Source organism: Pectinophora gossypiella, chromosome 16 (assembly GCF_024362695.1).
Source record: "Pectinophora gossypiella chromosome 16, ilPecGoss1.1, whole genome shotgun sequence".
Classification (NCBI taxonomy): domain Eukaryota; kingdom Metazoa; phylum Arthropoda; class Insecta; order Lepidoptera; family Gelechiidae; genus Pectinophora; species Pectinophora gossypiella.
In genome coordinates this window covers 5,993,230-6,114,792 of record NC_065419.1, presented here as the reverse complement: position 1 = coordinate 6,114,792, position 121,563 = coordinate 5,993,230, and the positions used below count along the sequence as shown (strand labels likewise).

Below are 121,563 nucleotides of genomic sequence, written 5' to 3'. Positions count from 1 at the left end.
GCTTTTTGTACCTGCCAGCTAGACACTACAAGCGTTTTTACTTTCCTGACTTAAACCCGTGACGCGGAACAATAAATGATGACAAGGTAAATGAAAATTGAAGTAAATGTGGTCATACATTGTGATGGAAGTAATTTTTATGGCACAGCACATTCAGCCATATTCTGACATACAATAATATTATAAATCTTACTAATTAACTAGTTACCGGATTTATATCATATTATTGTAATAATGTTTTCTATCCACTGGTTGCCTGGAAGAAATTGCTGCTTAGCAATAAGGCCGCCAGATTGTACTGTATCTATCATCATCTGTGTCAATTTGTTTTGTATATTGTGTGCAATAAAGTATATTTGATTGATTGATTGATTGATTATTAGGATGCAATAGCTCATTCAAAGAATGAAAAGCCTTTTCTCAGCCAGAGCTTTAGCTGAACACGGATTTTTTAGGAAGTTCTATTTTTTGGAACTCTTCATTTGATTGTGTATTGTTCCATTATATTATGGTTTGCCGGTGAAATGAGCGACAAAGAGATTTCACGGCAACCGTATAGAGTAGATGTACGCAATAGATTGGATCTGCTGAGATTCCTGAGACTTCAAAGCATAAAACTAATAGCATTTGACATAACAAGAGACACTATACAAGTTTGGGCAGTCTGTAGGCGGCCATTTAGTGTAATTCTACAGATGTGCGTGCGCGCAGCCTCCAAAAGAGGACCGGCAAAAAGTTTCGCAAGCCAACTGGTTGTAGGCTTGACGCTTGACGTCATCATACAATGAATAACTATGACAGCACAATGAGAATGCTGAATTAAATTAAAGTTGTCAATGGTAGGATTCTGCAGATATAAAAGTAAGGTCAAGGATAGCACGAATTAAAGGAAATGTGGCGTTTGGTACCTATGCATAGAATAAAGAATAAGGGTGCGTTTCCACAGAAGCTGAGCTGCGCGGAACTGAGCAGAGACTTATAAAAAATGACCAATCACATTGCTGAAAATACACATCTCATCTCCGCACCGATTCAGTGGAAACAGTGTTATAGCGAGGAGCTCGGTGGCGCAGCGGTAAACGCGCTCGGTCTGCGATTGTTGAAGTTAAGCAACTTTCGCAAAGGCCGGTCATAGGATGGATGGGTGACCACAAAAAAAAAAGTTTTCATCTCGAGCTCCTCCGTGCTTCGGAAGGCACGTTAAGCCGTTGGTCCCGGCTGCATTAGCAGTCGTTAATAACCATCAATCCGCACTGGGCCCGTGTGATGGTTTAAGGCCCGATCTCCCTATCCATCCATAGGGAAGGCCCGTGCCCCAGCAGTGGGGACGTTAATGGGCTAACGATGAGTGTTAGCGGAGTTGAGAAGATTTACATTAATATGTATGGTGCGCGGGGATAAGCGTGGCACAGCGGTATCGAGCTTAGTAGAGCTGTGCGGTGTAGAGTGGGGATGCGCAGAGTTGCGCGGTGTGGAGCAGGGCTGCGAGGGGTAATGCGACGTCAGGCGGAAATTGTATTCACAGCCCTGTTCATCTCCACTTCACAGCTCCGCTCCGCTAGTCTCAGCTCTGCTCGGCTCCACTTCGCCCAGCTACACAACTCAGCCCTGCGTCGCTCATCTCTGCGCAGCTTTAGTGGAAACACCTACCTATTTACACGGCTCTGCTCCGCTCAACTCCGCGCAGCTTCACTTCTGTGGAAACGCGCCCTAATACTCGATAATACACTAGCGTCTGAGCTACGTTTACCTCACCCCCCCCCCCCCTCGGACATAGTTTAGTCTTCAATCATATGGCCCCAGACCATTGATATAGGTACAATGCGTCAGACGACACACACACACACAGTGCGCGTGTACGATAACGTCAATGTGTAATGTCTGTGTTAAACGAAGTTGTTTGTATGAGTCCGGGGTGTGATATCGCTCATTCAACAGAAAAAAGTCAAGTTCTTCCTAATATGCATAACATAAGCTCACGACTATATCCCTATTGGGGTAGTCAGAGGTAAGTACAACCATCGCTAGATGAACTAACTACCCATACTTGACCGAGGTTTCTGTTAGACCTTTCTGTTCCTTACATGCTACATTTTAGTACTGAAGAATGAAAATCCGACTCCGTATCATAAATCAATCAAACATAAAATGCATTTCTAAACTTGATGCATCTAATATATACTTCCCTAAAGCGCAAGTTGTAGGCGAGCGTATATAAAAATGGGCTACTTACAGTAAGTGGGTTCAAATTCAAGTGTCACATCGATCTTAACTGGGTGAGCTAACTGTGGCTACTTAGCGAGGTAGTGTACAGAGATGTACTCAGTGTGGTGATTATTCAGACTATTGTTCCCGTAAATAGAACAAAATATTCGAAAAGTAAATAGTTCAACTGGTAAGACGGTAAAACTACTGGGAAAAACGACTCAAAGTAACAATTATTATACGTCAATGCGACACAAAGTGTAACCTTTACCCACTGAATTTCGAATTTTCGATCTACGGGATTTTGTCTTCCACCTATATTACGGGCAATGGAGTGGTTCACCATAATTCCATCGTAAAACTTTAATATCGTGTATGACTGCAAGTAAAGTTGCGACGATATTAAAGTTAAACTATCAAACTATCGATACTGTCGATAGTATCGATACTATCGATGGCTCAGAATGTGACAATACTATCGATTGAGAGCAATACTAACGATACTATTGAAAGTATTGTTGTTCGAAAATAACAAACTATCGATACTATCGATAGTATCGATACTATTGACTTTCTTCGATATTATTATCACGTTCAGTGCTATCGATAATATCGATAGGCATATCGATAATATGGTTTTTTTCGAATGAAAACTATCGATAGAAGGACTATCGATAGTTCGGCAACACTACTGGGCTCTGCCTGCCTCATCAGATGGCAGACAACCTTGCGTTGTCTATAGAAAGTTAAAATATTTCCAGACTAATTAGTCTTAACCTTCCTAAATACGTCCAGGCACTCAACAGGTTACTCAATACGAGCTTTTGCCTTTCCACTTACACACAAGCTTCGATTGTTTACCAAAGTGATTGTGACGTGGCTCATACAAGTAAGTAAGTAGAATGAAACAACTTTGTGTCGAAACGCATTTGCTCACTCCATCCGCTTACAGGTGCGTCAAATGCATCGGTGGTAATAAACAGTAAATTATCGTGCACACGTTAAATGCGTACTTGCTACAACATTATACTAGGAAGGTAACCTCCGGCCTAGAAGTTATCCTATCTAAGGCAAACCTACAATAAGACACATAAAAAAAATATTTATTCCTCATCCCAATGAGTTTTGTCCCACATTAAAAAATCCTGGGTCCCAAACAATATTTTTCCTTCGTCCTAAAATATAATTTTAATAATTTTATTCCTGCTTCGTCCTATTTTATATTCCTTTTCCGGTCCATACTTCTTTTATATGCCCAAGCTACCTACCTTGCCTTGCTTTAGATACCTAATTAAAACAATTAAACCGTCTTCATAAACTGTCTCATAAAAAGTAAGAAATAATATATACCTACTGAGTAAGTTTAAGATTTTAAATACTTTTTTTAGTTTAACCTCGAGTAGTGTTTTAAATGATTTATTTTGTTGATTGTAACTTGAAAGGACTTGTGATATGGGACGAAGCACAACTTCAATAGTGATACGGGACAAACTAAGCTTTTTTGAAATGTGGGACAAAACTTCAGGACGAAAGAAGAATAAATAAAAAATAGATAAGGTATGCTATAATCACTAAAAGGCATAAATCATACCAATAACAAGTTTAGTTGAATTATCACAACAGATTATTTCAGCACCTTGCTTTGGATTTTAGACTTTTTCATCTCGACAGTCGACTTAAGTTTGAGAGACACTTTCTTCTTGCTGATTGCCGCAGAAGAGTCCGAAATCAACGTCTTGCGCTTCTTCTTGTTCTTAGGAACGTCTCGACTTCTCTCCAGCATGTCATAATAATGATTAACTGGCTCGAACCACGCGAACCCTACGTCAGCTTTAGCCAACCATTGGTGGCCGTTGGGGTCCGTCATCGTTAAGGATCCCGTTGGGGCGTTTGCCATGAAGTCACAGGTCAAGTAACTGCCGTCGGGGTAGCTGTATTTGCCAGCTGACTGGTAGCTCCAGTCTCTTATGAATCCCTCGTACTTTGAGCCGTCTTTGTACTGTATAGTGGTCACTTCGAAGGCATTCAGCTTGTCGCTCTCCCATGTGCCCGAGTAAATGTCGCCTTCAGCGGTTGTGTATACACCGGGGCCTGAGGGAAAATACATCATAAGTTATATGCTCTTAGGTGTATAATCTATGTTACTACGTTCTCTGTGGTGTATGTAGAGTGCAACTGAAGTAGAGCAACAGGCTCTACACGGCAACAGTGCCGCGCGCGGCGCGAGTTATATCGATGATTCCGACCAACAGACGCAGCGAATGCTATCTACGTGGATAGACATCGTACGGCTATTGGTCAAAGCCCTCGATATAATTCGCACCTCGGCGGCGCGATTTCCGTGCCGCAAGGGCTGAGCCGCAAAATCAGTGTTTGCTTCCCGAACTACTTAGTACCTACTTATTTCTTTCCAAAACGCAATAATGCTAATCGATAGAATAAATAGTATTAAGTAATCCTAAAACAGTTTGCAATAAATCTATTCAATATGTCCACTGTTACAAAACATAAATTACAAACATTTAAACAATTAGAGCGTAAAGTTCTTCTGTATGGCCCGTAATGGATCGATATGGTCCATTAACTGACTCAATAAAACACAAAATGTTCAGTGATGCTTCGGTGAGTCAGATTTGAGAGCACGGGGCGTTTTCATCGAAGAATTGAATCGATTTGTTGACATACGATAGCTTGATTGCATCAGAATATCATTGCGAAATTGCCGCATTCGTTATACAGAGGCTTAGTGACAGCGTAACGAATACTGGGGGGATGATTCAGACCATGATTCTGAGTTGATATCAAGTGGAATTTCCTGTCCAAAATTCATCATTTTTTTTTAATTATTATCCGTTCCATACTTATGCGACGGAAAATTCCACTTGATATCAACTCAGAATCATGACCTGAATCTGTCAAAGTTTTCGTTACGATGTCACTAACACCCTGTATATTAAGCCTATAAATAAATCAAGTCATGTCTAACAAGGGAGCCTTCAAGCCTGAAAATTCTTCAGGACTGAGATTACTTCCTACTACCTAGATCGAGTAGTGGACGTGTTAAAAAAAATTACCTACTTCAACTTAATGGTTATGGTTACCAGTCGTCATAGACACCCATTAGTACTAGGCTGTTTATGTAAGTAGGCATTCACGTAAAGACAATGACGCTAAGATGCTTTCTCCCGTACATATCGTAAAACGGAAAGAGAATTGTGCCCTTTCTAACACATTAGACCATTATTAGTGAAACTTAGTACAGCTCGGACATTCCGTACAAAGTTTCGTACTTACTGTGTACCGTGTAACGCGTAAGTGCGAGCTAGACAAACGGCCCGCGTGCGCTGCCTTACTGCTTAACGTCTTATGGCCATTTATTTTTTAGACTCAAGCGAGACCCAGCGGTAAATTAACAACACTACATTGTTAATTTTATATTAATGTTTAGGTATTAGGTTTCTTACAGGAACCTTGTTTTTTCCATCACTAACTGGGTGCGCCAGGTTTTTTTTGTTTGACGTGACTTCTTGCAGATTTGCCGCAGGCATTAACTACTTCGCCGGACAAAGTTTCGGCTCCCGGTACAAAGTTTAGAACAACAGGCCTGAGGGTGCCCAAGTTGGACAGTGCACCAGGGTACCTACTTAATGGTGATGTGTTTGTATGGTTAGTTAGATATAAGTATAAGTAAGTTTTGACGAAGCTTGTGCGGATTTTATTATGTATGAATTGAATATGCTTTCCCTTATTTTAATTTTTTTAATATGAATGTTGGTACTGACGAAGCCTGTGGTGGATTTACATTCTGTTTTTTTATTATTTATGAATAAATATATTTTAACAGAATGTAACATACTCATAAATACTACACACAATCATTATACATGGAATGTTACGAATATAATAAAATTACATTTATAAGTAAATAAATAAATAACACGTAAAAATAAATAAGCTCACGACTACATCCCAATGAGGGACTTTCCTGGATACTTGCTTCCCGGTGCGGGTCATGGTTGTCTGCGACCTGGTGACCCCCCCCTGACATAAAAGCTGCCTCGCTCCCTCAAGACTTGTGCACCTACTGGCTTCACTCACCGGTTCCTGTCTGCAATGATTGACTGACAATCATTGTCATGAATCGTCTGAAATAGTGAGGCCTATGATGGTATACCCTTACCATGCATTTTAACACTCTTATCCTTCTTTTTAGCCTCGAAGAACCCATCGTACGTATCACCAGTGCTATGAAGAAACCGTCCTTGGTCTTGAACCACTGTTATCTCCTTCTCCTTAGCTGGTTTCTTCACCACTTCAGACTCGGTTTCCGATGTGTCCGTCATATTTACTTGGCTGGTTTCTGTAAGTTTTATTACATAAATTTACGCCTGGAGTCGCTAACGAGGTGGGCAGAGCCACAAGGCATAAATACGACAACTTGCAGCTACTCGCGATATTCGTTTTAAGTCAGTGAGAGTTCCTTTAACGTATTTACAACTTAAAAAAGTAATTATGTAGTAATCCGGATGATTTTTAACAAGTCGTTATTTTTCAGTCTGTTCATGTTTTTATTTGAGCTACTGAAAGGGGTAAATAACAAAATTTGACACTGTCCGTGACATGACGTGACGCGCCTGTGACAATCACGATCACATAACACGCATTACATTTTCTTTGGCCATGACCCACACGTGACCAAATGAGGTTTAATCAAATATTTGGGCCACTTTAGTACGTTCATGTTGCGATTATAACGGAAGTCAGTATTATCAGCATCACCTCATCATCGTATGGAGGTCCGGTGGGTGCTCTATGCTCTATGCCGTAAAAATATCATAGAGCAACACGGACCTCCGCGGACCAAGTAGTTTACAGATAATAAATTCTATTACTTCCGTCCATTTACACTAGTCGATAGATCGTATAATGGATGCGGTATATAAATAATATAGGTTTATAAATAATGTAGGTAATAATAACGTGGACTTTTTAGTGTTCGAAGATCAATTTCTAAATAAAACGAAAAACACAAACAACGAACCATAAAGTACTTATTTATAGTTAGTTAGTTTTTCAGTTCGTTTCAGTTAACCTGCAGTCTTCAAGTACCGATTCCTGGATTTAAAAAAAATTGCACAATCACTCCTTTGAATTATCTTACACATAGAACGCATTATTGTACATAACGCGGATCGCTTCGTTCGACAGGCAAAAAGGGGTTTCTAACCCATTAAACATTACATTAAGCAAATAAATAAAAAAGCAGTTCCTTAATTTTTCCTTTGTCTGTGACAAATGCGCAAGCTGCACGAAGCCAAAACCTAAGAAAAAATGTGTAAAAAGTAATAAGCGCAAATGTCAAATTGCAATATCGCTTTATACTTAAGTATATTACTTGCTACAAGGTGTAAATAAAACCAAACAATAATTTATGTAAAATATAATTCACTAACGTTCATAAAACCTAGCTTCAAAACATGTCGAAACTGTTGGTACGAAAACAACAACATTACTTTTGCCTTGTGCCATCACAAAGTCGCATATTTACACTGACTATAAGTATTACATATCTCCAAATAATTTCACAAATATAAAAATAAATGATGATGAAAATAAATAAACAGTTCAATAGACCTTTGATCCGTACTACTAAGTCAAATTTGTACACAAATGCAAGCTCAATGTGTTGGAAACCATTGCTTTCTCCAATACCATCGCTTTGACACTCAAACACTAGATGTTGTACCGTTTGTTGTCGAGCTGGACTAATACGTACTAGCATATGCAAGAACATCGATCCAATCACTTTACGATAATAAGAACATGATAAGTGTCTGCATGACTATCATTCCTTAGTACATAAATAAATAATTTCTTAACAAGTTACCCGCAAGTCCTTCGAATAAATGGACTGTGGCAGTACGGTATAACATACGTAAGTTGACTTTAACAAATTTCGATTATCTACTTATCACATTAGATTCGCGGTGATGATAATTGCCTAAACACCCAATGTAATCGAAGGACATGACAGTGTTCATCTCTTTTCTATTTGTTAATTGGACACCTTCGATAAAAAGAAAGTATACTTATTATAAAATAAATTGTTGAAAAAAAGTATTTAAAAAAATACAATAATAAATAGGGATTTCGTTAAAATTCTCACCGAAAAGTAATACAAAATGTACGTAGCAAATCGTTCGATGCATATGAAAGGTCCTATTATGAAGAATGGGCGGAGTGAGGATGAGCTAGCATCGTTACCGAATCATAATTTATACATCAACGAATACTTTCTTTTCGTAGGAAATATACGCCAAATCGGTATATTCCCGAAAGGGGTACCGACACCAGAATGCCCAATACTCTTCGATAGGACTTCACCGTCAGATTGTTATTTACGTAAGAGCAAACGGTCACCCATTTAATAATGTCCGCAGCCAATATGTAGAACACTAATAATATTATCTACCGTCGCGTTGTCTTTCACAACTGTTCTCGAGAACGCGTGTGTAGTATAAAACTGGATTTATGAGTTTAATGCCTCAAGACAGGTCATCATGGTGCACGGTTAGTACAGTAACCGCTGAGGAGACGTAAGAAAAAACTTGTGCTTATAAAATCTAGTAGCTAATAGTTTACGTTGTCCACTTAGCAAACGGATAAGAGTCGGTGTTGATGTGTTCACAGGATGATGTTGGCGGGGTTCTCGAGGTTCTCCCGCAGCGCGGCCATCCACTCCGCGCCCACCGCGCCGTCGATCACTCTGTGGTCCGCCGACGCCGTGAACGTCGCGAACTTCGCTTTCCGGAATCTGAAACACAACATAACACATACAGAACATAAAATCACGTTTATATCCCAAACTCTTCTTATCGTGTCGATGGCAAACTAAATAGTATCGGCCCAAAACTTGGCAACAAGTATGGCGCTATCTGCAGCGCTCATCAGATCCTCCTGCGTGCAGGTGTAAGATGTAAGATGTTCCATCGTCTGGGGAACACTGCCGCACTTGCACTTTTAGTCCGACCCATCCGAGAAACCCCACCTGAACAAATTGTCCTTACTTCGGCCCACCTGAGTCCGAAGTCTATTTAGAGACTTCCAGGTAACCCAAGGCAAATCAAGACCTGGCGGAGGTCTCTCGGACGGCGAAACAAAAGGTTTTGGGAGGTGTACCCGTTCCTGCCAGATCCTGCATCTTTATATAATATCCCAATTATATAAAGATGCAGATGCATTCCTTATATCCCAATTGGAGTCAGAGGTACGATAAGCTGCAAAGTCCAATCAGTTTCTTGCAAAGTAATAAATTAACTGGTTGCACTTAAGACCTCCTGTTACATGTCGTCTCTGTAATAGACCAAAAACACCTACAAAAACATGATTTTTTTTACATATGACGACTAAGGCCCTGCGCAGACGACAGACTATCCGTGACGCACTTTTTAGTCTGTGAAAATATAACCTATGCAATTATATGCAGTAACGCGCCGGACTTTTTGCGCGTCGTGTGCGTTACTGCATATAATTGCATAGGTTATATTTTCACAGACTAAAAAGTGCGTCACGGATAGTCTGTCGTCTGCGCAGGGCCTAATGGTTCATAATTTCACCACTGTTTACAAATGGTTCATAGGGCTCAGTGATTGAACTTTTTCTTTTTGATTACATCCATCGCAAAATGAACTAAGTACCCACCCATACCGAACTTTCTATTAGACCAATGTTATAGGTGGTGAGCCTATAATAAAGAATAACATTACGTATAGAACGGTAACTCTGCGCCCCGCACCAATTTGTATCGGGCGCCGAGCTATTTACCTCACCCCCTCTGGGTCTTACTTTAGTCTAAATAGCCGTAAGCTGCTAAGGAGTAAGGGAGAGCGCGCATAGACTGTTTGTCTCGCTCGCACTTACTGGAGTAAGCATCTCCATTTGCTTCGATTCTGACACACTCCTCTTGTGGTTACATACATACATAAAACATAAATAGCCTTTATACGTCCCACTGCTGGGCACAGGCCTCCCCTCAATCAACCGGAGGGGGTATGGAGCATACTCCACCACGCTGCTCCACTGCGGGTTGGTGGTGTTTTTACAGCTAATAGCTGGGGCCAACGGCTTAACGTGCCCTCCGAAGCACGGAATCATCTTACTTTTTCGGACAATCAGGTGATTCAAGCCTGAAAAGTCCTTACCAAACAAAGGACAGTCTCACAAAGTGATTACATATTTAAAAAAAAATGTATAGACAGGTACAACACTAATAGACTAACCCTTTAGGCGCATCTTCATCCTCCACGATCAACTCCTGAACACCTCCGCATGCCAGGATCAGCGACTGCGGCGGGTTGATTATCGCGTTGAACATCGTTATACCTGAAAAAACACACACATAACATAAGCTACTATATCTTGTTAGAGGTACATCCATCGCAAGATGAACTAAGTACCCACACATTACCGAGCTTTTTGTCAGACCAACGATAGGTGGTGGTGCACAAAACACAAATAATTAACATTTAGGCGGTTAAAAAGTCCACATTCAACAATCATCATCATCTCCCTAGCACCTTCTGGACGAGCTCGCTCCATCTTAGGCCTCGTGAATGCCTTCGGGAAAATCTAAGGCGTAGAGCAAACCCATCAAAGGTAAAAAAAACTCATCAACCCTGGTGTCAGGGTTATTACTGAGCCGCCAAAGGCCGTTAGGCCTGACTGATCACTATTAGTGATGAGGTTGGTAATCCACCTCTCAACCCACACGGTATAAGAAGCGGGTAATCTGTGCATTGACTCACCAAACATGCCCAAGTTGGACACAGTGACAGTGCCACCCTGGTACTCCGCCGGGGCTAACTTGCCGTCCTTGGCCCGCTGCGCCAACTCCTTCACCGTCTTGGAGATGTCGATGATGCCGCGGGAGTCCGCGTTGAACACAATCGGTGTGATGAGGCCAGTGGGAGTCGCCACCGCAACGCTCACGTCTACGTTTGAGAACCTAGAAAGGTAAACATGTTAATTAGAAAACTATTAACTGTCTATTCTGTAAAGCTGTTAAGTGGGTTTCCACTAACGCGGAGTGGAGAGGAGACCAGCGGAGGTGTGCAGGAATCGACCAATCACGGCGAAGAAGCGAGCGCTTCGCTCTCTAGCACGCTGTGATTGGTCACTTCCGCAATGTCCTAACCAGACTAAGAACCAAAAAGGTTTTTTGTGATTAATGTCCTCACCGGGATTGGAACTCAGAACCTCCGTATCGTGAGTCCAACGCTCAACCAGCTGACCACGGCGGCCGTTAAGAAATGAAACACATTTTCGATAAAAAAAATCAGGTACTTACACTGGCATACCATAAACAAATAGACTCAGGACATTACAGGCTGATCAACAGGCTGTAATGTCCTAACCAAACTAGGGATCACAAAGTGATTTTTGTTATATGTCCCCAACGGGATTCGAACCCGGGGCCTCCGGATCGTGAGCCCAACGCTCAACCACTGGACCACGGAGGCCGACTCTTACTTAACTATTTTTACCTCAGGAAGCATCAAACGAATAATTAAAAAACACTAACGGTGTCCCCGACGGAAAGGAGAGAGAGAAAAGAAAATTGACAATTCAAAGTGTAACTATGTTACCTACTGAATAAAGATATTTTTGAATTTGAATTAGAGGAGGAGGAGGGACTGCTAGGTAGCAATAAGGCCGCCTATTGTACTCATTCTATTTCTCTTTTGTTTTTTCCTATTTGTGCAATAAAGTATTTGTTATGTTATGTTAAAGGAGCTAATGGTTTCCTAAATAAATGTGACTTACTGTCTAATATGTGAGTCCATCCAGTGAGCGTTGACGCTAGGTACTCGCTTGCACGCCGCCGCGACCGACTTGATAATGAAGTCATTCACTGACAACTGTAACACATACATAATATAATGCAGTAATAATAAAATAAAATATTAATTCAACACAGTGACAGTAACAGATTTAGCCAATGTTCTATACACGATCCGACAATAACTTATCCCATACTGCTTATCATTCCAATTTTCACACTAAAATCTATTATATATTATATTTTATCATATCATACATGCTGTTGAGACAATTTTATAATGTTTGACACCTGCATGTATGTACCTACACAGCTTCTCAATAAATGTTTCTTGTTTGTGTTTCTTGTTTCAAAGCAAAGAGATGTGTCCCGAAACATAACTTAAGACACTTCATTCACAAGGTGCATTTTGGTCCCGATTCTAGCAGATACATACGTAATTCTATTCTGGTTTAACAGTTCTAAAACTAGCTCTATCCCTTTTTTGAATTCCCCGTAAGTAAAGGATGGCACTAGTTTTAAACCTGTAAATCTTAATTAAAATTAATTTGGTGTCAGAGTCGGCAGCATTATACTGTAGTTATGAAAATACATTTTATTTCTTGTTGTGACTTATTGTAAGTTTGCTTCAGATTGCATTAACGTCTCGGCCGGACAAATAAGAACCCACCTTAACACCTTTCTTCTCCATCGCCTTATTGACGGCCGCTCTCATAGCCATAGTCTTCTCGATGTTGACGGTCGCGGAGAGCTGGTAGTGAGGTATGGTCTGTTTGGCAGCGGAGAGTCGCTTGGCGATGGTGTCGCGCATGCCGGAGAGGGGGATGTCGACGAAGGAGGCGCCGGGCGCCGGGGCGAGGGCCGCGGGGGCGCCGGCGGCCGGCGCCGCGCCGCCTGCGGACACGTCCGCGCTCTTCAGTGAACCGTACAGGCCCGAGCCCTGCCCTGCAGATGGCATGAAATCACATCAATCTTTTAGCGGCTTCAGCAGTTAAGCGAATAAGCAAAAGTTTCAGGGTGTCTTATGAACCTGGTCCATTCAAGACAGTGTTTTTCAAACTCATTGAAAACCCCAAAATGACTCATAGAACATATCGCGACCTTCGAAGTCCCAAAACTAATTCAACTTAGTTGCTGTACACTAACAGTACTCGTGCAATTTTGTTAGTAATGATTTATTTTTAACTAGAATCCTGATCTGACGCACATTAAAACCATCGTTAGACACTCAGATCTTTCTTTCTCTTTCAATAAGATAGACTGCCGTATCGCTTTCACGTGCAGAGATCAGAGTGTCTCAAGATAGTGTTCTCTCAGAGCAGTTTAGGCTAGCGCTTTCTAAGGGTTCAGGCAAAGCTTTCTATTTGCGCCCGGCAAAAAACACTTTTTCCAGCACTTTGGCTAGCCCTTCTGTTAAATCGTAACGGTTTCAATTTAAATTTTCTTTGATATAGATTTCGAAATATAAATATTTTGAATTAAAAGTAAAAATTAGCTTTTACTTTTAGTAAAAATTAGCTTCACTATAAAATTGTTATTTAAAAAAATCCTCAAATATCTGTTCTAATGTGCGCTGGCTATTAGAAATATTTATTTATATCCATTCGTATAAATAGAAAGACTTGAAATGAATATAAATAAATAGGTACTAAGTGCGATAACATTTGAACTATTCCAAAAATTTACGTATCTATCATGAGACACCCTGTAAATTGTTCCTGTATTAAAGAATAATCACATAAGTGGAAAAATTTGGAAAAAAATATATAAGAAAAGATATTAAAATGTATTATTGATTTTCATACCATCTTCAAGGTTTAAGTTAATTGTATACAAAAGTAATTAATGATAATATAAAACATAATTATAAAAAAGATAAGGAAAAATAATAAAAAAGAGAAAGAAAATATCTTAGCTCTAAAGCTGGTACAGATCTCTAGTGTAAGAAGAGCATTATCTTATCAGTTTATTACACCGATCGTTATCATGTTAATATGACAAACCTCACATTTTCACTTCACTAATTAACTGAAAATCTTGGCTCTCGTGCCGTTAATAACAAATATGAAAACGCTCGCCTTGAAATTTGAGGGTAGACAGATTTTGATCAAATAACATGATAACATGAAAGGTAACATGTTGGTACAGGCTACTATTTAGTTAAGTAAGTACTGCAGTCGTTACATGAGCCATGTGCCTTTGGTGGCCCAATAACAACCGTGACGCCAGGGTTGGTAAGGTCGGTCATTGACCTCACAAACCACGTGAGAGAGGAATAATAAAATAATAACAAAAATGATTATTTTCTTTTAAAGTATTTTTACTTTTTTAAGAAGATAATAATCGTGAATATTATGTACCCCGAAATTGTCATATTTAGGTATTACTTAAAATACCAAATGATATTGTACGAAACAATTATAATATATAAAAATTGAAATACGTATTATTGAAAAAAGGGGTACAAAAGCTTACCTCCGAGTCTGACGTTCCTAAGCTCAGCGATTCGTTTGGCGAAGGGACTAGCTAACACACGGTCTCCGGAGGGAGCAGCGGCGGCGGCGGGCGCGGCGGCCGCGGCCTTCGGCGCGGGCGCGGCTGCGGCTGGCGCCGGCGCAGGCGCCGCGGCTGCCGGGGCTGCCTCTAAACAACAATGTTACTTACTAGTGCATGTTCTAAGGGCAACACGGCGGTGACGGCAACAATCACAAATAAACGGAGAGGCTAGAGGATAATAGTATAACACGCGCGGTTCATAGTAAAATAGTCAAGGATTTTTGCACACCATACGGTAAACATTTGTAATAAAAAACATTATACTGCCACATATGGACCCGGAAGGGCATAGCAAAAAACAAATAACATAAAAAAAAAGAAATACAAAAAAGACAATGATAAGTCGCTGCCGCCACCGCCCGCTGTCATCCAGTACGTAGCCGAACTCTTTGGACGTTTTTTAATGTTAACTCAAATTTTAAAGCACCATATCCATATCCAAAACCTATAACATAGTTCCACTTCTACTATTATTACATAAACATAACATAAGCTAACATCCCAATTGGGGTAGTTAGAAGTACCATCTATCGCAAGATGAACTGAGTACCCACACCTCACCGAGCTTTCTGTTAGACCGACGTGATAGGTGGTGAGCCGTATCGCTTCTATAACCTCGTAACGCCGAAGCATAATTACGATTTCGAAGTAATAAACGACGGTGGTACCTTGAAAAGGACCAAATTTTTGTAGTCGTAAAGGCCGAGCACTTCAAGTACAAATTTTAAAGTGTTAGAGTTATCCGATTGGGTTCAAATTAAGTGGAGACCTATGTAAGGATGAACAGAAGACATTTTTGAAAAAATTACGTTTTTTTTTTAGTTCTTCCAGAAGGACTCCCGGTTTGAGTCACTACTTTTAGTAAAATTTGAAAAATATTATTATTATAAAGGGTTATGTATTTTTTCATTAACATACATACCTATTTGTACGTCATAAATATGTGTATATACTTACATATTTAAATATAAAATAAGTAACGAGTTTTAGTTTCTATGATGTAGTTTGTGATTAGTCCCTCTGGAAGTACATTAGGTTTATATTATTAGGAAAAAAATAATAATTCATGGTGTCAGTTTAGATCATCATTAGAAGGAAAAAGGAAATAAAATGAAGAGGTAGTTTTTTTTAATCATAAGATCACGTAAGCAAGTCAGTCTATATCGGTATGATTTAATCACATATAACAATTTAAAAAACTTTTGGAAAAATATCCGGACATGACACCTAAAGTCCCTTGCAAAGGACTAAAAAAGTTTGCTTTCATATTGCTAACGATATCGATACAAAATTGATAAAATAACTATGTCATGTTGTTGATTATTATCTTACCTGCGATTTCTGAAAATAATGTGTATGAAAAACTACGAAATTCGATTATTAACTTGATTTTTTTTTACCTCGTCGCCGTGTGCGCGCCATCTTTACCAATAAAATGACAAATTACGACAAGTGATACATATTTCTTTTTTATTAAAGCCACCTATTCACGAAATTGAATGAACTAGTTCATAGACAAAATACTTTTTTTCTCAATCGGCGCAAAGGTTTGAATTAAATTGACAGGCAAAGTTTTGGTACTTTTAAAAGTACCTTCGTTGATTATTAGAACAAACTATTTCAAAACCTTCGGCCTTTATGACTACAATTATTTGGTCCTTCTCAGAGGACCCCAGGGCTTACGAGGATAATGGAACAGTCAACTGTCTTAATGAAAACTGCACTTTTGATGTCGCACTTCCAACATTGGATGATTGAGCGAAGATTCACGATCTCTTTGATGACGTCGAAACGATGTTGTAAGATCGCATTTACACTTAATGTGAATGAAGGCAATATTTGAATTATATACCTTTCTTCTTCGGCGCAGGAGCAGGGGCTGCGGCGCCTGTTATGGAATGTATATACATATTAGTATCACCCCATGCAGATGAAATAATAGGACAAGAGAAAGTAAAAATACACATCATATTATTATTATCTTACACAAAACCACCTTATAAATGTCTGTAGATTAGCTCACTTATTGTCACATGCATGATAGAATGTCCCAATCATGACACAAAAAATGGGAGATGTTGTTTTTAAATCTTTGTTGTTATTATTAGGTTCAGAACCATGCGGGAATCAAACGGGAGTTATAATGTTATCTTCAAACAATAAATTATTGTCATTTACTAATCACCACACATGACATTGAAATTATTTTATTATGTTTGTTTATGAAACAGTTCTTCTCACAACCAAATCCAAGAATATAATAACCCAATTCAATTCTTAATTAATGGCTTTTCTGTGATCACAATTCTGCCAGTATCATGTAACGAAGAAATGTTAAAAACTCACCATCGTCTTTGAAGTCTTTGAATGCGGCTACATCTGCTTGGTTCTCTACGATGATGCACAGGAGTTTGCCAACAGGCACTCCTTTTGTGCCGGCCGGGATCATGATCTTGGCCAGGTATCCTTCTTCAGGGGTCTCAAAGCCCATCGTGGCCTTATCGGTTTCGATCTCACACAGAAGGTCACCTACAAAGTAATGTTTACATTCTCTTATCATAGACATCCTTGGTGCGATGACACCACAATCGGCGCGTGATTATCAGCTGCAGAGTCAAAATAATCATTGTCGTGACAAATGATTGCTTATATTAAAAAATGTAGGTACAAATGTTATAGCAATAGGACTTCCTAAATTCATGATAATATTTGCTGCTTAAAGCCACACTTTGATTTTACAATATATTATATAATTTCATTTGCACATAATTATTTTTCTTTGTAATGTAGGGTTGTAACTCTTTTTCTTTTTAGTTTATAATTTCTTTGTTAGTATTACCTCACAGACCTTGTTAACCTTTTCATCGCCATTAGCAGATATATATCAGTACAACAAAATAAGTTAACCAATATTAACTTAGCTTTACAGACTGACAAGGATGTATTGGCGTATGGCCAATGTCAGAATTGACACCACATCCTAAGAAAATGCAATTTTTGACGGTTGCTGAGGAGATGGTGCATACCAGTTTGCAAATTTTCCTGTCTACGGAGGAAGGAAATTCACATACAATCACGATCCTCAGCAGTGAAAACAACAAGAGAGGGAACATCTCTCCACACCAAAATACCCTATAGATATATTTTTATCCTCCCCTTAACCTTACCCTATAGATATATATAGATATATCTTTGTTTGTTGAAGATATCTTTCAATTGATTGGCGAAACGTCAAGTTTAATGACTTGTACATTCGACGTAGCATTAAAAAGTTTAAGAGTAATTTTGAAACATGTTAGAATAGTAAAAAGTTTTACCTTCATTGAGTTTGTCTCCCTCCTTCTTCTCCCAGCGGACTATAGATCCGCTTTCCATAGTGGGGGAGAGTGCAGGCAATGCCACTTTGGAGTGTGTCGGCAAATCTGCATAATGTCTGATCTGTATGCTCCATGATGAAGGAGCTGTAAGTGTCTGTGGTGATGATAATATTGGTCTGAAAATGATGTATGAACATACAATACAATAATACTTTTTTGCACAATAATTGTAATTACTATAAATACAAATATTAAAACTAAATAGAACAACAAATAAATAACAACCTTATTGCTAAGGTAGCAATTCCTTTCAGGCAACCTTTAGGTAAGTACCTACACTATTTGGTGACATAAGTAGACAAACATTAATATTAGCTAATTGAAATATTTTTATATATTTTGATCTGGAAAAGAGAACCACATAATAAACTTATTTATATTGAGATATACATAATATTCACATATTATGTTATATTACTTAATTTAAATATCTGATGTTAAAAATTATGTACTTCATTTATTTATTTTTAGGTAATATTTTTGTTTTTTTTTATTGTTACTAATAGAACTAAGTCCTGTACCTTTAATAATTAAAATTTTATTGTTATTTATAATATGAAAAAAATAGAATAAATAGTTATTAAATGGTTTATTATTATTATATGTTCGTTCATCTCAATGATGAGATGAAGTTAGTATGAACTAACTTCCTGAAAATGTATAAGTACTTTACTGTGTAAACAGTGGCTTATCAATGTTACTCAATGACAAATGGTCATGTTACACATATAACTAGTAATGGTCTTAGTGTCTACTGGGGTAGACAGAACCACAAGGCAATAAAGGACAATATACAACCACTCTTGGTGTTTGCATCCTAAGAGACATTTTAAGTACTATATGCAAATAAACATGATAATTCTTTTTAACAATTTTGGCACATTATGCATCCTAGGACTGTTAGGTCTTGTGTTACGAAAAAGCTATAATTTCTACCAGTTCATAATAATGTTTGCTGGGCATTTTTATTTATGTGGTGATCATGAATGTGAACTAAAGTCAATGACTACTGAGCTGTCAATGTGACATTCACAACCATCCACGCATCCACAACAACTAGATCATGTGAATATTATGACAGGCCGAAGACTTCTGAGCCTTCCACGACCGCGGCCCCTTGAAGGGCAATCTGCCGGCACGAGACTAGCGCACGTTTCAATGACAATCTGCCAAGCTAGTTTTGACGTTTGGTTATGCAATTTCAGCCGCGGATTTACACCAAAAAATCCGTCTATTTACTGCACTACGGATAATTACTGATCGATTAAAACTATTGAATGATAAATAAGACATTAACTTACTTGTTATTGTGTTTTCTTCTGGCCAATTCCGTGCTCATACACCGTGTGAGATTGGACCGAACACCTTTTTTCAGTCCACCGTTTAGGGCTTGAGTTCGTGTAACGATCGTTCGCAACATTTTCTTCTTTTAAATTTAACTATTGCTACTCCGTCCAGGTACTCGGGACGGTTAGGAAACCGCAATGTGATCGACCTTCCCCGATTTGTAGGTCGTTGGAATCGTCAATGGACGAAATGACAGTGACAGACAGACAACCATATTATGATGACAGACATGAGAGCTACCCAAAGACAAGTCGTTGTCTGTGAATGTGGGGCCCCAATCCAACCTTACGTGGCAATTACACTACCCGATCCACCCAGCCAGACCGAAGTGTCAAGGTCACATCGAGATTGGGAAAATCAACACCTGTGATTCACAACATCAACAACAACACTAAGCTCGAGATCTTGGTCACGCACGCTGCACCCATGACCTTGACATATCGGGCAGGATGGATCGGTAAATGTAATAACTGCTTGCTTGATCAATAATGAGCAATCTGCCCGGTATTTTTGCCCATTTTTACCCTATGGGAATTTTTTCTAAATACCATGTAGATTGCTAGTCACGCGGTCAATTATCACACAGACAATTAACGAATACTGAGGGGGATGATTCAGACCATGATTCTGAGTTAACATCAAGTAAAATTTTCCGTCACAAAATTCATTATTTTCAATTTTATACTTTTGTGATGGAAAATTCCACTTGATATTAATTCAGACTAATAGTCTGAATCATCCGCCTCAGTATTCGTTACATTTTCACTTACACCCCTTACAAGTATGTATAGGTAGGTAGCCATAATACAAATGCGTGTGGGTGTTAGTGACGTCGTAACAAATACTAAGGGGGATGATTCAGACCATGATTCTGAGTTAATATCAAGTGTAATTTCCTGTCGGAAAATTCATACATTAACTGCCTATACTGGGTGTTAGTGACATCGTAACGAATACTGAGGAGGATGATTCAGACCATGATTCTGAGTTAAAATCAAGTGGAATTTTTCGTCGCAAAATTCATGATTTTTTTAATTATTAAAAAATAAATAAAAAAAAAATTTGCAATTCTATAATTATGCGATCAAAAATTCCATTTGATATTAACTCAGAATAATGAGCTAAATCAGCCCCCTCAGTATTCGTTACGATGTCACTTACACCCCGCACCAGTACATACAGGTAGCCATACAAGTAGGTATGGGTGTTAGTTACACCGTAACGAATACTGAGGGGGATGATTCAGACCATGATTCTGAGTTGATATTAAGTGGAATTTCCTGTCGGAAAATTCATGAAAATTTTTGTGTTTTCTTAAATTATTTTCCATTCCATACTTTTGCGACGGAAAATTCCACTTGATATCAACTCAGAATCATGGCCTGAAACATCCCTCAAAGTTTTCGTTACGATGTCACTAACACCCTGTATACGTCCCATTGCTGGGCACAGGCCTCCCCTCAATCAACCGGAGGGACTATGGAGCATACTCCACCACGCTGCTCCACTGCGGGTTGGTGGAGGTGTTTTTATGGCTAATAGCCGGGTCCAAGCACGGAAAATTCATGAATATTTTAATATCTTTTTAAATTATTTTCAGTTCCATACTTTTGTTACGGAAAATTCCACTTGATAACTACTCAGAATAATGGTCAAAGTTTTCGTTACGACGTCACTAACACCCTATATAATAAGTATGTGCCAAGAAAAATGACCCGCACCAGCGGTAGATATAAATAATTTATACTGCCCTGTGGCATTTGGCGTGTTACAATAAAACCTCATAATAGTAAGATCCAAATATCCAGACACAATAGTTAAACAATGGGGTTTGGATTTTAAATGTAGGTACTTTGGGCCATCATAAGTTCATTACACTAATCCACGATAACGGCACCGGTGTGATTACTGTGGTGTCGACCTCGACCTATTAATTTACAATAGAATATTTTATTTATTATTATATAGCTTTGGTGACCATTTGAAAGCGATTTTTTTCATCTGGCTTCCAATTTTTTCGCGTTAAAAACTTGGATCATAATTGCCGCGACATGTAAGTCACGTAAAGTAAACATAATTAAGCTAAAATCGATTTAGGTAAAAGAAAGAGCACTATAAATGTAGGAATAAGCGAACTCTCTTTCTTACACTTCATTGACACAGTCAACGAGAGCAAAAAAGCAATCATTTGACATTTGCTGGTTTGTCAAATTGACAACTTCTCTTCTGTCAACTTTTGCGTTAGACAGGTTATCTAAAATGGTGAGAAAGTAATTTTAAAATATTTTCGTAATCATTGTGTCGAAATAGTGTTAAAGTGGAGAAAATAAGTGCTTGTGCAATGGATTACATCATTTGATATTTATTTTCTGTTGTTTTCTTTGGAATGATTGTAAATGTTGGGTGCCACTCCAACTCCAAACAAACTGTAACTCCTATTATGTTTTCAGGCCAAACGCACGAAAAAGGTCGGAATCACTGGCAAATATGGCACACGTTACGGTGCGTCCCTCCGTAAAATGGTTAAGAAGATGGAAGTGACACAGCACGCAAAATACACTTGTTCCTTCTGTGGCAAGGTTAGTACCTAATTTTTTGGATAATCAATACCCTGTAACCTGCAAAAACTATTAAAATATACTCTTCCCGGTCGTTATTATCCGATTACACGCTTTTGATTTCTATTAATTATATAGCAAAACTGATTGTTTACATATTTTATACAAAGATAACCTAAAAACTTTGTAACTTAACTTAATACTACCTGAACCTTTATACTATCGATCCACGTATAATGTTATGATTCTCTTAAATAGTAAATAACAAAAATATCGATTATTATCTTTAAGTGAGAAAGATTGCCTTAAGTATATTTTTTAACCTCAAAAGTAGTTAACATATGCACTAAGGGTTTATCTTGCAGTGAAAACAACAAAAACATTAGATTCTTTCTTTAATTATATATCATGCTAAAATTGTCTGAAAGTTGTTTTTAGACTGATCACATTATGTAAAACATATCAGTATTTAATTTTCATCACTTTAAATTATTATTATCTCTTATATTTCAGGATGCCATGAAGCGGTCGTGCGTTGGCATTTGGTCATGCAAGCGCTGCAAGAGGACAGTAGCTGGAGGTGCCTGGGTATTCTCCACTACCGCCGCCTCTTCCTGCCGATCTGCAGTCAGAAGGTTGCGTGAGGTCAAGTAAACATCTGATGCTAGGTTAAGCCAATAAATGCAAAAACCAATTCTTGTTTCATTTTTATCATTTGCATGTCATTTACCTGTATGTACTCATACTTTGATCAAAAATACCACAACACAACAATTACATTATTGTTACACAAGGTTGTAACGATAGAAAGGCTACAGTTACACTGTCACCACAGAAGGAGTATATTCATAAAAACCAATTTAATTTTCTATAATAAAACTTTAACTTAAATTATAAGACTTCATCTTTAACCTCTTATCTGCTGGAACAGATCTCAACCAGACACAATATATGTATTGTGTCTGGTATCTTGGCAGTTAGTTAATTATGGTAAAAAAATTACTGAGTATATAAAAAATACTATGGGAAAATTTGGTTAGATTTGCAAGTATTATAGTAAGCAGTAAACCTAGATACCTCCTAACCTAGGAGTAAATTATTTTGTTCTGCTCAACCTGATAGGAAATGAGTGCGACTTCATGTCATCCTATAGTGCTGAACTCTGCTGTACCTAATGAAAATATTTTTATGAAACCAATGCTATATTCAGGATTTTCCATATTTAATCAGATTCAATGCACATATTTTGATATGATAATATAAAGAAAGTACTCGGCTCAGAACAGAAAGTACACAGTCAAGCATCATGAAGTGTCAAATATGATAAGATTATTTCATCACTTGAAATAAAACATGACAAGATTAAATAAACATTTATTGAGAAGTGGTACTTTTTAAGGAATTTGTATAAAAATATGTATTAACAGTAAGTAGTAGCACCAAAAAACAACATACATTAAGTATAGTTTCTATAATAATATAACTTATGAGTTATTCAAATTGATAACATTACAAGATATGAGTTAGAGCAGTTGACTCACAGTCAGTCATAAATAACAATAACTTCATAATAAATTATTGTACTTACATTTATATAGGCCTCTTTATAATTAAGAACAAAATTTGGTATTGTATCAAAATGTACAAGTCTTTAAGTACAAAATAAGTAACAAGATTCCATGGCACCATAATTTAGAAATGCCCATCATTTTTCTCTTTACAAAACTAGATTACTATTTTGAGCCCTCACTAAGTATGTACAATTTAATCACCTAAATCACTATCCTTATCTCCTATAGCATATAATATGTGGAAAGCCACACCAAGAAGGGCAGTGCCAAGTAAGTCTCCAAGGGCTGTCAAGTACGGGATTGCAGAGTTGTCTGGATCCATCCCTAGCTTCCACATCAACATCACCAAGTAATGACTGATGGTTAACAACAGAAATACTTGCAATAGTGCAGCTGACATATAGATTAGGATAAAAATAGGTGTAACGGATGTATGACCAGCCTTTAAATAGCCTATTGTATAAATGAATATCAGCTGGCCAGGTATCACCATCAGCAGCAATAGTTTTGTTGTGCCACTGATGACAGCAGTCTCCTTCTCTCCAGTGTGTAACATGGTGGACAGCCGTGATGCATGCACAGCCACCATGTTGCCTCCAATACCATTGATGACCAGTTGAAACACTGCAATGCCTTTGTAGTTAGAAACAGTATAATCCAATATAAGACCCCCAACACTGCTTATCACCATAGCAGAAACCACAGGTACCCATCCTTCATCCAAAGCTTGCCGGGTGAATTTGTTCTTCCAAGCGACATAACCACAAACCGGAACAAGTGCTGCGCCAACAATGATAATAATAGATGGTAAAATCACACTTGTGCCAATTGATCTGTACAACAAAGATGCTATCCAAGACAATAGTGCCAAGGTTGTCAAATCTCCCAGACTGGCTGCTATAGGGGTGGCAATGTTATCGGGATTTATATTAACTTTTTTAGAAATAACAATCACACCAATCATGATCAACCCCAACACAAAACTGGCAAATGAAGCTGTTAGAACACTAGACGCACACAACAACAATGCATGGTGAATATCAAAGTCTCCATCAGGTATCCAGCCCATAGCCACGGCAGCCATGGCTGCTAGGAAACCAACTAAAACGGCTTGACATTGCACAAGACACAGATTGCCCACTACCAATGATCCCAGACTAGATTCCAGATGACCCAAGTGTGCATGAGTGGACAGCCGCGAGGCCAACGTCATTTCTAGGTTTCCCTTAAGTCCCAGTAGTGCTGGCACGAGGATATACACTTCTGATATCTGGATAAAGACTGGCCAATGCTGCACCACGTCGAGCAGCAGGCTGGCGGCCACCATGCCGAAACCAGCGAGCAGGAAGGAGACGAACATTTGCACGCCGGCCACCCATGAGCTTTCCTTGCCATACTTGATGTCGGGGGGCTTGGAGTCGTTCGAAATCAAGCGGTACTCATCCAGATCTGACTTAGTCGTGTATTCCGAAGACTGTCCCATTTTAGAGTTATTGTTCTTGGCTCTGTTCATGATCACAAATTGGTATATCAGTTAAATTATACTTAAAACAAAGACACGTATTCAACTTAATTAAAAGATAAGTACTTAAGGCGACGAGGCAAATGCCCATCGAGCACACTACACTTCACGTTTCAGGTCAAATCTGTACTGCCACGATTTGCAGCAACACGTCGCTTATCAAATCATAGTAAATAAATACTAACTAACAAAATTCGATAAAAATAACTTGCGAAACAACTTCTTGGTATAGAAACTTGACATGACAAGTGACAGACATGCCAGTTTTTTTTTTAATAATCGGTTTTTTTTTAATTTTATGTTTAAAGAAAAATTGCCTTTCCCCAAAGGGATAAAAAAGTTAAAAAAAAAAAATTAAGTAGAAAAAAAAACAAAACTGCGAATTGTTTCTTTTGATAACAGTTAGTTAACAGCTGAATATATTTTTTTACTTATTAATGTAAAATGTAAATAAATTCTAATAAGTCTAAAAATCATAACGTGTGCAATGTTGTATGTGTATCCGAATGTAGAGCGACACGCACGACGTGCGAAAAAAGAAAGTTTGAGTTTGACGTATACGTTTGGCGATTGTCGACCGCGACTCAATAGGTGCTTTTGTGGGGAAAATTGACTAATTTTCCTCACTTAAATAATATAGGAAATATTAAAACAAACAAGCAAACGTGTGAGTTAGTTTTACTTAAACATGTATTATTAGCAGCATTGAAACAGGACTTTTGTGTTGTTAGAAGTTTGTGAAAGATTTGGTGCAATATCCATAATTTAGATCCGGAAACCTACTTTGTATTTTATGCATTTGAATTTGTGTTAGCCATGCTTGTATAATTGGTGATATTCGTTTGGCTCTAATCTATTCTAATTAGCCATGTCAAAGTTTAAATTGTGTATACCGTCAAGCGGTATTGTTTAGTTAGTCAATAGTTTGGTGACCTTTCAGGTGGACGGCGGCAGTAGCAGCGTGTTCAAGTTGACATGTGGCAGTGAAATATAGTGTAGTTGTTTACAATGTTCAGAAGTAAAATTAGGATACACACATGCAGGATAATACTGCTGACTTCTCTGGTGTGGCTGTTGATAGATGTGATACTCCTCGCCACGTACTCGGACTGTTTCAGCGACGGCTGGGACTGCAGCAAGAAGACTTCATCATCCAACCATGTCCCAGTGAGTACAAACAAAAACCAGCATAACATATTATTTTTATTTTTCTCCTATTTAATCCATGTTATTATGGTCAAAAGCAAGCAAGCAAAACACATAGCAGTATAGATTACACATTCAAGTTACGTAGGTTCTAACTAGTAACCTGTAGAGGCTAATAACAAGCACTTACACTTGGCAATAGAGCAAGAATGTGTAGTGAAAGGGTGTCCAACAGGTTCCTAACATGAGTGACACAAGCACTTATTAGCATTTCCTGAGATAATATTGCCAAGTGTATCAGAACAGAACTACTAATAGGTATGAGATTAGAGTAAAAAAATAGAGTAAAAAAAGATTAAAGTAAAGAGTAAATATTATTCATAGAGGTAAATCCCCATATTTACAAGTATTAATTAAAACTATTTTGTACTAAAAATTGTTATTACTTGTTAATCTTTGTAAGATAATTTGTGAGTAATATTTATGCTTGAATGTGATGTATAACTATATATATATATATATATATATATATATATATATATATATAGCAACTATGAAATGTATCGTAATTTATACACATTTTATTATTGTGCTATTAATGTAATATTCAATTACAGTTTTACTCATACTCATTTAAGATTTCATACAAGTAATAACTATCAATTGTTTACAAGGATAATAATGAAGAATATAGAGGGAAGAAGGCTGCCATAGCAGCGGGGTTAAGAAAGGGTGTAGAAGAAGCCAATGAAGATAATGTCTTGGATCAAGAGGACCCCATAGTTCAGGAAGATGTTGGTGACGAGGGGCTTGTGTTGTCACATTATCCAAGGTCACGGCTAAAACGATGGAAGCCCGCTCCCTCAGTCACACCAAAGGCAAGCGGTTTACCAGGAGAGATGGGTAAGTGGCATTTTAATAATGTTTTTACTTTCATCTCTTATTTTATTTCAAGTCTTATTATTCTGTAGATGGAAAAAGTATCTAACATTAGCAATACACTTTACTATTTCATAGAGCAATTAATTGTGTTCACAAAGAAACTTAAATGTTTAATAAAACATGACCGAAGACTCAACTATTTAAAATTTGCAACAGCCATAATAAAAAATAATAAAACTTAATAAGTTATGAGTACCACATTATTAGTATATTACTCACCGCAAGTTTTATAACTAGGTAGGTATAATAATATAATAAAAATATAATTACTACCATGAAGTCCTTGTAAAATTTTGTCATCATAATCTAATGCTCATAATCTCCATTATGGTAGATAGGGAAACAATAAAAAGATTTTTATTTGTGTTTTAAGAGGAAATTAGTAACTTAAAATCCAAATTAAATTCTTTATAAGTGAATAAAAATAATGTAATAATTTTATGTAGGTATAAAAAAGTAGATAATAATATGAAACATTCACAGGGATTTACCTATTTTCAGATTGTAACTTGTAGCCACTTTTGAGTTTTATGTCTCTTGATAAATACAGCCAGCACATCATATTTATCTTTATAGCATGAACAATTATAGATTAATTACAGATAGACAAGAGCCATAGTATGCCAAGTATAACATGATAACCTGCGCGACAATCATCGCTGTCGTAGTCAGCGTTATATATCGCGTTGCGCCTGTCTTAAAAGCAAGAATGTGCCACGGCTGTAGATCATCACTTTTAGCCTATTATATATTATGTCTTAAATTACGTTATTTACTTTGTACATCATGCTATAATCATCTTCAGATAGCATTCTGCAGCATGATCATTCACAGTCATTGGCCACTAATTGAGGGGACTCTTGAAAATCAATGTAATTAATGTTGATTGTTCTAACACGGCTTGCATTGACTATCGTTATTAATAGCCAATGCATGTGACTTCGTTCGTGGTTACAGTATGCCGTGGTTATATTCCTTACTCTCACTAGGGGGCAGGTTAAGAGTTTAATAAGGGCCCTCACGGGGCATAGCAGACTCAATAAGCACCTACACAGAATAGAGCTGACCGAGTCTCCTTTATGCAGATTCTGCTTAGGGGAAGATGAGACGCCACTACATCTGCTGTGCAGCTGTCAGGTTCTCATACATAGTAGAAGCCGTACACTTGGGGGCCACATAATGGACCTCCAGGAAGTCTTGGAGCTTTCTCCCAAAAAGACGTTGGATCTCTTCGAACGGATCGGTCTAGAGGAGGATTTTTAAATGTAGGATGATCTCGCGGGCTGTATTCAGTCCGGGCCTCACAATTCTTAAATAATAATAATAATAATGCCGTGGTTATGATGTTTACGAGGGCTACGAGAGTATACTTGATCTATTAAAAATTTTCAGCTATGTTTCTGTTGGTATCTACATAGATACGCATGCTCTAGGCCGTTCGCAGTGGTTATAGTACTTATGGCTTCGGCATTAGTGTCTCTATTGTTATAGATTTCAAATACATGAGAAATATTTCAAACGGGAAGTGTCGATTTAGAAGAACCACCTTAAAACCGCTGAAGCAGAGCTAATTTAGCAGCGAATAATCTAGTCCGTTCAATTGCTATTCAGATAATTAGACTTTCAGTTTCTATGTAGGTTAGTGATTCGCTACGAGTTTGAAGATTCGCCGTATCGGCAACAATGAGTCGACTTTCCATTCACATTGATCGCTATCATACATCATTGTTCTAACTTCGGTATAGTGTTGAGAGTGCAATTAATTCTCGTAGTAAAAGAAAACAAATTGGCAGTTAATGTAATTTAGACTTTACAATGCGAGAGATTGTGGATGCACATTGACAGTTATAGAGGCACGGGATCTGAACTTGCGACCCACAGATCGCTAGACGTGCTTTCTAATATCAGACTGACAGTATACTTATTGAATTATGATTTAGCCAGACACGCAACTACTTAGATTTAGACTATATAAACCAGACAAAATAAAGACCCCCACATTATCAATCACAATATTATAGGTACATTTGGTTAGGAAGTGTTTAAGTCGGCGAATATGTTTTTAGTAGCAGTTTGGATAATAAATCATCAAGTCATTGACTGACTGACTGATTGACCATCTAAAACTCTGCTTTCTAAACCCGCCCCTGGTACCAATTTAGCGAATGATTGAAAATCTAGGTAGTACTTACGAAGCGACGAAGCCGATAGTTAATGTTATACCGACTTAAAATATTTTTATAGGACTACGTATCGAGAGATTTCACACTAAGTTTGACCTGTACAAATGTGATCTTGCGATGGCTTTATCATAATAGACTTACGTTATACCAACAACACGTAGCATCATAATCATTTCGAAATAGTTTGACCTTTGGACTTTACAGAGAGCATGAGCATGTACTATCGCCATCTCCCTTGGCGGAATGTGACAATGCGATTGCTAGACTAGATACTTGGGTATTTATGCTATCTTTGAATAGAGCCAAGCTATAGTTTGTCATAACAGTAGCCTATCTATATAGGGAATTCCGCACTTAGTGTTTACATAATAAATGTTTTACTCCTTTGATTACGATAGAAGACGAGCGCGTGAGTTTGTAAACAGACGGGAAACAAAATTGCAGAGAGTACATTTTTGTCAAATTTTGGTCATAATAATAAAATAATAATAATAATAAAGTTTGGCGTTCGTAGTTCCGAGTGGAACTAAGGTTACTAATACTAAATTTATGAACAAATCATTCGTCGACATTTCGTAGTCGTCAGATATGTGTTTATGAATTATGTATGTATTCCTGTAGGGTCTGCATGACAGCCACGCCGCGCGTGTTGCGATTTATATCGACGGTTCCGACCAATAAACGCAGCGCATGCTATCTACGTAGATAGACGTCGAACGGCTATTGGCCCGCGCGGCGCATGAACTGCATGACTGCTTATCAGCCCATCGACCAAATACATTATTATTTTGGAAACGACTTTTTCGGCCTCATTGTTGTTACTATATACTCAGGTAATACGAAGGCTCACATCACTTAACGGTGATGGAAAACATAGTAAGGAAAACTAAAAGTGACTCAGTAATTGGGCTGGATTTCCCTTCGGAAGTGATATGGAGCCTTGTTCCAGGCAAGGCGGTGAACATCCCCATCGAGCAGGAGAAGCTGATGCTGGAGAAGTTCCAGGAGAACCAGTTCAACCTGCTCGCCAGCGACATGATCTCGCTCAACAGGTCACTCACCGACGTGCGCTTTGAGAAGTAAGTCATAGATTTTCTTATTAAGGCTTGTCAACAGTTTTTACAATCATAACACGGTAGAAACATTTAAGACATAAATTAATGGAATAGCCAATTTTAAATAAAGAAAGGAATAATAATTTTAACGAATACTGATGAGGAGGATGTATCTGACCATGATTCTGAGTTTATATCAAGTGGAATTATCCGTCATGGTCTGAATCACCCTTCAAAGTTGTCCTCACGATGTCACTAACACCCTGTATATTCATTTATAACAAACATCATAGAAGGAAAAATTGAAGGGAAGAGAGGAAGGGGTAGACCTAGGAGAACATTTATGAAACAAATAAAAGAAAAGGTGCAGGTCGTGTCGAATCAGGAAGTGAAAGATTTGGCGGGAAGCAGAGAGGATTGGCTATTACTCCACCGACAAGAGCGCAGCTCTTAAATAAAGAGAGAGAGATAGCTTCATCCCAACCCATCAGTGCTTTTAATGTGTTGTTTAAAACACAATTCCCTTCAACTATGCCAAAGTTCGTTATACACGAATTATTTCCCTTATTTGGCGATTTTTGGGCCTCATATTGCCGTCTGTTTAGCTTTACCTATTGTTTTATTAAGCAAAAGATCTAGAAGATTCGATTCGATAGTGGTACAGTCATGAGCAATATAATGTACCCACTTTAGGACTCTGTCGCAGTAACATATTTGACATTTAGTGAGACTTACAGTTCAATTTGTCAAAAAAGTTAATGTGACATGGTACCAAAGTGTATACATATTAATGGTCGCGACCGTACGTGCACTATAAACTGCGATGTGCTCGAAATGAATGTTTCTAAACGGTCACCCATTAACTGGTTGACACGCCGTAAGTGGCTTAACGTTGTTGATTGTTTTCAATCGACAAGCGTAACAAGACCAGTGCCGTGCCGTACCCGGGAATATTCTCAAAGTGGGAATGCTCCTGTTGCTCAAACTCTTTAATAGTAAGGACACTGGACCGCTTTTTTTTTGTTTTCCCCGAAGGGTAAGGCAAAGGGAACTATGCCCATACAGCCATGTCTGACGTATTTTTTTTCTTGATGATTAATGAAATGATGAAAGGTGATGATGATGAAACCTAAGTCCCCACCCTCGGAGTAGACTCCTACTCCGAACCCCAAACGAATTAACTCAAAAGTCCGCATAAACTTTTGAGTTATGAAGCGGCTTCCCGGCACGAAGCGAAAATAGGCAGATACTCCAATATAATAACACGAATGTCTTCCGACTAACTTAATGCGATCATTAACCACAAAACACCACTTCGTATTAATTATTTAGATTACCCAATGAAGAAAGCAACTGTCCCGTTCCCGTTTCCCGCCGAAAAGCCACACTGGACCGCTTTTTATTTTGAAATTATTTTTTTTTGTACTCTAATCCTATCTGCCTAAAGGCTACGTAGTAAAGCTCTTTTTAACCCCCAACGCAAAAACGGGTGTTATAAGTTTGACGTGTCTGTGTAAATGTGTGTCTGTCTGTGGCATCGTAGCTTCGAAACGGATGATCCGATTTTAATGCGTTTTTTTTGTTTGAAAGGTATACCAGTCGAGAGTGTTCTTAGCTATGTTTGGTGGAAATCGGTTCAGGTCTTCAAGGTCATCAGGTCGTTTGTCAAGTGTGATAGGAATGTTACATGCTCAGTTTGCTTACAAGCATATGTGGGATAAGTTATTTTTTGCTTTTTATAGGGTTTAGCATTTTTAACCTTTTGTCATAATAATTGAGTATTTTTTTTGGTCGGGGGTTTTTTATATTTTTAATTTAATTTTTACATACATAACTTTTGCGCAATTTTTACTGCAGAAATGCTCCCACTTTGGGAACAAAATAAAAAGCTGCCCGTGTGTCCGTACTATTAAAGAGTTTTTGCAACAGGAATATACCCACTTTGGGAACTTTCCCGGGAACAGCACATCATTTAACAAGACTGCCTAGAAAGACAGGCACCAGTGAGGTAGATAGTGCTGCCATAATTGAAGTAAGGAAACTGGAATGTTAGATAAAGAGTCATAATAATATCATAAACTGCCTATATACGTCCCACTGCTGGGCACAGGCCTCCCCTCAATCAACCGGAGGGGGTATGGAGCATACTCCACCACGCTGCTCCACTGCGGGTTGGTGGAGGTGTTTTTTACGGCTAATAGCCGGGACCAACGGCTTAACGTGCCCTCCGAAGCACGGAATCATCTTACTTTTTCGGACAATCAGGTGATTCAAGCCTGAAAAGTCCTTACCAAACAAAGGACAGTCTCACAAAGTGATTTCGACAATGTCCCCATCGGGAATCGAACCCGGACCTCCAGATCGTGAGCCTAACGCTCTAATCACTAGACCACGGAGGCCGTTATGATAAAGAGTACATTTTGATATTTTGTCAATGATGTAAGAAACACAACGAGATTTTCATATACCTACATGTCTAAGGGTGGTATTTATAAACGAATCTCAGCTGAGACTGCCCTCAAGAACATGCTCAAGTCCCTGTTTTTATATACGAACTGTCACATTGACATGATCTTGAGTGCAGTCTGAAAGCTGAGATTAGTTTATTAATACCACCCTAAAACATTGAAGCATTCCAATTAATAAAATAAGTGTTGCAAATTGCCATTTGCGTATATAAAAGTAAGTGCGCAATATCAACAATTTAGCAATATTTTTTTATTTTATTTATTTTTATTTTATTCGGAGAGCTTACAGCATTATTTACACAATCAAAACCTTAATAATAAATAAAGGCTAATTACAAGCTACCACAGATAGAGAAAAGACAGTTAACGGATACGGGTTAGATGAGTTTTCCAATGTGGCCCTTTTAGATCCCTAGAGCGTAATTCAATCTTATATTTTATTTAGGCACCTCCGTGATGTAATATAACAAAGTTCAAACTTAGAAATTTGCTATAGTGTTGATAAATGTCATCAACAGTTTAATGATTAAACCGGGACCTCACCACACATTCAATCACCACGAAATGAAGAAAGCAGTTATAAACCGGAGTATGTCCGTCTGTGGTATTACTAGAACAGGGTTATACTAGCGTAATTTGACACCGTTACAATGCTCATAAAAAACCTAAAACAAACAAATGAAAGAAAATGAGCTAATTTATTTATTTAAGTTCGTATATTCAACGTAACATAATATAGATTCGTAGATTTCAGCGTTGCGAAATCAATCAATCAATAATACTTTATTGCACAACAACATATACAAAGGACATAAACATACGAATAAAAACATAAGCACAGTAGGCGGCGTTATTGCTAAACAGCAATTTCTACCAGGACACCTTAGGGTGAGAGAAGTTTATGCATTAGAGAATGGGCTGGCGAAATTTTTCAAGCAATTGCTTGGCATCTTGAATTGCACGTTTCGAATTTTCGATAAAGGCTTTCCGTGTCATTTTGTCACCATTTAAACTGAAATTTTGATACACGCCTAAGTGGCGTGGTGGAGGTGGCCTTAAGGTTGAAGTCCAAAATGAAAATCTAGATAAGTAGACTCTTTGGAAACCAGTAGATAGATGTGCTTATAATGTTACAATGGCAGGAAAACCGCGTAAATCTACGTCCGGTGCGCGACTGTCGGTTCCGCTTGTCTTTCTCTTGTTGTGTAAACAAGTCGACCTTTTAGATTATACCAATAATATAGTGGAGAATGTTCTACGGTTACGACTGACGTCATACTTCTATTTTAAGTGTCTATATTCATTAATTTGAGGAGCTCGGTGGCGCAGCGGTAAACGCGCTCGGTCTGCGATTGTTGAAGTTAAGCGACTTTCGCAAAGGCCGGTCTTAGGATGGATGACCACAAAAAACAAGTTTTCATCTCGAACTCCTCCGTGCTTCGGAAGGCACGTTAAGCCGTTGGTCCCGGCTGCATTAGCAGTCGTTAATAACCACCAATCCGCACTGGGCCCGCGTGGTGGTTTAAGGCCCGATCTCCCTATCTATCCATAGGGAAGGTCCGTGCCCCAGCAGTGGGGACGTTAATGGGCTGGTGATGATGATTCATTAATTTACATACACTGCTGGGCACAGGCATATGGATCATACTCCACCACTAATTATTTTGGCTATATGGGCTACTTATTAATTTATAGAGGTAAAGTTTGAGAGTTGTAGGACATTCCATACAATCAATGCGAATCGCGCTTCTACACGCGCGCGCGTGTGTGTGAGTGACCTATTAGGGTCTACGCAGAATTTTTCCTTACCTATTTAGTGAAATAATTAATGTCTAAGAGAGCAGAAATATGGAGAAATATGTCTACAGTATCTACAATAATAACTATTAAAACGCAATGTTACTATTTTATTACTATTAATATGTGCACAAAACTTGGAAAGCACGTCATATCAGTTATCTAATACACTACATTACTAAGACAGCTTTTGATTAAATAAAAGAATCACGACAATAAACGAATGCTTGATGGTATTTGTATCGTAAATGTGATATATTATGTCGACAACGTCCACTCTACCTTCAAATCACGTAGCGCGGACCGCTATATTACCTTAGCGGTAGTTTTCAATTTGATAATATATTTTGTGGTTATAATAATTATATTCTATTTTTCTAAATGTATCGTAATTACTAAAACCTTTTAATCGTCAAAATCAAATTAGATACATAATTATTAGCAAATGTATGTGCTTCTACTGTCGTTTGGGTTGTGAGACCCATATGGTATAAGAAAACCAGGTGTGATGTTTTCCACTGAGCACGTGATAATCATGTATGATCCAAAAACGATCTCAAAATCAAGTTCGACAATCATTGGTTTAGGCATGTGCTGGATTCGAACTTGCGACCTCAAAGTGAGAGGCAAGCTTTTTACTCATAATAATATATGCAAATGAAAGTAACAAAAAATACGCCAAGTGCTAAACTAAGCAACTTCGTAGTATGCGCATGGTAAGAGTATTCGATAACAGCTTTGCCTGTAGACCTATAGGTAACCTATATTGATAAGCATATATACGGGTATAAGGTAATTTGCTCGCACTCATACTCATACATACATAGCATCACGCCTCCATCCCAGAAGGGTAGGGTAATGTATAGTATATACACCCAGTCTTCGCGGCGAGTCTGTTCTGTTGCCATTAATCAGGCACCAATCCTGGAAATCACGTGATATCAATTAACTATCCGAATATGAATTCAAAAATTCAAACTCATAAACTCGAATATTCAACGAACACCAATATTAAATTTTGAAGTACTCTACCTAATCCAGTCAGCGATCTAAGCGCTTCACACGGTGACGTAGTATCGACGCTTGATAACGTAAAACAAGCTCGCGACGTTGCTTGCGCAATGCGATATGAAAATCAATTCGATACTTGGCGAGTGGCGACGACGCTAAAGTCGCAGTGACGTCTGTCGCTGCGACGAACGTCGACCCTGAGTGTCGCCATGTCAGGGGCCTTTGGCGGCTCAATCATAACCCTGACACCAGGGTTGATGAGACTGGTATTCCACCTCACAGCCCACACGATAAGAAGAAGAGTGTCGCCGAAACCACCATGTGGGGGTTTCAAAATACCTCACCGAAGCAATTCATTAAATCAAATCAAATCAAAAATACTTTATTGCACACAACATACAAAACAAATTAACACAGATAAGATACAGTACAATCTGGCGGCCTTATTGCTAATTCATCTAGAGAAGGAATATTGCAATTTGACATTTGCGCATATAAAAGTGCGCAATGCAAACAAATGTCAAATGTTTTTGCTTCGATGTGGGTTGTTAACAACCCTGTTGTGTCAATATAATCAGCGTTTAAAGATCCCACTGCTGGGCATAGACCTCGACTCTTCGAAGGACGGACGTTTATAACTTGGAAAGTGATAAGACAATAATAGGCCCCACTCCTTTTACATGGGACTTAAACATAGCTGGCGAGAAGTGGGTTTACTATACACCCCTTAGGGGACACAGGCGTGATGCTATGTTATGTTATGTGTTAGAAGAAAATTGATTATTTTTGAAATACGTTGTGCATCACAAATTATACGTACTTATTTATGAAAGTGTACACGTGTGTATGAGTGCACCTTGTAACGCATAGCGTTTATTTTCGTTTGTACGTGGTTTGTACGAAGTTTGCTTTAATGTGAAGGATAATAGGATTATGAACACAGTATATAAAGCGAAGATTGTTAGTAGGGCTGGCAGCGGAAGACCGAGAATTGGACACGTCCTTAGAAAAGGTTTAGTACGATCTACTCTGAACCGGCGTGCGTGTATGAAACGATTGATGAACGTGGAGGAAGCAAAGTGTGTTAGGATCGAAGCAAATGGAATTCCGTTGTCTCTGCTCACCTCGGTGGGGAAAAGACGTGAATTTTTGTATGTATGTATGTTGCTTTAATAAGCAATTATTAGAGGCTATTGTTTTTACCGTGCTTTAATTGAAGTTTTACCCATGAAGAAAATGATTATTAATTTGGTGCTTATCGTCTGTTGCTGAGCCAGTTTGTGATAGTAAAAGTATAATTATTTTGCATCTGTTATGCATTTGTCGAGTTTATTGTGGATATAATCACAACATATACACACACGTTGTAGACGGCGATACGGCTCTACACCTATCACGTTGGTCTAACAGAAAGCTCGGTGAGGTGTGGGTACTTAGTTCATCTTGCGACGGATGTACCTCTGACTACCCCAATTGGGATATGTTAAATATATTTTTTTATCTTTTAAAAGCATGCGTCTGTGGACACGACACATAGCTTGAAACGTCTTTACTTGTTGTGTGAGATGGGGAAATTTATTCAAATTCAGAATGCTTACCTAGCTATACCTAAATAAAATGATGTCGAATACAACCATCAATGTATGTAAGTACACTTCACTAATTTAAGAGACACGCTCTTGTCGGTGTAGCATTCTCTACGCTACTTTTTAGGGAAAAATAGGGCAGTGGTTTCCCTCTTGCCTTCCTCCTCGCAGTACTCTGTCTGTAGTGAGTGGGAAGGCACCCAGAGTAGTCTATTTCAAAGCCGTACCCCTATCGTCCGCCTCTGAATAGTACTGACAGTTACTGCTGCCCTCTGTCACGTTCCAGGTTAGAGGTACGTAAGTACATCTTGCAATAATAGGTTTACTTACTAATAATTAGACAGAAAGGTGTAAAACAGAGCACGACGCCTATTCTTGAAATAAAAGTTCCAAGCCTTACCCCCATACTGTTACCAACAGTCTCTCTTTACTGTGTTTCTCTAGCATATTGCGTATGACAGAGCAGGACAGAAATATAGAGAGACATACCAAGAAAGTGTAGTATTGACAGGTTGGTTGATTTTCGAACACCCCTGGTCAAACTCATTACCGTTAACGCAAAAATATCCAAGAATCTTTAGTCTTTTTGTAAATATTCAGTTACAACTTACGTAAGTTGCCGACAGACATAGTTCTAAATGGATATTTACAAAAAAGACAAAAGATTGTAAGATATTTTTTCGTTAACGGTAATGTTATTAACTTCCGTTGTTCGAAGAAATACCCAGGTATCATCCGCCCCATGTTAGAGCGCAGCGCAGTTGGCATAAGATCTCTCTCTCTCTCTCTCTCTCTATTTAAGAGCTGCGCTCTTGTCGGTGGAGTAACCGCCATTCCTCTCTTCTTCTTCCCGCCAAAACCTTCACCTCCCGATACGACACGACCTACACCTTCTCTTTTATTTGTTTCATAAATGTTAAGATGTTGTTTATGTGTTATGTGGCATAAGATACTAAGTCAAAATGATAACCTTCTTCTTTCAAGTCCAGCCGTTATAAAAATACAAACATTCTCTGCTAACAAGTCATTTCCCGTAGGTGTAAAACGAAGAAGTACCCGGACCTGCTGCCCACCACGAGTGTGGTGATCGTGTTCCACAATGAGGCTTGGACGACGCTTATCAGAACAATCTGGAGCACCATCAACAGGTCCCCACGACCGCTGCTCAAAGAGATCATCCTCGTCGACGACGCCAGCGAAAAGGGTAAGTCGGGGTCGACTTTTAAGAAAGAAAGAAAACATTTATTTCCATGTCAGTCCTTTTGAGCAGAATCCAATGGCGGCAGAATCGGTGTGGGTGGAGCATCGACACGTACGAACTGTTATAAGTTGTATGTAACGTCGGGAACTTCAGCCCCCGGTGCGGATTGACCGATTTGGTAAAAGAAATAAAGCGGGAAATGCACCGTTAGCTTTGAAATGATCAGTCGGTACAGAACAGTCTCGAAAGTTGTCACTTTATTACCTGAAACATTCAACCAAGATTCAACTAATGTCAAATAAGTTAATGGACTAAAAGTATATACCTACCTGATAATGTTCGCGACTGTACCTACGTCAGATTGTTAGGTGTTTTCTGACTAGTGTAAAGTAAATATTATAAAGTAAACACTGTAATGATGAAATAAAACGTGATAATAATGAATTTTTCCATTAGTGGAAAAGCGGAATAACAACCCATTATAATAATCACCTGGGTAATCAATGACTATTTGTTATTAGTATCTGCTCCTATAATTATAATAAAGTCAATAATTTTATATTTTTAGTTATCTACTATTACTATGCGTGATACATTTTGATTTGTCGGAACATAATTTGATGATATTTAAAATTCGGAAAGTGATTACGGAAGTATACAAGTCGATTTCAATTAAAGTATTATGTATTTTTTATTATTAAAACACCTTAGAAAATCTTAGAAATAAGTTGGTAATGGTGCCAAGACACATATTGTAAAATTTTAATCTAATAAATACTTTTTTTTTTAATTGAAAACCACCATAAATCCAAGGAAATACTTATTCAAATTGCCTAATTCGGGTCGAGGTCGATTATGATGCTACTCACACAATCAATGGAACAGTGTGTTTATGAAATCTTATTGTAGTTATTGTTAGACGAATTGTTCTGAGGTGTAACAAAGAATAATTATTATCTTCAATTAGATTCGGGTTTAGGATACGGGTAATATTTTTTATTAACACATCTATCAAGTTTTAAGTTTACGCGGTTATTATCATAATTAAAGCACATAATAACGGGTTCTTACCGCGTTAAATGGGTATATGAGACTCCCGATATTTCGACACTGTTGCAAGTGCCATGATGACGGGATGACTGATGAGATTGGAGTGGAGTAGGTAGATCCATAATTTTCTACGGGCAGACATATCTGTCTACCCTCTTTCTTTGTCGCTTGTTTATGTTTTTGATATCGGAATGTTACCCATTATTATTATATACCCATTTTTCCGGTAAGAATCCGTTATTATGTGCTTTAATTACATCTATCAAGGTTGCAGAACTCTTCAACATAGCATAAGCCGTGAACTCAAATGAGATGCTTTTTCCGAAACGTCAAAACATAAATTTTCTTTGGAATTCGTATGGAAATACTGTTCGAGTTTGTTCTAAAAGAATCCAATACAAATATTACTTTGTGATAAATTTGTGAATTCTCAATACGATTAATGCTCATCGTTCTTCTCGTTCGTTTTATCACAACAAAGTTTCTTCACGGCAATTTTCCTCGCTATCCACCAAGTAATAAACAAAAATCATGCTAATTTAATCCGAAACTATAAATACCATCGTAATATGTGTAGAATAAAACTCGCCGCAAATGTCAATTAAAGTCGTGCGTTATATTTCGCGTGACTGGAACCAATCCGATAAAGGGATGATTTATGTTTTTATTTCACGGCTAGTCCTGGGCGATCGCCGAACTGTGTGATTGCTTCTAATTAAAATAATCGTTCTTACCATGTGGTACACGCGTAAGTGCGAGCGAGACATAGTCCTCGTGCATAGTCCCTTTACTACCATTTAAGACTTAAAGTCCCAGAGGGAGTGAAGTCGGTGATCGATACGCATTGGTGCGGGGCTGAGAGTTATCGTTCTATGTTTTTGTAGCAAGTGATTGGTACAAAACAACCTGTTCCAATCCCGCCCGAGTAAGAATTTTTCGCCGTTTCCTCTTTATCATCCCCCTAGCGTTATCCCGTCTTCCACGGGGTCCGCTTACCTACCTTGAAGATTTGACAGGTCCGGTTCTATTCAGAAGCGACTGCCTATCTGACCATCCAACCCGCGAAGGAAACACCATTCCAATACAGATTAGTTCACATACCTCCAAAACGCATTTCTCGGGATTCCTCATGATGTTTTCGTTCACAGATCTTTCCTCTTTCATCGCTAATTAAAGAGCCACGCTCTTGTCAGTGTAAGATTCTTCATGCTACTTTTTAGGGAGAAATAGGGCAGTGGTTTCCCTCTTCAAAGTCCATTTCAAAGCCGTAGTAGGACTCCTGTCCTCCGCCTTTGAATAGTACTGACAGTTACTGCTACCCTCGGTCATGTTCCAAGTTACAGTCCCTGTGACTTGCCCCTTCCGTCCTGCATTGCCGTATCGATGGCTCCCATCTCTGCCTCTGCAACCGTTGAGGTTTTCACCTGTATCCCTGGGTTCTACGTTATACCCCGTAGGTCTGGGTCTCTGTCGTCTTTATACAACAAACATTTTTATAAATATTCTTCTCAACAGCCCACCTCGGCCAGCAGTTAGAAGACTACATTAAAGACCTGCCTGTGACGACGAAACTCTTCCGGACAGAGAAAAGGTCTGGTCTCATCAGAGCGCGTCTGCTAGGAGCTAAGCACGTGAAGGGTGACGTCATCACCTTCCTAGACGCCCACTGCGAATGTACAGGTAAGGTACATTCACATATTGAACGACACTGTGCCTTGACTTGAAATCCGATGAATCATTCATCAGAATGAGGATAAAAACTAGAAGCTCAAATGCAGAAGGCAACACTGTTCAGTGTTCCTAAATTTTGTCAGTTCTCCATAATGTCCAGCTAAAATTCGTGATAAATTGCTATAAAATGTGGAACAACGTTGAGTGTATCCCGTCTGAGTTGAGTTACGAAGGAGAAAAGCAACCAGTTAGAAAAAGGCAGCTTTGATTGAAAATAAGTTTTTCTAAGTTTTCTTCCTTCCGATTTTTAAGGAAATAAATATAACATAAAAATATAACCAAAACAATATGTTTGTTTACTCAAATAGAGTGGGGAACTGACAAAATTTAGAACACTTAATAGTAGCGACGCCTGAAATAGGCAGTTTTTATCTTAATTGTATCAAGAGACGTTATCATAACAATATTAATATCAATATCTATTAAATATTATATATCTAACATTTTTCTTACTCGATATAAAGTGTTACGCATGAAATCGATTAAAATATTAACCGCACTAGGGAAACAATCATACTTATGTATTACATCTTTATATTACGTTCGCAGCGTTGTGAATTTATAAATCGATTTATGAATTACTATGAGAAGATTGCATTAGTCACATAGGTGACTTTATAGTCAGATTATATTTACTAAACTATTTATCACAACTATTACCATGAAATTAACAGTTTCTTTGCTATGTATAGCGAATGTTGTAATTGTGTAAAACTTTCTCTTGCGAATGGCCATTTTTGTTCTGATTTCGTTGGACTCGAAAAGTGGTCGCGTTGTTGCTTAACAAAAATATACGTTACCGCCAATTGCAAGCCTTTGTTTATTGCAGAGGGTTGGTTAGAGCCGCTCCTGGCGAGGATAGTGGAGGACCGCGCCACGGTGGTGTGCCCGATCATCGACGTCATATCTGACACCACATTCGAGTACATCCAGGCGTCCGATATGACCTGGGGAGGGTTCAACTGGAAACTCAACTTTAGATGGTGAGTCCTTTAGTCTTATTTGTTTGCCAATGTTGTTGTCTCTTGAGTTTTTGAGTTAGACGCTCGCTTTAGGCGACGCACCTGTCATTTCTGAGAAATTTATTTATTTATTTTATTTTAAATGCTTGTGATCATTTAAAATCGACATTACAACAAACCTAAATGAACATAGTATTATTGTTTTACTAATAATCTTTTAAACGTTACTTTAGATACATGAAAATTTTTAAACTGAATCAACATCTAATCACCCGTTTCTAAGTTAGGTAATTTATTTATTTTTATTTGCTAGAATATCAGGCGAATACAATAGTATGTCAAAGCTTAGTCGAACTATACAGGCTGTTAGTGACATCGTAACGAATACTGAGGGGGATGATTCAGACCATGATTCTGAGCTGATATCAAGTGGAATTTCCTGTCTTAGAATTCATGAAAATTTTAGTGTATTTTTTAATTATTTTCAGTTCCAAACTTTTGTGACGGAAAATTCGACTTGATAACTACTCAAAAGGTTTGAATCATCCCACGAAAGATTTCGTTACCATGTCACTAACACCCTGTATGTTGTTATTTGCTTGTCAACTTTGACAACGACAACGTCTGTGGGTGGACCTAATCTAATAGGCACGCGCGGTGAGAAAACGGTTGCTAAAGGTAAATAGGAAGGGATTATAATGTTTATAACAATAAATAATCCTTGTTTATGTACAAGCCTACGCTCGGGCTTTAGCTCTATGTTATTATTCTAGTGTTTATACTAAGAGCGGCCGTCCTAAAATAGCAAACCTCTGGCATTTAGTTGTATGTCAATGAACTTGCAATTTGGAACATTTGCTTCGACAAAGGTACTTACCTACCTTGGAGATTTTAGGCAACAAGCTTCTGTGATATGTTTGATTCTAACTAGGTGCTTATTAATTAAAATTGATAAAAATATGTAAAAAATAACACATTTTTTCCGTGTTTTTAATTCAATTCAATTATACTATGTGGCACTAAAATAAATTCCTCTTTTCCTGGTAGTTTTACCGAGTAGCCTTACCGATTGAACTATTGGGAATTTCCTTCCCATAGATTTAATAAAGCTACTGTCTGTCAATTACAAAATTGAGTGAGTGCTTTTACAGTTACAAAAATGAGTGAGTGCTTTTACAATTTGATTGTGTTCAAGATTTTCCTATTTCAAATAACCAAATGGAAAACTTTAATAGAGTAAAATTCGACACAATTTATTTTTTATGTCCTCATACAGAGCGCTTATTGAACTCGGCCACTCTAAGCGTAACCGTAACCGAAGCGTAACTCTTTTAACACGGTCGTAATACAAAACGCAAATCTCACGTCAGACATAGTAGATTTGGATTGGCTATAAAAAACATCATTGTTACTCTCATGCACAAATAAACATGTAAATGTGTCAAGCAATCGTTGAAGTGCTGAGGTAAGGGTGCGATTGTTTTAGATTGTTTTGATTACGTAACAACCGCCATTGTGTTAGTACGACGAGATCTTAACCCAATTACTGTTTTCGCTAACTAACCGTGTTTTATGTGCTCCAAACGTCTCCAGCTTTCCCTTGGCATGACGTGCGTTATTTATGTATATGTAAAAGCTATCGAAAGCTTTGACCAATAGACGTACGGCATTTGTCTACCGCGTATGCTGCGTCTGTAGGTCGTAGCCCGCATTATTTGTCGCGTCTACGTAGATATGCCGTATGTCGTGCCTCGAGGGTTGTTCACTGTTTATCTTATCTACTTACACACATAACATACATAAACAGCCTATATACGTCCTACTGCTGGGCACAGGCCTTCCATCAATCAACCGGAGGGGGTATGGAGCATACTCCACTACGCTGCTCCAATGCGGGTTGGTGGAGGTGTTTTTACGGCTAATAGCTGGGACCAACGGCTTAACGTGCCCTCCGAAGCACGGAATTATCTTTTTCGGACAATCAGGTGATTCAAGCCTGGAAAGTCCTTACCAAACAAAGGAAGGTCTCACAAAGTGATCTTATTGTGTACACAAGGTGCATTTTATATTTGCTACGACATATCGACCATTATTTACGTACCTTACCTATAATAATGTCATTTGTAGTCTAGGTTACCAATCAAAAACCATATCACGGCTTCGTTTTTCAATCAATATTAGTTATCGTCTTTTTTTAAATTTAATTACTTACTAATGCAACTAATTGTCGCGGTAAATTATCTATCGATTGTAGGGTACCGTATCAAAATTGAGAAACGGAACATTTATAAATTTTATGGTGTCCCTTTATCTTAGGTGATTTTGAAAGAATATTTTTCTTGGAGTTTGAAATGACGCACAACGGAATCATACAGCTGGGTAATATTTAAATTTTCATTGGGTTTCGTGGGTCATAAATAAAAAAAATAAACATGTTGTTTTCAACATTTAATAAGTGCATTACTTTTAATCATTTATTTGGTACTATAATATATAAAAGGGTGCTTACGGAACACTCAGACGATAAATTCAACGTGAACTTAGCCGTTTTTTTATTGCTTTAGTGTTTGAAGAACAAGACAATGTGATTGGAAGTACTTATTAATTACGGAGTTATTATCCAATAATTGATGATTTATACCTACCTGTCTTGTGTATATTAATGAACCTATTTATGGAATACACAGTTGGTCTTTGATTGATTTATTTTATATACATAATTGCATTTTGTATATTTTATATACACACTTGCTATTTATTTTGGGAGAGTAGAGGTATATTTAAAATGACTAATATATTATTTTGGGAACGTATAGGGAAATAAAAAGGTGTATTTATGTACCTATGACGGCCTCCGTCGAGTGGTTCAGCGATGGGTTCACGATCCAGAAGTCCCGGGTTCGGATCCCGGTGGGGGCATATACCAAAAAAACACTTTGTGAGCTGGTTCAGTTCACAGAGCACGTTGGTCCCGATTACTATTTAATGAAGTAAGTACATAGTCGTTAAATGAGTCATGTTAGAGTCCTTTGGCGGCTCTACCTCATAACCCTAACCCATACCATAGAAGAAGTATCTACCTATAATTTTAAGAAAGTATGTCAGTCTGGTACATAATATTTAGTGGATTTACCATGTGGTTTATATGTATTTTTATGTGTTCAAATTGTTTTATTTATCTAAAACGATTTCCATACGCGTCCAACTGCGACCATCCATTTTTTTATCCGACAATAGCGGCCATTCAGACTATTTGCGTCCAACCACGGAGTAATTGCACAGATTTCATAGTTAGCCACGATAGATCATACTGCAGTCGTTTGGCATTGATATTTTTATCCAATGACCGTTTATTTTTATATATAGGATCTGTAGTAGCCTTTAAACTAATTTACAGGTCTTCGCGTGTCTTAAACCACACTGTTTGAGAAACTAAACACTTCCACTAACCCGTAATGCAGCAGTGTTATGGAATGCATGGTATATGAATTCATTCATAGCCGCCATGGCCGATTGAATCAGCGGCAATCCACTCAGGGCCATTTACTTTCACTCGTCTTATCTCACTGAACCGTTCATGCCGGTGTAGGTAAACCTTTGAATGTTTGCTTCCACTTTTATACTACATACATACAGTCATGAGCAAGATAATGTACCCACTTTAGGACTCTGTCGCACTAACATATATTTGACATTTAGTGAGACTTACAGTTCAATTTGTCAAAAAAGTTAATGTGACATGGTACCAAAGTGTATACATGCATACATATTAATGCTCGTGACCGTACATAAACTCACGTGTACCTATTGCTCACTGGGGTAAGCAGAGACTATGGAATTCTATTCATCATTTACTGTTATACTTATCACGGAAATACGCCATGTTATAGCTAATACTTGCCACATATTATGGCATAAACTACTTGTCTGAAGAAATGAGAAGTGCAGAGGGCGCTTACCCAGGTTGCCCAGTTTACCTGTCTAAAGTTCAACATCTCAGAAGCAAATAGGCAAACCGCCACGTTCATCGAAGAAAGATGATGTTCTATATCGCGCTCCTCGATTGTTAGTTTTTTGGTGAATATTGGCAATTTTCTTGAGATGTTTAAAACTAGTCCATGTGATACATAATCAGAATCATTTATTCAACAATCATAGATAAACTTGTTGAAGTTCAACATTTTTGAATCTACGTCATTTCTCAAGGTGTTATGGCTGAGAAGAAGAAATGACAAGAAACTGCAACATCAACACATCTTTTAAATTACAAGTAATTAAAAAAAATAATTACAAGTCATTACAATTCAGATGTATGGGGATATCTCATTGATCTACTATTACCATACCGATGGCCTGTTACTTTTGGTGTACGTCCTTTTATTTTGTTGTAGATCTAATCTAGCCTAGAAGATCCCATTGCTGGCCAAAGGTCTTCCCTTCCTCTTTCCACTTTTCGCGGTAATGTGCGTACTCTGGCCGGTCTGGTGGAGATATCCAATTCAAACTCAAACAACACAACAATATACAGGGTGTTAAACATAGTAACGGAATCTTTGAGGGATGATTCAGGCCATGATTCTGAGTTAATATCAAGTGAAATTTTCCGTCGCAAAATTCATGTATATTACATGAAACAATACGTAATATAATTACTTAATAAGAATCAATAAGTATAGCGCGTTACAATATGTCCCCACGTCAAATGTGGTATTAAGAGAAAGGCAGAGCTCAAATGATGCACGTTATAATGACTAATAATTACGTTTGATGCAATGCTTGCTTAAGTATTAAGACTTATCTGTCCGTGTCTTCACTTCAAACAGTGCATATAATCTTCGTTTTGAATTGAAAATCATATCAACTCATATCTGATTTTCCATTTAGAGCTCGCTTGTTTTGGTATCTAGATTGGTTTTAGGTCATACGAATTAAAAAGTACTTACGACAAAAACTGAAGTCCTACAATATCATAGTCACTCTTGATACTTGTTCTATGGCGTATAATAATATGGTGAATCGCACCGAGATGGTTGACACCATCGTTTATACAAGTATAGACAGTCCATCATTTTGGAAAGCCCATTGGCCACTGTTGATACTAGCATTCTTACTATGCTAGTATTTAGCCATAGGTTTCCAATCCCTGGCCAATACATTTGCGTAGCTATGTTAATACCGGGTTTTCTTTTTCTATCATTGATTTTAATTTATAGCATTCCTATCGCCTGGCCAGCTCGACATAGATGGATGGCATGCGATTCTGCGTCAATTGAGTTGTTTCAGGGGTTTTCAAAGACATTGTCATGTCATTGATTGCAAGGGTCTTGGAGCGTGACGTTTATAATGATAGAGTAACGGAGATGGCTATAAAAAAAAAAAAACAACCACAACTCGCGCCCGCAATTGCCCGCGTTATCAAGACCACTTGTGGATACATTGGTCTTGAAAGTCCTAAGATAAATGTAATAAATCATACGGTCACAGAGATGCATTGCGTTTATTTGGAAAGGGATTTAATCATGATACAATAAAACAAGGTATACTCAATCGTATGAAAAGCAGCCATTGCTTGCCGTTTGATGACGTAAGTGTTACCATTAAATTCCAACTCCAACATTCCAAGGACTTAAATTTTAACCAATTACTGATTAACGTACTTAATTACTATCACTTGTCACATATATGCAAATCATTAAAACTGTAAGTAAATTTGTAAATTGCCTTGCTAAGCAAATTAAAAATATCAGTCGTGGGTAATTTATTTTTTACAAAATGGCAACGGAGGGTGAGATTACGTCAGCGCGGCTAACCTTAAAATGTTAGGTGTCACTTTTGAGCACAACTACGTATAGTTTTGTTATACCGTGGGTTTAATGATTTTATACTCCTAATGATGAAGCAGCTACCAGCATGATATCTTTTTTCATTACGATCTAGTAAAGAATATTAACGACAATTTCAGCACGATTTCCTAGGAACTTTCGAGACGATTCAAATGGAGTTGTTATATTGAAGATAAAGTTAATTCGAGACTACTCTTGAGAGTGAAACATTTGAAGCCGGCTTTGGATAAGCCATAGTACATCAACAGTAACTGGTCCGTGCAATAGGAAGCTTGTCTTGTCATAATATTGAATTTTATCTGCGGTGCACAAGTTCCGTTCCGGTTTGGCACGCCTAAGAACCGTCGCGCACTACAAACTTAAATCTAAAAACGACGATCAGTTTGAATCGATCGATTAGTTCGATTGTTCTGATTCCATAATAAATACCAATATACTTAATTGTACTAAAATAACGTGAAAGTTACAATAAGACTAACAGCCAGATAGGTACAGTTAATAAAGAGATGTATGGAAAAAAAACGCCCTGAGTTTAGAATCAGATACCAGCCGGGTCTGCATGACAACCGCGCCGCGCGCGTCGCCAATTATATCGAGGCCTTCGACCAATAGCCGTTTGACGGTAGATAGTATTCGTGTCGTTTATTTGTCGAAGTGCTCAATGTAATTCGCGCCGCGCGCGGCGCGGTTGACATGCAGACCCGGCAGGGAGGTTTAAAACCCCAATATCGTAATTTAATAACATTTTTTTTTCAAACACAAGCATTTGAAGTCCATACACATGCAAGTTGAGACCATGAGGTTAAAAAGGAGGTCACATCTGACAAAAACATAGCTGGCGAGGAGTGGGTGTACGTAGTGCACTATACACTTCTGGCTACTCCTTTGGGGATACAGACGTGATGCTATGTGATGTACACTCATAATTATACGGCATTATGATTTAAAGATCGGTAGTGTGCGTTGCCCCTTAGATTTTAATTGCACGTTCTACAGAAGCATTTTTTCCACATGAGCTACTTTCGCGTCGGCCGATAACTTATCAATATAAGAGTAGTAACTGTAGAAAATAACGACTACCTAAGTACCGTGAATATAAATTCATTCATAATTTCATGGATAAACAAACATTTTAATAACTGTAATAAATCATAAATGTCATTTTTTCTCTTTTCTATAAAAAGTTAATTGTATTGTTGTTAATTGTATTGTATTGTGTGTTGTTGTGTTTTAAGTTAATTGTATCTCTTTTTCATCGGATCTCTTAGCTATAAGTTAAATGTATTTGAATACATAATATTTTAAACAAACTCCACTCTCACAGACAAAGCGAGGAAATGGTTTTGAGGGGATTTTATTGCATCAAAAAATTTTGTGTCCTTATGAAAAATAAACATTTTACTTGCGTACTTTGGTCAACTTCGCATGAGTTTTAGAATAGGAGTACCGTATGTTCAAATATTTCGATAGAAAAAACGTAATTAAATTATATTACTCACTTCTTTACACGATATATGTTTTATTATTACTTTATTAATAAAAAATAATAAAAAATAGAGAACTCGGTGAGGTGTGGGTAATAAGTTCTTCTTGCATTGGATGTACCTTTGAGTCCCCAATTGGGTAGTACTCGTGAGCTTATGAATTTGAATTTTGCGACGGAAAATTCCAATTGATATTAACACAAAATTACGAGCCGAATCATTCTCTGTAGTATGCGGTCCATGTCAGGCCTTTACATCTTTATCAGATGATTCAAACAGCGTTTCTGTGGCAGCTTTTAAAATGGCTGTAAAGTCCGATGCGAGAGCGACAGTAGCGGCCGCACGACTGGCATTATAGTTGAGGGTTATTAGATGGTACAGTACATGGCCGCTGGGGCGGAAAGGTTCTAGAATGGCGACCACGTATCGGACGACGCTCAGTGGCGCGCTACAAGGTGGACCGACGATCTGGTGGAGGTCGCGGGAAGCCGCTGGATGCCGGCAGCGCAGGACCGATCGTCGTGGAGATCCTTGGGGGAGGCCTATGCCCAGCAGTGGGCGTCGTACGGTTGATGATGATGATGATGAGATGGTACAGATGGTAAATCGGCCTCTCATTTCTGTGTCGCCTCTCGCGCTTGCATGCGTATGCTGTACGGTGTCATTAACCTGTATATTTTTTCGGACCTCAGGTACCGCGTTCCCGAGCGCGAGATGTCGCGGCGCGGCGGCGACCGCACGGCGCCTCTGCGCACGCCCACCATGGCGGGTGGGCTGTTCGCCATCGACCGCGAATACTTCTACAAGATCGGCTCCTACGACGAGGGCATGGACATCTGGGGCGGCGAGAACCTCGAGATGAGCTTCCGGGTAACGTTCGATGGAAACTGTGCGATTTTGGCCGATCTATTGCGATTTTTTTACCGAAAAGAAAAACAGTGTTATTACAAAAGTATGACTAAAGATAAACTAGGTTTAAAATAATAATCCGCACCACGAAAGTAATCAACGGATTTTAATGAAAATGATAAGGGACTTATCATCAGTGGCTGCAAGTTGTCTTTGATTACTTCTGGCTCTGCCCACCCCATTAGGGATTACGGGCGTGAGTTTATGTATGTATGTATAAGGGACTTACTTTTCAGGCTACATTCACTAAAAACAATATAGATGGCTTTGTACAGCTTTAAGGTGATAATTACCTATTTTCTCCTTACTCGGGTACATAATTATCCAAAATACAATGTAATGGAAGAAGCATATTATTATATAAAAATAATTGTTGCTTGATATTTGGCTCATAATATGTATAGAATTATGTTGCTACCTATATTGCTTCTCTTTATTTTGATCAGAATAATAGCGGGTGGAAGATGTAATTGTGTCGGGTGTAATAAAAAGGGTTATCATTTATACCCAAAGACAATGAATAAAGATGCTTACTCGTATGTTTGTTATCCATGAAATTAGAAAGTTAAACGAAGGAAGAACTGTACAGCGCCATCTATATTGTTTTTGAGGGACATAGCTTGGAAAGTTTCTGAGGCCGCGGGACTTCTTTCGTGACACGGACTGTGTTTTAAACCTAGTCTATCTTTTAGATTTCGTTCTGTAATAACTTTGAAATAGTTTACTTTCAATTAGAAAGAAAGACAGAAAAGAAAGAAAGAAAACATTTATTTTAGAAACAAAATAAAGAATTAAAATCTTATCTCTAAAAAGGGACATCAGCTCAGCGAATTATAGAACATCAGGCGCTCGGTCTGCGATTGTTGAAGTTAAGCGACTTTCGCAAAGGCCGGTCTTAGGATGGGTGACCACAAAAAAAAAAGTTTTCATCTCGAACTCCTCCGTGCTTCGGATGGCACGTTAAGCCGTTGGTCCCGGCTGCATTAGCAGTCGTTAATAACCACCAATCCGCACTGGGCCCGCGTGGTGGTTTAGGGTCCGATCACCCTATCCATCCTTGGGGAAGGCCCGTGCCCCAGCAGTGGGGACGTTAATGGGCTGGTGATGAGGCACTTAGGTATTGAAAGCCTATTTCTATTGTAGTTTAGTTATACCCTAACAAAATAATATCTACCATCCATTTTTTAAAACATCTGCAATTAAAGCAGAATGTTCCGAAAAAGCCGGTCAGTCAACTTGGCTGATATTTTAATAAAATTACCCTCTGATCGGAGGTGTAAAGTTGCAAATTCAACGGCTTTTTTGAAATGGTTTATGCGAGGTCCTTTTTGACAAAGTTTTATTTCGTCAACATTGGTGTTTATAGATTTTTGACCTGTGCAACTGTAACTGATATTGTAAATGCGAAAATAACTCCTTAATTCGCTGGATGGATTCAGACTACACTGAAATACATCTAAACATAGAGTGGGTACTTTCCAGAGACGGACTTATTATCTATTTACTACGATAATTCAAGCTAGTATAATTTATACTAGCTTTAACTAACTAAGCCCTTCGGTGAATGGAGCAAGTTTATTATGATTAAAGAACAGTCGATTTTTGTTCTCTCTTAAGACAAGTCGATGTAAAAGCGACTCATCTATGCTCTGGAGTTCATGTCGTAGTTTACCTTACTAATGATTACAACTTACGAGCATGATAACAGTATCAGATGACGTCATAATTATCATAGTGTCCTTGCTTTCTATAACAATTACTAAACAATTATTATTACTATTTGACGAACAATTATTATTTGACGGATGCAGCAGAGACTTGGTTAGGGGAGCTTAAGCTGGATATTTGATCCAAGCAGGATATTTGTCTGCCATACGCAATAATAATAATAACAATTACTGTTTGATTATTTCTCTGTAACGTTATGATAATGCTTGCTGCAGTAACAGATAATATAAAATAAGAATGACGTTCCGAGATAACAGTCTAAATTGGCATAGAGCCACGAAACGACTGCAAGGTCTTGTGGCCAAAATATAATGAAATTATGGAGTGATCTTTGCCAAAAGACCCATATGTTAGCGGTATAGTGAATTTCCGTAGAAATACGAATTTATGTCGTATTAATTTTGAATACAGTAAACAGATACAGTTATTTGAGTCGTTTATATAACTATTTGCGAGCTAACTTTATTAAGATCGCCAATTCGCACGGTGTCTGCAAATTCATGTGATGTACTTGTTACTTGAAACATTTTAAATAGTTTTAACTCTAAAAAGGTATTTCTAATAATATAAGAAATAGGACTTAAGTATTGCTTCAGTCGATCCGCTCAAATCCGACAATAGTTCGACGAAGAGTTCATAGAATTTAGCTACAACTCGGAGGTTCCAAGAGCACTTTTTTATTATTGATCGAAACCGTATGACATCGATTTTTATATAGGTGTTTTTATATAAATGTCACTTGATATTAACTCTGAATCATTCCCCCTTAGTAGTCGGTATAGTGTCACTAACAGCCACATAACCACAGTAATATTCGACTATATAGTCGCCATTATACATAACTTAGGGTTTGTTCGTTTCTGACGGATAATGGGTCGTGTATTATCAGTCAAGTAACGCGAAAGCAGATAAATGTATAGAAAAACACTCGACCATTTATACTCAACCGATGATACGTTAGTGCGCCGGATGATACGCTCGAAGCATTTTCCGTTTAATATGAACAGACCCTAAATTTCCCGAAATGGAGCGAACGCGAATTGCTGGATGTAATAATCTGTCTTAAATATGGCAAGGAACATCGGAGTTGATTTGAATATGGAGTTATAGTCGAGGTTATCTTTTTAAAATGGCGCGAAGAGAATATCTGAAGATTCGCAGTTGTCGGCCTTGTGTCATAACCCGGGATATTTTATACAAAACACATCGTTTTACACAGACACTATACATTGACGTTATCGTATACGCGCATCTGTATGTGACGTCTGACGATTGAAGACTCAATAGATCCAGGGGGGGGGGGGGTTTGGTTTGAGGTAAACTTATCTCAGCGGCTGGTGGGGAGCGAAGAGTTGCCGTTCTATACGTAGTATTATTCGCGCAGGACCGATCGTCGTGGAGATCCTTGGGGGAGGCCTATGCCCAGCAGTGGGCGTCGTACGGCTGATGATGACGTAGTATTATTGTTTGCTTGTGTAACGTTTGAGTGGGGGCGAAGGTCTGGCAGTGCGGCGGGCGGCTGGAGATCGTGCCATGCTCGCACGTGGGCCACGTGTTCCGGGACAAGTCCCCGTACTCCTTCCCCGGCGGCGTGCAGAACATCGTGTTGCACAACGCCGCGCGCGTCGCCGAAGTCTGGATGGACGAGTGGGGCGAGTTCTATTACGCCATGAACCCAGGTTCGAACCGTGCGAGCTGCTGACATTTTGCTTGTGTTGCCATTTAAAAAGCAAAAAATATTGGTTATGATTTTTGAAGGGACTGTAAGGTAATGTCCTCGTTCGTTAAACTCCTAAACGCCGTCTCGGATTAGATATTCTAGTATTTAATTTTAATTTGATATTTCGTTTACTTGAAAATTACAAATAAAATAAAAATAAACATATACGTAAATGTGCATTTGAAAGTCTTTATCTAAGAAGAGGCGGCGTCCGTCAGGTATAGTAATTAATGATCGATGACCAATAATCGTAGTTTTTAAATGACGATCGTTTGTGGCAAAATGTTAGCAGTAAGTGCACAGAACAAGTTTTGTTGTGGCTTGGGAATCGACTAACAAATTAAATCGCCAAGTAATTTGTGGATATGTCATTAACATTTTGAAGAGACAGCTTCCAAAATAACCGCCATTGCCGCTGCATTCATCTGTACCATGCATGCCCATCATTCCATACATTATTTAGCTTCATTTCATTTTTTTTTATCTTATCTTTCTGTTTTGTATTTTGTTCCTTTTCTATTACTTTTTAATGGTTTTCTTATTACTTGTTGTTGTAGGCTTTTGTATTCTGTTGCTGTTCTGTACAATGATTTGCTCTTTATGATTTATGCTTCTTCTCAATGCAGAAGCAATGAATAGTGTTACTACGGTATTGTTGAAGAATTATTGTGTACGTTGATATTAACCACAGCAACACTTCTTAGGTCGGGATCTGTGGCAAACGTCAACATGTATTTTAACAAATTGTGAAATTCTATAAATTGTTATAATATAGAATAAATATAAGAGATGGCTTTAGCAGAAGTCAATAAATGAGCAGACTCATATAGCGTGATATAACGTGAATATGCACACCAATTCTCCTTATAAGCGAGGCGTGCCTATATTCATGCCGTCAAGATAGCAAAATCGAAAGTTGACTACATAGATATAATAGTGGTGTTTGTTTAACGTTCGCCGCATATCCCGGCCTTTGTTATCATGGCTTAATAGAATAACGCGTACGTAACTATTTACGTAAGCGCGTACGTAATTTCCGCGAAACTTATATATCAAATTGACAATTTATTTATTCGCAATCCTTTGTATTTTTAGTATCTTATTTACTTACAACCTGTTGTTATAAGCTGTATACACAACGTAACGTGACGAGAAAGTGGTGTTTTGTGTGGACTTAGCCTTGGAGACAGAAATAGAATTTGATTTTCGCAGTTAAATATTGTTTCAGAGATTAAAGTTTTGGTCGTATTCAAATAACTATGTAAAATATGCTTAAATAGGATTCGTTGTTACATTTTAGGGTTCGGTAATTACGAATGAAACACTTCTTCCATCGTGTGGGTTGTGAGGTGGATTACCAACCCCATCAACCCTGGTATCAGGGTTACTATTGACAAACCGCCAAAGGCATGACATGGCTCATGAAACTACTACTAACTTGCATCAGTAAGTAGTAACCGGGACCAACGGCTTAATGTGCTCTCCGAAGCACGAATCATCTTACTTTCGGACAATCAGGTGATCAGCCTGTTGTTAGTGAAACACTGATGTTAGGTTTTTTATTTTATATTTAAGAATTTCTGACGCCCTGTGCCGAGGTTTTTCTTGCAGCTATTTTTCCTCGATTATACATGTTGTGAGAAGCTGCAGTAGATTTAAGCGGATGAGATCTTCAGCAAAATATATATTTATGTAAAAATTTACGATTCAAAGTGTAACTAACTGTGTTACCAACAGAATAAAGATATTTTTAGCTTGAGTTTGAGAACGGAAGGTTTATTCACTTCCAAGGTTTTCACATGAAGCTGATCTTCTAAGTAGTAGATTACTCTACTCGCAGGTTATCGCTCGGTTTTTATTCTAGACGGCTGTGTAAAGATCAACTATATGTTTGTGATCAACTATAAGGTACATTCTGGCCTGTCAAGTGTTTTGTCAAATATATCGGCATACGGGAATCCGCGAATACACAATTTCTTAAATTCAATCACGTACAGTGTAATTGGTCTGGTATACTAATCGTTCGAGACAAGCATCAACTTCTATCAAATACAATTTTATGAAATACTCAAACATGTAATATTTTATCGCAGTTTCTAGCCTACCATATCAGTAGACTCCACGCTTCAACAGTTTTGAACCTTACCCACTTTATAATAAAAGTCCTAGATTATCCAAAAGTGGAATTTCAAGCAAATACCTTTCAATCCGATGGTTGGGACCTGTTGCATATTCTTATGCGTCTATCAATGCTGGATCGGGAGTGAACGTAAAAGCCACATTGAAGCAATTTTGCTGATATTTGACATTTGCGCGTAAAAAAAAAGTAAGTGCGCAATGTCAATAAATGTCAAATGTAATATTGCTGAAATATATTTTTTATATATATTTTTTTATTTTTTAGTAGTAATATGAATTTGTATTTTTTTTTAACATATTTAAAAATAAAACAAAGACAATTCAAAATTACTGCCGAGGTTTTTCTTGCAGCTTCTTTTCCCCGGCTATACAGGTTGTGAGAAGCTGCAGTAGTTTTAGGCGGATGAGACGTTCGTTATGTAAAAATTGACGATTCAAAGTGTAACTATGTTACCTACTGAATAAAGATATTTTTGAATTTGAATTTGAGTGCGTTGCCGAATTTCGACGTTTGGTATACCATTAGGTGAGATCATAATTAACACATAATTCCGGGTTCAGGGATATGATATCATATCATATCCCCGATTTTAACGTGCTAAGAATTCCGTAAGTGTTTTAATTATGATAAAACCGCGTAAACCTCAAACAAGATGAGATTATGGATAAACGCAAAAAAAAACTTCAAGCCACATACAGTCTATCAATAAACATACAAAACACCACATTTTCGACTTCCAAGGAACGCAAATAATTTTACCATTGTTGACTAACGAATTAACTTTAGGAATATTATTTATATGTATTTATTTTCTTTTATTTACTTACAAATTATTACTCGGGACTCATCGAAGAAATAAAACTTAAATTGTCCACGTTTATTCAGCTGTAAATTATAAATAGTCATAAAAACCTGTTACAAATTAATGCGTCATAAATAATTTTATTTATTCAATTGGCCCCATATCATGTTTGTCGGTAACATTACATAACAATAAATAAATAAATAAATAAATAAATTACAGCGGTACCGATTCCGGAAGACACGCAACTTAATGAGGGACTTTCCAGGCTCATCATCACTAATTTAAGAGCCACGCTCTTTTCGGTGTAGCATTCTCCATGCTATTTTTTTAGAGGAAAATAGGGCAGTGGTTTCCGGCTTGTCTGCCGCCCCGCAGTACTCTGTCTGATGCGAGTGGAATGGCGTCCGTAGCAGTCTATTTCAAAGCCGTACTAGGACTCCAGTCCTTCGTCTCTGAATAGTACTGACAGTTACTGCTGCCCTCTGTCAGGTTCCAGGTTACAGTCAGTGTGACTCGCCTTTTCTGTTGTGCATTGCCGTACCGATGGTTCCCATCTCCGCCTCTGCAACCACTGAGGTCTTCACCCGTATCCTTGGTCAAGGGTTCTACGTTATACCCCGTAGGTCTGGGTCTCTATCCGAACTCAGCCCCCATCTCACTCCGGCCTACTGAAATAAGAGGACAGAGAAGTTGACTCTGTCCCCCTGGGGTCGGGTTAATGGTCTTGTATGAAACCAAAACCAAAGGCGTTTCCAGGCTACGTTCCCCGAAAATTGGATGGCGCTGTACAAATTTGCCTTTAAAACGTTCTAATTTCATGAATAACAGATATATGCATCTTTTATCTTTGTTGTTCGGTATACATCCAACCATCATTATTCTGATCAAAATAATGCGACACAATATATATAGCAACATGATTCTATACATAATTTAATCCACATATCAAGTAAAAAATACATTACTACTTAGTTTTGTTTGTCAGAATCTGTCTATAATGATGCCGATTCGGGCAACCAACTTAATTTGACAGGACTACTACAACTAGCTCTATCTCTTTCTTGTGTCTATTGTAAGTTGAAGGACGGTACTAATTTAAGAGCTGTCAAATTAAATTAGGTGTTTGTGTGCGCGAAAATAGGCACCATTTATAACCAGATAACTAACTGGTGATGAAACTAACTTGTCTAACTCAATGGCTAACTTTATCAATTTATCAGCAATGTTCACCATATTGTGTTTGGTAGAAGACTGTATAAATTATGTAATTTCATCCGGCCACATTGCACCATTCATGTCGTTTAAGAACCTCTAATCTAGCCAGTGAAAAGACTGAAGAAAAATATCAATTTCTACTTTTTTCTGCCAAGCCATAATTTATAAAAGAAGAATATTTATATATTTTATACAACTAAAACTATATTAATACAGTAAAAAAATAATGTATGCTAATTAAACTACTGGAATCTGAGTCTAGTTACTACGCAGCTCACATAAACCCTTTCATAATGAAACATTTTCTAAAAGATCTTATAATAAATTGGCGTTATAGGCATATAACATAATTGGCTCTATGACTATTCAAAATCTTATCCAATTCCAAATAAATTCAAAATTTAAATTTCGAACCAGTTCTAAAACCATAGAGCTACGTAGTAACAGACTGGGTTGTGACTAACGGGGCATCAGGTGTGGATGTGCGGCGGCACGTTGGAGATCGCTCCGTGCTCGCACGTGGGCCACGTATTCCGCAAGACGACGCCCTACTCGTTCCCTGGAGGCACTGGCCGCGTCGTCAACCACAACAACGCGCGTCTTGCAGAAGTATGGCTTGATGACTGGAAGCATTTCTACTACAACATCAATCCAGGTCTGATACGCTCTTAAGCTCAATACATAGAGGCGGTGTTGGGAGCGCTGCGGAAAGGTTTTTTGATTGATGGAATTGCGTAGCGAGATGCTCATATAAAACCTCCAGATTCCTGGGTGAAAAAGTTTACCCAAATTCTACGAGAATTCCTGTCGCCTAAGCGCTCCCAGTACCACCTCTGTGTGCGTTGAGTTTTAGCTCTACTTTTAGATGACTGTCTATCCGTTCCTGAGGCTCGCAGCGTCAAGACCGTCAAGAGATCTGAAGGTTATTTCGAATAGCTACTGTTTTGTTTTTTATAATTCAAAAATGGCAACACCATTCCACCATGTTTGGATTTTGAGACATCACGTGTTTCCAAAATTGAAACATTCATCTACAAACTCAATAATAACATGTAGCTTTATGGAATCTTAGTTGAGTAGTAATCATCGTCCTCGTGGTGAGATTTTGTACTAGAATGCAGACACTAAAAGGGTTTGAAGTTGAAGAAGAAGGGTTTGGAATGTAAGTATTTTTTTTTCACGAGATCTTTGTTGACGAAAAATGTGGCGCATTATTCCAACGACGTCATCAGGAAACAGGTAAATTTGTTTTTCTACATTCTTGTATGTCATTAACAATAATTCTTGTAACAGTTGTTCCCAAGTCATATTAAAAGCAATATCGCATTGTATTGGTTTATACATTGATAATTAATTGTATTAACATACATACGGCAATCGTAAGTGCATATATATACTTTGCATGTGTATTGATTCATTATAATGTTTGTAGAATTACTAATATATTTAACCAAGTATTCATATTTTACTAACTTTGAGACCGCATTTTCATTCATTTGTTCATTACATCACATTTGGTGTTTTGTGCTTGTTAAGTAACATTGTATAACTGTTGGTTTGTGTAACATTTGTCAAAAGACAAATAATATTGGTCATTATATTTTTTTAAATGTCTTTAACTGCAGCAAAAGCGGTCTAAACATCCAAAAATACAGATTAAAGCGATGATAATTATATTCACTTAATATTCGCACTTTGATTTCCCAGTCTCTTTAAAGCCAAAGTTCTCTGGCCAACTGTCAATTCGCATGATAGGTTACAGTAAATCGAAACGTATACGTAGACTGGTTAAATGTTTGCGTATCTAACGATTCGTGCCTAACTTCACTTGAAACAAATTTGATTTTGGCGCTCTTTTCACTCCCAAAACATTCTCTATAAACTTGGCAACGATTTTTCTGAATGTAACATGTTTTGACATTATGGTGTCGGGTTCAGGGGCATTGCAAGTGCCGGTGGGTGACGTGAGCGAGCGCAGGGAGCTACGGGAGCGCCTCAAGTGCAAGTCCTTCCGCTGGTACCTCGAGAACATCTACCCTGAGAGCCAGATGCCTTTGGATTACTACTACCTTGGAGAGGTGAGTCCGTTTATTAAATCACCATTGAATGCTTGACATATTATAAACTGAATATTCGATTCGTCGTGGTCGAGCGGTTAGAGCTTTGGATTTGCGATCCGGAGGTCCTTGTTTCGATATGTCTAACAAAATGTCACTATGATTTGTGGTTTATGACTCTACCCCTTAGGTTGGATAGGATATTGCAAGATGAAAATAAGATAATTCCATGCTTGCCGAACAGCACGTTATCCCATTGGTCTCGGCTACTACTTACTGGAGGAATAAGTAAAAAAATCGTTACATGAGACTCAATAATTCACAACCCACACGAAAGAAGAACAGATTATTTATGAAGTGCCTGAGGCAAAGACTAAAGTCAGAAACAGCCATTACTTATTTTCTTCTATTTTTTATTGTCTATGTCGTTTGTCGATGGGCGGGACTATATCATTTCGTCGTTGATGTTTCAGATACGTAACGCGGAGACTTCAAATTGTCTGGATACTCTCGGAGGCAAGTCGGGACAGGCGCTCGGCATGGGCTACTGTCACGGAATGGGCGGGAACCAGGTAATATAACCTTTATACTTCAAAAGCGTGAATCGCGAGTTTCAACCAATAAACGCAGCAAATACAATCTACGTGGATAAATGTCGTACGGCTATTGGTCAAATCCCTCGGTCTGTATATTTTCTTGACATATCTGTCTTTCTTGGCATATTTTTATTTCTTCACATATATGTCTGTATACTTTAGCCAATCATAGGAAAGGAATTCGATAGAATTCATATGGAATGCCGATGGAATTCTGTCGAATTCCTTTCCTATGATTGGCTAAAATTTCAATAAGTTGACGGGAGTTGTCAGTTTCAACCGATCATTATGACAGAAAGTTATACCCCAAAACGTAGTGTGACTAGAGTGTGACATATCTCTCGTACACCGTTAGTGCAAGAGATACATCTCTTGTCTCTTTCGCACTAAGCGATCTACTATATCTTTGTTTCCTGTCATTGTAATCATGCTACATTATAACGGGTATAGACGAACGTCCTTCTGTTCATGCTATTGTAAGATTATGGAGCGAATGAGAAGGCAATATACAAGGCAGAGCTCTTCTGTATTGGTGTAGCAAATAACCATGTCTTATATTTTTTTACAGACTAAAATAAAAAAACATAAAAAAAATCGAATAATGCATCAGGTTTGGACATAAACAAATGTTACTACTAATGTCACAAAAAGCATATGACTTTTCTTTACACCTTAACGCCTTATTATTAGGAGTGGAAATTGTGTAAATCTGCTGTATCTCCAGGGTTCATTGCTGTTGTATATCGTCCCTTAGCTTACAACACCGCTCAAGTCGAAAATTGGCGGTTTTTACATTTCATTGGATGAAGAAGAAAATAAAGGTTAAAATAAAGTAAATCGTCAAAATAAGTACTTATAAATAATTATTTATTAACCGCTAACTAGAGTATGTATTAAGTAGCAATAAAAAAATCTACAAATATTTTAAATAAGACATTTTTTTTCGTCTCCTGTAAAGTTGGTAAAAATGACTTAAGCGGTGTTGTAAGCTAAGGGACGATATATAACTCATTAAATATAGCGTGGTTGGTATGGCAGCTGTTGTTATGTCTCTTTTGCACTAAGCTGTATACTATATCTCTGTCCTGTTGATATTCTATCCAAGCTATATTTAATAGCTCGCATGGTGCTTCCTGATCGACGGTAACGAACGATTATGAATTATCTTTTATACGAGGGGAGGTCAAAAAGTTCGCGGAATGGAGGGGTTGGAGGGGGTTGGTTTGCTCGTACAGGTAGCCGCTAGTTGCACACCTCATTAACAGTATATGTACCAAGTTTAAAGCAAATCGGGTCATTAACGTTTGAACTATCGACCAGCAAACAAGTGAATCGGGAAGAACTCAGCGAATATGGAGAAAATTGAACACCGCGCCGTCATTAAGTTCCTCACCAAGCAAGGAAAATCCGCTCAGACGATTTTTCAAGAGCTGTTAGCAGTTTACGCGGACTCTGCCCCTGGTAAAACCATGGTTTAAAAGTGGCATAGTCTTTTCAAGCAAGGAAGAGAGTCGATTGAAGATGACCCCCGCTCCGGACGGCCCATTGAGGCCACCACACCGGAAATCATCGAAAAAGTAGAGAAACTTGTATTAGAAGATACCCGCTTGAAGAAGAAGCAGCTTGCAGCAATGGTCGGTGTATCCGAAACAAGTATTTTAAATATCCTACATCAACATCTTGGGATGACTAAGGTCAGCGCAAGATGGGTTCCAAGAATGCTCACGCCACTTCAAAAAAGCGAGCGTGTCGAGTGTTCTCGCCAGTTTTTAGAGCTCTGTGGAGAGAATAAGGAAGAAGTTATGGCCCGGATTGTTACTGGAGATGAAACCTGGGTTCACCACTATGAACCTGAGTCGAAGCAAGAGTCGATGCAGTGGCATAAAAAAGGCACACCTCCTCCAAAGAAGTTTAAGGTGTCACAATCGGCCGGAAAGATCATGGCCACTATTTTTTGGGATACAGAAGGTATTTTGCTGATTGATTATAAAGATCGTGGTGTGACTATAACGGGACATTACTACGCTTCTTTACTGGATAGATTGAAAGAGGCTATCAAGGAAAAAAGAAGAGGAAAGCTGTCAAGAGGTGTGCTCCTTTTGCACGACAACGCACCCGTCCACACGTGCCATGTTGCGACGGCTGCCATTCACCGATGCGGGTTCGAAAAATTAAACCACCCGCCTTACAGTCCAGACTTGGCCCCCAGCGATTATTATTTGTTACCAAAAATGAAAAAGGAACTGCGTGGACGAAAATTTGGCGATGATGAAGAAGTCAAGTCTGCAATTTCGGCCTATTTTGACAGCAAAGAGAAATCTTTTTTTATGATGGAATAAACAAATTATTTGATAGATCCGGAAAATGTGTTAAGGTTAAGGGAGAATATATTGAAAAGGAAAAATAGTTTCGTGTTTAATTTCGACCCCCTTCCCCCTCATTCCGCGAACTTTTTGACCTCCCCTCGTAACTTGAGTGGGTATGATTTTTTGCTACTGCAGGAAGTAGGTAGAGGGAAAGCTTATACTTATTAATAACAAAGCTTATACATATTATGTTGACAAGAATAAAAAAAGAACTATATGTTTTCCATTATAGTTCCAAAATAGATATAAATCAATTGTCAATTGTGTAAACAGAGTCGAAATTCGTTGAAAAATTAAATATCAAGGCCCGCTTACCTAACCTGAAGATTTAACAGGTCTGGTTTAACGAAATAGTTATAGATAGCCGAAATCGAGGAGTGAGAAAGAGATGGGCGGGTGTCTGTATGTGGGGCACATGTTCCTAGTGCCACGTACAAATTCCGATTTCCTAGAACGGGATGAAGCATTCCGCATCACTGACTTCTACTGTTGATATCTCAGGCTAGATGACATATAGATAATCGGATTTTAGGCCAACAGAGGCTTTAGCATGTTCACGTGAGTAGATTGATGAAAAGGTGTTAAAAAAACAGTCAACTACCCTACTGAATTATATGTAGCCTGCAGAAAAGCAGTAAGCATATTCGATCGATGTAGAAAGCTGGCGTACAAGCGCTAGTTACCATACAATTCAAACAATGTTATGTAATTGGTTTTAGTTTGTACGTAGTTGTACGTGTATGTATGAACCTGCGCATGATGCGCCAAAATAAAGTCAAGGATTATTTTAATTTGCTTTGTAACAAGACTTGATTTATCTAATTTATATATCGCTTATTGGGTTTTATTTCTAACGTGACTTTTTTTGTTTTGAACGGGATTGGCTTTTATTTTATTTAGCCGTACCAATGAAAAGCTACGCCGAAAATATGTCAGGTTGCAAGATTAGTAACTATGTTTACCTTGTACTGGAGTCATTTGGTTGTCATCAGATGGGTTACTTGGAAAGTATTCACAATGGCGGCCAATACCAATATGGCGGCACGATGATATAAAATCAAAAGTCCTTGTGAACTTTCTAGGTAAAACTACCAAATGATTTTTGTTTTTTTATAACACTTACCCGTGCTTAGGGAAACTCGCAAAGAGAAAATTAAATCGAAAAGAAGTTTGACTCGGACGGGACTTCCTCGGTCTTTTCTGACTCGATGGTGATGGTTAACACGCTTGTCCCGGCTTGACAAGAGCTGCGGGTTCAAGTCCCGTCCGAATCAGACTTTTTTTCTTTGAAAACTACCAAATGATTGGACTATTGGACGCGTAGTTATAAAAGGTGTCGCGTAAAGGATAAATTTGATGCGAGATGCATTATAAAGTGTGTTCTGTTACAGGTGTTTGCGTACACGAAGCGCAAACAGGTGATGTCGGATGACAACTGTCTGGACGCGTCACACCCGCGCGGGCCCATCAAGCTGATACGCTGCCACGGGCTGCGCGGCAACCAGGAGTGGACCTACGACTCGAAGGTAATTGCTACATGTTTTTGTTCTTGATTCTTATATTGTAGTTTCAAACTGCAGTCTGTAAATGTGGCGTTCAGAGAGAAGTGTTTTTTTTTTATAATCGTGCCTGTCAAAGTAAGGAAAGAGTAGTGACAAAAAACATTCAACTATATAAAAATGTCATAATTAAAACAAATAATGGTGCTAATTCCTGTAAATACCATCTAATTTTATTTTAAGTTATATCTGTCATTTTCTTATCCGCCGAAAAGGAAAGGGACGGGTAATCGACAAGCATAAAATTTATGGAACACACGTCAATTTTAAGCACAAATCTAAACCAACCGTCTAAAAATTTTACATCCGTCAATAACCCGACACAGTTAAGTAGACAGCACGTCAAACGGATTGCATACCAGCGACGTACCTTTTGATTCGCCCGGGTTATTCATTCATTCACTCATTCTTCCTAAAATTAAGAGCTGTGAATCATCCGTCCCTTTCCTTTTCGACGGATATGAAAATGACGGATATAACTTTAAATAAAATTAGGCGGTGTCTGCAGGAATCGGGGCCAATACCGGGTTCTTACCGCGTTAATCAGGGATATGAGACTCTCGATATTTCAACACTGTTTCAAGTGCCATGATCATGGGACAACTGATGAAATTGGAATGGAGTAGGTTTCATCCAAAATTTTCTAAGGGCAAACATATCTGTTTATCTCTTATATGTCGGAATGTTCGGAACCATCTGAACGCGCACCAAACTCACTACGACAAACCGCACTCACTGTATCCTCGCGTTTTGTCATCACATTTTACGTTTTCATATCCCTGATTGACGCGGAAAAAACCCGGTATTTTAATTACGATAGTATATCTCGTTCTTATCGTGTGCGTGTGAGCGAGACATACAATGCTTTACTCGTTAACGGCTTACGGTTTAAATATACAAATGGCTAGTATTTACATAATTTTCGTGTTCCTCCAGACGCGGATAATAAAGCACTCTAACACGGGCATGTGCCTGGACAAACCGGAGTCTACGGACGTGTGGAAGCCCGTGCTGCGCGCGTGCGACGGGTCGCGCGGCCAGCAGTGGCTCATGCAGGTGGACTTCAAGTGGCAGGCGCGCCGCCGCGGCGACCACAGCTAGTCCACGCGGCTCCGACGTCGGTTCGTATACTTCACATTTATATTTAGGACGTAGGTAAACTCGCTGATCGGTGCCCACTTCTTGAAAATATGACATTAAAAAATTGTGTTAATCACTTCGATCATATTATTGGTAGGTGTCGCCACCTAAAAATGGCAAATAGGGTGTTATAAAGCGATGCACCTCATTTCGTCCTTATTCGCGCGCCGCGTTTATCTAGTTATTTCTGTTACTTAAGGTTTAAATTTGATTAAACCGTACAACACTTTGGAACAATTTCGAAATATTTGTATACATTACAACTGACACGTGGACGATAGGTTGTTTAATTTTTGTAAGGAAATGTACATCTACCAATAAGTATGATCGAAGATTAATCACAATCAAATATAGCCTATGTCACTGAGAAATATGTAGCTTTCTATTAGTGAAATCGGTTCAGTCGTACCAAGAGAGAACTTGCAGCCATAGTTGGTATTCTTATCATATATGTGTAAGTTTGAAAGGATGTGGTTGTGCTCACAAAATATTTTTTTTAATATATAAAAAATGTAGAGACTATTTTTAACTTTCTTTAATTTTCCGTTTCAGGAATGACAACGATAGACCATAACAGTCTTCCCCTCTCGTTAGATATCAGATTAATAAAATTCCTTATTTCTATATCTGAAATTTTATATCTATTAGATGTATCGACACTTGAGGTCCTGTGAATTGTTGACAATACATAAATATGCTGTAATATGTTGTATTCCCTGTAAACGTTGCTCAACTTTAGTATTGTCTACGCGTAGTGAGTTTTTAATTTCATATTTTTAGGTATTTTTAGAAGATTTTATTGAAATTTGAAAACTATGATTATGAATGGTTTTTTTGGCTTGCGATAGAATTTAATTCAGTAGAGATTATATTTATTTTGTGTCCTGACGAATATGCCTGTTAATGTAATAGAATTTACGTAATACTCCATGACGGATAGGTTTGTTTAGTGAATGTTTCGCAGGATTATTTGTGGCTCATGGAGAATTTTGTTTGTAAAATAGTAATAGTATGCTTACTTATCGTTACGGGTACTCTATGACAAGGGTACGTTGTACCCACGGTTTAGTAAGTCGCGGTGCTAATCTTCGCCACTAGGTATAATTGCCTGTTATGTCACTTCATGTTAGATGGCTAGAGGCACGACCGTGCCATATACCAGCCACACTGCACACGTGTTGTATTGTTTGACTTTTACTTCACCTTTTCTGTAGAGATTACTTCGCTATGACACTACTGCCATTGTCACAGGGAGCCGACTCCCACAGATGAATTTATTTTCAGATATACTTATGGTGTGATAGAGGTATGTCTAGACTGTGTTGAATTGTACTGTTTGTGGTTGTTTATTACTATCACAGCTCGTGTATGTTGAGATTTCACGTCGCACCGAGTGTTCAACAGTTGTACAAGGTGAAATTTTAAATTACATCTATTTCAATGACGTAAAACCGGTGTGTTATGATTCCCTTAGTTTAATTACTTACACTTTCTGTTCTCGTTTCGTACAATATGAACGCACCATGTATACGTTCGTACGTTTTTAAACTAAAATCTCAAGTCAAAATTTCACCTTGTGCGTGTATTTCAAGTGTGAGATTATTGTAGCTAAGAGAAATATTTCATATAATAAATAAATTACATATTGTTATTGTTAAATCTGCAGCGATTTGTATGAGTTGTCGATGTATCACTTTATACGACTTGTATGTATTTTGAACCATCTTGTAGATGTAACAATAATTGTTATAAACTGTTGCCTTAATTAATTTTATGACGTCTCAAATCAATTCGTGTTTTTTATAAAATTGTAATATTGTGGTAAGGGTTAATGAGTAATATAATAGTGCATATCGTCATAGAATGAAAGTTGCTTGATGGAATTGTCTATATTATAATTTTTCTCTTGTATTTCTATTCTATATATACCTAGAAAAAATGTTTCAGATTCATTCTCGCGTATTAGAAAGGTTTTGTAATAAATTGGGCCGTTTACAACGAAATTATGATAATAATCTTATAGTAGAATAAATTATGAATTTGGTTTACTTGCTTTTGAAGCTAGCAAGGCGACGGCTCGCCAGGAGCCGCGGGGTCGAGGGCGTCCTCTCGAAGCCGAATTATATAGTAATTTGGATATTATTACACCTAAATTAAAAGTTAGTGATTTGGTTTTAAGTTTTCGTTTGATATATCTATTAAGTTAAAATACGGAAATTTCTACCATATCACTGTAAATTATTGTAATATAGACACGTTTATGAATTATCGAGAAATTGGCATATGGATTTATTTATATTTACATCACAAGTTGTAGATGTATAAAAGGAGATCATCGGATTTCGGCCCAGAAGTCAAAGTGGCGGCCAAAAAATAATTTTGCTATATTCCGTTAGACCTTATCCGTCTGAGTATTTATTACTATGGCACCAAAGCTGTAGGGTCAATATCTTCGGTTTTATTCGAATTAAAAGAACTGTATTTTTCATACATTTTGGTGAAAATGTGAAGTGCCGGCCAAGAAACAATATTGGTATATCCCGTTAAAACTTATCCCTTTGACCATTTATTATTATGGCACCAAACGTCTATGACCATTATTTTGGCTTTTATTGGACTTTACGTTTTAGTTTCTAAGTGAAAAGTGCCGGTCAGCAAAACACATATGTCAAAACTATCGAGAAGATACCTGTAAACATTATTCACTATGACAATAAACGTGTATGACCAGTTTGGCTGTTGTTGGATTTTTAAAATCTCGATTCTTGATTTATTTTGTTATAAAATAAAATATGACAGGCGCGTTATTTAAAGGATCGTCAGAATGTTTATTACTATGACATTAAACGTCTATGACCACTATTTTGTACTCAATTAGATTTCTCAAAAATCTGGAGTTTTCATAGATACCTTAACCTACACTTTGGCGAAAAAAGTTTTGTCTGGCGATAATGCAGGTAAAGACGTAATATCGTGGTCGTCATTGGACACATTTTTATAAATCAAAAATAGGTTTTCGTTTGACCACTATCTCACCTGATGGTGATACATGCTTTAGAAGCTTATTTTTTTAAAGAAAAGTGAGGTACGATGCTATGTCGGCCGAGTAGCACCAGGACATTGTGATCGGCATACATGCAAAGTACAACTGCCTGACTCCTGTCTTCCCTAACAGCTACTTCAGACGTCATGCCAAAATACGAGTTTCGTCACTAGATGGCAAGCTTATCTTTGGAGGGTGGTAACCATCTACGGTCAAGATGAATCAATACCATAATTTGACCTAAACTTAGGCCGTAACGTTGAGTCGAATGCAAAAACTACAGCCAACGTCATATCTAAAATCAGATAGTATTAATATAGAAGTTCACCTAACAACACACAAAACAAAAACAAAAAGTATTTATCTGACTAATAACTAGTCATAGGGAAAGCTCTGCTTATTGTCATTGTTAAAATGTATATAAAAAAAGATTTTTTTAAAAAGTCTAATAAAAGCCAAAGTCGATATTTGGTAATATAGTAAAGAAATACGTTTCAAGTCGTTTACCAAAAGATTTGACTTATTTTGTTTCGCTGGCTGACATTTTCCCATTTGAACCAAAACGGAAAGAGAGACGAATAAAAGTCAAAATAATGGTCAAAAATGTTTTGCGCCAGATTATTAAATGTTCTAAAGGTCCTTTGTAATCCGCCGTTTCGCAAGTTTTGCTTAAAGCACTTTATTTTTAAACAAAACAAAAAAGAAATCAAGATTTTTAAAATACAATAAAAGGCAAACTAATGGTCATACACGTTTGGCGCTATAGAAAAAAATGTTAACAGGCATCTACTCGATACTGTCAACATGGTATTTTTGGTGGTCGGCACTTTTCACATTTGAACTAAAACGTAAATTCCAATAAAAGTCAAAGTAATGGTCATAGATATTTGGTGTCATATTAAAAAATATTGAGAAGCAACTATTAGACAGATTTGACGTATTTAATTCGATGGCCGGCATTTTAACATATTAACCAAAACGGAAAGTCCAATAAACGTCAAAATAATGGTCATAGAAGTTTGGCGCCATACTAATAAATGTTCTAACGGTCCTTTGTAATACGCCTGTATCCCTTTTATTCCCAACGGACATATTATTTTTTTTTACAAAATGTATGAAAAATCGAGATTTTTAAAATCTAATTAAAGCCAAACTAATGGTCATACACGTTTGGTGTCATAGTAAAAAATGTTCACAGCAATGTACTCGAAAGGTTCGACACATTTTTTTTCTCTGGCCGGCACTTTCGAATTTGGGCCGGCCAAAGTATGGAGAGCCGATGATCTCCTTTGTACTACTTATAAAAAATATAATATTCTTTTAACTTCTTATTGTGGAGAATTGTGAAAGGATAGTCATTTAGACGAGATTGTAATTATTGTAAATAAGTTGTTACGTGAACATTCGTCCAATCGATACTTGCGAGCATGGCGGTCAACGCTCGCATATGGAAAGCATTTATTTATATACTACTAAGACCTAGAATCTCATGTGCACTACAAAATTATAAAAGTAATGAAAAGTGCCAAATTCTTCGAGTTTATTTTTGTTAATAACACATTCACCATTCCAATAGACGAATATGAAACATTACATTGATTAAATAATTTGGACTGAATTTTATTTTACTTGTTTTATTTCTATCTATCTATATTTACATCTATCACTTCGTGGCGGAGTGGTAAGTTTGATGTAGCCTACAATACCCCCCGATCAAAAGTTGTAAGCAAAAAAAGAGGGCGCCACTTTACCACAACCTACTGTTTGCCGCTATTCTATACCATAGTGCAATATTTTTAGATATTTTTCTGCCATCTAAGCCCTTTAATCCATGTTCGTAACTGATCTTTGGTAACCAGATACGAACATGGATTTTTTGTTCTTGCTTGATAACCAGTTACAATAATGGAATTTACTTGTCGTTTTTGTAACCATGTTTCATAACCAGCTACGAAAATGGTTTTTTTTTGTGTTCGAATACATATATAAATAATAGTTTAAAAATGAAATATAAACATCGGTGCAGCCAAAAGTTATTAAAAATATCATTTTCATAAACTCAGCTACGAAAGTGGATAAAATGAACAGAGAAAAAAAAACCATTTTCGTAGGTGGTTATGAAACATGGTTACAAAAACGACAAGTAAATTCCATTATCGTAACTGGTTATCAAGCAAGAAAAAAAAATCCATGTTCGTATCTGGTTACCAAAGATCAGTTACGAACGTGGATTAAAGGATCTAAGCTAATATAATAGGAATTTTGGTCATTGAACCTCATATTTTTATTCTATCTAATGTGATAGTTCAGTAGTGCCGACGCGACGGTGAAAAGTAAACTCAGTATAAATTCTATACAATTTATTTATTACCTTAACATTTCCTTAACACTACTAACACTATCTTACATTTATACGATTTATTTTCAAAGACCAATTCATACACACAATATAATTGAACTCACAAAGTTTACCAATGTGCTGATTTGTTGAGAACAAAAAATATTGTGCTATGCATTTTGACAGATGTCAAAAACAAAAAACGTTTCCTAGTGTTTGGTGAAGTACATTATGAAAACAACAACAATATAGCACTAAAACGTGCTATTATGTCGAATACAGTACAAACAAACATTATTAATATACGCGATAAGCGATCTTGCCATTCGTTTAACAATTCCCATGATTTACAAAAGGAGGGGAAAAATAAATGGTATGGGGTCTTATTTTTGAATCGCTCGCCTGCAAGTTACATTCCAAAATATATACCCATTTCACGTAAAACATCACAACTTGTCATCTCAAAAAATGAGACAGGTATATATTTTCGCACGTGAGTTGAAGACGAGCGATTCAAAAATAAGGCCCAAGGTGTTATGTCAACAGTGAAACAAGACATTTATGGAAGTTAAATACAGGACATGCAAATTATAATTCGTTATTAAATAATCTCATTGATGCTTATATAATAATGACGATAAATACACCTGTAAGTAATACAAAACGCTCGATAACGAATTCGGTTAGTTGAAATGTCAATATAAAATTAAAGAATTTTAAGTACAAAGACAACATTCAATAATATAAAATTAAATTCTTTAAAAAGAATCGTCGATCAAGGCTCATTTGGTGTGTTGAGATCAATGATATGATGGACTGCGGGAAATCTCGCACTACACGTCATTTTTTGGCTTTGATACTCGACAAATTGAGATTGAATTCGAAAATTGGCGGTAAAAACAAATGTAATTTTTACTGTCTATGATTGTCAATTGCAATTGACAGTTGAATTTTCCTTCAGTCTATCATACCCAAATAGTGTAACTAAGAGCTACAAGTACGGTCGAGTATCCGGTGTAGTCAGGTAACAGTGGTCCCAAGTTCTGTTCCCGGCGCCGCATCACTCGTGCGGCATGTCTTCTGAGAGTAACCAACTGTCGTTCTCTGTCCGCAACTGCTTCTTCAAGCTGCAGTATAGTTTGATTAACGAGTCCTGAAAGGAAATATTGGATATTATTATTTTAGGGTTCGAATCCCGGATATGTCCCCAACATATTATCCCAAAAATCACTTTGTGTTCCCTAGTTTGGTTAGGACATTACAGGCTGCTCACCTGATTGTCCGAAAGTAAGATGATCCGTGCTTCGGAAGGCACGTTAAGCCATTGGTCCCGGTTACTACTCACTGATGTAAGTTAGTAGTCGTTACATGAGCCATGTCAGGGGCCTTTGGCGGCTCAATAGTAACCCTTACACTAGGGTAAGCTACCTCACAACCCACACGATAGAAGATTTTAGGAAAAAAATATGTTTTATTTTTTTATAAATTTGGCGGGAGTAATTAAAATTTTATGTTATCAATGTGGGGGAAAAGTTTGTCTCAACCTTCCACTTTCCCACTGCAATAAACATGCATAACATTTTATATTTTACAACAAATAAAAATAAGAATGGTTTTGATAGATGAAGGTAGAAATAGCTATTATGCCGTATTCACCTTTTCATTTTCTAGTTGTATAATTTCTCTCTTCTGCCGTAGCTCCTCGTCGTCCATTTGTTCTTCTAATTCTGATTTGTGCTTGCTGAGGTACGCTAGCTCAGTCTGAATCTGGAATTGATAACATTCACTATTAGTTTAAGAGCAAGAAGTTATTTGCAAGGGATCATTTGCCGATGGCATTCCGTTAACGTAAATTATGCGTAGGTATTCTTTGGAATATATTTATTCAGATTCATAACGGTGTAACCGTACCGTGCTTCAAAAAGCACGTTAAACCTTTGGTTAGTTAGTAACTGAAGTTACTAACTGCATTATTATTATTGCGTATGGCAGACTAATATAAAATATCCTGCGTGGATCATATATCCAGCTTAAGCTCCCCTAACCAAGGCTCTGCCGCATCTGTCACACAATGCAGCTCGTCTATGCCACCTGGGAACCGGTGTACTAACTGCATAAAGTACGTAGTCGTTACATGAGCCATACCAAGTGCCTTTGACAAAATAATGGTGTCTGTATATTGCACATTCAAACACGATAAGTAATATAACATTGAATACTATATTGAACACACAGGAATCACAGAATCGACAACATCAATCCGCCAATTTACATACAGCAATTAACATCTACTCTCTGCTTTGTTTTTGTTTGTTTTTTTACATAGAAAGAAAGGAACGAAAAGAAAAAAGAATATTACATCAATTTTATTGGCTCATTTGCGTTTTGCACGCGATAAGCGAGCAGCATATTACGGGGGCAATTCTTATTCCATCAACTCAGTATGGAATGTAATTTAAATGATAAATGAGTAAAGATTTTTAATCCCTAGAAATTACATATTCTGCCTTTGTTAACCATGATGATAAGTTGTACATCATCTCCCTAACGTTATCCCGCTTTTCACGGGGTCTTACCTAATCTGAAGATTTGACAGGTCCGCTTTTTTACAGAAGCGATTGCCTGTCTGACCTTCTAACCCGAGAAGGGAAAACCAGCCCAATACAGGTTAGATCATATACTTCCAAAACGCATTTCTTAGGCATGAGGGTTATCAAGGATCAAAACATGAATTCGAAAATCATTGGTTTGAGCCCGTGCTAGGTATCGAACCTGCGACCTCAAAATCACAGTCCAGCGTTCTTCCAACTGAGCTACCAAGGCTCCCCTGATGATGATAAGTTGTACGTCAAGTAAGAAATCGAACTTTGATTGACGCCTACCTTAAGATACTCCTGCGCGAGCTGCTTATGCTCCTCGAAGATCCGCTTGGACTCCTCATTGTTGAGGTCCGGCGAGATGGGCCGCAAGTGCGGGTCCAGCATCATGTGCATGGAGTCCAGGTCCGGGTCGGGCTCCGCGGCGGGGGGCGCTCCGCCCTCCGCGCCTGTCGACCCACTGCTGTTGCCTGAGGGAGGAAATTTCGATTAGACTCAAGAGAATCAAGTAATGTTTACAAGTATAGATTTAAGTAACATGATTTGCGATGACCAATATTTTGACAGATAGAAATCCGATCCTGTGATTGGCAAAAATGTAACAAATTAACATAAATTAGGCTCCGATCGGAGTTTATACAAAACAGTAACTCTCCGCCTCGTACCAATTCTTATCGGGCGCCTACTTTACCCTCTCTGGGTTTTACTTTTATCTTAGATTGATTGAAGGGAGCGCGCGCTCGGCTTCTGTCCCTCTCGCACGTAAGGCGGCACGCAGTAAGAATGAAATTTTTGTTTGAAGTGTCTGGGGTGTGGTCATAGATACAAGTCATCAGAAGACTGTTCAAAATTGATTATCACGTGCTCAGCAGTGAAGGAAAACATTGTGAGGAAACCCACATTCCCGCGAAATGCATTTTCGGAGGTATGTGACCTAACCTGTATTGGGCTGATTTTACCTTCGCGGGTTGGAAGGTGAGACAGGCAGTCGCTCATGTAAAAAACCGGACCTGTCAAATCTAGGGAGATGTGAGGGGATCTGATCCATTAATAGGCTTTACGGATGTGTCTTTAAACATAAGTAGCAAAAAACGTTTAAAATTATTCTATTCATTCCTGAGCATGAATGGAGGGTACATTAAGTAAGGTATGCCCTGCAAGAGAAGTAGGTGGCTTTGACGCTTAAAATGATGTGCCACTTGCCAACAGTTCACGCTTTTAGCTAGTAAGTAATACTGATTTTCTGCTTAGAGTTCTTCCGACAAATCCGTACCTAGGTACTTGAGTTCCCGAAGATTCATTACCATCGATCTCGAGAGGGTCGAGTGCAATTTTAATTATGTTATCACTGATTCAGACATCGTTATAACTGAATTAATGCTTCTGTTTGTATGCTTGATACAATTAATAGGTACTTTAGTTAGAGCTTTCGCGATCATAAGTTTGTAGGGAGCTCGAGTACTATTAGCATTACATTTTAAGAGTGACTCTACGTGGGCACGAATTTTCCAAGAACAGAGGTGCTAAAGGGCCACATCGAAGCAATTAATCTACAACATTTGCGCATATAAAAGTAAATGCGCAATGCAAGCAAAATGTCTAATGTGCAAATAGCAATATTGCTTTTATAGATGAATTGCTTTGATGTGGTCATTTTAACCCCCCTGATTTTGGTGTGATTTGGAATATCGAAAGGAGCTTGTTGCGATACTCGACTTGTGAGATTTTGATAAAACTAGAGATGTGTATTTGTTTATGTACACGCGTCCACGCCCTAAACATACATTATTGTTTATGGTAAGCGTATGGTGTTTCAAAGTCAAGTACCTACTTATTTGAATGAATTATTTAATTTCAATTGAATCGGTACATAATATGGTTCCCAATTAAACATCATGCTATCATCTGTCGTCATCCTGTCATTTTGTTATTACATTAAGGTTCGGTCAGTAGCAATCTTTGAACGTAGTAGTGTTTACAAGTTCAATTAAAAATATAAGCAGCCTAAAGCGTCCTGTGGCTTACCGGCTTGCTTCTCAGATGGGGAGCGCCGGTTCGAAACCAATAAGTTATTAATTTATGTTAAGTGCAGTTTTCACTAACACAGTTGGCTCGACCAACAATGTATAAGTAGATAGCATCTCAGAGCGTATTAAAACAGGTTTAGTAAACAAAATGCATTTTCATCTCCTTTTTCCTCTTAGCTGTTGAATCCAAAATACTTTGTAAATTCAGAGATCAAGAAGATTATCTGGCTATTGTCAAATAAACATAGTTTATTTTGGAAACAATTTGGTGATTAAACAGTGAAAATGTACGTACAGTGTGTGATGAAGTTAGGTGGGGTGACGGAAGTATGCATCGATGATGAGTCTTGGTGATGTTATTGGTGTTTACAAGTGATAGTGTTAACGTAAACAAGAAAAAAATGATAAATAACAGTGAATCAGGTGTTTTTGGCTGCGGGTGCGAGAACAATCCGCAGGCCGCGAGATCGCTGCGCGGACGCCGTAGCGTTGTGTTGTGTAGTGTACGTCAGGAGTTAAATTTACTCATGTTGCTGATGTCAGAAGCTTCATCTAGATTCCGCGTTTCCGACAAAGATTCAACCCTCCCCGAGTAGATGGCAGCAGCGAAATTAACTAGACGACCCATCAATCATCGACCTATTGTACAGATCGCTACACGTGATCATATAAATCAGATTGTAAAATGTCAAATCAATTTCAGGGTTTTAAAATGTTTGACTTACTCCGAAGATTGGGGGTTAAGTTTTGAAAAGGATTTCTGTAACAGACTCTAAAAAGTATAATCACACAATCAATCCACGGTTAGGTGTTATATCACTTCAGAAACTATCCTCACGATGCTTAACGGTATCTTTCAGCCGACGGTATGGCAGACTTCTTTCACAAAACAATCGGTTAACAAACGTGGAGGCGTCTTCGGGGAGTTACGCTAACACGGTTCCCGTACGTAATCCGAGCGAGCGTAGTAGGAAGTGGCCGTGCGTGTGCGAAGGGCGGGCGGTGACGCAAGCGGACACTCACTGTAAAATATCCAACTACAGCTGACGGTGTCAGTGATGGCGGCGCGGCGGCGGCGCGGGCGCGCGGGCGGCGCGGGCAGCGGCGGCATGGTGCGTGCGCTGGCGACGGCGGCGCGGCGCGACTGCGGCGCCGGACCGCCCGCCGCCGTCGGACCGCCCGCCGCCGCCGCCGCCCGCTCGAAATAATCGCCGGCCGGGAGCGGACGGTGCAACAAACAAACCGCCGCTATTCGCGGTGCGGTGACTCACGACGTCAGGCGGAGCTAAATGCGGACGCCGTGTGCTGCCGCCCTTCGTGAGGTTTTGCCGATGTAGCTGGCAGGGCGCTCTCCGCTCTGCAGCCGGTCGACGACCCGCGCCCACGCCGCAGCCTCTTGCACCCGGCACGGCCGCCGTGCACCGCCCGCCGTCGCCGCGGCGTGCTTTGTCCGCGCTCGCTACGAGGTGGTGGCGACACTTCCGGTTTTCGTGCAGCTTGTAAACAAGCGCGCGTCCGACGAGCGCTCTCTCCTGCCGTCGCAGCGTCCAACAGCTGCGATTGGCTGCGTGTTGGACGCTCGCCGGCCGCTCGTGAGGCGTGTCCATCGCTCAGGGATAATTTAGGGCCCAACCGATTGCAGCATCGCACTCGGCCCTAATTCATAGAATTCGTGCGTCGGCCAAAGGTGCAGTGCGCAAAAGCAACGTAGTTCCGACGTAAATGCATCCCATTATCAGCGAGTGACAGTTGTATGCAACTGTGTCATAACAGTTCTATTTGTCTGCACTAGGCTGGAGAATACCGAGTAAAGAAAACTCGTTAAAATTACAAAAAAATATATTTTGCTTAGAGAAAAAAGACGACCGAAAAAATAATAGACTATTAGCATGTCTAAGAATACCTTGTTTATATTTAAGGTGTTGATGATTCAGAACCGTAACAATTGCAATCATGTGCACGTCAAGTTCTTGGCTACGCGTGCATGACAAGACTAATGGCGGCCCGCTGAACAAACACAGATAAAACAAGGCATACCGACACTTGTCTTCACGGCTTATATTATTTATTATACAAAATTCTAAAGATTGTATTGTAGTAAATGTGCGAATAGATGTGTGACAAAACGCTACAACCAAAAAAATACTAGGATGTCATCGAGCGTAGCACGTGCCCTTAGAAAATAATGTGGCCGGTGCAGCGTGCCAACTTCGCCGTTTTAATAGCTCATTACACCCGGAATATAAGTTATACAGTCCTAAACAGGGACCAGAATAATCCAGCGCATAAATCTTAGTTCACAGCGGAAGTGGATTGTGAGGTATTTGTTTTATATTTCCGCAACTCGACCGCGTTAAAAATTATCGAGTGAACCACTTTATTGTTTTGTAAGCGAATAGCAATGGTAGGTTGAGGTGTTACTCATCGGCGGGCCTGCCAAAGTGCTGCGCAACGTACGAACGGGGCCCGCTCGTGGGTCGGTTCAATAAAATAAAGTTTAGCGCAGAACTGGCTAATTGCGTGACAGAAGCGATAATTAACGAGGAAGAGGTGAAGACAAGAGCGGGCGCGCACCTTCGCTGACGGACGAGCCGGACGCGGCACCCAGCGTGACTCACTCTCGCACATTTACGACTACAAACTTCGATGAACCATAAAATTCAAACCGGGAACAGTAAATATTCACAACATATTTTAATCTAGCACGGTCTTACACCAGGACAGGGAAACTAAAACTTCATCGAAACGCTAAACTGAAATCACGAAAAAATTATCATTCAAGCATTTTTTTCTTAATTAAAGCACATAATAACGGGTTCTTACCGCGAGAACCCGTAAGAACCCGTTATTATGTGTTTTAATTATGATAATAACCGCGTAAACTTAAAACATTTTTTTCTTTCAAATATACTTCATTTGTACGTCATTTCAATAAGACAGTAATTGTGTGTGACATAATGAAGGCGGCAGCAAACCGTCAGCATCGAGTACTAAGCGTCACATTCGACGGATTGGCTCAGGTGGTTACTTGCGCTTGTCGTACATATCATAAGCTGAAAAAAATGACAATGGGAAGCTGACTTGGCAACGGCCACTTTCGTATCATAACGATCGTTGAGTGCGCATCAGTGGTTATGCTAGCGCTATAGACATTAATGGACATGCATGATGAATGGCCCCTGCTGCCATGTCATGTTCAAATAAAGATTTTAAAATACTGATGTACAATAATGATGAGATGACGAAAAAAGATTTTATTCTTCGCCGGTTTATCTGCGAAAAGTTTTGGGGACGTTCCTATTTTCAGTTTTCCTAGCTCATTCTAGCTCATTCGCAAAATAATAAATGCCTGGCTTAGTCAGAATATCCAAGCGACTAGATAGGTAAAGACCAGCTGCGTTGACGAGACGTTTTTATCCGACTTGGATCGATTGGAAATGACATATTGCTAGGTGACAAACTCCGTGTGCCCACTTCAAGAATCTATAAATCTGGTGCGTGAAGGAAAGCTCTTTGATCGGTGGCATTAATATGTTTTCGATTTGGCGTCTGGACGGGCTGCAGTTACGTCAGCACTGACACCGCGCGGAAACTGTCGGCAGACGACAACTTATTCTATTAGCGAGCTGATTTGTAGCTACACCCGACAATCAGGAAAATGTCCACAAACTCGGCCAACACCTCGCGACGTTGACGTATTGTGAAAGCACAGATTTACACAAAAATCTCAAGAAAAAGCTTCAACTTATCACTTCCAAACTATGTTTAAAAATCACCTAGTAATTTTAACGACGACGGGTGCCCAATATCCACGGAATGTCCAACTTTCAATGTTGGGATCACGTCGGGCAAGAGGTTAGGAATTACGTCTTATCCTTTAAAAAAAGTCTGAATCACCGGAGACACTTTCATTCGATCCGGAAATATCTGCCGTGCGAATTTAGGCGTCCTTGTGTACAAATCTGAAGCAAGCAAAGGACAATAATACGCGCGGGCTTGTAGCAGCGAGCAGACATTTCGTGACTCACAAAGAGCTAAAATCATGCTCTTCATACATTTCAGTATTATTAGTAATATTTTACGAAAAATTATATTTGTGCCGAAAAGATGTTTTTCAACCGTAAGATAATAAGGTTAATACAACATTTTTTCGAGTACACAACCCGATTAATGGGTAAATGTAAGCTGTGTAATGTAAATGTAACTATTTAGGTGATTAGCACCTTAGTAAAGAGGGCAGTTTACAATTCCGTGCCAACTTCCACGTAGCGCGAACTAGATCTGGAGCGGTCACCATGAATGTGCTATTATACGTGATCGTAGCCAGATCACATCAAAGATCGGAGGCGATACGAAACAGGAGTAGAACAGGACAGCTGCGCCGATTGCACGTAAATTGGGGGAAATACATACGAAGAGATTAACTCGCTCGATGAGACTATTGAACAGAAATATCTTATCTCTTACTTTGAGTCTAGTAATAGAGTTCTATGCGACCAACAATTACCCTACTTTTATTTTAATCGATATCATCGTGAAAATTTTGCAGGACCATAACACACCTACCTGAATTTTCATAACAATTTCCAATAAAAAATGTAAACAGAAATGACCACAGGTGGTGAGTGATCTCTTTTCTCGTAAGACACGAAGTAAGGAAGCGAGGAATGTTGTTGTGGTCGATGCGGGTGGGCGCCAGTCGGAAGTGGATTAGATACAGAATTATAACCGTGACGTCTGCGCTAGGGCACTTTATTGAACGCGATGACATAACCATTGCAGAACTCACAGTTATTAGAAAGTAGAACTCATTTCTTATATCAAAAATATCAAAAGAAAACTGAATTTGGGGAAATATACGTTTATGTATCGCGGTAATCTCTCCTTGATGTGGATGATTTGAGATAGAACAAAGAACAACAGAAGAGTTTAATTCAACCAGTTTGGAGATTTATGGACGATCATAATCAGCGACAAGAAAATTTAAAATATTCGTGGACTAAAAAATACAACATGTATTGTAATGGGTCCAATGAGAACTTTTTTGTCTATGGCAGAACAGCTCAGCCTTCATAAACTGTCCGTATCCAGATCTATCAGGTTCAGATAACCGAGCACTTGATATGACCATGTGCCAGAGTGTTTCGATAAGGAGCAATAGGAAGTAATACAAAAGCTATTGGCGATGTTAGCGTTGTGAAATAGCACGGTGAGTCACGCGGTATTTCGGAGGAGTGCGCCCTGCGCGCGCCGCCCGCCCGCGCCCGTACCATCACTAACTCATTTAATTGGAATCCCTTGTAATTAAATAATTGTTTTTTTTTATTTATAAAAAAGGACACTCGACCCTTAATGCCGAACGTCGACGACTAATGAACGTTATCTGTTTCAAAATGCAATAGAAAGCTCTTTCAGACATTTTTGATTTTCAATACGAACCTATCACGGTTTCTGCGCTCATATTTTAAGATCTGAAAATAATAACAAGAACCGAATGGAGAGAGTAGGCGTAGTATTACAGTAGCGGAGGGCAGTACGAAGCTTCGAGTATGAAGATAACTGCGAGGTCAGAGGAACGGTGTAACGATTTTGCGTAAACGTAAGCGCGAGCGCCCGGCGTGTGACGCAGGCGCGAGCCCCGACCTACTTATGTCGTCGAAAAAATCAGCAGATGTTCAACTTTGAGGCGGGATATATCGAGCGGCAGAATGTGTTGTTCCGAATAGAAATAAACTTGTCACATATTTTGATTGTATCTAGAGCGAGCGGTTAGTCATGTGCGATGCCGATGCCAACGGCCCGGTCGCTCTACCACGGCTATAAAGGCAATCGTGCTCCAGACTGATTCACAAGCGCCGTCTGCAAAACGTCTCACTCCATATAATTTAAGCTGTTTATACAGTTTGTAAGTTTATGGTGATATGAGTGAAAATATTCTCACGCTTGATTGAAGTCCTCGATTTTTAATTTTATTCTCCTACCACTAAGCCAACAATCATAGTACTCGTGCTAGACCTATGTCATCAGCATAATATGAATCTAAATCATGGGTTGCAAGAAAATAAATATACCATCTGTTGTGTGTTCAGCAATTATATCGCATCGGACGTGACGGAATGATTAACGCGCGCCGTAAACACAAGGGCCAGTTGCACTCCGTCACGTGATAACACGACGCATAAACACGTGTATTTTTGTATCTTCAAAGAGGGTTGTTTATTATCGTCGCTGTGAGAGATCGCGTACAACAAAAGAGTTAACATTGGGAATAAATTTAGAGCGTTGGTAATTTTGGACAGGAGCCGAGTGCTGTGTTGCCATACGCGGCACGCCAGCCTCATGCCTGCTGCATACCACCTGCCTTCATCACCACTCGGGATAGCCAGGAGAATGTTTGACTAGTGGATGATGGCCATGAGATGTGACAAAGCATCAATAAATTATAATAAAGTTCTTATCGATGTTGTGAATAAGTTTGCTTTCAATTTAAGCATAATTACTTCATAATTTCGATTAGCGAAAGATGGACAAGCTTTGGAACTTTTAGTCCAAATCAATTGCCGGGAAACTATTCTATAAACAAAACTATCTAGACATCTATAACCGTAGGTACGTAATTTACGGACCTCAAAAGCGTAGTAGAGCTGGCTCTCTAAACCTAGATTCTACAACCCAGGTTTACATTGGCAGGGTCTGGACTGCTTCTGTAATTGTTTACATCGTCGCGAGCTCATAAAATAATTAGTGGTGATTCATCGAGCACGCTACTGTGAGCCGAGAGCTTTTGGCATTGCCTTTTGACAGCCGATTATTCCTCTGTCACCGATCGTAAGTGGCGATTATAAATTTAACGCGCATTGTCGCGCATGCCACCATCACTCGTACATCTGATATGATTAATTAGTCCTAATGGATAGGACGAACCTTCTCGCGATACGATCTTGATGTTTTTTTGGACGACAATAATTTTCCACTTGGTCAAGGTCTATGATTTCATGAATCATAAATAATTATAACACCAATTCTTTGGACGGAAAGAGGAAAAATATCAGTGGGAGGGAAATAAACGACCTAACATAATAAGCGTTTGATTATTGTAGTCCCATTTTTTGCGGTGCGAATAGAGCGAATACATTTATCTAAAGATCGAATATTACGCATTCCTGTGGCTAACCACAGTACCAACTAAAAAATAAACACCAAAAATACGTCTCATAATTGTTGGATGATGAATGGTCGGTCCCGGGTTACATCTTGGAACGATTACAGCCTTCGATCGTATGAGTAAGCTTAAGCAATGTTTTAGTTATCAGATGGGAAGGCAAACATTTCAAAAGAATCTTTTCTAATGTTGTAAACAACTGAAAGATCTTTTCGCGTGAGAGACATAGATTCCGATGTGAAGAATCATCACACAAAACAAAGATATTGTTCGTGCGGTCAAGGACCCAGACTTGGTGCGCCTAGAGCCGTAGCAAACTGGAAAACGTCGAGGGGAATATATTTGTCACAGTACTCACTCATGAAAACGTCAACGATCACTTGCAATTTGTCGTAATCAGGTTGCACTGTTATAGAAACTTGAACGGAACAGTCTGTTTGCGGCATCTCACTGCACTATATTGTCATCGGGGTGTCCTTGAGGCGCGCGTGCCGCATTTGTATATTCCTCAGATTGGAGTAAATTCAGCGTGGGAATATATCGCGGATTGTCGCGGCGTACGGCGGCCGGGTGCGCGTGCGCTCGCCGCGATGTTGCATCAGAGTGCAGCGTCGCACGCGGCGCGAGACTGTGCGACGTCCCAAACCTCCCCGATAACCTTAAATTAGATTAATTGTATCGGCTGATTCATGCACCCACACCGATGTAGTGCAACTGTGTCTCCGTTGACATCCGACAAATGCGTTAGCTTAAATTAACAACCGAGAATTACGGCAGATGAATGATTTTTGACACTTTTCATACAAAATCCCGATTATTTTTATACACGGCGCTCTATGGCGCTGGTGTCAATGAACGAATATGTAGACATAAATAATCCCAGAAATAATAATAATGCTTAAAGGTTAATCTGGTAACAACAAATTTCGGATTATAGCTACGATTAATGTGGATTATATCCGAATGTTTGATTGTTTGGGGGAGGCCTATGCCCAGCAGTGGGCGTCGTACGGCTGATGATGATGATATCCGAATGTGCTTTAGTGTAAATTAAAACATTGTTAAGATATAATAATACGAGAGAGCTATTCCAAATTTTTTCCCATAGTATGAGGCCGTAAATTCTGGTATAATCGTTATCGGGAATCGATGTAGCTGAGGTAGCCGTTCAAAGGCCGGTTTACTGTATAAAAATCAACACGTTTGTTTATTTGAGCAGCGCATAACGGGCGCGGTGCCCGGCCGCCGCCACCATGAAAATATTACGACTTATTTACTTTACCACATGCTGCTGACGTCGGTCTGACTCAGCAGGGCTCCAACGGCCTCATTGCAAATTAAACGTTTTCCCAAACTATAAAATTTCGGCCGTTTCCTCCCGTTCGAACTCGAAACGTTCCAATATTGACGTCAATAATTTAATAGTCCCATAAACGAAATACTATTCGGAGATGTCAAATCAAATAGCGCTCTACATTCTATCGAGATATATCGATTCAAATAGTAGGTACTTCTGGTCCAATCATTTGATGGTCTAGTCCAAGTCTGCGTACGGTAATTTTCCGCATATCGTCTGTCCCATGTGACAATATGTTTGTCTCGCCGGCGGACGGAAGCGGCGGGTAAACAGAAGACGATCTGTCTAGCCATCTGCGTATCGACGCGACGCACTTTCATCGCGAATGAACTTCGCCATCGCAGACCGAGAAATAATGTACGGAGGCAATGACGTAAGAGACTATGGGCTTTCAGAATTCAAAACAATGAATTAAATTCGTAATCAAAAAGTCACAATCTGGGGTAAACATCAAATAAAATCTCGAATATATCGTGCTGCTTATAATTTAAAAAAGGCACACGTAACTAGACACAAAAAAGTGCAAGCTTTAGCGAAACTCCTAATCAGGATTAAAGATTTGCGTTCAGTCGACGAGGGAAAACGTTAAGCAACGTTAAGACCAGGGCAAAAAATTCTACGATTATAGTAACGATTATTTTGTTGTAACTACCGTACGACACGGCCATTTCATAGTTTGCTTGCACCGTCGACAGCTCCAACAACTTCCTGAATCCAATCGAGAATAAAACAAGGAACTGTTGACTTAAGCTTTCTCAACCCCGTTCTCGATCTAACAATACTTCGTTGCGTTGCGATCGGTCGTTGGACCCGGTTCCTAGAAGGTAAGCGGACACAGTTTAAAATAGTCGTGGCCTCTTCCGAGACGCGTGACTCATAGGGACGGTCCCGCATCTGGCCGACGTAGTGCGGTATACACTCTCGGGATTTATAAATGCATCATCGCTCCCTCCTAATATGGACGTAGGAAGCGATACAAACTAACGTTAACACGTTAGTTCGCAGATGACAGTTCGAGACCACAAACAATCGTGGCTGGAAACTCGGCGCTCTCGTGTGGGTTGTGGAGATCAATGACCAACCTCATCAGCCTTGGTTTCAGGATTACTACTGAGCCGCCTAAGGCCCCTACTACATATTTACTTAAGTAAATAGTAGCCAGGACCGACTGCCTAACGTGCCCTCCAAAGCATGGATCATCTTACTTTAGGACAATCGGATGATCAGCCTGCAGTGTCCTATTGAAACTAGTGATGTTTGTGATATGTCCCTACCGGGATTCTAAACCGGGACCTCCGGATTATGAGCCCAACGCTCAACCACTGACGCCGGGAGCGGTTGAAAACTCAGTTATAAACCTAGATTAGTGCGGTTTATGGACGTTTTGTTTATTTAGGTTTCTGAATAAGAGGAAAGATACATTTTGTACCCAAGAAGGAGGAAAAAAACGCTATTTAATGGGAGTTTTTGAAGGATGTAAAAAATACAGTAAAATGAATTCAGAGAAATTAAAAACAAGAAGGAAATAGGTAGTCCTGATAAAAAAATAAGAGTAAAAGTCAAACCAAACCAGTTCTACACCAGACAAAATGGGGTAGGATAAAAGTGAAGCATTTTCCCTAATACCTTCACAGAACCGGGTATAGCTCATGTCCACATCATCACTCAAGCAAGAATGACACACTATTGAAATAATTCGCAGCGGACTAATAAATCCTTCGTTTCAGCAATAAAATAACGGGAAATAGCCACTGGGACTCATGGACATGTCATATATAAAGTAGAGATTTGTCTGCAATTGTTTGTTTGTATTTTTTGTTTGTAATGTGTATGTTTGCATACCATAATTCCTACTAGAAAAGGAATATCGTCCTTAGAAAACATCTTGCGATTGATTATAATCGTAGGATAAATATAATTAATTTATATGCAATTGTTTATAATAAATCTGTTCATTATGTTACATACTCAATACTTTTTGGTTCTACTGTAAAGATGTCCCGGCTAGGCTCATAATAATAATAATTCAAACTGCGAAAATATATTATTTAAAGTACCTAATATTGCACGTGCGCCCATTGGGTTAGTCATACACAATATTTATTTAATATTTCCAGAGTAACATAAACATTCTAAGCGTGATATAAATCAGTTTAGAAATCAAAGAGTTTCTGGGAACGCCATAGGGTGTTTTATATGAATCATATAATTATTTGTGGAATATAAAACTCTCTCAAATATTTGATTTAGTTTAATTATGTAATGTGTGAAAATAGTTGGCGAAGAGTGCATTACTGTACGACTCAGCCTACCACTTCGGGGATGCAGACGTGAATTTTGTATGAAAGTTCAGAAAATAGTCAGTATGTGAGTCACATCTTCTTATCGTGTGGGGTGTGAGTTGGAATACCAACCCAATCAACCCTGGTGTCAGGGTTATTACTGAGCCGCCAAAGGCCCCTGACATGGTTCATGTAAGGACTACATACTTACATCAGTAAGTAGTAACCGGGACCAACGGCTTAACGTGCCTTTCCGAAGCACAGTCTTACTTTCGGACAATCAGGTGATCAGCCGGTAATGTCCTAACCAAACTAGGGATCACAAAGTGATTTTTGTGATATGTCCCCACCGGGATTCGAAGCCGGTGCCTCCGGATCGTGAGCCCAACGCTCAACCAGTGGACCACGGAGCACCGTATGCCTCACCCGGTGAAGTATCAGCGGCGTTAACAAAAAGAAGAGGTCATAAACAATTCCACCAATTATTATAATAGCCACTGATCACTTTACGATTAGTGTGGTTAGTAGACCTGAGTGCGTATCAATCAGCGCAGTTAATGGCACAGCGGGCGTATAACTCACGTCGTTTACGCATGATGTGCGCGCGCGCACGTCTCCGCCCGCTTGCGGGTATTCATGTCTATGGTCTCCAATTGGTTGTTGCATGATATAGAGAAAGAATTAAAGGTTATAAAATGTAATGGAGTGCAATAACTTCGATATTCGTATAAAATCTTTGTCGATTATAAAAGGTGAGCATGTAGAGTTTATTAAAATAATATAATAATTAATATAAGAGGTAAAACATGACTAAGACAAAACACAATTATGTGTAAAAAACGCACTGCGCAATGCTACTACCCAGTATAATAGGCTACTTGACAACCTAGTCAAATGAGCTTTTTAGGAAACGTCAAAACGAAAGATTTCTTTAGAGTTCGTATGGAAATACTGTCCTGTGACATCATCAATAAAAGCAGTTAGACCAAGGTGATAGATAGGTGGTGAGCCGTAACGCCGTCCATAATGATCGAGGCAAGTGTAATGTGTTAGTGAAAACTGCACTTAATATAAATTAATAACTCATATGGTGCAAGTCCGGTACCGGATTTGAGTTAGCAGTACAATCTAAATATGTGAACACATAGTTCATTTCAATGACATATGTTTAGGTGTACTATTCGTCATGCAAGAAGCAGTTAAGTAGGTGTTTATAATATTTAGAACTCTTTCGCCCACACAGTTGTTGCTACATATGACATAGCATAACGACATGTCATTGTTTTATTCCTATTATTATTATTAAGGATTTAATATCATGTTTTATATCTCCAAATAAAAATGAGACATGTGTCATTACACTTGTAACATATTATATTAATTTTGCCCATGTTTAAGGTAAGTGTTGTGATTGACATCGTCGCTACATACTTTTGTTTCTCGAATCAATAAGACTCTAAACCACCCTGCGCCCGCGGCACGGGTTCCGCGCGGTGCGAATTATATCGCGGGCTTTGACCGTAGCGTAGATAGCATTCGCTGCGTCAAAACAAATGCCGCCTGTTGTGCATTACGATCATCTTCCTATTTTCTGTACTTTGTGTTCTTTGTGCTCAATAAAGTACATTTATTTTATTTAAATACATCGATATAATTTACACCACACGTGACGCCATGCCGCTTGTGCTGGAATATTTTATGACTGCCTATTGTAAGAGTACTTGAGTACCCACTTATAGAATATTATATGTATAGAGTTTACGGAAAATAATATATAAAAAGTCCATGTAACGCGTTCTAATTTTAAAATGCTGTAGCTTGAAGTTCACTATGAGTAAGCGTTGATATTTCACGTTGGTATTCTGCAGCGAATGGCGACGCATCCGCCGGTCCGATATCGGCGGGCATACTACAGCTTTTGAATTTCTTAGTTTTAATACAAGACTAGCTATTGAAGCGTGAAAAGGTAACAGACAGAAAGAGATATATAAAGGGTTACTAACACTGTTATGATATTAGATGCTGTTTTTTGTGGATATTTGTAGACAGAAACACAAATATTATATATTTGCCTGTACGTAAGGTAGTGCTTGAACTGACTATTGCCAATAAGTTATTGCAGCTACTTTTGGTATACTTCGATACAGAGTATTAATGGAGATCAATAAATCGTTATATAACGTCTATCTTTCTCTGTCTTACGTCTAATGATATTGAAGATCGTTAAGATGAACAAGCAGTGATTTATATATTTAATGGACGATTGGCATAATAGGATGAATCGAGTTTGTCAATCGATAAAATACAATTCAATGTTCCTGATGGTCGTACTATTATAGCGCTAATCAACATTGTTAGGTGGAATTAGGAACAATCTATATTTTTGGAAAGACGGGAGGGAAGAGGGGAGGGTGTGTAATAAACTATGCCTACCTACTCGGGGATACCAATGTGATGCTATGTTATGTTCATATTTATTATTTTATTAATTTATATTTGTCCTAATCTACAAATTGACAGTTTCTACACATTTGATTTGTAATTGTAAGTCGCAAGTTGATTTATTTATTTATTGTAAAACTTTAAAATAAAATAATCACAAACAGTGAGAAATAAAACTAAATTCACACCGTGTGATTTAACTAATTAAAAATAAAATCATTAAAAACCTCCTTTTGTGAAGTCGGTTAAATATAGCTGTCAACGCCAGTTACTTTTTGCAATTATGAGTGGATCTCAAGACTTGCGCAATGAAAAGGGAGATAATTTGTCCTGGCAACAGCAGTCCAAGGATTGTTTCATCTGGAGCGCCAGACTGCGCCGTCTGTCGTCGACATGGAACTTGGCAAATTAACGCACGAACTTGCCAAAATAAACACTCAAATTAAGGACCGCAATTTATTTCATATTTTCGTAAATTAGAAAACCTGATATCGTCTGTAGCTTTATAGTAAAAACCAAGCGCCTTATGGAAAAAAAACCACGTAATTTTGTTTTCAACCTTCGATTTCTTTCAATTAATTTCAATCCGAATAAAAATCGGAACCTTGCGGATCCGTGTGATTTGTTAACAAAAATAACTGTTAAGAAAGGGCGTATACATCATTTTCACTTTGAGCCGACTATACCAGGATTCTTGATAATTTTCGACGTGAAATCTTTGTAATGCTTTTTGGGTGATTATTCGGTTCTTTTCGGCGCCAAATTTACCAAGGCTTACACGTGTGGGGGAGTCCTAGTAGGAGTCAAATGGTCGTAAATAAAATTTTATTTATTTTTATTTATTCGTTTATTGTTTTATATTATTTATATAAGCTATCCCTGTTTTTGTTATCAGTACTACTCCTTTGAACATGGGGAATACTTAGCAGTTTTGTAAATTGTAACCAATTATGCCCATTCGTGGTGGGGGCACCCAGGCTACAGCATAAGTAGCCTATGCTTTAATGCGGTGCTGATGTTGATAGTAAGAACTGAAGGTTGTCGTTTGACAATTTGGACTATGTTTATAGCAGTAGAATTAACGGGCGTGACTTTATGTAAGTGTAAATCCCTCGACACTCAAACGTTAAGTTTCGGTCTTTACTATAAATTATCGACGTCGTAATCCTAACATTTCATCACAGTTACGTGGCATTGCACAACAAAAACATTAACATTTATCGCCTAGCATTGCACAATTAGAACAAAAAGCTTTTAGCGTTTAGATGTAGTGAGTGAGTCACCATAGACCAAGCTTAGTATTTACCAACAAAAGGAGCATCACAGATAAACACGACTGACTCACTCTCTGGTATGTCCTGGCTCAGGACCCAGCTATTTTCGCCCTATTACTCATATCACCGCTCACTGCAATCACGCATCTGTTCGAGTCAGTTTTGTTTTGTTTCTCTGTGATATATTGGGGTTTGCATTCTAGGGTTTAAAAATTCATACTCAGACTAACACACTAATATTACAAATGCGATAGTAACTCTTATAAAGCGAAACCTTGAGATAGGGTAATTTTTAGGGGCAAATTTGGGTGCAGTGCGGGGTCTGCACGGCAACCTGGTCCAGTGGTTAAGCGTTGAGCTCACGATCCGGAGGTCCTGGGTTCAAATTCCGATGGGGACATACCGCAAAAAACATTTTGTGATCTCTAGTTTGGTTAGGACATTACAGGCTGATCACCTTATTGTCCGAAAGTAAGATGATCCGTGCTTCGGAAGGCACGTTAAGCCGTTGGTCCTGGTTACTGCTTACTGTAAGTGTAATTTAGTAGCCGTTACATGAGCCATGTCAGGGGCCTTTGGAGGCTCAATAGTAACCTTGACACTAGGGTTGATGGATGAAGAAGAAGACGGCAACCTTACAGCGCGCAACGCAGCAAATGCGTATTATCTACGTGGATCACGTACGGCTATTGGTCGAAGCCGATATAATCCTAACCGCGCGCGGCACGGTTGCCGTGCAGTAAATACTTACAAGATATTACGTTTATTTAAGTACAGATATTGATATTGAGTGAACATTGTGTGTGATAACATTGTATACTGACACGCGAAAAATCATCAAATTGCCATCAATTTGAATGAGTCATGCTAATTGGTTGTTTACTTTCTATTTGATCCTATACCAGTAGCGCACGACTTAGTATAGTGTGTTTTATGTGCTAGTCTTACTTTAAATTTTATGAAAGGTTTTTGACACCAGCGGGTCGTTGGCAATATGAAACGCTTATGTTTCTTTCTATGAAGAGTATATATATACACAATAATTCAACTACTGTGCAATCTTAAGAAAGCTAAGCAATAAAAAGGATTGTTTTTATAGCACTCGCACGTGATTATGGAAACTGTCCTTGTAAGCAATAAAATGTATCGTAATTTTTAGCCACCAACATTGTCTTTGATACGTTTTATCTTCTTAACTTCTACCTTAAGAGAAAAGAACATAAACAGAATTCATATTATGTCCCAACGGGAATCGAATATAGGTGATCAAGGGTTTAGTTAACATGGAGTCTTGATTTTTCGTATTTGTTTTTATTTGTCAATTTAATTCACGTTCTGCCTTTTTGTACAATTATAAATAAAGAAATATATATATATGATAAAAAATATTACGAATGTAAAACACTTTTACTAAAATGGATTCAAGCTCAAACTTATGATGTTATCGAGTCTTTACTGGATCGTATTACATGATTGTTGCAGTATGATTCTCATACACCCACAAACCGCGCCTTATACACCATTCTCATTTAGATACCACACACACACACACACTCTCACACACACACACTCAAACACTCACACACACACGCACTTTACTGTGCAATGCACACGACACCTACTGATTTTTTATTTTTTTATTTATTTATTTACATTTCACGACTTTACAGTGCAGAGGCGCCAATGCGCCGTCAATCAATTGCGCTGATCAATCTCACTCATTAGAATAGTTTTTCGTCTTATCCAATGTTACAATATGTTACCTAGTGTTATACTCGGCACACCCAGTAGTCTATTCCTGTTATGTCCTAGTAATATGTGCTGATCCCAAGATTTATACATCGTAGGGCTGGGTGTGCTGATATATATTCTATCTGCATGCCGTAGTACTTGTCTTTTTTAAACCTACCACACTGCTTTATTTACATACAATTTATTTGTAATAATGGAAGAGTGGGGCCTCCAAACACAGGCTATGTCGCTTAAATGGAGACCCCAATCCACCAGTAGTTAAGGCTTTATTGTAAAAGAAAATAAACATTTTTCATTTTCATTTCATTTCATTGTCGTTATTTCTGCAGAAGCACAAACAAAACATGCGGCACTCACCGTGCGTGAAGTACTTGTCGAAGCCCGCCATATTCTTCACGTCCACATAGTCGTCAAACGACACGTCACGGAGCTCCCACGCGTTCTGGAATACCAATAATAATATTACTAATATTACTGCATGTACAAATGTGTATTCAAATCTGAGAAACGGAACGTAAAGATATATTCGTTGATAGATATACGTACTCTCGGCTTTTCCGCGAAGTGCCGAAATAGAATAAGCATTCTTTGTTCTCTTTGTTGGAACTGTGCAAAACGGATACTTGTCATGAAAAAGATCGAAACACTTCTTTCGAGTTTTAATTAAATTTTGAATTACGAATTAAAAGTCTTGCAATATTCCCTGTAAGATGACATTTATTTTTATTCCTATTACTTGCGAGGTGTTTCGATTAATTTAATGAGAGAAATGTTCATGCATTTTTTTATGATCATTTACATATTTCATTATTATAGTTTACCCTTAGACATCATTTACTCTTTACTAAAGCTGGACAAATGGAGTGTTTAGGGCAATACCCAGATAAAAAGAGGTATTATACTGCTACTGTCAACTTACTTTCCAAAACATTATTACATACATACATAATCTCACGTCTATTTTCTACCAGGGTAAGCAGAGACTATGGAATTCCATTTGCTTCGATCTTGAGACACTTCTCTTGCTTCCTCCACATTCATCAATCGTTTCATACACGCACGCCAGTTCAGAGTAGGTCATACTAAACCCTTTCTAAGGACATCTCCAATTTGGTCTTCATCACCAGCCCAGTAACGTCCCCACTGTTGGGGCGCGGGCCTTCCCTATGGATGGATAGGGAGATCGGGCCTTAAACCACTACGCTGGCCCAGTGCAGATTGGTGGTTATTAACGACTGCTAATGCAGCCGGGACCAACGGCTTAACGTGCCTTCCGAAGCACGGAGCAATTTTTTGTGGTCACCCATCCTATGACCGGCCTTTGCGAAAGTTGCTTAACTTCAACAATCGCAGACCGAGCGCGTTTTACCGCTGCGCCACCGAGCTCCTCCTTTCTACTACCTACTATTTACTACCTGCAATTTGGTCTATATACGTCCTTCTAGGTCTTCCTCTGCCAGCCCATCACTATATCATTTTTAGTTTTAGAGGAACTAAAATGTTCTAAAACTAAAAATGATATAATAATGATAGGAACCCATTAATGGTTTCAGTGTCGCAATGTACAATCAATATGTAATTGTATTATTTGGAATGAATAACAGAAAGGTCACGACTATATTTCCAATTAGTAATCACAAGTACAGCCATTGTATGATGCATTAAGTACTCGAGCTTTGTTAGACCACTATGATTGTTGGTGAGCCGTATCGCCGTCTGTAATAGGCGATACCCAACTGTGTTAATAAATACAATAAATAAACAAGAACTTACGGGATCGACTTCAATCTGTAAAGGCATATATCTGGGATCGACGGGCAGGCGTGGCAGCGCGTTCCCGTTGTATTCCTTCAAGGGCGTCATGGGACTGTTTCCACTCAGCCTGCTGTCACAGTAGTTCTGATTGTAGTCCTCCTTCCTCACTGAGTTAGGGCTGCTGAGGACCGAGGGGCTCCGGGCGGGGGAGAACTTGTCGTTGTAGTAGGGGTCGAGGTCGGCGTGGCGCGGGTTGATGTTGCCGATGTTGTAGTTGACGATGGGGGACAGGCGGCGCGGGGAGGAGGCTTCGCTGAACACTACGGGGCTGCGCGGCGGCCGCAGCGAGTCCAGCGAGGCGGCGTCCGCGGGCGAGCCCGGCGCGTGCTGCAGCGTTATGGTGGCTTCGGGCCGCTTGAACTGCTGCGGGATGCGCACGGGCCCTATCCTGTTGTGGACGTCCGGCTCGTCGCGCGGCAACGCCGCCGTCTTCGGCTGCGCCTCCGCCGCCATTAGAGTTTGCAGTTTACTGACTTGTGTCTCAACAAAGCTGCGCGGACGCGGCTGTTGCAGGTGTAAATGGTCTCTCTGCGTAGGCTCGGACACCGTCTCGTCGTACAGTCGCTCCGGAGGGTCGGTGTCTAGGCTCTCGTGCGTGTCGAGCGTCATGTAATCGTCGTCGAGACACTCGCTGTAGTCGTCCTCTTCGCAGTCGTTGTAGTCGATCGGAGTGTCCGCTCCCGGGAAGTACTCGCACAGCGCCGACATTATTTCTACTACCTGCAATGTGGGTAAATGGTATTGTATTAATATTTGCATGTTTGTGTAATTTTACATCATCAGGTTTAATTATAACTACCATATTTAATCGGATTATTTCCATAGATAATTGGGTGGTACGTACAGAGTTTAAAATGACTAGAATATCATTAAGTGACGAAAAGTTAAAATACGGTTGAATTGAAAATAATACTTCCAGAATGCTAACAAATAAATAATTAAGTAGGAGTCAATTACTATGTAAAAGTATGCACCATACGGGGGTATGATGCTTTTCTGTTTAATTGAGTAGAGGTTGTACCCAGCATTGACATACATTATGGGCTATTTATGTATTGTATTACATTGCCACAAGATTAAAATAAGACATTGTAACTTACCTTGGCCATACTAGGTCGCTCTGCAGGCACTTTGTGCCAACATTGTGTCATCAACTGCTCTATAGGCTCTGGACATCCCTCTATTAGGTTCGGCCTTTGTCCTGTAATGTCAAAATTATCATGTAAGTCATATACAGCGATATATGAAATTATATGTATATAAATCATAGACCTCGAATAACAAACAGGCAACCAATCTCTGTAAAAAAATGTCCGCGGCGTATTTCGTCACAAGCGATAGCGTATAACGACACTGTACAATCGATATTGCACTTTATTTGAAATCGGTTCAGCCGCTTTTTTAGAAAAAAACTCTTTAGTTACTTGTCAACGGCTTAATTTTCAATAACATAACAGAACACAGGAATCATAAATCTAATAACAATGTAATAAAACAAGAAATGAGGGTAAAAAAAAATAATGGTACTTTCCACAACTTTCCAATATTGAGATGACAAATACAAAATAGAATAAGTACACACATGATTTCAAACAAGACAATGAATCAATTTAAACAGTGCTGTAAGTTTTATAGAGCTTATCTGAGTCATCTAGGGCGTGATGATGTCAACCATACTCTTATGACAAGATTATTAAATAAATCATGCCATTAGTGCCCATAATAGAAACCTTGGTAACACTTGCGTACCTATTGTTGGTTTACTGTGAAGTTAATATATTTGTGTATTTCCCAGTAATATGAAAAAGTAATTTATAGTGTTAAATGTTTATAGAACCTTTTGCATGCGTTATAATAGAGGCATTGAGGCAACGGCCTCCGTGGTCCAGTGGTTGAGTGTTGTGCTCACGATCCGGAGGTCCCGGGTTCGAATCCCGATGGGGATAAATCACAAAAATCACTTTGTGATCCCTAGTTTGGTTAGGACATTACAGGCTGATCACCTGATTGTCCAAAAAGTAAAAAGATCCGTGCTTCGGAAGGCACGTTAAGCCGTTGGTCCCGGTTATTACTTACTGATGTAAGTACGTAGTCGTTACATGAGTCAAGTCAGGGGCCTATGGCAGCTCAGTAATAACCCTGACACCAGGGTTGATGGGGTTGGTAATTCACGTCACAATCCACACGATAGAAGAAGAGGCATTGTAGTTGATTATCGTATATGACTTGTAGTTAATTCTTTGCCTGTGTATGCGAATAGGGTGGGTGACTGGGTCAAAGATAAATTATAAAATGCTAAATAGAAGGTAGATTACAAATCTACCTCATATTTCGTTTTGACATATTTTCAATTGGGTTGTGTACTAGGTTCAAAAAAAAAATGAAATTCTGATTACTAAATAAAGACAGATCTAAAACTAACGAAAAACCTTCAAGAATTTAAATCAAGACAAACATAATAAGTCCTACGATTTATCACGTTCTCTATGACGTCACAGTGTGCTTTTTCATACAAATTCCATAGTAATTCCGTGTTTTGACGTTTAGTAAAAAGTAACTGAATTGACTATTTTTATATGAATAGGCTATTTGACAGCTTAGTCAAATGAGATACTTTTTACAAAACCTTGTTACGAATATTTTCTATGGAATTTGTAGGGAAATACTGGACTGTGGCGTCATCAGTAAGAACAGTCAATTCATAATAAAAATTCGAAAGTAAATCAAAAAGAAAAATTAAACTGATTTGATCATATTAGACTGGCTTTTATTTCTAGATTTTCAATTTAAAAATTATCTTTATGTTTGTGTTTTTATGTTTGTATTTGTGACGTATTGTTATTTTTCAAGAATTAATAAATTTCGCGCGTGGATTGCGGTTTATCTGTTCTAAATTTGATATTAATTCAGTTTGACTAAATATAAGGTTTATTAAACTATTTATCTTTGACCCAGTCAAATACCCTATTATGTAACAATGAGGCGGGCCGCAATATAAACAATTAAAGTTGTTAAGTCACCTGTATGCACAGCCCACATGATCCTAAATGCCGAGCCGCCTTCCTCGAAGGGCTTCCTCCTTGACAGCACCTCCCACAGAATGATGCCCCATGAAAATACATCACACTTCTCTGTGTAAGATGAACCCTCAAATACCTGAAACATTACAATATAAGCAATATTTATTAAATAATATAATAATAATATAAGCCTTTATTACTGACTTTTTTTGCATAACAACTATAGTTTCCTTAAAGTATCATAGTAGTTTATTTTCTATATTCTTATGTGCCAGTTTGCCCTTTAGCAAAGGCCCCCCCAAGAGTGCACCACAATTCCCGATCCAATGCCATTTTTCACCACATTGCTCAAGCCACCTTTTTTTTTAATTTCATCTTCCCATCTTTTCCTTTACAATATTTATTACGGTATTCTTATTTAAGGAGTATGATTTGTGAAATATCACTCTACATGGTGTGTTACATAAGCATTTTTAAAATAAATGTTCATATTGTAATAAATGTTGTATTTGAATGCAAATTGTGAGAAAAAGTAACTACAGCCATTTTAATGTAATGTTTCCAACTTTCTTTTGTGTTACTTTTCGGGTTAAAGTATGTTTAGTAGTGAAGGAAACCATAGTGAAGAATCATAAAAATTACTACTTAAAATCAGTCATCCTACTTTGTCCAACCATCTTCTCAGTTTGGTTGGAATTGGGTCTCCCTATATGCACGCGCCAGAGATCTCTATTGCGTCTTGAAATGAAAAAAGTATTTCCATTTGGATCTCGCGCCTATTGAACCACCACATAGCAGGAGGTGGACTCCATCCACAAAGTTGATCAGGGATATTTAAAGCCCTTTTGACCGAGTGGCCACTGCAACCAACTTGCCTACACCTTTTCTATAATTGGTGCAACCTTGAACGAACCTCTGACATATTCAGTTAGTACTATTTAAATAATATTGGTGTATCAACAGAAATATCCAAGTTGTGACATAATAATACCCTTCTACTGAATATATAAACAGTACTCATCAGTAGACACTAGACAATCCATTTTAAAAGGACAAAAAAAATATAGGTTCTCTAGCAGAGTAAATAACAATCTAAAGAAGAGAATTTTATGTTCATTTACAGGCCACACAGCAGTTAAGTATTAAAATTATACTGATTCTTTAGGGAATTTGTATGATATATCCAGCTACTTACCATGCTGCTCAATATGGTATAGTTTATATACAAAAAAACAATTTGTCCTGCTAAGGTTGGTCATCTACTGTACATCCACTCTATCTAATACTGTATAGGTCACATTAACTGTGAATGGATTGAGAGTACTGGTTTTTATAAATATACATAATTATCAATTATGATAATCTATCCATGCATGGAGTAAAAACTGGCATAGATAGTGTCCTTTCTACATGGTGGGCCTTTAAATTATTAATATATAATAATATAATTTCTTTATTGTGGCATAAAACACCCATACAATTACAACTAATATGTCAATAGAAAATACATGTAAAATTAACTATATATGTATAGAAGTATTAATATTGTTAATACTGTCTTATTTGCGATATGCTTCTGTTGTACAGAGAGCCAATATTTAAAAATCGGACTTCTTACATCCTTACTTTACATCTTACATTATAGTCATTATATCTATCAGGACTGTATCAAAAGGGGCTACAAGTTGTCTTTTGATTCCTTGTAGCTCTGCCCATCCAATATGGATTACAAGCATGTGGTTATGTATGTAAAAACATGAATGAGCTGAATATTAACACACCATCAGGTTATGGTCTATGTAAATCTCACCTTAGACAGGACAAAGATTTTCTTTAACAAATACATCATATGCCCTTACCTCAGGTGCCATCCACGCTGCACTGCCTTTATTGTTAGTCATGTACGTAGCCTTATCAGCTGCAGTTCCAAAATCACATATCTTTAGCCTCTGCCCGAAGCCCACTAGTAATAAGTTTGGCGGCTTCAAGTCACGGTGTATTAGGGGTTTTGGTTTCATTGAATGCAGGTATGCCACTCCCTGGAAATGTTTGTTATTGAATATCAATAAATTGCAGATAATTGAGCTATCATAAATCTTGAAAAATAACAGCATTATTTGTTGGGAATTAATCAAATCATTTTTGCTGAAATGGTGATAATACTGTATTGTATTTTCCTTTAGTATGTAATGTTTTAGAAATATCAGGTAATTTTTTTGGATATCGATCACACAGAACTTTAATGATTCGTCACCACCATTTCTTGAAGAATATATTTTTTATGGAATATCAACTCATAACCTTTATTCAACTGTTTATAACAGACAACGTGATAGACAACACAGTAGTATACCTACATTTACATACAACTTCCAATAGATACTTATACTTCCATTCCCTTTCATTCAAGACTGTATAACAAACATTACAATATTTACAATCCCATTCTAATATGTACTCTTTAAAACAGTGTTATTGTTGATACAATTTAGTAACTGTTTAAAACAAAGAGCTTTTCAAGTTTATAATAATATTGAAGGGATGTTGTACCTCAGCACACTGTCGTGCCCAACTCATAGCATGTGCTGCTGTGTATTTGGGCTTAGGACGATTGTGAAGGACGTTGTAGAGCGAGCCGCCCTCCGCATACTCCATAACGAGGCATACGTGGGCGCCCTGCGTGCACGCGCCATACAGCCGCACGATGTTCGGGTGGGACACCCGCGACAGCTGCCGCACCTCGATCGCGAACTCCCGCTTCTCAGCTTCCGAGTTGATATGCTTCACAGCCACAAACGTATTTCGCCATAGGCCCTTCCACACCACACCAAAGGCACCCTTTCCTACCACCTGTTGACACAAAGTTTATCAGCTCTCTTTTCCGCTCAACTTTATTTTCTACCGAATAAACAGCCAACCCTGCCGTATAATTACCGATAATTCCTGTATCTCACTGTAATCTATCTCCTCTACAAATGTCTGCTGGACAGGCGAGTCTTGAACACTGGAAGCCATCTGTACACTTATTATCACATTATCAAATTGACTAGTATATATCAACTAAAACAATTGGCAAGATCTCTCTGAATTTTCTTATAAAATATGTAAAAATAGTTGGTTATATCAATTTTCTCAGTATTGTTTGGCAAAGAAAAGCAACTGCGACAAGGCCGCCATCTTTGAAACTGAAGAATAAATGTCATACGCAATGTTGTCACAGAAAAAAAAGATTCTGCCAAACGAGTAAATTTGAATATTAGAAAACCAGGTATGTAATTATAAGTATATTTTCTCGATTATATTATCCCTAGATTTATCATACTGTGGTAGATATTAAATATAATTATTATTAGTTTTCTAGATCTATTACTGGCCAAAAAAGATTCGATAGAAATAAAAACGTTCTAAACCTTTTGGTTTTTATCCACAATTTTCAGTCTTTTCCTGAGGTCCTTTCAGTAGGTAGTATCTAGTTACATAGGTAGCTACAAAATTAAACTCTTTACAGACATGAATAGAATCTCTTTAATGGGAAATAATTAAGTAAGTATATAAGAACCTAAAAACATCCTTTTATAAGTCTTAAGGAAAAACAACAACATAATAATAATTATTTCTTCTACATAACGTGGCCGCTAGCACTACGTACATACTTATTATAAGTAATTGCTTTCACCGCACTGCGCATAATCAAATTCGTTACTGGGTATCTAGGTACCTACTACGTAAGCTGTTGGCTAATACAAAATCGTTTCATGCGGAAAGCAACGGGAGCTCCGTTGTTTCTTCGCAATGAAAAACTGCACATTGACCAACCATTGCCAAATTGTTCAAATTAGCTTCAAAACGTTTTCCGATTCTGCTCCGCACCACCCAAATCCCTTGGTAGTTGTGCGGCTTCCGAATACATCCCGCTAAGGGACGGTACTGAAAAGTACCTATCGGCGTCCGAAGGATCAGTACCGTCCCTTAGCAGGATGTATTCGGAAGCCGTATATTAATACGATCCCGACGACCCGATTACTCTAGCAATAAAGGCAGCCTATCAGCTCGCGACACTAAACACTTCAGGACCCCGATACTGATCCCGCCAGGGTGGTCAACGATTTTCCTCAATCAGCGCTTATCGCTATCGACCCACTAGGGTCGATTCATTCTTTCAAAATTTTTCCTCTCAGACGACGCCCTGAGCCGAGGTTCGCGCTCAACTGGCACCTTCAAGCCTGTTGTCTTAAACGTTGTACCAGGTGAGAGCCTTCAGCGCTCCCCATTTGTCCGGCCAAGTAGTTAATGCCATCTGCGGCCAATCTACAATAAGTCACGTCAAAAAATAAAAGTAAAATACAGTACTGCAGCTAAAAGTTACTTAAGTACCTAAGAACCTAATTGTATAAGAAGAAATTAATTTCTTCTTCATTTCTTCTCCATTTTATTTACATTCTGTGTAGACGGTTCCACTGTGAATTCCGTCGAAGTAGTGTTTCCTGTTTTTTCTTTGTCTGTCGATTGTTTGTTTTCGTCTGTTGGTTTTGCCGTGTTTGCGGTAACTTCCCCCGAAGTGGCCAAGCCCGATTCATAAGTCAATTTAGCTATCAGGGCGGCGACTTCTTTGCATTTGTAAATTTTAGCAACTTCATAAGGAGTTTCGTTTCTGTGGTTCAACAATTTTGGATTTGCACCTAAGTGGAAAAGGATGCGGACTAGTTCACAGTTGTTGCTCATGGCTGCAAAGTGCAGGGCTTGACGTTGACCGGGGGCTTCCATATCGTTTACTTGTGCCCCCTTTTCTATTAAAAGATATATAATTTTCTCTTCTTCCGCTGTAGGCGTACACATCATGATGAATTCTGAAAGGTTTTTATATTTACTAAACTAAAAGATAAACGAACTGCTTACCTATGTAAGCAGTTCGTTTCTATATTATTTCTATGTTTCTATTCGTCGTACCTATGTACCTACTACGAAAAGTTACCGCTAAGTAGAAAGACGACTCTTTACCTCATCGTTTAGATAAATATGATGAACTACTTATTGACAATAAAAATAGTTCCATGCGTGTTCAGCGATAGAGCTAAAAACTTGCAAATTCATTATCACGTCATCCAAGCCGTAACCGGCGATGGCGACTTCTATATTAGGTACCACTATAGGTAAGACTGGTTGATAATGATCATAATCAGATCTTAATCAGTGTAGAGTTACAGTTAATTCACCGTTTTAGGTGTAGGTAGGTACTATTTGTCTAAATCGATATCAAATAATAATGAAGCTCACGCAGAAATAATCCTGTATCCGTAGGTCTCGCACGCGGCACTAGAATAGCGCCGTAGTCAAATAGTAGTTGAGCAATCTTTATGGACGGGCTGAAATCAAATAATTAAGATAGGTACCTAACGATAAAGTATTAACGTTTCAAAGGCTTTCGCATGACTTGAAAACTCCGGCACCATCCACCAACTCGCAATGGAACAGCGTGGCGGAGTAAAGTATGTTTTTGTGTGCATTTAAGTTGGAATGGACCAATCTATGGAGATGGTTTAGGATCACAAGGACTAGCCCCCTCGGCACAACAACAGAGCCGCGCGTGGCGCGATTAAAATCGACAGCTTTGTGAGCGATGCTGTCTACGCAGATACGTCCTAAGTACGTCGATATAATTCGCGCCGCGCGCGTTGCGGAACCCGTGCTGAGGAGGCAGGTTTGTCAGGCAGATACTCATGTATTCTTCTCGTTCTTCTATGATATACAAACTAGAGACATACTTTCTCATAAGGCAGAGCGAGAGCGGCGTCATGCCGACGTTGTCTTTGATGGTAGTGGCGATACCGGCCTCCAGCAGCAGTGTGATGGCTCGCTCGTTGCCGGATATCACGGCCAGGTGGAGCGCGTTGCGGCCCAGGTGGTCCACTTGCTGGACATTTACACCTTTACTGGAGGCGCACATTTTATAGAATTAGATTACTGTTTTAACGAGCACGCAAACTCGAACATTACAAATATACATATACCAACCCCGAACGTTACTGATGACATAATTCTGTGTGCATACAGCTATAAGCTCTCGATACTCAGCTTTGTATAGACAGATAGACTAATTATCTCAAACCGATAATGCCTATCCAGGTGGCCATAGATCTTTCCTCCCTAGCTGGAGGCTCCGATACTAAATGTATGAAAAGAATACCAACCCGCAGTGGAGCAGCGTGGTGGAGTATGCTCCATAACCCTTCCGATTGATTGAGGGACGCCTGTTGTTCATAGGTTGTTTATGTTATGTACAATACATACATAAGCTCACAGCTATATTCCCAATTGGGGTAGTAGAGGTACATTCATCGCATGTTGAACTAAGTACTCCACACCACACCTCAACGAGCTTTCTGTTAGACCAACGTGATAGATGAGAGATAGGTGGCGGCGATAAGGCTTTATCGCCACCTATAATGGAAAGTCCTAGGATGGAAATATCCATCCTAGGACTATTATTTATTAATTAATAAATAACAATATTAAAAAAGATAATAATATTTAAATGTTTGTAAAAATACCGTATTAGAGAATCAATTAAGATATCGTCGCCAGCCTCTGCCGCCTCGAGTAGCACCTTGTCTTCGTGGAGGAAGTCCCTGGCGAGTGCAAAGGTCACGAGGTCCACAAAGGACGTCTCGGAGGCATAGTCCAGCGACCGCGGTGACCCAGGGAACGACGGTATATAAACATCCAGCGACTCTTCCGACGGAGCTGTACCCAAAATACCTCATGTTGGTTGCGTTTCGTGAACCTAATGTGCACTGATCGTACTTATGAAATCACACCCCGGACACTTCATACAAAACATCTCGTTATACAACAGACATTACACGACGATTGAAGACTAATGTCGAAGGGGGTGAGGTTAACTTAGCTCAGCCGCTGGTGAGGAGCGGAGAGTTGCCGTTCTTAATATTATTCCTTATTCTATATAATGAAAGGAATAATAAATAAATTAACCTAGCAATTATATTTATTTGGTCAAAAAACTTAAGTTAAAAGTACGAGGAATATAAAGGAAGTTGCTATCAGTCCTATTTACCAGTCCAGTTGGGACATCTCTATTATTATTTTTTACATTATTAATCGTGTTTCGAGATCCATAGATAAAGGAAATAACGGGATGCAAGAAAATAAAAATAAATAAACAAAATAAATTCATTTTAATTAAAAAACACTAAACAATTCCTAATTAACAGTCTACAAGAAATGTATTGTGTATCACTTAGTCTTCCCTGTCTTCTTCATCAGATTTTACATCTGGCGATAATTCATCTTTCGCGAATGCACTAAATCGTTTTCCTTCTTCAATCGTTTCCAGCTTTGGTACGCTTTCCAGAAGGGAGGACTTCTTTTTAGTGGATAGCAATGCGCCTTCCATTTCTGAGAAAGCTTCCTTATTCCGGAGGTAGGAGAGCACTATGGACTCGTTGTCACTGTCGGCGTCATCCACCGCGATCTCATTCTCACTCTGCAGGTTGATGTCGATCATCTGCATCTCGTCACGTGAGTCGGATTCCCTCAGCCGCGGAAACGTGAATATCTCCCCCGGGATATTTTTACTAGTAGACGGAAAGTCACTAGGTATGACATTCTTATTCAAAAATTTTGTAAATATATGATCGGTAAGATTTGTATTCTTATCAATGAGTATTTCTCTCGAACTGGGATTGCTGATGCCACTAGAGTCCACGATGACGAATATCGGTTCCCTGTCAACGGTGCCGCGTTCGTTATCTTTCCTGAGTGCACATTGCAAGTGGATGTCGTCTTCACTGGAAAGAACATAGGACTTAAATTCTTTGAGCATCTTACTCAGGGTCAGTGGCGAGTGGAGGGTCCGTCGTATTCTGGAACTAACGAAATGGAATGTGTTGAGCGAGGGTGCGCGGGCGCGGGCCGCGCGACCACCGTGTGCATCAGGCCATCGGAGGCTGCGCGCGCACGCCGCTCGCTGCTCAGCCGCCTCTGAACTCTCATAAGGTCCTCGATGTGAGTTGGTAACACTGGCTCCGCATAAAGGCGACCCATGGCCGATTGGTACAAGTCTTTTCCTAAACGACTTATAAACATTTTGGAATAACTAAGGAAGCAAAAAAAATGTTCATACGTCGAGCGAGTCGAAGTTTGTGGGATTTCTTGCTCATGGTGTTGGCTGGGTTGGTGGCTGGTGGTGGCGACTGGCAACTCTTGCGGCGGCACGGACTCCGAACTGGTTTCTCTTAGGCTACTACGATCAGTCTCTTCCTTCATATTATCTTAGAAATATCTTGTTTTCCTTAACATACGTTTGGCATAATAAGAATGAATTTATTACAGAGAAACTTGAAAAACGTAAGATCATTATTGATTTTGACGTTGACATTTTTGAAGTCTGTAACCGGGTAGGTACAAAAAAGACAAAATTTGCTTAAGTACTTTTTTTGGGTAGCTTTTTTCTAAAGGATCTCTTTCCTACATAGACAGACACAGACAGACCTCTGCGCTTTGCCTTCCTTCGATAAAGAATGTTGGATGAATCATGGGGGTGGATTAGAAAAGCAAAAAAAACGCGACGGTAGTGCAAAATGCTGCTAAATGATTTTGTATATTTTTTTCTGTATTAGTTGTCATCAAATATGTGTAGAATAAAAAACTCATCAAAATTATACAAAAAATACACTTATTGAAATTCACTTTACGTAAGTAAGTACTTACGTTCCTATTTTGTAGATGAGAATGGAAGGTAAGGTAAGTACTTAAATAAAAGTCCATTTTTAATACTAATTTAATACAGCAAGTTTACCATTTACACATATTAAACTAACACTAGGTTCAATAAAATGTGAAGTTATACTTCACTATAAACTATTAATATTCGGAGAAACTAGACATATATTATTTTAATATTGATTATATTTTTATAGTGGTATGTGTGATGTGAAAAGATATGCAATGAACTGAGGTAGGGTGAAATAGATAAAATATACGTTTAGAAATCGATAGGATAACTTATAGAAACATAAGCTTGTAACTTAAACGTAAAAAAATAACTCAATTTGTCAATAATTTGAACAGTAGTGAACTATCATTCAAACTATTGGATTTAAGCTAGGCCATTCCATGTTTAATTTCTTAAAAACAGAACTTATTTAATACTAATCTCTCCTATGTCTAAATTGGTAGGTATCCGCTACAAACTGCGAATTAAATGCGCGACAATCTCCCGCCCCAAATTTTTGCCTAAAGGGCGTTCATCCGGTCCGGGAAATCTGCTGCCCTCCGCGACATAACCTGACACGCTGGAAGAATCTGGCTGGATCTACTATTCCGTGTGCTGTATGAGGTGGGGGCCGGCAGGCCGGGCCGGGTGGACGCGCAACTCTCAGTGACAGTTTAAAGTATCAGTCGCCGATACACCGGGATGTCCTGCTCCTGCACGCGCGGGGCGGAGCGGAGCAGCTCGGCGAGGGTGTACAGGTCGTCGCGGGGGCGGTACGTGTTCTGGTGCGCCATGCCGTCCGACCGCTTCCTGGCTACCATGAACCGCTTCACCTTATTCGCATACTGCCTCTTGCGACGAGCCTCCTCGTAGCGCTGTGCCAGTTCAGCCGGGTCCACCTGGTAGATGTCGGGGTATCCTCGTGCCAAAGCCATGCGGTTCTGTTCTGAGAAGTACGAGTGATGCGGGTAGTCTCGGTCGCGGGGGCCCATCACAACCGGTTCGTTGTACCATACGTCGCCGTTCTCGTCCACTTCGGGTTGATCCTCGTCGGAAGCCACACGGTTGTAGTAGTGGTCAGCGGCCCATTGGTTAGCATTCCATTCCTGTTTCCTTCTCTCTTGGGCTTCCCATAAGTTCAAAAGAGCGCGGACGTCAGCGGCACTAAGACCAGAGTCTCGCTTACGGCGTTCAGAAATTGGCCTAAAGAAAAAGAAACATATTTAAACAGATTACAAAAACGTGGTGGAAATTTTATGAAGAAAGTGCATTTTTACCTGAAGTTCTTCTTGTTACCGCCAGAGTTCTTGGTGGCGGTCTTGGCAGAGGCAGCAGCGCCGCCAACCTTGGTGCCGCTGCCACGCTTGCGGCGGTGGGCATCACGCTCGTGAGTCGCTGAGTCTACTGGCGACAACGCATCATGATCCTCGGGCCTGCAAAATGTTACATACTGGTTACATTGCACGCGATATCTTGGAAGATATTATTTGATGTGATGAGAAGAGCTTACTTAAGATTTTTCTTCCCAGAGCCCGATTTGGTGGCTACTTTAGTAGCAGCTCCAGCCCCGCCGACCTTGGTGCCGCTGCCCCGCTTGCGGCGGCGGGAGTCATAGCCGGAAGACAAGCCTTCCATAGCTGGAGGCTCCCCGTACAACTCTGGCCTCATGATGAGGTTATCTAACTCCCCCGTGGACTGGGGGGAATCAAAACGCTGGTCCACAGCCTGCTCATAGCCCTCCGAGTTGCCTGAAAACGACGCCAGGAGTAGTAATACCATTGTAGAAGAACATTGTTACCTTTAATCCAATTTCACAAGGTAAGGGTTAAGAATATCTACGCCAACATGTTTTGGTAGTGCTCTTGGTACGTAATAAGGAAATCCCTCTTTATTGTAAGTTTATATCATTTTGAGACTTGATTTATCGATTTACGTAAGAGCAGACATATTGTACCGGGTAGATAGGTAAGTAAAGCTCGCTTTGGTGTGGCCATTACCTTCTTCGCTGAGAGCAAGTGGGTACGGTTCCAGATCATTTTTGTCGCTCTTGTTCAGGAAGAGAGACTGTGTGTCGTCTTTCGTTTGGTCCCAATTTTCTGGTAGTTCACCAATTGGACCGCCATCTAAAACGTAATTCGATGGGATTTTGTTTTTTAATATTTAAGCAATTATAAAGCAAACTGTGCTACAACAAAATAAGGTCCATACCGAAGCGAGCAACAACAAGTAAAAACTTTGGGTTGATTGAAGGGGAGCTAAGTCAATCGGAAACTAAAATAATTATTTACAAATTAATTAACAACCATATTAAAAGTTGGTATGACATTTTCTTGACTATTTAATGATGAAAGTCTTCAAATTCCATATAGAAATTTCTAGAATTACTCAATCAGCTATGTTTAATATTGCATACGATCAGGCTATGAATCAGAAATGAGTAATAACTTTCGACTAAATAAAATCGATATGTCAGGACTACCAACAGACTGAGTTATTAAAAGGTCATAGTTAGTTATCGGTGAAAGGTGGAACTACGCAGAAAGGGGAACGGCGCAGTCAGGACACCTGTTGCTAAATATAGAGCGCAGCCCGGCCCGGCTGATCGATACACGCGGACAACAAACAACAACCCCCCCAGACGCAGACACGCCACAACAACACCTCCAACAACAGTTACACAACACAACAAAAACACATTAACAATTAATCAGCAATATTGTAAAGCATCACGTACCTTTATTGTTCGTCGGCGTGGGGACCGCTTCAGTCACGAGTAGAACCGCGAAAACCGCGGTTAAAGTATATAGTAACATGCTCACAGCGTGTTCGTTTTTGGAACTTTATTTTTAAATAAAATTTAAATAAAAATTGCTAAAGTAAGCAACAGGCGTTGGATGCGACGGTGTTGGCCGCGCGCAGGGAACGAGTGCCGTCAGTCAGAATCCGCCGGAGAGAAACCCGCTGGTTCTGTCGATAAATTCGCGACATGCGCAGTTTGCCTGGCAGGGACGAACTAGAGGACGCACAACTAGTTATCTATACTTATAATAAATCTGTAGAGAGGTCAATTCTGTACATTAAATATTTTTTCAAAATAACTATCAGGGGGTGATAAGTGGTCGATACTGATGCCAAAAATGCAATCAGTAAAATTTTTGTCTGTCTGTCTGTCTGTCTGTCTGTCTGTCTGTCTGTCTGTCTGTCTGTCTGTCTGTCTGTCTGTATGTTCCTTATAGAAACAAAACCTACTGGACGGATTTTAATGAAACTTAGTACAATTATTCTTCACACTCCTGGACAGGTTATAGTATACTTTTCATCACGCTACAATCAATAGGAGCAGAGTAGTGAAGGGAAATTCTTTTGTATGAAAAATCTAAACCACTCAAGTTAGACGTTTGAAATTTGGCATGCAGGTACCTTAGATACCGTAGAGGTACACTAAGAAAGGAATTCCCGAAAATCCTACGGGAACGGGAATTAGCGGGAAAATCCTTTTGTATGAAAAATCTAAACCACTCAAGTTAGACGTTTGAAATTTGGCATGCAGGTACTTTAGTAAACTTAAAGCTTAGTTGCAACAGGATATTACAAAATTCCCACGGGAACGGTAGTTAGCGGGAAAATCCTTTTGTATGAAAAATCTAAACCACTCAAGTTAGACAATTGAAATTTGGCATGCAAGTACCTTAAGTACCGTAGAGGTGCACTAAGAAAGGAATTCCCAAATTCCCACGGGAACGCGAATTAGCGGGAAAATCCTTTTGTATGAAAAATCTAAACCACTCAAGTTAGACGTTTGAAATTTGGCATGCAGATACCTTAAGTACCGTAGTGGTGCACTAAGAAAGGAATTCCCGAAATTCCCACGAGAACTGGAATTAGCGGGAAAATCCTTTTGTATGAAAAATCTTAACCACTCAAGTTAGACCTTTGAAATTTGTCATGCAGGTACCTTAGGTACCGTGGAGGTGCACTAAGAAAGGAATTCCCAAATTCCCACGGGAACGCGAATTAACGGGAAAATCCTTTTGTATGAAAAATCTAAACCACTCAAGTTAGACGTTTGAAATTTGGCATGCAGGTACTTTAGTAAACTTAAAGCTTAGTTGCAACTGGATATTACAAAATTCCCACGGGAACGGTAGTTAGCGGGAAAAAACATTTGTATGAAAAAATCAAATCTAAATAAAAGGAGAAACTGACTGACACAGTGACTGACATATATCAACGCATAGCCTGAACGGCTAAACGTAGGCATTTGAAATTTGGAAGGGACATAGCTTAGGTACCGTAGAGGTGCACTAAGAAAGGAATTCCCAAAATTCTCACGGGAACGGGAATTAGCGGGAAAATCCTTTTGTATGAAAAATCTAAACCACTCAAGTTAGACGTTTGAAATTTGGCATGCAGATACCTTAAGTACCGTAGTGGTGCACTAAGAAAGGAATTCCCGAAATTCCCACGAGAACGGGAATTAGCGGGAAAATCCTTTTGTATGAAAAATCTAAACCACTCAAGTTAGACCTTTGAAATTTGTCATGCAGGTACCTTAGATACCGTGGAGGTGCACTAAGAAAGGAATTCCCAAATTCCCACGGGAACGCGAATTAACGGGAAAATCCTTTTGTATGAAAAATCTAAACCACTCAAGTTAGACGTTTGAAATTTGGCATGCAGGTACTTTAGTAAACTTAAAGCTTAGTTGCAACAGGATATTACAAAATTCCCACGGGAACGGTAGTTAGCGGGAAAAAACATTTGTATGAAAAAATCAAATCTAAATAAAAAAGAGAAACTGACTGACTCAGTGACTGACATATATCAACGCATAGCCTGAACGGCTAAACGTAGGCATTTGAAATTTGGAAGGGACATAGCTTAGGTACCGTAGAGGTGCACTAAGAAAGGAATTCCCGGAATTCCCACGGCAACGGAAATTAGCGGGAAAATCTTTTTGTATGAAAAATCTAAACCGCTTAAGTTAGACGCTTGAAATTTGGCATGCAGGTACCTTAGTTAACTTAAAGCTTAGTTGCAACAGGATATTGCAAAATTCCCACGGAAACGGGAGTTAGTGGGAAAAAAACATTTGTATGAAAAAATCGAAAGCGCGTAAGATAGATATTTTCAATTCAATTAAATTAAATTATTTATTGCATTCCATGTAGTACAATAGGGTGTTACATAGGCATAGGAATTAAAACATGGACCCTATAGGGCACAGCAACGTTGAAGGGAAGAGAGGAAGTGTGTATTAAAATTAAAACTCAATGAACAATCAATTAAAAAAAAAACAATTCAATAAATTGATTCAATCTAGCACGCATGCATACCTTAGTAAATATAAAGTTTATTTTTGGCTGTATTTTGAAAAATGGGAGTTATTGGGAAAAAAAATGTACTTATGAAAAAATCTAAACTGCATAAGTATGCACTCCCACACACACAAAGATCTCTCTCTTATATAACACGCCACGCGGACGAAGTCGCGGGCAAAAGCTAGTGTAGAATAAACCGGTGACCTACTATGGTTTAAATACTTACAAAAGAATAATCAAAATTAGATATACCTATTTTATTGCACACACATACACGAAACAATTTTTAAACATGTCAAGATACAAGAAAGGTTATTGTTCTACAGGAATTTCTTCCAGGCGACCACAGGCAGGAAATATTGATATTGTATTTAGGTGCGGAATTATATTTGCCAGAAAACAATAATTACACCAAATTCCGACTCCACCAGTATTTTATAAAAATAAATTAGTTTGGAACATATTTTTCGAGGAATTCCGTGGTCGCTGCCTGTACCAATATAAAGCAGGACCAATTCGTCCCTGGTGGGTGCTGACGTCTGTGGGTGGTGAGCCCTTCACGGACCTGCCTATTGGTTGGATGATGAGACGTCGAGTTCATTAATTTCATCACATTAACCATGCAATTTCGCTCCGAGATTTAAGTAAGTACTTAAGTATTTTTTCGAGTTGGCGACTCTCAGACGTTATGTAGGTTGGTAGATATCTACTGCTTGGTAATAAAAATGATAATGAAACCTTGTTGTTTATATTTCACGTCTAGGTACCTTCTGACTGTGTTGTGGTTCAATAGATCCATGGAAGACAAAGCTGCTATATATACAATATAATATCAAGCAGGTATTATACGTAGATACTTGATATTTATACGCTTGTATCATGTGTAGACAACATACTGCTTAGAGGCTGCGCAGCGCAGGTTGAAGGAGTCGCAGGTTCGATTCCCACGATGTAAGACTCTCTCTTTGGATTCAACTTTGGATTTGGTATCTAGTTTATGGATCCGAATATCATGTACAGCGTGTTAGTGACATCGTAACGAAAACTTTGATGGGTGATACAGACCATGATTCTGATTTGATATCAAGCGGAACTTTCCGTCGCAAAAGTATGGAACAGAAAATAAGTTAAAAAAACACAAAATAATCATGAATTTTCCGAGAGGAAATTCTACTTGTTATCAACTCAGAATTATGGTCTGAATCATCCCCCTTACCCTCAGTATTCGTCACGGTGTCACTAACACCCATAGATATGTACATGTATGGGTACCTGTAAGTAAAGAATACTGAGGGGATGATTCAGCTCATTACTCTGAGTTAATATCAAGTGGATTTTTTCACCGCTAATGTATATGTATATACCTAATTGAATTCCTAATTGAAAATCTTGAATTTTGCGACGGAAAATTCCACTTGATATTAATCCAAGAGCATGGTCTGAATCATCCCCCTCTCAGTATTCGGTACGATGTCACTTACATCCTGTATTATTTTCTTACCGTTGAAGGAGAATTATAGTTTAGTAACCTGAAAAGATTTCAAATATCTTCACTCGATACATCTTCATTCTAAACCAAAAGTGTTGCAAGTGTACCTAAAGGAAATTTTGTAGATTGCGTCTGATTGGGGCCGGGAGCCGTCCGAAGGTGCACAATAGGGACTCAACAAGCCATCTTCATCAGAGCAATCAGAACACAAAAGGCGAACTGTGACAGCAATAGAACATTCTCGAATTGAATGCCGACGTCCTGTAAACAGAATCGGGGTACATACCTACCTACCTCCTGCTGATTTGGTACTGGTACTCATGCTTTGATGTAGGTACGTAAGTACTTCTATTTATATACATACCACATGCCCGTTATGTTTTTAGGTAGGAAGTTACAGCGAGACTCACAAGTCGTTAAGATACAACTTGAGATAGGTAACTTTGTTCGGTCGGTCTTAACTCCTGAGGTAAAGATGGACTGAATAAAAAAAAATAGTAAAATTTGGTACATAGCATTAGGTAAGGGTTGCTCCGTTAAAGCTGACATTATGTTTGTATTAGGTGGCTCAGCTGTTTCATAACAAATTCAACACCCACCTGACCTTACCTCCACCTCCACGTTAGACCACATCGTCACTTACCATCAGGTGAGATTGACAACGGCCTCTGTGGTCCAGAGGTTGAGCATTGGTCTCACGATCCGGAGGCCCCAGGTTCGAATGCCGGTGGGGACAAATGACTTTGTGTCCCTAGTTTGGTTAGGCATTACAGGCTGAACACCTGATTGTCCGACAGTAAGATGATCCGTGCTTCGGAAGGCACGTTAAGCTGTTGGTCCCGGTTAGGTACTACTAACTGATGTATGTATGTAGTCGTTAGTCGTTAGGTACATGAGCCATGTCAGGAGCCTTTGGCGGCTCAATGATAACTCTGACACCAGGGTTGATGAAGTTGGTAATTCACCTCACAACCCACACGATAGAAGATCAGCTGAGGTTGTAGTTAAAAAAAAGTGTAGTTATACTTTTGTTTCTGATGATTAGTGGTTCTACCCATTCCCGTAGGGATTACGGGCGTGATGTACGTCAGTCTGACAAGATTTTCTACATCGCACTGTCTGTAACTCGTTACGTCAGTTCAGTAGGTATAAGTTGGTACATCATTATACAAAGAGTTTCTTACATTACCTCGGGAATCTCGAGATAATGAGCCTTGGCGCATATTATATGTACGTAACGTACATAGGTACAATACGGTCACGAGCATTAATATGTATACACTTTGGTACCATGTCACATTAAGTTTTTTGTCAAATTGAACTGCATAAGTCTCATTAAATGTCAAACATGTTAGTGCGACAGAGTCCTAAAGTGGGTACATTATATTGCTCATGACTGTACATACATCCATAATCTCACGCCCGTAATCGCTTACGGTGTAGACAGAGACACAAGTAAACTGAAGACAATTTACAGCCACTTATGATAGGATGACCTAAGATGGATATGATGATACTTATGGTGACGCTGATCAACATATCGCCCATAATCAAGGTCCATCTCCTTAGAAAGTACAGTCTCTACAATTCCTGCGTCAGTTTTGACAACATGTCCGGGACGATATTAAGCAAGAAAGTTTTTTATTCGCTCCCAAGAATTGAAAGCGCGCGTAGACCTACCTATGGGCGTTAGTGACACCGTAACAAAAACTTTGACGTATGATTCTGAGTTGATATCAATGTGTAGAAGGAGTAATAGTGTTCTGTGGTAGAAGGTAATACAATGTTAATACAACATGCATGACATTGTGTGTATAATTTTCCGTCATTGTCGTCTGCGGTATGCCCCTGCCTACCTCAATAATGATTACGGGCATGAAGTTAGACAAAGTAATCCCTTAGACGATTTCTATTTAAGCATTTAACATTGTGCATCACATCACTACTTATATTAAATTAACTATAGAGAAACAAAAGGTAGACTTATTTACACTTGAAATTCCTTTCTAACGACATCTTAGAATAAACAAGTTGTTGGAACGCGTTCCAAGTTTTGCCTGTAAAATAATCTCCCGCCTCTTTCGTACTAGGCTGTATCGCGTGAGTGCGAAAGAGAAATAGTTGTTATCGCACTAACGGCCTCTTTGGTCCAGTTGTTGAGCGTTGGACTCACGATCCGGAGGCTCCGGGTTCGAATCCCGGTGGGGACATATCACAAAAAATCACTGTGATCCCTAGTTTGGTTAGGACATTACAGGCTGATCACCTGATTGTCCGAAAGTAAGATGTGCTTCGGAAGGCACGTTAAGCCGTTGGTCCCGGTTACAACATACTGATGTAAGTAAGTAGTCGTTACATGAATCATGTCAGGGGCCTTTGGCGGCTCAATAGTAACCCTGACACCAGGGTTGATGAGGCTGGTATTCCACCCCACAACCCACACGATAAGAAGATTATCGCGCTCATCCATCGCACAAGACAATGTACTATGTCTGGTCAAACTAACCATCTTTCATTTATGTAAAATAAAAGGCGGAATAACTATTAAAGTACTTTTTAATGGAAATAAAACATAAGACTTAACTGTACTACTAGCTATAATAAGAAATATTATAAAAACTGTGACTTCATATTGTGAAATTACATTATGTAATACCTACTATAAAATTATTGCTAAGTTTTACAATTTTGTACTGAGCATGGTTATTAACCAATTTTATAATTACTTAAATAAATAAGTAAGGCATTACAATACATACATACATAAACTCACGCCCGTAATCCCTAATGGGGTGGGCAGAGCCACAAGTAATCAAAGACAACTTGCAGCCACTGTTGATACGATGTCGTAAGCTGGATATGATGAACCTTATGGTGATAAGGGATCAGCTTATCGCCCATAACATTACAATAAGGCATTACAATAATTACAACAAAGTAGGATTCATTTTGGGTATGTAATAAGGGACTTTTCAGGCTATGTTCTACAAAAAATGTAGATGGCGTTGTAATAAAACTCCTCCGTTTTAACAATTTCACGAATAACCGGCATAATGCATCACTTATTTTTGTTTTTGGGCAGAAATGATGACCCTTTTTATTACACCTAGGCATAATACATCTCATTTAACCACCCATTATTATTCAAAAAAAAAACATAGTTCTATACATAACTGGATCTAAACTCCAAGTAACAATTATATATATGCTTATGCTATTAAATTGTATATGAATAAATCGTTATTCATTATATTTTCTCAGTACCCAAGTAATGAGAAAATAGGTAATTATCATGTGAAATTTGAATAGTAATCTATATTATTTTTGGGAAATGTAGCCTTTAATGTCCGTCATTTTATGCAAAGGTCAGTGCTGCCATTAATAAAATATAAATTGTATTGTATCAACAATTAATTGGAAAGTGGATGTCTTCAGTTTCACTATTTTTAGAAATTATATCGGGTCAATTTTTTTGTAGTATTTAATTTAGTAAAACATGATAATAAACACTGATAATTTTGGATGTATTACTTCCAAATCATTCTATTTACAGAATCATGTAGTTTAAAATATCTTGAACATAAAGAAGTGCATATGACTACTTAAATTGTAGCATACACAGATTTGTACCAGAACATGCAATAAAACACACTAAAAAACCTTAAAATAAATTAAGCTAACCATATTTATAATAAGTTTATAAGTGCACTGTTGTTAATGATGATATATCATTTTTTTTTTATCTTCTTTGCTAGATTTTTCTTAGAATTGTTCTTTACTTTTCTTTTCCTATTGGAATGACTATCTGAACTAGATGAGTCACTGCTTGAGTCTGATGTGGAAGTGGAAGATGAACTGTCACTGGACGTACTGCTAGAAGAAGAAGAATACTTCCTCTTTCTCCTTCTAGCCCGTTTCCTTTTCCTATCAGAGTCACTTGATGAACTAGAACTAGTTGATGAGCTGGAATCAGAGGAGTCACTATCAGAAGAGGAAGTTGAGTGTTTACGCTTCTTTTTCTCAAAATTCTTTTTTTTCAGATCTTTTTTGTCTTTCTTTTCTTGACTGTTCTTTTTAATTTTCTTTACTTGATTGCTCTTTGAAGCGTTCTTGTCCTTTTTTCCGTCAGTGGGTGATGGAGTACGGGGCTCTACTCGTTTTTCATGTTTTAATTTATTATTTCTGCTGTTTTGAACTTCCTCTCTTTCAGTCTTTCTGGAGTTTGATTCATGTTTTTCTACTTTCTCTTTATTACTGCTCTTGTGATCTGACATTCTTGAGTTAGATAATTGGGATCTCGATTTTCTGTCTTGAGATCTCACATTTCTTTCTTGTTCACTATCATTCTTACCAGAATTGTCATTTTGTATGGATCTATCAGATCTATCTCTTTGTTTTGGAGATTTATTTATTCTTTCTCTTTCATTTTCAGGAGATGATGTAGGCCTTGATTTATGAGAATTAATGTGAGTATCTTGGTTTTCCCTCTTCTCCTCATTATAAGAACTGTTTTTCCTATGATCATCTCTCCTTCTTTCAAAACTTTTAGAATCAGATTCACGATGGTTGTTGTAATTTGATTCTTTCTGAACTGGTCTCTCCCTGGACCTTTCCTTTTTAGTTCTACTGCTACTCCTTTCTCTGCGCCTAATTTCTCTTTCTTCTCTTCTCCTAAAATCTTCTTTTTCTCTGAGGCTGCTATTTTTTTCTTCTTTGTGCCTAATTTCTCTTGCCTCCCTGCGCCTAATTTCTTCTTCTTCTCTGAGACTACTTATTTCTCTGTGCCTGTTTTCTCTTTCTTCTTTGCGTCTAATTGTTTCTTCATCTTTGCGGTTTACGCCTTTTTCTTCTCTTTGCTTATTTTCTTGTTCTTCTCTATGCCTAATTTCTCTTTCTCGCCTGCGCCTTATTTCTTCTTCTTCTCTGAGACTACTTTTTTCTCTGTGCCTAATTTCTCTTTCTTCTTTACGCCTAATTGTTTCTTCACCTCTGCGGTTTACTCCTTTTTCTTCTCTTTGCCTAATTTCTTCCTCTTCTCTGTGCCTAATTTGTCTCCTGATTTCTCTATCTCTCTGATGTTTGTCTCTATCATCATGTCTGCCCCTGTCTTTACTTATTGAACGATTTGACTTATTTTTTTCAAAATGGTTATCTTTGCTTGGAATGTCATCATCATTTATATGTTTTACACCTCTACCTTTGCCTAACCATTTTATTTTTGAAACAGACTGTGAGAAGTCAACATGGATCCTTCTGTCATCTATCAATACATTATCCATTTTGAAATAAGCATCCTCACAAGACTTCTTATTATCAAATTCAATGAAGGCGTACTGCAGGGAATCACCAGTTTTTTTGTCTCTTATTACCTCACAACTGACAATCTTTCCAAACCTACTGAAAATAATTTCCAGATCCTCATCAGTGGTAACAGGATTCAGTTTGCATACGAAAAGAACGTTTTCAGGTGGAGCAATATCTGCATCGGGTATATCTCCAACAATCTCCAAGATAGTAGCTCGAGCTTTAGCTTCCTTCTCCTCAATCATTTCTTGTATTTCTGCAGCACTCTTGCCTTGAGTTTCATCAAGTTCCTCATCAGGTGCGATGCGACCGCCTCGCAACCGTTCAGCACTTGGAGAAGGTGATCGGGATGGAGCTCTAAATCCTTTGGGATCACTGAAAGGATCTTCTAGTACCACTGTATGAGTTATGCGCACATCTTGGTATGGACGGTGACTTTCATCGCAAATAACATCGTTGAGTTTCCTTAGTATATCATGTCCTTCGGTGACCTCTCCAATCACACAGTGAGTGCCATCAAGTGAATCTAAATCAGTACCAAGAGTAAAGAAGAACTGCGAACCAATCATCAAGTCATCTGTTCCGACCATTGATAGCAAACCGGTGTTAGTGTGGCGTATCTTTGGCATTTTTTCGCCAGAGAAGAATCTTTTTGCTGGGCCTTCCAAGAGGCCAAAAATAGATTGGCCACCATCGCCTTCTCCTGAAGGATCTCCAGTTTGAGCTATGAAACCACTCCTTATGGTGTGGAATAGGTTAAAATTGTAGTATTTCATCTTGCAAAGCTTCAAGAAATTGAGACAAGTTACAGGACGCTGTTCTAAGAACAAGTCTACGGTGATGTCACCGAGTGTAGTTTCTATTACGACAGACATTGTTCAATATTGTATTAACCAATTACGTTAACTAAGTAGGCATATAACTACAGAAATGCCTAAAAATGCGTTATTTACACGGACAAATTCTGACACATCACAGAAATAACCTCACTTTTGTTGTCTCCTAGTTTGACATTACGATGAATGTCAAAAAATTGTTGCCAGTTGTTTAAATAAATCTATGCAAATCAAACAAAATCGATAAATTTTTGCTTTGAGAATTTCAGATACAAATGAATCTTAATATTTAAAAAAGTAATTATGTGATATTTAAATGATTAAAAAAATAAGCAATTAAAAAAGCGCATTATTTTCTTTAGTGACTAGTTCCGCCATCTAGCAGAGGTGCTTCATAATTTTAACACTTCTCTGTTCAGTGTTGGTTCACTGTTATGGGCAGTCATCATGGTTGAGTAAAAAGCTTCACTAACGGTTATTTAGATGGCAGGCGTCAAAATATAAAATAAAAATGATATCATTTTCTGTAAGGGTGATTGAAGAAACAAAATCATCCTCTTTTATTTACATCGCTTAGGATCACACCTGTATTCCTTAAGGAGTAGGCAGAGGTGTATCGTATTAAAAGTGCCTGCAACTTGCCTTCTTGATTACCCACCCCATTAGTGATTACAGACGTGAATTTTGTATGTAAGTATGTACCTATTTACTTGCTATCAACATAATTATTTTATCTTTTACTTATGTTCTTTATTTAATATTCCTTATACGAACACATTTCGCAATAAATGAACCGCAGCAGTGGAGTAGAGTGGTGACGTATGCTCCGTACACTCGAGGAGGAGCCCAGCATTAGCACGTACACCTACTTTCCTATGTGGTTTATAAATAGATAAATAAAATCCTTTCTTTTTCGAGTAGGCTACTGCGCCATATTGTCGTATTTTTATTCCGATATAAGAATCAATTCATAGGTTAATTTCCAGGCTACGTTACTCAAAAACCATATAGATGGCGCTGTAAAAATGTTCCTTGGTTTAACCTTCTACTTTCACGGATAACAGACATAATTATGCATCTTTTATCTTTGTTTTTAGGTATCCCAGGCACATTATACCTTCCCCCGCTATTATTTTGATCAAAATGAAGCAATATAGTGAGTATAGGTAGCAACATAATTCTATGCATAATGTAACAATCAAGCAAGGATAGTAAGTAACAATTATTTATCTTGCTTCTTTTTTATTTTAAATTACTTTGTGGTCCCTAGTTTGGTTAGGACGTTACAGGCTGATCACCTGATTGTCCGAAAGTAAGACGATCCGTGCTTCGGAAGGCACGTTAAGCCGTTGGTCCCGGTTACTACTTACTGATATAAGTACGTAGTCGTTATATGAGTCATGTCAGGGGCCTTTGGCGGCTCAATAGTAACCCTGACACCAGGGTTGATGAGGTTGGTAATTCACCTCACAACCCACACGATAGAAGAAGAGATCTTGCTTCTACCATTACATTATATTTTTGAATAATTATGTACCTGAGCAATGAGAGAATAGGTAATTATGACGTTAAATCTGAACAACGCCATCTATATTGTTTATGGGGAATGTAGCCTGGAAGGTCCCTTATTGTCATACTCACTCCTCTTGCGAGAGTTTATTATCTAACATAACTAACATAAGTATGAAAAGAGCAAGAAATTTTCAATATCGAGGTGTCGGACGCAGGCCATGCAATCCGGTTCACGTTTCTAGAAAATCTAATAAAGGCAGTTTCACCCACCCTCCTTCCGCCGCCCCTAATAAAGTGAGTATTGAAAATTTATCAACCATTCTTCGCCGAATATAAGGTTAGCCTCCATGAATGACGCTCGCCTAACGTGTCGAGAATCAAACGGAAAACGTTCAAATACCCACCTTATTGTATTGTTGTAGAGTTAGAATGTAAGTGCGGGGAATGGTTCAGTGTTGGTAGAGGCTGGCTGCGTATCGAAATAATAAAACAAATTGCGTCTGGCGCAAAATATGATATCAACAAGGTGACACGGGGGTCGCGTTTTTATATTTATCCTGTTTTTAGATATTTTACGAGTAGGTACTTACCTAATATTGTTTTGAAAAGTGGTAGCTAGTACGTCTACCCATACGTACGTCTAACCATCATGTCATATCATGTGAGTTCGTATCAGACAGAAGTGCTGCATGTTACAACACGTCACGTCACGGGTTTGAATCCTGGTTTGGGCTCCACCTATCAAATTCGTCGAGTTTAAATTCATGTTTGAATAATAGCTATATATATGTACTATACACCTCTGACTACCCCTTCAGGAGACAAGCCGTGATGTTTTGTTATATCTACTTATCGACGTCGTATGCCTGTACAGGAAGGAGGCGGAAGTAAGACAGATAGTGCCGAATTTGTGTTACTTGCAATAGTCCTCGAGTTAAACTGGCAAACATCGCGCTGTTTGCATTGCGGGGCAGTCAACAAGGGGCTGGCATATTGACGGCTACACACCGGGGACACCCGGTGTATGTTGAGGTACATATACCGATATAAACCTGAAGATATAGATAGATAGCACGATATACATAGATAGATAGCACGATAGCACCAGCACCCACCAGGGTAACACTAGCTATAATACATATAACAAGCAAGACAAGTAGGTACATATATGTCAGGGTCTAAGCAGATGATGTATCTAATATGTATGTTAAGAAAAGAGTACGGAAGCCTTCCCGTTAGATTTCAAATATCTATGTCACCTAAAGTTGTCAACCTAAGATCTCAAACAACTCTTTATGAGGAAGCATGGCGGAGTATGCGGCATACTATACTTTTCTGCGTGAGGAAGGTACAATAACGTATGTGACTATGTGACTAATGTACGTACGAGTATATTAAACATAAACGTCCCATACTTATTACATACATACATAAACTCACGCCTTTTTCCCACCGGGATAAGACTATAGCATTCCATTTGCTTCGATACTGACACACTTCTCTTGCTTCCTCCACATTCTTCAATCGTTTCATTCACGCACTCCGGTTCAGAGTAGATCGTACTGAACCTTTTCTAAGGACATCTCCAAAATA

The 121,563-nt window shown here is 38.7% G+C and overlaps 9 protein-coding genes across 13 annotated transcripts; 2 read left to right on the top strand and 7 right to left on the bottom strand.

Moving 5' to 3' along the window:
- Positions 1 to 3,790: 3,790 nt before the first annotated feature.
- LOC126373589 (uncharacterized) lies at positions 3,791 to 6,548 on the bottom strand. 2 transcript variants are annotated; one of them, XM_050019772.1, is made up of 2 exons: positions 6,386 to 6,548; positions 3,791 to 4,296 (listed from the first exon to the last, which is right to left on the bottom strand). In XM_050019772.1, the coding sequence occupies exons 1-2, from the start codon at positions 6,546 to 6,548 to the stop codon at positions 3,830 to 3,832; spliced, it is 630 nt and encodes a 209-aa protein (XP_049875729.1). In that variant the 3' UTR covers positions 3,791 to 3,829. The 2 variants fall into 2 exon arrangements, 1 of the variants encoding a protein (XP_049875729.1); XR_007567328.1 differs by lacking the exon at positions 6,386 to 6,548 and adding an exon at positions 4,726 to 4,784 and having other exon boundaries at positions 4,183 to 4,296.
- Positions 6,549 to 7,630: 1,082 nt separating this feature from the next.
- LOC126373568 (dihydrolipoyllysine-residue acetyltransferase component of pyruvate dehydrogenase complex, mitochondrial) lies at positions 7,631 to 19,530 on the bottom strand. Of its 3 annotated transcripts, none has more exons than XM_050019736.1 (10): positions 19,278 to 19,530; positions 17,917 to 18,092; positions 16,946 to 17,128; positions 16,452 to 16,487; positions 14,519 to 14,686; positions 12,714 to 12,988; positions 12,028 to 12,122; positions 11,010 to 11,209; positions 10,485 to 10,587; positions 7,631 to 9,019 (listed from the first exon to the last, which is right to left on the bottom strand). In XM_050019736.1, the coding sequence occupies exons 1-10, from the start codon at positions 19,394 to 19,396 to the stop codon at positions 8,890 to 8,892; spliced, it is 1,485 nt and encodes a 494-aa protein (XP_049875693.1). In that variant the 5' UTR covers positions 19,397 to 19,530; the 3' UTR covers positions 7,631 to 8,889. The 3 variants fall into 3 exon arrangements, with proteins under 3 accessions (XP_049875693.1, XP_049875695.1, XP_049875694.1); XM_050019738.1 differs by having other exon boundaries at positions 12,714 to 12,937; XM_050019737.1 differs by lacking the exon at positions 16,452 to 16,487.
- Positions 19,531 to 21,485: 1,955 nt separating this feature from the next.
- On the top strand, positions 21,486 to 22,575 carry LOC126373600 (60S ribosomal protein L37a). Its single transcript, XM_050019787.1, has 3 exons — positions 21,486 to 21,585; positions 21,774 to 21,902; positions 22,395 to 22,575. The coding sequence occupies exons 1-3, from the start codon at positions 21,583 to 21,585 to the stop codon at positions 22,533 to 22,535; spliced, it is 273 nt and encodes a 90-aa protein (XP_049875744.1). The 5' UTR covers positions 21,486 to 21,582; the 3' UTR covers positions 22,536 to 22,575.
- Positions 22,576 to 23,240: 665 nt separating this feature from the next.
- LOC126373573 (solute carrier family 41 member 1-like) lies at positions 23,241 to 25,223 on the bottom strand. Its single transcript, XM_050019744.1, has 2 exons — positions 25,041 to 25,223; positions 23,241 to 24,957 (listed from the first exon to the last, which is right to left on the bottom strand). Exon 2 carries the CDS (start codon positions 24,933 to 24,935, stop codon positions 23,646 to 23,648), a length of 1,290 nt encoding a protein of 429 aa, XP_049875701.1. The 5' UTR covers positions 24,936 to 24,957; positions 25,041 to 25,223; the 3' UTR covers positions 23,241 to 23,645.
- A 281-nt stretch (positions 25,224 to 25,504) lies between these two features.
- LOC126373562 (polypeptide N-acetylgalactosaminyltransferase 5) lies at positions 25,505 to 70,334 on the top strand. Its single transcript, XM_050019724.1, has 14 exons — positions 25,505 to 25,641; positions 25,915 to 26,141; positions 26,795 to 27,023; positions 30,195 to 30,324; positions 38,200 to 38,366; positions 40,929 to 41,093; positions 41,974 to 42,127; positions 50,126 to 50,303; positions 53,569 to 53,749; positions 59,889 to 60,028; positions 60,481 to 60,579; positions 64,361 to 64,495; positions 65,465 to 65,649; positions 66,221 to 70,334. The coding sequence occupies exons 2-13, from the start codon at positions 25,983 to 25,985 to the stop codon at positions 65,627 to 65,629; spliced, it is 1,902 nt and encodes a 633-aa protein (XP_049875681.1). The 5' UTR covers positions 25,505 to 25,641; positions 25,915 to 25,982; the 3' UTR covers positions 65,630 to 65,649; positions 66,221 to 70,334.
- Positions 70,335 to 71,056: 722 nt separating this feature from the next.
- Positions 71,057 to 99,946, bottom strand: LOC126373558 (mitogen-activated protein kinase kinase kinase 7). Its single transcript, XM_050019719.1, has 10 exons — positions 99,712 to 99,946; positions 99,328 to 99,627; positions 98,637 to 98,816; positions 96,778 to 96,913; positions 94,858 to 94,958; positions 93,716 to 94,477; positions 92,300 to 92,384; positions 73,932 to 74,116; positions 72,706 to 72,816; positions 71,057 to 72,202 (listed from the first exon to the last, which is right to left on the bottom strand). Exons 1-10 carry the CDS (start codon positions 99,790 to 99,792, stop codon positions 72,110 to 72,112), a joined length of 2,034 nt encoding a protein of 677 aa, XP_049875676.1. The 5' UTR covers positions 99,793 to 99,946; the 3' UTR covers positions 71,057 to 72,109.
- Positions 99,947 to 101,190: 1,244 nt separating this feature from the next.
- LOC126373714 (uncharacterized) lies at positions 101,191 to 103,615 on the bottom strand. Its single transcript, XM_050019948.1, has 4 exons — positions 103,609 to 103,615; positions 103,326 to 103,518; positions 102,493 to 102,707; positions 101,191 to 101,624 (listed from the first exon to the last, which is right to left on the bottom strand). The coding sequence occupies exons 1-4, from the start codon at positions 103,613 to 103,615 to the stop codon at positions 101,191 to 101,193; spliced, it is 849 nt and encodes a 282-aa protein (XP_049875905.1).
- A 1,987-nt stretch (positions 103,616 to 105,602) lies between these two features.
- LOC126373577 (putative neuropeptide precursor protein) lies at positions 105,603 to 108,448 on the bottom strand. Of its 2 annotated transcripts, XM_050019749.1 has the most exons (5): positions 108,243 to 108,448; positions 107,506 to 107,631; positions 107,019 to 107,256; positions 106,786 to 106,941; positions 105,604 to 106,711 (listed from the first exon to the last, which is right to left on the bottom strand). In XM_050019749.1, exons 1-5 carry the CDS (start codon positions 108,319 to 108,321, stop codon positions 106,183 to 106,185), a joined length of 1,128 nt encoding a protein of 375 aa, XP_049875706.1. In that variant the 5' UTR covers positions 108,322 to 108,448; the 3' UTR covers positions 105,604 to 106,182. The 2 variants fall into 2 exon arrangements, with proteins under 2 accessions (XP_049875707.1, XP_049875706.1); XM_050019750.1 differs by lacking the exon at positions 107,506 to 107,631 and having other exon boundaries at positions 105,603 to 106,711.
- Positions 108,449 to 114,856: 6,408 nt separating this feature from the next.
- Positions 114,857 to 118,628, bottom strand: LOC126373552 (peptidyl-prolyl cis-trans isomerase sig-7). The gene has a single exon (XM_050019689.1). It carries the CDS (start codon positions 118,495 to 118,497, stop codon positions 116,047 to 116,049), a length of 2,451 nt encoding a protein of 816 aa, XP_049875646.1. The 5' UTR covers positions 118,498 to 118,628; the 3' UTR covers positions 114,857 to 116,046.
- Positions 118,629 to 121,563: the final 2,935 nt, after the last annotated feature.

What these genes read in the sequence shown, in the direction of transcription:
- LOC126373600 (XM_050019787.1), top strand. An exon ending in CTTGTTCCTTCTGTGGCAAG is followed by an intron (nt 21,903 to 22,394) that starts GTTAGTACCTAA and finishes CTTATATTTCAG; the next exon opens with GATGCCATGAAGCGGTCGTG.
- LOC126373589 (XM_050019772.1), bottom strand. Translation starts at nt 6,548, where the DNA reads ATGACGGACACATCGGAAACCGAGTCTGAAGTGGTGAAGAAACCAGCT. An exon ending in TAAGAGTGTTAAAATGCATG is followed by an intron (nt 4,297 to 6,385) that starts GTAAGGGTATAC and finishes ATTTTCCCTCAG; the next exon opens with GCCCCGGTGTATACACAACC.
- LOC126373562 (XM_050019724.1), top strand. Translation starts at nt 25,983, where the DNA reads ATGTTCAGAAGTAAAATTAGGATACACACATGCAGGATAATACTGCTG. An exon ending in TGGAAACTCAACTTTAGATG is followed by an intron (nt 42,128 to 50,125) that starts GTGAGTCCTTTA and finishes TTCGGACCTCAG; the next exon opens with GTACCGCGTTCCCGAGCGCG. An exon ending in ACCTCGAGATGAGCTTCCGG is followed by an intron (nt 50,304 to 53,568) that starts GTAACGTTCGAT and finishes GTGGGGGCGAAG; the next exon opens with GTCTGGCAGTGCGGCGGGCG.
- LOC126373573 (XM_050019744.1), bottom strand. Translation starts at nt 24,935, where the DNA reads ATGGGACAGTCTTCGGAATACACGACTAAGTCAGATCTGGATGAGTAC.
- LOC126373552 (XM_050019689.1), bottom strand. Translation starts at nt 118,497, where the DNA reads ATGTCTGTCGTAATAGAAACTACACTCGGTGACATCACCGTAGACTTG.
- LOC126373558 (XM_050019719.1), bottom strand. Translation starts at nt 99,792, where the DNA reads ATGGCTTCCAGTGTTCAAGACTCGCCTGTCCAGCAGACATTTGTAGAG. An exon ending in GGGCACGACAGTGTGCTGAG is followed by an intron (nt 98,817 to 99,327) that starts GTACAACATCCC and finishes AAACATTTCCAG; the next exon opens with GGAGTGGCATACCTGCATTC. An exon ending in CATGTGGGCTGTGCATACAG is followed by an intron (nt 94,959 to 96,777) that starts GTGACTTAACAA and finishes TTGACATTACAG; the next exon opens with GACAAAGGCCGAACCTAATA.
- LOC126373714 (XM_050019948.1), bottom strand. An exon ending in TTAATTGATTCTCTAATACG is followed by an intron (nt 102,708 to 103,325) that starts GTATTTTTACAA and finishes GTGCGCCTCCAG; the next exon opens with TAAAGGTGTAAATGTCCAGC. An exon ending in AGAACGAGAAGAATACATGA is followed by an intron (nt 101,625 to 102,492) that starts GTATCTGCCTGA and finishes AAAACCTTTCAG; the next exon opens with AATTCATCATGATGTGTACG.
- LOC126373568 (XM_050019736.1), bottom strand. Translation starts at nt 19,396, where the DNA reads ATGTTGCGAACGATCGTTACACGAACTCAAGCCCTAAACGGTGGACTG. An exon ending in GGGAGACAAACTCAATGAAG is followed by an intron (nt 17,129 to 17,916) that starts GTAAAACTTTTT and finishes ATTACTTTGTAG; the next exon opens with GTGACCTTCTGTGTGAGATC. An exon ending in CAAAGACTTCAAAGACGATG is followed by an intron (nt 16,488 to 16,945) that starts GTGAGTTTTTAA and finishes ATTCCATAACAG; the next exon opens with GCGCCGCAGCCCCTGCTCCT.
- LOC126373577 (XM_050019749.1), bottom strand. Translation starts at nt 108,321, where the DNA reads ATGTTACTATATACTTTAACCGCGGTTTTCGCGGTTCTACTCGTGACT. An exon ending in ACTTGCTCTCAGCGAAGAAG is followed by an intron (nt 107,257 to 107,505) that starts GTAATGGCCACA and finishes CGTCGTTTTCAG; the next exon opens with GCAACTCGGAGGGCTATGAG. An exon ending in TCTGGGAAGAAAAATCTTAA is followed by an intron (nt 106,942 to 107,018) that starts GTAAGCTCTTCT and finishes AACATTTTGCAG; the next exon opens with GCCCGAGGATCATGATGCGT.